This window comes from Drosophila miranda, assembly GCF_003369915.1.
Source record: "Drosophila miranda strain MSH22 chromosome Y unlocalized genomic scaffold, D.miranda_PacBio2.1 Contig_Y1_pilon, whole genome shotgun sequence".
NCBI lineage: Eukaryota > Metazoa > Arthropoda > Insecta > Diptera > Drosophilidae > Drosophila > Drosophila miranda.
In genome coordinates, this window is record NW_022881603.1 from 43,094,576 (window position 1) to 43,238,754 (window position 144,179).

The 144,179-nt window shown below is 45.8% G+C and overlaps 2 protein-coding genes across 2 annotated transcripts; one reads left to right on the plus strand and one right to left on the minus strand.

Moving 5' to 3' along the window:
* Positions 1–31,855: 31,855 nt before the first annotated feature.
* LOC117191841 (transmembrane protein 14 homolog) lies at positions 31,856–32,502 on the plus strand. The gene is made up of 2 exons (XM_033396609.1): positions 31,856–32,010; positions 32,106–32,502. The coding sequence occupies exons 1-2, from the start codon at positions 31,935–31,937 to the stop codon at positions 32,369–32,371; spliced, it is 342 nt and encodes a 113-aa protein (XP_033252500.1). The 5' UTR covers positions 31,856–31,934; the 3' UTR covers positions 32,372–32,502.
* A 1,982-nt stretch (positions 32,503–34,484) lies between these two features.
* Positions 34,485–72,333, minus strand: LOC117191688 (A disintegrin and metalloproteinase with thrombospondin motifs 15-like). Its single transcript, XM_033396487.1, has 11 exons — positions 72,208–72,333; positions 71,838–72,047; positions 70,885–70,989; positions 53,591–53,733; positions 53,350–53,402; positions 44,605–44,731; positions 40,877–41,041; positions 40,572–40,803; positions 40,409–40,488; positions 39,408–40,195; positions 34,485–34,658 (listed from the first exon to the last, which is right to left on the minus strand). Exons 1-11 carry the CDS (start codon positions 72,331–72,333, stop codon positions 34,630–34,632), a joined length of 2,058 nt encoding a protein of 685 aa, XP_033252378.1. The 3' UTR covers positions 34,485–34,629.
* Positions 72,334–144,179: the final 71,846 nt, after the last annotated feature.

The following is a 144,179-nucleotide window of genomic DNA, read 5'->3' on the forward strand; positions in this document are numbered from 1 at the left end:
ATTTTGAAACAAACTCGTCTCGGTCCGATATATTAGGAGTGTGGATACCAAATTTGGTTGCTCTAGCTTTTGTAGTCTCTGAGATCTAGGCGCTAATGTTTTACTCTAAGCAAAGCCGCCTATGCTACGTGTGTGTTAGAGAGAGACAGGGCGAGAAAAAATGAAATTGTTTTCTTGATGCTGGCTATAATAATAATACGATCCAATTCAGATTCCGCAGTCTTAAAGATATGATCATTTTCTACAACTCTACGTCTTTGGTTTTCTCATATCTTTAAAATTGTGGATGCCACAGATTTTCGTCCTTTGTGGGGGCGGAAGTGGGCGGGGGGAAGTTTTGAAATATTTTTGTAGCAGTGACATATCACAGAAGTCTGGATCCAAAACATCGTTGCTCTAGCTCTTATAGTCTTTGAGCACTAGGCGCTGAAGGGGACGGACAGACGGACAGACGGACGGACGGACAGACAGACAGGGCTCAATCGACTCGGCTATTGATGCTGATCAATAATATATATACTTTATGGGGTCGGAAACGATTCCTTCTGGACGTTACACACATCCACTTTTACCACAAATCTAATATACCCCAATACTCATTTTGAGTATCGGGTATAAAAATAAACAGAGAATTAAAAGTTTTGATAGATACGGGAGCAACTTCCTGTTATATAAAAAAGGGAATTTACGAAAATAAAAAAGAATTATCAATTTATAAGAAAGTTGCTACAGTAAATGGGTTTTCAATAACTAAATATTTCCATAATATAACTATTTTCAACACAAAACAAGTGTTTTACGAAATAGATGGAATGGAGGCAGATTTACTAATAGGATTTAACCTATTAAAGAAAATCGGAGCTGTTATTGATACAGGAAAGGGGACTTTAAGTTATAAAGACAATGAAGAGAAACTAATATATGACGAGGTCCTTTCTTTAAACAAATTAACCTTTATAGAAGGAAAAACCATCCTTCCATTGAAGGAATGTATAATAAAAAAATATTTTGAAGAAGAAAAAGAAATGAAAAGTGATTCAGTAAAGGTAGAAAGAAGTTTATATAGCTTGGGATCAAAAAATCCTGAGCACGCCGACGAAGAATTATCCGTCAATAGTTTGGGATTCAAATATCCTGAACCCGCCGTCGTTGAATTATCCGACACTAAAAGTTTGAATAGTTTGGGATTAAAGAATCCTGAACACGCCGTCGTTGAATTATCCGACAATGAACAATTTAAAAGTTTGGGATGCAAAAATCCTGAACGCGCCGTCGTAGAAATATCCGACATACAAAGTTATGCAAATTCTGAATTGAAAAAAAAATGAAATTGTATAACACAATAACCTACAAAGAAGACAATTTAGAAAATCTCAGAGAGAAAATGGTATCGAAGAAGACCATGCCAATATAAATTTACAGTTACCGTTCAGAACGGATATAAAAGGAGAGATTAACACTGAACATGATAGACCGGTATATGGCAAACAGTATCCATACGCTTATTCGGTTAACGATTTCGTTAATAACGAAATAAGTAAAATGTTAGATGAAGGTATAATCAGACCTAATAAAAGCCCATATAATTCACCGGTAATAGTAGTACCAAAGAAGGGAGTAAATGAGGACGGAACTCCTAAGTATAGATTAGTAATAGACTTGAAGAAACTTAATGAAAACACCATACCGGGTAGATACCCTATGCAAGATCCTTCAGTAATCCTTGCCAATTTAGGTAAGGCAAAGTATTTCTCGGCCATTGATTTAGAGTCAGGTTTCTATCAGATTTTAATGAGGGAATCAGATATTGAAAAAACATCTTTTTCCATAAATAACGGCAAATATGAATTTCTAAGAATTCCTATGGGATTGACAAACGCTCCCAGGATTTTCCAAAGGGCAATGGACGATATACTTAGAGAACAAGTTGGGAAAACTTGTCACGTCTATATGGACGATATAATAATATTTTCAAAAACTATAGAACAACATTATAAAGATCTAATTCATATAATACAGATTGTGGAGATAATGTTTTTTATCCCCAATCGGCCGACTAATTATTTCGAATTAAATAAAACTCGGCGCAGAAATAAAATTACGATATGTTCTTTAATGCGTGACATCCAAACTGCAAGTGTGGCTTGCCTGCCCTTTACATTGCCGCTCCGATCGCTAAGCGCAGCTTCGCTCGGCTGACGTCGGTAGGCAGACGCAAAGCGGAGATAGCGAAGAGCGAGCTGGCAGAGAGCGTTTAGCAGGGCAAGCAAGCGCAGAGCTTTAACAAACAAGTGAGTGACATAGACATAAGTAACAAACAAAATAAGCGGCTGAGGGCCAAGAATTAGGTGCTATTTGGCAAGCAGCTAGTCGGCTGGGTTCTGCTCCGAACATTCACCCCCCGTTGGAAGGCAAAGGCTTTCAACAGATCCATCCTGAAGGGGCAGAACCGCTATTTTTCCAACGGCCCTCTTGAAAAGGCCTTTTTGAGTGCGGATGACGGCTACTCTGATGGTTCCATCTTTTCCTGGGATGACGCTCTCAATGCGGCCAAGCGGCCACCTTAATGGTGGCAGCGTTTCCTCCTTGATCATGACGAGCGCTCCTAGCTTGATGTTTGGAGACGATGACCGCCACTTGCTCCGCTCCTGAAGAATCGAAAGATACGCCGTGCTCCATTTTCTCCAAAACGCCTGCTTCATTTGACACAGCCGCTGCCATCGACTAAGTAGGTTGACCCGGAGATGCGCCACATCTGGCTCGTCGAATGCAGCTTTCGGGGCTCCATTGAGAAAGTGGTTTGGCACATCTAGATCATCGGGACTTTCTGTAATTGCATAAAGCGGACGGGAATTTAACAAAGCAGAGATTTCACAAGCCAAGGTCTGAATTTCATCAAGAGTAAAAATGTAGGTCCCGACGATGCGATGAAAATGATATTTAGCTGCTTTAACAGCCGCCTCCCACAAACCCCCAAAATGAGGTGAGCGAGGGGGGATGAATTTCCAGTCGATTCCACTAGAAACGCAGAGATGTGACACAGCCGACGTATGAGGATCGCTGAGGAACATTTGCCGAAGCTCCAAAAGCTCATTTTTTGCTCCTACAAAATTTGTAGCGTTGTCTGACCAAGCAAGTTTCCCATGATATGTTCCCTCAGCACTGGCTTCAAACGAAAGCATCTAACACATTTGCGAATGATTCCCGCAACATATTTGCGTCCACCAATAGGTCAGAATTTTTGCCGAAGCAGTCCGAGCAATCCTTGAGCTCCTGCGTGGAGAAACCTTTCGTGAAAGAAGATAATAATAGAGACAGTGACAGGATGTCCCTTAGGAAGCAGGATCGGGTGCTTCGCTTCGTAGTCCAATTCGGCATTTTGGAGGCGGCCTCCAACACGCAGCAATCCAAAGCTATCCAGAAATGGATTCAGTGAGGCCATCGTGCTTTTTGGGGGTAGGGCCTGTTTGCTGGCGAGGGCCCTTATCTCTTCCGAAAATTGTTGCTGCTGTATTGCCCTTATGAGCAAATGCGTACCATTTTTGATGTCGATTACGGTAAGTTGACCCTTCGACCGCGCTATGCCTTTGTCCTTGAGAATGTAGAATCGATATATGTAAGCAAAGACGCGCTGCATGGATCCGAATGAGTTTTGAAATTTGCAATCGTACGATACATCCCTTTCGTTTGAAACAACCAATGCTGCATGACGACGTTCTGGTACATCGGTCGGCAATTGCAAGCCTGCAGGCCACTCTGAGCTCTCAAGACGCAAGAATGGTGGTCCAGAGATCCAAAGGCTGCTATCCATTAGTTCAGCGGGCGTGGATCCACGTGATATGATGTCGGCAGGATTTAACTTTGTGGGCACGTGATGCCAAGTCATTCCAGCGGTGAGCTCCTGAATCCGCTGAACTCGATTAGAAACAAATATATTAAAATTCAATGGTGATTCTCGAATCCAGGCAAGGGCTATGGACGAATCCGACCAGCAATGTATTTGGCATGGAGCTGATAATCCCTTAACTATGGTGGACACTAGTTCGGCTAATACGAGGGCAGCGGATAGCTCAAGCTTGGGGATAGTCATACTTTTCAAGGGCGCGACTCTGGATTTAGAGCATGAGAGATGACTTTGCACAATGCCAAGAGCTTCCGAACGCATGTATACACAGGCGCCATATGCTGCTTGGCTCGCATCACAAAACGCGTGCATTTCTAATCTGGCTTGCTGCCGAAGCACGTAACGTGGAAACTTAAAGTTTTTAACCATCGACAACTGCGAAGTCAGCTCAATCCAAGTCGTATGTAGATCCTGGGGCAGGCTTTCGTCCCAATTCAACTTTAGGCTTTCGTTCCATAGCGACTGCACAAATATTTTAGCTTTTGTGATGATGGGAGAGATGAGCCCTAGAGGATCGTAGAACCTAGCTAGTGTAGACAGGACCGAACACTTCGAGGTTGGGCCTGCAGCGGTTCCGACGTGAGTGAAGCTAAACAGAAGATTGTCCGTGGTGGGATCCCAAACTAGACCAAGCGCCTTGGTTACTTCAGTCCCGTCATGAAAGGTAAGGAACTTTTCGCGATCCGCCTCCGATACGCCTTCCAAAGCAGCGGGTTCATTGGAACACCATTTACGTATGGGAAAACATCCTTTCGAAAGTAGCTCCTTTACCTGCTGACGAATCTTGATGACAGAATCAATGCTGTCCCCTCCAGATATGAGATCATCGACATAGAAATCTCTTCGAACAACATCAGCTCCAAGCGTAAAACGCAACTCTTCATCATTTGCCAATTGATGCATAGCACGAATTGCTAAGAAAGCGGCAGGTTTGGTTCCGTAAGTAAGTCTCCAACTTGAACACCTGAATCTCCTCCTTCGGGTCATTGCGCCATAGGATGCACTGCATGTGCGTATCGGGATGGGAAACGCGTACAGAGCGGTACATTTTGCAGATATCGCCACACAAGGCGACTTTAAAAAAGCGGAAACGAAGCAGAGTTATCAGAATTTTAGGTTGGATGGTGAGTCCAGCCATTAGCGCATCATTCAGTGATACTCCAGACGCTGTTTTGGCAGATCCATCGAACACTACGCGTAATTTGGTGGTTGTACTATCCTGCTTGTGGACGCAATGGTGAGGCAAGAAGTACTGCGGGAGGTCTGACTGCCGCGAAGCTAGCGACATGTGTCCTAAATCACGATACTCCTGGAGAAACTCCATATATTTTGCCTTAAGCTGTGCATTTTTTGCTGGCTTCCTCTCCAAATTGAGAAATCTACGTAGCGCCTGCTGATACGATTCTCCTAATTCCTCTAGACTGAATTTGGTTGGCAAACGCACGGAGTAAGCTCCGGACTCTAGGCGAATGCAGTTTGTGACGAAATGCTGTTCGCAATGAACATCTTCCTCCGAAATTGATGAGGGCGAATAATCTCCATCGACTTCCCAAAACCGCCTTACAATATCGCACAAATTAGTCTCGCAAGCGGAGATGACAGGGGTATCTTCAACGGCTGCTAGCGCCGCACGGGCTTTCTCAGAGTTTTTAATACTTCCTAACACTATCCAGCCAAGTTTCGTCTTCTGCAATGTTGGCAATTGGTCTGACAGTCGAATCTGTCCAACGCACATTAATTCGAAAAACAAACCAGCACCTATCAACAGATCGACACGCTGGGGCTTGGCGAAATTAGGATCAGCCAGTTTTGGATTATTTGGCATTGGCCAATCCTTTGCGTCTAGGCCGAAGTTAGGCTACATTCCTGTGATTGAGGCAGTGATAATTGCAGAGAGGAAACCGCGATAGCTTTCGTCTTGAGATTGCAGGACGATGTCCACAGCCTTGCTGGATGGTAGAATTGACTCTCCAATACCGGCGATTTTAACGTGAGACGGGTGAGGATCTAACTGCAGCTGATTGGCGAGTCTCGATGTTATAAAGTTAACCTGAGAAGCGGAATCTAAAATGGCACATCATGGAATAAGCGATCCAAAACGGCCCCTGACATATACGATTGCAGTAGCTAGCAGCACGTTTTGGCTAGGCAGAGATTTTTGACTCGAGGGGGGAGGGCTAATATATTTGCTTGCTGCTAGGGCACTTGCAGGATCATGCTGGGTCGATTCCGTGCTCGGCGACGGCAACTCAGCGTCAGCGCCCGACTGCATGTGGAGCAGTGTGTGATGCTTGGCTTGGCAATTTCTACATGCCCCTGACTTGCAGCGTTGCAATGAATGGCCTTTGTTGAGGCAGTTTAGACATAAATGGCGCTTCTTCACCTCCTTGTATCGAGTAAAAACAGGGAGATCTATAAATGCCTGGCATCGGGATATGTAGTGATCGGAGGATTTGCAATACTTGCATGTTGAGCTATTATGATCGTTAATGGAGGTGATTAGGGAGCTAGGGTTACTTTCTCCCACCTGCTGGCTAGGAATTGTTACCATAGCCGATCACAAATTTTCCAGCATCCGACATCTTGCTTCCAAGAATGAGGCCATGCTTGACCACCGAGGCAATCCTGACGTCGGCAAGTTCTCTTCCCATTTCTCCTTGGTCTTGTGGTCCAATTTCGTGCCTATGATGAAGATCAGCAACCCATCGGAAATCTCCTGCGGGGTCGCCAAGGTCTGAAGTGCACGCAAGTGCGAATTGATTTTATCGCTGAGCGCGCGCAAGCCGATAGCCGAGCCCTTCTCCACCCCTTGCAGCCCGAAAATAGCCTTGACGTGTGCCTGGAAATGTAACAGTTTATTATCGAATCGCAACATTAGTAAATTCAACGCCTTGTCGTAATTCTCCTCAGAAAGTTCCAAGGAACGAATCGTATCCAGCGCAGCACCATCTAGACATCCACGAAGATATTGGAATTTTTCGATGATTGGTATACGTGGTCTTTGTGCACCATTGTCGAAAACATCGCGTGGAATTCTGGCCAATCCATGTAGCTCCCACCGAATCGCGGAAGCTGCAACTCGGGCATTCGAGAACGGCCTATACTATTATAGGCGAACAACGACGAATTCCCCTCGAGAGTATGCCGAGCCGTTGAATTGGCAACATTTACCGTGCGAGCAGCCATCAACTCCCGCGACAGTCTGGACCTAACCTTGACATAAACATTCGAAAAGTCCAGCCGGGCATCATGGGCTAACTGCAGGAAATCCAGTCTTTCAAGACTCGTTTGAGCGGCATCGAAATCCGCATTCATTCGCTCGATCTGCTCTAAGCGAGCTTGAAGTTCTGCCTCATCTAACTCGGCAAGCTCTTCCTTGGTGAGAAAGCGATCCATGGCCTTTAGTTGGCGCGCGATGGACTCGGCCTTGTGCTTGTAGAAATCTACATCACTCGGCATTGCTGCGTTCGCGACATTGGTAGGCTCAGGTGCTGCCATGTTGAGGTTTTAAAAGAGTCACTCAGCACGACCGAAAAAGACACCCTGTATACGTATAAACGTGGGAACCGAAAGCAAAGGGATTACAGCTAATGCCTTTAGCTGTGCGGCTGTGCGAGCTGTCCGATTCCGCTTTGTACTCCGCTTGTGTGTATTAGTGAGTTCGCTGCACTGCCTACCGCACTGCACTGACCGAATTGTCGCGACAGAGAAATTAATAGCCAGCAAAGCGTGTATGTAGGTGTATGTAAGTGTGTTTTAGCACCGAATTGTGCTTAACCGCCGAAAATTTGCTAGGGCTAACGAATTTCGATCGCGAATGATTATTAATTGACACTGTAACTCAGAGATCACGTCGGGGTCACCAAATTTTATGTGGAGATCATGTTTTTTATCCACAATCGGCCGACTAATTATTTCGAATTAAATAAAACTCGGCGCAGAAATAAAATTACGATATGTTCTTTAATGCGTGACATCCAAATTGCAAGAGTGGCTTGCCTGCCTTTTACATTGCCGCTCCGATCGCTAAGCGCAGCTTCGCTCGGCCGACGTCGGTAGGCAGACGCAAAGCGAAGAGCGAGCTGGCAGAGAGCGTTTAGCAGAGCAAGCAAGCGCAGAGCTTTAACAAACAAATGAGTGACATAGACATAAGTAACAAACAAAATAAGCGGCTGAGGGCCAAGAATTAGGTGCTATTTGGCAAGCAGCTAATCGGCTGGGTTCTGCTCCGAACACAGATATTGCAAAACGCTAATATGAAAATTTCCCTAGAGAAGTCTTAATTCTTTCAATTGGAAACCAAATTTCTGGGATACATTGTTTCCCAAAATATCATTAAAACAGATCCAGACAAAATCTCCACAATACAAAACTATCCAATTCCTAAAAATATCAGAGAGCTACGTAGCTTCTTAGGACTAACAGGGTATTACAGAAAATTTCTCCGAAATTATGCCACAATTGCCAAACCATTAACAAAATATCTGAGTGGAGTAAATGGGAAAGTTTCACGAAGGGCATCCAAGAAAACATTAATACAGCTGGATGAACCAGCAATTGGAGCATTTAATAATTTAAAGGACAGTTTAATAGCACATATTGAATTAGTACAACCAGCTTACAATAAAAAATTCACATTAACCACAGATGCATCGGACATAGCAATAGGTGCAGTTTTGTCGCAAGATGGGAATCCCATAACATTTATTTCTAAAACTGTAAGTAAAACCGAGCAATTATATGCTACTAATAAAAAGGAATTATTAGCTATTGTATGGGCATTAAAAAATTTGCGAAATTATTTATACGGAGTGAGTGGAATTGAAATACATACAGATCACCAACCTTTGTCCTTTGCAATGTCGCAAAAAAATCCAAATGTTGAAATGAAACGTTGGTATTACTTCATAGAAAGTTTCACACCGAAAATAATTTATAAGCCAGGCTCAACTAACGTAGTAGCGGACGCTTTATCTCGGATTAAAATAAATCATATGACAGATAGTGATGTCGACCAGACAGAATCAGAATCAGACATAAATACTCAGCATTCAGCAGAGAGTAGTTTTGAAAACGTCATTCAAGAGACTAGCAAGCCTCTAAACCAATTTAAACAGCAGCTTCTATTAGCGCAAGGGAGTTTCACAGTTCATGAGTTAGTAAAAGTTTATGAAAATACTCGAAATATTATTGAATTTGATACGGTTGACAATCTGCTAATCATTTTAAAAGAATTTATTCAGCCTCACTTAACCACAGGAATACACTGCACTTTAGAAGATTTATACCTTATCCAAAATAAGCTAAAGGAAAACTTCATAAATAAATTTCTCTTCACGAGAAAGTTCCTCCAAGATGTAGTAAATCCAGAAGATAAAGCTATAATTATAGAAGAAACACATTGCAGAGCCCATAGAGGACTAGACGAAAATTACAAACAAATAACTAAGTTGTATTATTGGCCAAACCTGCACAAAAAATTAAAAGAATATATAAAAAATTGTGAGATCTGTAACAAAAACAAATATCACAGACACCCTGTAAAAATTCCAATTGGGGAAGCTCCCATTCCAGCAAAAGAAGGAGATCAATTACATTTAGACATATACTATGCCCAAAACCTAACATTCATAACTTGTATAGATTCTTATTCCAAATACTTGGTGGTCAAGGAAATTCAAAGTAAATTAAACATTGAAAATAAGGTAATGGAAATTTTGCAACACTTTCCGTTAGCAACATCATTAATGACTGACAACGAACCAAGCTTTTCTTCAGCACAATTTAGATCATTCATACAAAGAAGTAACTTAACTATTTATTATGCTGATCCCAGACACAGCACCTCAAATGGTCAGGTAGAAAGGGTACATTCCACACTAACAGAAATAGCGCGGTGCATCAAGGATGAACTAAATCTAACAGATTATTCAGAAATAATAATAAGGGCGGCACTGAAATATAACCTGACGATACATTCAACGACCAATCAAATGCCATATGACATATTGTATAACAAAATAGAGCACAAAAATAATCCAATATTACTTAAGGAAGCTCAGACCAAAATGCTTAAGCTACATAACAAAGATAGAAAAGAAAAAGATTATAAATTAGGAGAAGTAGTTTATGAAAAGAAATTCGGGGAAAGAAATAAACTTCAATCCCGATACAAAAAGCAGGTAGTTAAGGAAAATCGACCGAATAAAATTGTAATCAACAATAGAAACAGAATTATACATAAAGATAACATTAAATATTAAATACTTTTTCCAGAACATGTATGCGAATGTACTTATACTGACTTTTGTTATATTGACGACTTCGGAAGTAATTGACTATACGCATAGTGACTATCTATTGCTCAAAGACGACAGAGACGTTTACTCTTATGAAACATACGCTGAACTTTTCCATATTACTAATTTGAGTTTTTATAGAGAGATAATTGATATAGAATCAAAATATGTCAACAAATCAATTAATTCAGACGATGAGTGGGAAATATCAATGGACTTAAGTCTATTAAAATTAATGATTTCAGAATTAGTTCCAAAACGGAATAAAAGGGGAATTAATGAATTAGGTACCATTTGGAAATGGATAGCAGGCAGCCCTGATCATGAGGACTTTTTGAAAATACAAAATAAAGTAAATGAATTAACTGAAAATAATAATAAACAATTTGTAATAAATTCCAAATTTTTCAAAGAAATTGAATTGCTATCAAATTCATTAAAAAATGTCATCTTCAATGAAGAAACGATACTGAGAAAGCATCGTTTAAAATTAATAACTTTTGACCTACTAAATTTAGTTGATACCATAACCCTCTTAAAAGTAAACATTTTCAATAAAAAAATTTTAAATAAAAACGAAATAGAGGACATTTATAAGCATGAACAACATCCTGTTGAACTGTCTGATCTGCTGGACATTGCAACGGTTAAAATAATTCGAAATGCAGATTTAATAATCATTTATATAAAATATCCTCAAATTAAAAATATTTGCAAGTTTTACCATGCAAGAGCCATCTCACAAAATGATGGAATGTTAGTTATAAGTGAAAAAGTTTGTGAATGTAAGGAGAAATATGGTCCACTTTGGACGCTGTTGAAGAGTGGTCAGGTACTCCTGATGCCATTGTTTCCAGAAGCCTTGGTACATGGACTGGATACTCTGCCAGTACCCCAATCGACCCACAGTAATGTGACCCAAGTCAGCCTCCAGTATAGTGGTGAATGGTCGTCCAATTAAGAAGTGAGCCGGCGATAAATAGTTGACCTCAGTATCCGGTGTGTAGCATAGAGGACGTGAGTTGACCACTGCGCTGACTTGCGCAAGTAGGGTACGCATCTGCTCAAATGTAAGCATTGAGGTTCCGACGACTCGTCGAAGGTGCAGTTTAACAGATCGAACTGCCGATTCCCATTTTCCACCCCAATAAGGTGAGCCAGGCGGAATGAATACCCATTGTATGCCGTCATCCGCCAGGGTATGAGTAACCAGGTCGGTGTGTTGCTGTGACGCCAGTAGGGTTTGCATTTCATCAAGTGAGCGTTTCGCGCCGATGAAATTTGTGCCGTTGTCACTGTAGATTTTGGCACACTTGCCACGTAGAGATATGAAGCGCCGCAGTGCAGCCAGGAACGTTTCAGTGGTGAGATCCGTGGCAAGTTCCAAATGTATTGCCGATGTGACCAGGCAAACGAATAGGCATATATAGCCCTTGCTTATACGTGGTTTGCGAACCTTGCCATCCTTGAGAAGGATTGGCCCAGCATAGTCGCAACCGGTGTTGACAAATGGCAGTGCTTGTGTGATACGAATGCTGGGTAGATCAGCCATTCGTTGCTGTGATGTATGCTGTCTTTGTCGAAAGCATGCCAAACATTCGTGCGTGATTTTGCGTACGAGGTTACGTGCGCCAAATATCCAGAACCTTTGCCGAACAATTACGAAGAGTGCAGAAACACCAGGGTGGAGGTTGACCCGGTGCTCGTGTTCCAAGATCAGTTTCGTGATGCGATGAGTCTTTGGCAGCAAAACTGGATGTTTCGCCTCTTCTGGCAATTGAGAGTGATGCAATCGTCCGCCGACCCTGAGTAGATTGTCTTTGTCAATGATTGGTGACAGTTTCACAAGCTGCGATCGGCTCCGTAATGGCTTCTTGGCAAGTAGCAATTGGTAGTCATATTGAAAGCAGGTTTGCGCGTAACGCAAACACAGAATCCGTGCAGTCCGTATCTCATGAAATGTTAGAGATTGGGAGCTCCTGTCCCGAGATGGATGTTTTGTGCGTTGGATGAAGCGAAGGACATAGCCAATAGTGTGCACCAGCTTCCACCAGGAGGAGACTCGGGCTATTAGTTCTTCCAGCGGATTATCCAATTGTGATTCGGCCAATGTAGACAAACAATTGGTGAAATTTTAGAATAGTTTTTCTAAATAACGATACCGAAACAACTTGGGTGACTGCAATTTTGTATTTTAATACGACGAAAAAAAAGGAGTGCGTGCGTTCGATTTCATGGATTTTTCTCGACTTTTTTCATATATTAAAACAATTTCTTCTGTGCCTACCTTACCTACGGTGGCAAAGCGGGGCGAATTCGCCAAGAGCGAGAGAGCGAGCTTTTATTTCGCTCCCGCTTTGCCCTAGCCTAACTTACACTAGACTTCATGAAATACTATCCTAATAACAATTATTATTATCCAAATGGCGCTACACCGGCCCCGTTGAAGGCCTGGAAGGCTTCAAACTATTGGCAGAAGCGCCATTTTGTGGATTGGCCTCCTGAACGTGGCTCCGCTGCTCGTCCTTAGGTCGACCACTCTGACCCTTCCGTCCTGCCCGGCGGTTGTTCCGACCACCCTTCCGAGGAGCCACTGTTGAGGGGGCAGGTTGTCCTCGGCGACGATTACGAGGTCGCCTTCCTTTATGTTTGGCTCCTCCTGGTGCCACTTGCATCTTATTTGCAATCCCAGCACATACTCCCGGGACCATCGCTGCCAGAACATTTGCCTGGCTGACGAGACAAGCCGCCATCGCTTTAAGCAGCTCAGACCCTCCTGGTCCGGGGTCCTGGGTGCTGGGGGTGCGATGAGCGCCCCGCCTGTCAGCAGGTGCCCGGGAGTCAGCGCGTCTCCGTCGCTTGGGTCTGGGCTTAGGGGTCCTAGCGGGCGCGAGTTGAGTACCGCCTCGATCCCGACCAGCACGGTCTCCAGCTCCTCTGCGGTGAGGAGAGCGCTTCCGACTGCCCGTAGGAGTAGGCCCTTGGCAGACTTCACACCGGCCTCCCAAAGTCCGCCCATGTGCGGTGCTCGAGGCTGTATGAAGGCAAACTCGCACCCGCTTCTTGACGCAAATTCGCGTATCGCGTCCGCTTCCGCCTCTATCTTCCTCCGCAGTTCGCTGAAGTGGCGACTTGCTCCGACGAAATTTGTCGCGTTGTCGCAGTTCACGCGTTGCGGACATCCTCGACGACCGACGAAACTTTGGAATGCCAACAAGAAGGAATTAGTCGTCAAATCGGAGACAATTTCGAAATGAACCGCCTTGGACGCAAAACAGACAAATAACGCTATGTAGGACTTATAAGGGGGCCTTCCACGAATTTTCAGAGTCGTATAAACTGGGCCACAAAAATCAACGCCACATACTGAAAATGGGCGGAGAGCACGGAGCCGGTCTGCGGGTAAGTTGCCCATCATTTGGGTCTGGAGTAGCGGCTTGCATTTAAAGCAACGAATACACGACCTAACTGTCGCCCTGCAGACCGCCTGTCTAAGGATACTCACGAGTGCTCGTGGGCCGGCATGAAAATTCGTTTGATGCAGATAGTGAACGTATGTCTGCACAAACTGCGAGCGTTTTGTCAATATCTTTGGACGTTGACATGCAATGACTGCATCTTTCAAGAGGCGATGCAGTTACTGCACCGTCAAGTGGCCCGTGTGACACCAGCAGAAGGCTGTTACGCGCGGATCCCAGGCAAAACGCAGCCCTCCTCCCGCCCAACCGACCGAGGGGCGCTGCCGCATGACGCGCGGTGCGTAGCCGAACCAAACGCGAACATGCAAGAAAGATAGCTATTAGACTAACATTCGAGGAAAATTAGTACTAAACTTACTAAGAAACTAAGCATGCAATCAAAATACAAATACCACTACAGTTACTAATTAATAGAAAGGTGTGTAAGGATTAATAATTTAATAAGAGGAAGAGAATTAGTGGTGGATATAATATGGTAGAGGGAATTATAATCCGAGCATAAGACCCTAAACGGTTCATGCAAGGAATAATTCGATCTACAAAGTGGAAGGAACAACGGTATAAAATTTCTAGTCAGTCTAATAGGAATCGTGAAGTTTATGCGGCTCAACAGATCAGGGCTGTCTATGTCACCCCTGATCAAGTTGTGCATAAATATCACACCAAGCATTTTTCTACGGTTAACTAAGGATGGGAGGTTTACTAATAGTAGTCTACTAGAGTAAGATGGGAGTCTTACACCCGCATCCCAGTTAAGGCCCCGCAGAGCAAAGAGTAAAAAGTTTTTCTGTACTGATTCTATACGGTCCTGGTGTACTTTGTACTGAGGGCACCATACACAGGAGCCGTATTCTAAGATCGGACGAACAAGCGAGGTATAGAGAGTCTTTGTTATATAGGGGTCGTCAAATTCCTTTGACCACCTCTTTATAAACCCAAGCACGCCCATGGCCTTATTTACCATGGTAGAAATGTGTTCGGAAAACTTTAACTTGGGGTCTAACATAACACCCAGATCATCCACCAGGGTAATTCTCTCAAGAGAACCACCAAATAGGGTGTAGGGAGCCAACAAAGGGCTAGAACGATGAAATGTCATAACTTTGCATTTCGAGGCATTAAGGTGTAACAAGTTTGCACAACACCATGACTGAAATTTATTGAGATCGGATTGCAAGCGAGAATGAAATGAAATGTCCTTGTACTGGACACAGAGTTTAACATCATCCGCATACATAAGTACTCGAGAGTATGTTAATACTGAAGGTAAGTCATTAATAAAGAGTGTGAAGAGTAAGGGGTCTAGATGGCTGCCTTGTGGTACTCCCGAAGAAACCTTTACTGGTAAAGAGAGGGAGTTTTTGAAGAGGACTCTTTGAGACCTAGAACAAAGATAGCTAGAAATCCATCTCAGGAGGTTGAGCGGAAACCCTAAAAGGTCAAGTTTATGCGCTAAAAGGGAATGGTTTACAGAGTCGAATGCTTTACTAAAGTCGGTGTAAATAACATCCGTCTGTAAGTTACATTGAAAGCCTTTAATAATAAAAGAGGTAAACTCTAACAAGTTCGTGGTGGTTGATTGCCGCCTTATAAATCCATGCTGAGTTGGAGATATAAGTGACTTGCAGAGATGTTGCAAGTGCGGAGTTAAAACCTTCTCAAACATTTTAGGAATAGCGGATAACTTTGCTATACCTCTATAATTTTTTTCATCAGACTTGCTACCTTTTTTATGGAGAGCAATTATAAACGATTCCTTCCAGATCGGGGGGAAGCAAGAAGAATCAATGGACAGGTTGAATAGTTTAAGCAAAGGTCCACACAGAGCCTCGGCGCAGTACCTGAGTACACAACCTGGAACCCCGTCTGGACCCGGTGAAAACACCGGCTTAACTAGTCGAAGATCATGAAGTAGGGAACATTCATTTAACAAGGGACTGAAAATGCCGTTCGACCTCGGTAAACCGTATGGGTACGGATGACCAGAGTAGCTTTCCTCAGAATAGGTGGTTTGGAAGAATTGGTCAAAAAGATCGGCAATTGCCTGATCATTATTTGCCGACGTATTACAAAATGATAGCGAGGATGGGTGTGCGGACGTTCTACGCTTACCGTTTACGAAGCTGTAAAACTGTTTAGGGTCCTGAGAAAAACGTATCCTGCATCGAGATAGGTAGTTCTTATAGCATTGAGCATTAAGAACTGAAAAGTTTGACCGAGCTAATACATAGCGAGAGTGAGAAGTAGGAGAACCCACTTCTTGAAATTTTTTATAAAGTCTTGATTTTAAGTTTTTTAGACTGGATAACTCTTTGGTAAACCAAGGGGGTTTTCCAGATCTAGTCGGACAAGAAAGCGGGACACAAGAATCGAAAAATGTGCCAAGAGCATTGTAAAAAATGTTTGTGCCTTTTATGATATCAGTGCACAAGTACAAAGCGGACCAATCAAAATCCCTAATGAGGTTATTAAGCTTCGCAAACTCGGCTTTACGAAAGCAGCGGACACGTTCGGGCAGCCTACTCGACCGATCCAATACAGTTGGTCCTATATCTAGCGACACCTCGAAAGTAGGGTGGTAGGCGTCTTCAGGTATAGTGAGCGGAAGGGCTCGGGTTAACAACACTATGGTCGGATCCGATACAAAGCACAGATCAAGCAATCGACCCAAGGAATTTTTCACATGGTTGACTTGAGACAGGGATAGGTCAAGCAAGCCGTCAACAAAGTCATGTCGTGACATGGGCACTAGGATACTAGACTCGTTTACCGAAGACCAAACAGTTCCTGGCAAGTTGAAGTCACCAAGAACTATCATACGATCTTTATCAGATAGCGAGGAAGAAACAGCGGTTAAAGCGGACAAGTGCTGCTCATAAATTGAAATATCCGAAGAAGGTGGGATATACGAGCAAGTAATGAATATAGCGAAAGCGGGAAGAATCAGTTTTACACACAGGAATTCCAGTTCCTGTTGAACTTGGACTGTGAAGTGTTCCGACGTGAAATAAGAGTCCACTGCAATTAGAACCCCCCCTGCCCGTCGAGACGAACGGTCCTTTCTAAAAGTTGTGTACCGACCTGCCAAAACCTCGGAACTAAGAATGTCCGGCTTTAACCAGGTTTCAGTAAACACAATAACGTGGGAAGCAAATGCAACACTATCCCGGAAAAGAATGCTGAGCTTACTACGCAAGCCTCTTACATTCTGATAGGTTACTAAAAGAAAAGTTAGTTTTTTGGAAAGGTGGTAGCAAGACGGGAAGTTGAGGAAGAGGAAGTTGAGGTTGAGGGTGGCACACTGGAAAGATTTGGAAGGGATATGGGGGGCCTATTCTTCTTCTTAGCCTTAAACTCCTTCACCACCAAATGCTCCGGCCAAAATTTGGCGGAGCAAATGGTGTCAAATTGAGTTGGGGAGATGCTTATCTTAAACGAGGCTATCTCCCTGGCATAAGAGAAGTTAAATTTCTCCACCTTTAAACCCACGGCTTTTATTTTGCTTCGAATAAAAGCAATTAAATCATTAGATGTGAGGTCAGGGGCCAGCCGTGAAACAAAAACTTGTCGTTTTGGTGGGACTCCCACCAGTGGTTTAGTCACCACAGGCCTAGTACCTGTGGTGGCAATATCCGGAGGTCCGGAACGTCTATTTACTGGTGGGATCGGGATAGACGGGACAACTAGCGAACTTGCGGACACCACGGACACGGACGCTGCAGACGTACTTGGCTGCACATTCTCCGAGGCGATGAATTCGGCTACCGAATCTGCATCGCCAGCAGCTGTCGTTGCCCTTGGAGTGGCAAACGAGATCAACTGCTGCACACTTGGAGTGGTCGGAGTCAGTTTTTCGGCGGCGCACGGCTGAGTGACGGTTGGCAATTGCAGATCCCGCCGAGTGACCTTTTTGCGCCTCGGAGACTCATTCAGCAGTTTTAAACCGCTAAACTGAGCCTCCATGGCTAGGAGCCGATCGTATTGGTTTTTAAAACCAACGGTCAGCTCCTTAAAGCCACTCCGCGTCTGCCTCATGAAAGATACCATGTCCTTCTCCACCGCACGGCATGCCTCGCAACTGTAATGCAAGCCATTACGTTGCAAGCCACTACGCTGTCGCAGAGCCAGCAGGGGACATTCGGCTGATCGTGGGTGATCTGCTTCTTGCAGGTTTTTTTGGCACAGACCACAGCGTATTCCATTTTATTATTATTTATTTACAATTACTTGCAAAACAAACTGGTATCAGTCCAATGACATAATTACAATTTACAATTATTTGCAAAACAAATTGGTATCAGTCCAATGTGCCAGTCAACGCTCAAAGCGGAATCGGTAAAAAAAAAAGAGAGCAGAGTGGAGAGCGGTTATAGCGAGAGCTACTAAACAGAGAGCGCTATTGCTCAGAAAGTTTAAAGAGCGAGAGAGAAAGAACAGTTATTGAAGTTGAGGTGATAGCGAGAGAGTGATAAAACAACAAAAGCTACCAGACGAGAGCGGACTGCAATGCAATACTCACTCACTGCAACAATACAAACACAAGCCGACGCCGAAAAATAAAAAGTTAAATAATGTTTTAACACAAATCAAAAGGCATGCACTCGCGTAAATGAATAGGTTTCCAGATTGTTGTCTGGTTAGAAAGTATAATTAGAATTTAGTTAGGAAAACACCGGCTGTTTATTCAAAACAAAAGGAAACGAGGTGGAACGTTGTGAGTTGCTGCGGACACCGCAACTCTACAGTTATACCCGATACTAAGTCAGTATGGCTCTCCTGCGGCAGACGCCGCTAATATTGCACCACACGACAAAGAGTGCGTGCGAGAGAGACAGAAAATCAGTCTGAGCGTGACGTCGGGCGCTGCGTAGCCACTGAAAATTGATTTCTTGCTTTTGGCTACAAAAATGATCCGATCTGATCCAGATTCAGCAATCTGATAGATATGGTCATTATCTATGATTCTGCTCTTTTAGTTTTCTCGAATGTGCAATATTGGGGATGCAACAGATTTTCGTCCTTTGTGTGGGCGGAAGGGGGTGGGGCGAAATTTTGAGATACACGTTCTATAGTAAGATCTAACAGGAGTGCGGATACCAAATTTGGTTACTCTAGCCTTAATAGTCTCTGAGATTTTTGAATATCCACAGATTTTCGTCATTTGCGGGGGCGGAAGGGGGTGTGGCGAAATTTTGAAACAAACTCGTCTCGGTCCGATATATTAGGAGTGTGGATACCAAATTTGGTTGCTCTAGCTTTTGTAGTCTCTGAGATCTTGGCGCTAATGTTTTACTCTAAGCAAAGCCGCCTATGCTACGTGTGTGTTAGAGAGAGACAGGGCCAGAAAAAATGAAATTGTTTTCTTGATGCTGGCTATAATAATAATACGATCCAATTCAGATTCCGCAGTCTTAAAGATATGGTCATTCTCTACAATTCTACGTTTTTGGTTTTCTCATATCTTTAAAATTGTGGATGCCACAGATTTTCGTCCTTTGTGGGGCGGAAGTGGGCGGGGCGAAGTTTTGAAATATTTTTGTAGCAGTGACATATCACAGAAGTCTGGATCCAAAACATCGTTGCTCTAGCTCTTATAGTCTTTGAGCACTAGGCGCTGAAGAGGACGGACAGACGGACAGACGGACGGACGGACAGACGGACAGACAGACAGGGCTCAATCGACTCGGCTATTGATGCTGATCAAGAATATACATACTTTATGGGGTCGGAAACGATTCCTTCTGGACGTTACACACATCCACTTTTACCACAAATCTAATATACCCCAATACTCATTTTGAGTATCGGGTATAAAAATGTGGAGCGCAAAACAAAAACACGTCTGATCACTACGAAAGATAATCGGATAAACAAGGGAAACTTGGCATTATATGACATAGGAGCGTTAACTAGTCGCCCCCCAACTCGCAACAACGAAAAAGAGCACCATGTCCCAGCCTCTTCATGGATGAAGGGATTCAAGCGCTGAGGACTGGGGCCTAACTTGGTGAATTTACGAACCCTTTCAATATCTTCTTGAGACTCATTTTTATACCCGATACTCAAAATGAGTATTGGGGTATATTAGATTTGTGGTGAAAATGGATGTGTATAACGTCCAGAAGGAATCGTTTCCGACCCCATAAAGTATATATATTCTTGATCAGCATCAATAGCCGAGTCGATTGAGCCATGTCTGTCTGTCCGTCTGTCCGTCTATCCGTCCGTCCGTCCGTCCGTCCGTCCGTCTGTCCGTCTGTCCGTCCCCTTCAGCGCCTAGTGCTCAAAGACTATAAGAGCTAGAGCAACGATGTTTTGGATCCAGACTTCTGTGATATGTCACTGCTACAAAAATATTTTAAAACTTCGCCCCGCCCACTTCCGCCCCCACAAAGGACGAAAATCTGTGGCATCCACATTTTTAAAGATACGATAAAACCAAAAACGCAGAATCGTAGAGAATGACCATATCTTTTAGACTGCAGAATCTGAATTGGATCATATTATTATTATAGCCAGCATCAAGAAAACAATTTCATTTTTTCTCGCTCTGTCTCTCTCTAACACACTCGTAGCATAGGCGGCTTTGCTTAGAGTAAAACATTAGCGCCAAGATCTCAGAGACTACAAAAGCTAGAGCAACCAAATTTGGTATCCACACTCCTAATATATCGGACCGAGACGAGTTTGTTTCAAAATTTCGCCACACCCCCTTTCGCCACCGCAAAGGACGAAAATCTGGGGATATTCAAAAATCTCAGAGACTATTAAGGCTAGAGTAACCAAATTTGGTATCCGCACTCCTGTTAGATCTTACTATAAAACGTGTATCTCAAAATTTCGCCCCACCCCCTTCCGCCCACACAAAGGACGAAAATCTGTTGCATCCCCAATATTGCACATTCGAGAAAACTAAAAACGCAGAATCATAGATAATGACCATATCTATCTGATTGCTGAATCTGGATCAGATCAGATCATTTTTATAGCCAATAGGAACAAATCAATTTGCAGTGGCTACGCAGCCCCCGACGTCACGCTCAGACTGATTTTCTGTCTCTCTCGCACGCACTCTTTGTCGTGTCGTTTAATATTAGCGCCGTCTGCCGGAGGAGAGCCATACTGACTTAGTATCGGGTATAACTGTAGAGTTGCGGTGTCCGCAGCAACTCACAACGTTCCCCCTCGTTATACCCGATAATCAAAATGAGTATTGGGGTATATTAGATTTGTGTTAAAAGTGGATGTGTGTAACGTCCAGAAGAAATCGTTTCCGACCCCATAAACTATATATATTCTTGATCAGCATCAATAGCCGAGTCGATTGAGCCCTGTCCGTCCGTCCGTCCGTCCGTCCGTCCGTCCGTCCGTCCGTCCGTCCGTCCGTCCGGCCCCTTCAGCGCCTAGTGCTCAAAGACTATAAGAGCTAGAGCAACGATGTTTTGGATCCAGACTTCTGTGACATGTCACTGCTAAAAAAATATTCCAAAACTTCGCCCCGCCCACTTCCGCCCTTACAAAGGACGAAAATCTGTGGCATCCACATTTTTAAAGATACGATAAAATCAAAAACGCAGAATCGGTGAGGATGACCATATCTTATACAGTGCAAAATCTGAACCAGATCGAATAATGATTATAGCCAGAATCAAGAAAACAATTTCATTCTTTCTCGATCTGTCTCTCTCTAACACAAAGGTTTCATGGTCGGTTTTGTCAATTGCAAAATATGAGATCAAGGATCTCAGAACCTATAAAAGCCATAGCAACCAAATTTGGTATCCACACTCCTGTGATATCGGACCTTGACCGTTTCGTGTCCGAATTTCGCCACACCCCCTTCCGCCCCCGCAAAGGACGAAAATCTGGGGCATCCACAAATCTCAGAGACTATTAAGGCTAGAGTAACCAAATTTGGTATCCGCACTTCTGTAAGATCTCACTATAAAACGTATATCTCAGAATTTCGCCCCACCCTCTTCCGCCCCCACAAAAGACGAAAATCTGTTGCATCCACAATATTGCACATTCGAGAAAACTAAAAACACAGAATCATAGATAATGACCATATCTATCAGATTGCTGAATCTGGATCAGATCAGATCATTTTTATAGCCAATAGGAACAAATCAATTTGCAGCGGCTACGCAGCCCCCGACGTCACGCTCAGACTGATTTTCTGTCTCTCTCGCACGCAGTCTTTGTCGTGTCGTTTAATATTAGCGGCGTCTGCCGGAGGAGAGTTATACTGACTTAGTATCGGGTATAACCGTAGAGTTGCGGTGTCCGCAGCAACTCCCAACGATCCCCCTCGTTTTTTTCTGTGTTATTTCGACTATTTTTAGAAACGCCTCGTCGTATTCCACGGATGACGGAATTTTTCCAAAGTTGAGACTTTTGTCTTTGCATTTTCGGATGAAGCGGAACACTAAAACGAACACTCTTAGCAGTTTGAGGTGTGACGAGTATCCCTCGATTACATCCACTAAGTAATTTGGCTTGGCCGCGACGGTCAGTCCGACCGATTTCTTCCGACTTTCCATCTGTATCTCTTCTTCGGAAAGCTCGAAGTGTGGATTTCTGGGCCAGCTCTCTTCTTCAAACTTTAAGAACTCTGGTCAACCAAACCAGATCGACTGCACGATTTCCTCTACGTCACAACCTCTCGAAACTATTTCTGCTGGGTTCTGTTTTGTTGGCACATGCCGCCACGTAGCTTCACTTGACCACTTTTGAATCTCCGCTACTCGGTTCGCAACGAATGTTGACAACGACGAAGGGTGGGATCTGATCCAATGAAGAGTAACTTCTGAATCTGACCAGAATATCATTTTATCAATTGGAACCTTGAGCAGTAATTTGATTCGGTGACAAAGGTCTGCTAGAAGGTGAGCGGCACATAACTCAAGCCTTGGAAGCGTTTTCGTCTTGGCGCTACTTTCGACTTTGCAGTCAACAAGGAGACCTTGAAACCTTCTGCAGTCTTTCTACGGATATAGACGCAGGCTCCATAAGCTCTCATGGATGCGTCGGCAAAGGCATGTACTTGAATCGGTGACATGGGATCAGTATGCACAAATCGAGGTATGGTAATCTTCTCCAACTGACCCAAGGATTCTTTTAATAAGTTCCATGCTGTTTCCAAGTTCATTGGAATTGACTCATCCCAATCTAGCTTGTTGAGCCAAAGCTCCTGCAGTAGGATCTTTCCCTTAATAACTAAAGGACTTAACAAGCCAAGTGGGTCAAACAGCTTTGATGTCACCGATAATATGTTCCGTTTTGTCGCTCGGAGACCCATAACTGTCGTGTCAATTTGGAACTTAAAGACGTCTTCGTGTGGCAGCCACGATATTCCTAACGCCTTAGTTGACTCTGAGTCGAGATCGTTATCGGTTTAACTGTTCTCTCGGATGCGGTGACCTCAGGTGAGTTCGAAAACCATTTAGTCAATTCAAACCCAGCGGTTTGAAGAACCTGAGCCACATCAGACTTAATTGTCTCTAACTCCTCTACGCAACCAGCACCAGTCAACATGTCATCGACATAGAAGTCGGAGTCAATAACTTCAGCAGCTTTAGGGAATGAGAGTTTTGCAGACTCACTCAACCTCTTCAAACACCGAATAGCCAAAAATGGGGCTGGTCCAGTCCCATATGTTACGGTGTTGAGCTGGTATATTCTCAAGGACTCAGACGGGTCTCTTCTCCACACTATGAGCTGGAATTGTCTATCCGCATCAGCGACCCAGACTTGGCGATACATCTTTTTGACATCGGCTGTCAAGGCGTACCTGTGTAGTCTGAATCGGAGCAATGTCGAATACAGCTCATCCTGTATCGTAGGACCGACCATCAATATGTCGTTCAAGGCCACCTCAGAGGACGTTTTACAAGACGCATCGAAAACGACGCGGAGCTTGGTCGACGTGCTTTGAGGCCTCAACACACACTGATGTGGAATGAAATAATGTGGAGTTTTGGGGATTGTGTTGTCTGTGGTAGACATGTGACCCAAGGAGAGGTACTCTTCCATGAACTCCAAGTACATTTTCTTCAACTCGGGGTCACGAGACAATCTTTTTTCAAGCGATAAAAACCGCCGTTTAGCCACTTCAAAGGAGTTGCCTAAGATACTGGGATCTGATTTGAACGGCTTGTCCGAATTTTCGGCCGAAAGATGCTGATGTCTGCGATTAAGCAACTTTTCACAGTCCGTCCAAAGTGGCAGTTTGTCATAATCGAGCTGTTCTTCCCATTTCTCTTTGGTCACCGGATCGACTCTGCTCAAGACGAGATGAATAATCATCGCATTCGAGATCTTTTTATCATCGCCTATCGACAACAACGAACCATATATGGATGAGGCGGTATCGATAAGGTTCCTTAAGGAAGATGCTAATTGCTGGGTCATTTTGGGAAGACTAAATAGGGCATCAATGTGATTTTTAAAGATCAGACAATCATTATCGTAGACCCGTTTTAAGCTAGCCATTGCTTTCTCGTAGTTGGTCTCGGTTACTTGGAAAGCCCTAACTGTTCCCAACGCTTCACCGGAGAGACACGAAATCAAATGGTTGAACTTTTCGATAATTGGAATGCTTTGGTCATTGTGAACTAGAGTCTCAAATAAACCTATGAAGTTTTTAAAGTCCGAAAAGTTGCCGCTGAACTGCGGCAGAGCTAACTTCGGAAGGCGAGCACGAGTTGGGCCACCATAAGCTGGTACTGCCGGTATTGTCTCATCAGCTGTCTTTAATGCGCAAATGAGAGACATTAATTTTGCCTTTGTGACAATTGAGAGTTCTTCCAACTCGACTCCAAATTCATCGTCAATGTCTATATCTTCAATCTTCTCTTGAAGTTCGCGTGCCGTGTCAATGCTACGCATCAGCGTTTCGAGTCTGCACTCGAGCTCCGTCAATACCAGCGGAATATCCGCCGCTTCTAAACGGTCCGCTAATAAACGAATGCCTTTGACACGTCAACTGCGCTTTTTCTTCAGCTCTTCAAGGGCAATATTGTTGGCTTTTGAGGTCATATTGATTCTCAATACAAGCAACTGAAGGCGAAAGATCGTTTCTAATAAGCGTATTTAATGCCGAGGCACTCAATGAAATAATGGGTAATTGTACCCACACGAGGTGAAAAACCAATATACCCGAAAAATTTAGGGTAGAGCATCGCTTGGCTGGCGCGTACACGAAAACCACACAAGAATAGCTACGAACTGCACTGGTGACAAGCGAAAACGAAAAATTTCACCGCTGTAGTTCTGAAGAATGGATGTTGTGTATATGTACGTATGCACCGACAACGATCGACGCTAAATTGATTTGCGAGGCACGACTTTGTCTTAATTGATAGTTGGATCCTACTGACACCAAACGAATATACCCGACGAAAACAGGGTAGCGCGTCACTTGGTGTTTGGTTTGGATCAAGCGCTCCAAACAAAAGAACAACGATAAGCAACGGTGAAGAGCGAAAGCGAGACGAAAAAATTCACCGCTGCAGCTGCGTATTGGTATGCGTGCTTGTCCAACGACCCAACTATACATATATTTGACACAACGAAAACGAGCAAGGGGAAACAAGGGGTGACAGCGATTGCAGTTAAAATGAGTTATGTGTAGTTATTGCGTCCAAGAGGGTTAGATGTACATATGTATATATGTATTAATATATATATGCTCAACTCTAACTACAGCATGCAATCTAGCTCTACTATGTCATCCGTATGTGCCAAGAATTGAAAGCGAGGTGCAATTGTTTCAGCACAAGACAATAATGGCGAGTTTTTTAATCTTTTCGTCTTCACTCGAGCTTTCAATTTTTTGCACAAATACCTCTTGAGAAGATTGGAAATTCCAGGTGCTGTACTCTCCTCTTCTTATACTGGATGCTCCACTTGGATCTTCTTGGGAAGATGGTATATGTGTATCTCCTTTTGTATATAGCTGCAGACAGGGTATTGCACGACCGACGCGGTGATTTTTAGTTTTGTTTGTTGAATTATTTGCACACACGTCGCGGTCAATTTGGCAATTTAGCTGCAGCACATATGCATGTACATGTAGGTATAATAGATTTTGGCTATTTATCTTTTCTCCACTGTGTCACTGTTACTTTTGCCTTCCACTTGAATTAATACGTTTAAATTGCAAGTCCACCCGGGGGCGCCATGAAATTTTAGAATAGTTTTTCTAAATAACGATACCGAAACAACTTGGGTGACTGCAATTTTGTATTTTAATACGACGAAAGAAAAGGAGTGCGTGCGTTCGATTTCATGGATTTTTCTCGACTTTTTTCATATATTAAAACAATTTCTTCTGTGCCTACCTTACCTACGGTGGCAAAGCGGGGCGAATTCGCCAAGAGCGAGAGAGCGAGCTTTTATTGCGCTCCCGCTTTGCCCTAGCCTAACTTACACTAGACTTCATGAAATACTATCCTAATAACAATTATTATTATCCAAATGGCGCTACAATTGGTTTTGACTTCGTTTTGTATGCCAGTTTCTGAAAGAGTAACGTAAAACTTTGAGTTGTTCAACTTTACCAAGAATTGATCGTTGTCACGTAGCCATGAAGGACCAGTCCACCACAGCCGAAAGTCGATGAGATCGGCAGCCATGAGGCCTCTGGACGCACACTCAGCTGGGTTTGTTTTGGAGTCCACATGACGCCAAGCATGGCATGGAATGGAATCCAGAATTTCCGAGGTTCGATTCCCAACAAACGTCTTCAGCTGGGCTGGTGCATATGATAACCACAATAATACAATTGTAGAGTCGCACCATGCAAATACAGTTGTATCTTTGTGTCGTAATCCAGCCTTAATTGATCGTATGAGTTGGCTCAGAAGAAGTGCTCCGCAAAGCTCCAGGCGTGGCAAGGATTGCTGCTTGAGTGGAGCCACCCTTGTCTTTGCAGCCACTAAAGATACGGACACAGAGCCGTCGTCGTGTATTACTCTGCTGTAAACTACAGCCGCGTATGCCTTGATATTAGCATCGGAGAATCCGTGCAACTCGATGTTGTCTGCGTAGTTGACAACCAAACGTGGTAGTTGAAACTGCTGCAATGTGTCGAGGTCAGCGCGCCACTTCAGCCAATTGTCCGCCAGTTTTGTTGGAAGTGGATCATCCCAATCCAGATTGAGTAACCATAGTCGCTGAAAAAGAATCTTGAGCTGAACCACGACGGGTGCCAGGAGACCAAGTGAGTCGAATATCCGTGAAACATCGGACAAGACATCGGACTGCGTTCACGCAGTTAGGATTTGCAGATAGACCCACATTGTATGTTAGCTACAATTCCTTTCCAGCATGCCAGTAGAGTCCCAGAACCTTTACTGGTGACCATTGAGGTGGTTGTGTGTATTGGATACCCATTTCCCGAGCTCTAGCTTGGCGCAGGACATTAGTTGTATAAGTTCGTTCCGGTTCCGCAGTAGCTCATCCTCACTGTTTGATCCAGTAAGAACATCGTCAACGTAGAAATCTTCCAGTAGGATTTTTGCAGCATTCGGAAATTCATGATGATGATCCGAAGCCAGTTGTTGCAACACCCGAACCGCTAGGAATGGCGCACATGAAGTTCCGTAGGTGACGGTACATAGTTGAAAGTGCTTGATTGGATCGGTTGGATCTTCCCTCCAAACGATTCTCTGAAAATCTCGATGCTTATTGCAGACCCATATTTGGCGGAACATTTTCACAATATCCGCTGAGAATACGAATTTGTACATTCTGAAGCGCAGGCACACAGCAAACAGATCGCGTTGAATGCTCGGCCCTGTAAAGAGAGTGTCGTTCAAAGTCTTACCATTCGCGTCGCGGAATGACCCGTCGAAAACTACTCGGAGTTTTCGACCCAACACAGGGTGGTGTGGCATGTAGAAATGTTTCCCAGAGGTGATTTCTTCCGTTGGCAGTTGTCGCATGTGTCCCAAAGTCTGATATTCTCGCATGAAATGTATGTATTGTATTCGTAGCTGCTCATTCTGTTGCAAGCGACGTTCAACCATTTTGAAACGCTGTAGAGCTCCTTGTGGAGTATCTCCAAATTCCGGGTGTGTGGTGTGGAATGGAAGCTCCACGATCTACTTCCCATTTGCATGTGTGTGTGGTGAGAAAGTGTTTCTTGACCTGTTCATCTTCGGGTTCAAGTTTGGTCGTGCAGTCGACGTTCTCCAGCTCCCAAAACTTCTGGAGCGAAGCATCTATATCCAATGTTGTTGTTAGTGAAATTTCGTTGCTTGCTTGGGGTGTCATGAGTGCCGTAATAACCCATCCAAAAATTGATGAAATGGCGACAAGATTGCCCTTGCTGTCATACATCTTCCTTCCTGTAAATGTAGACCATACGTGTTCGCTACCCAATAGTATGTCAATTGGTGCGTTTGTGCAGAAGTGTGTGTCAGCCAATTGAAGATCACTAAACACATCGAGTGCCGATGCATCAATGTTTTGCCTTCCCATTGATGAAGTGATTCTGCCAAGTACATGGGCGTTTACAGTCAAATAATCCTCAGAAATTCGGGACTTGATGTGAAGTGTGCTGAATCCCCTTGTGGTGTCGGCTTTTACTGAAGATATTCCCGAAACAAGGATGCGTGATTGTGAACGTGCCAATCCAAGAGCGTGAATGCAACGTTCCGATATATACGAGAGTTCTGAGCCAGTATCCAATAAGAGGCGACATGTTATGTAGTCCCCATTTGCGTTTTTAACATAAACCATGGCCGTGGGTAATGTGCTTCTGTTCAATCCTTTTGCTTGAGTAGATTGTGCAGTGCCTTGCGCACATACAATCGATGGTGTGCCCTCTGCTTGGGCCATGTGACTTGAAGTCACCGAAGTGTTATAATGCGCGTTTGAATTGCTCTGATTATCCCCTTTTGTTTGCGCAAAGGTCCCGATAATACCCGATGTAGTATCTGGTAAATGGAGTAGTGAATGGTGATGACCTTTGCATTGTTTACATGTGTGTTTTGATTTACACTTGTTGCTCAAATGACCAGGCTTCAAACAGTTATAGCATAGATTTTTATCTTTTACAAAAGAGCGCCTTTGCAAACCTGTCATTTCCAAAAATTGTGGACAGCCATACAGAATGTGTCGTGTCGAATGGCATTTGGTGCAGTTGCTGCCTTCAACTGCCACCATCGAGTGTGTGATTCTTTTTGATTTGTCCCCGTGAGTTACTGTTTTCCCTTCAGACGCAGGCTCCCCTTTGCTTAGTTCCAATTCCTCGCAACGAGCATCCAAGAACTTGAAGAAGTCGTCGAGAGTGGGTGAGTCTTTATTCAAACTGCGTTCAATCCACCTGCGCCTCGTGTCGGCATCAAGTTTTTTTCAGTGCTAGATATATAATCCAACAGTCGCGTCCCGTTTGATTTACGGCGTCCAGACCACGTACAATTTCGTTTGCACCGTCGGACACTTTACGCAAAATCGCCGCATCAATTTTAGTAGTTGTGGGCAACCTCATAAATTGTTCCAAAAACAAGTTTACGATATGCCTCGGCCGATTGTACCTTTCCTTGAGACGCTCCCATGCAGTGTCCGTGATCGCCAAATGTCGTACCAAGTTGGCAGCCTCATCGATGAGTAGTGTTTTCAAATGATGAAACTTCTGTGTGCTCGTCAAATGCTGCTTGCTATGAATTGTACTTTCATAGATATCCTGAAATGCTGGCCACTCTGTGTAGCTGCCAGCGAACCGTTTGATTTGAATTTTTGGCAATTCGCTCTGTATTGGTGTGACCGCACCAACTGCAGAATTCGAATTTACCGCGCCTCTAAACTCGACGCTCTCGCTCTCTCCAGCAGCACGCATAGACATTCGTCGTGTTCTGGTTTGCAGCTAACTGTTCAAATAGCTGTTGTTGCTGTTGTAGCAGGCTGAGTACTGCGTCGTTGTTTAGATGAAGCTCTCTGCTGCCATCCCCTTTGATCGTTGCAGTTGTAGTTGGTTGTACTAACCCCTTTTTCTCCAAAATCATTGCATGTGCCAATAGATACTTTTCCTCGTAGAGTGCATTGTCTTCCTCTGGATCCCCATACCCATCCACGTGTTCGAGAAGGGCTATGGAATCTCCAAGTTGTGAGAACTCTTTCCAAGCCGATTGGAGCAGTTCCATTCGTGAGGTGACCTGCGCCGTTGTAGTTGGTTCCTCCCGTTCAGCCCAAGCCAATGCGCGTGTGATAATGGCCTTGAGTCTGCCACTGGCTTTTACCAATGCCTTTAATTGTTCCATTGTAAACAATTTTCAATGAACACCAAAGCACACAAAACTGTTCAAGAATCCGTCTCGAAGGACCAAAGAATGTTCGCGAATAATATGCTCGACGGATTTGATTTTAGTGGACTGTATTTATTTTGTTCTTGTCCAGTTCGATTTCTATTTGGTACTGAGAAAATGCCGTCGCAGCGGCGGTAAGAATATGTGTGTATACAAATTTTCGTCTCTTCCATTCTCATCTTGTTCTCCTTTGCCGATGGTTCTTCGCTTAGCGATGGAATTGTTATACGTTCCTCAACAGGAAAAAAACGAAGAAATAGACATCATTCAGGATGGTGCCATATTAGTTTCAAGCAAAAATATCGTAGACAATACTACTTTGTTAGGTTCGTATCTCCTTATATTCAACAACACAATTTTAATAAATAATATAACCCACATAAATGATAAGGGTAAAATTCTAAGATATATATCGCATCATAGATATACCGATTTTGAATTAGTTGATTATATACAATCGAATGATAAGCAATTTTCTTTTGATAATGTTAATATTTTAAATCCCCTTATAACATTAGGTAATACGGCCTTACTATTAACAACATTATTTTTAATCATTTTGATATCGATAATGTTATTTTACTTCGGCTATAAACTAACCAAATTTGTTCTTATTAAATCAATAAGAATACCGTCAGAAGAAATAGTGTAAAGCAGCATTCAAATACTGTCAGAAGCAATTAGAGCTCTATCAGAACTTCAAAATGTATCGGGACGAAACATTTAAGAATGGGGGGAGTTAACGTACCCAATTCTATTGAGCTCTTATACGAGATGTAAACAATCTTTGGCTTTCCAAAACGAAAACAATTTCAATCTTGGGCCTCCGCCTAATTGATTTCTAAGATGTACAATCTCAATGGCTCCCGCCACAATCCCAATCTTTGACACTCGCCTAAATGGAAAACCAATGTTTGCCCACACCCGACTTCTCATAAACAATCTCACACCCGGCTTTCTGCAGATCCTGCACTTTAGGCATTTTACAGTTCTCTCTTTGGATGACGAAATCCAATACTCGGGATGGCGAAATCAATTGAAATGTTTATAGAAAAACTATTCCCGAAAGGGATCGACGATGCAAAGATCAAAAAGTTCAAGTCAGTCTTGATCCAGAAGCGACACCGAAAAGTCGAGCTAAAAACCAAGATCGCGCAAACCCTTTGTCCGGTATCCTTTGTGACCCTCAACTTAAATCTATATCTGTAAACTTATAAGTTAAATAAAAACTTTTTAAAAACGCAATCCGCTACCGCAGTTATTTAATTTACACAGCTCCAGAGTGCAGTGGGGGACCCCTTTCTTGGGGCACGATGTGGTTTTTGTTATGAATAATTCGTCCCCTGCCACTTTTTGTGGGCGCCCACACGTCTGTGGCAAGAATTTTGTTGTGTAACTGCGTCACAGACAGGCTAACTCGAAAACTGTGAATTTCTTTGTCTTTAGGCCTTTTCTCATTAATCGGAATGGTCTCCGACGTTCACTGTTTCGTCATAATGGCACCTGTGAGTTTCATTCCTACTATTTTATTTAATTTCATCCATTTAATTTAGTTCGCACCTGGTCCAAAGGCCACTGCTGTCACACTTTGCAAGAGGGAGTGGAATTATCGATATCGGAATACTATAAACGTTCACCCTGCTGCTGTCACACATCTTTCAACTTGTATTGATCGTCTTTTGTATTGATAAGCTGTCACACCTTGTTGTGCTAGCACACCGTGTAAAATTAATCTAGAAATCCCCCTTATAGTGATTGATCTGCCTTATAATCCAGATCGTTTGAGATACATTTTATTTAAAATTTCGGAAAATAAAATCTAGTTATTCACAAAAATATTAAAATTATATATATCGTATATCGATATCGATAGCTACTAGTTTTTCTTGTGCAACAAAAAAACAATTTGTTTTTTAATTGTTAAGTATAGCAATTTAAAATGCCGGTGGATTGGTTTGGTTATGCATATGCTGCGACAGTTGCGGCGGGCGGCATCATGGGCTATGCAAAGGCAGGTGAGTGTTTTCGTCGGAAGAGCGCAGTTCTGCCACAACATTCGTTTTAATGGGCCATGTAATCCAACCTGCTTATCTCTTTGTCATTTCACCAGCATCGATTCCTTCGCTTGGAGCTGGCCTTGCATTTGGAGCTCTACTCGGCTATGGAGCCCATCTAAATTCCCAGGATCAACCACGCCCCATGCTCCAGTTGGGCACGTCCCTGTTCTTGGCTGGGCTAATGGGTGCCCGCTGGAATCGTTCTGGAAAACTAATGCCTGCCGGCGTTGTCTGTATGATCTCCGTGGTTGCTCTAGTGCGAAACCTGGTGTCGTACAACCGCTACTTGCCGCTGTCTACAAGCTCTAAGGGAGCTTAAAGCGATCTAAGCTGGTTTTCCAGCAGCTCGACTTGCCGGAGATTTTCAAATAATTTTTCCATTATATGTACTCATCTTGCGTTATTTGATTAAAATTTTTTATTTTGGTGCTTGGACCTATGATACTTAAACATGGGGAGTTGTGTCATTTTCGAAAATAGCGATAAGATACAAGTACATGTTGACAGACCGGACGAAGAGGAGACCTGGAAGACCAGGACTATTTCAGAGACAGAGGAACAAAGAAGTACGAGGTAACTGGTGGTGTCCCCCAAGGATCAGTCCTGGGGCCGCTGCTATGGAGCTACCAGACGACACATGCATGATAGGGTTTGACGAAGACGTTGCCCTGTTGTCGGTCGCAAAAAACCTGAAGGATGCGTAAGGAATGGACAATCAAAGAGTGGGTAAACTCCTTCGGGCTCCAACTGATCGACCACAAAACTGAAGTAGTCCTGCTGAGCAGCCGAAAAAGAACGGAAATAGTGGTAATAAATGTAGGAGCATGCAGGGTAGAATGCCTGAGAGCCATCTGGGACCTGGGAGTGATGCTGGATACACGCCTATGCTTCCGTGAGCACCTAAATCGAATGACCATAAGAGTGGCGAAGCTGAAAGGGCACTAAACCGGATAATGCTCAATACAAGGGGCCGAAACAAGGGGATGGCTCCTACTGCATAATGCCGGTCATTGCCGGGTCATTACCAATCGACCTGTTAGCACGCGAAGCTGCCGAAGTCTACACCGAGCAAAGGAAAGCTACTCAGTCGGCACCAAATAGAGATTTTATCCGACGTCGGGAGCGGCACAAGAAAATGGCCGAGTGGCAGCGGAGATGGAACGAGTCCACGCAGGGTAGATGGACATAATCTCTCATCCCAATCGTAGAACAGTGGTGCACGAGAAGGCATGGATATGTGAATATCTATTTGACCCAACTTCTAAGCGGCCATGGTTTAAAGCGGCTTTTAAGCGTACCTTCACCGATTTGGGCACGAAAGCGACAGAGATTGTCCTGCCTGAAGAGATGGATCTCCAGAGCATGCGGAGCACATACTCTTCACTTATTCCAGGTTCAGAGTCGAGAGAGAAAGGATGAAGGAAAGCTGTGGTCGAAGGCTGACTGAAGAAACGTTGGTGGGGATACACGAAAATGGGACGCGCTGTGCAACTATGCGTAAACTACGCGAGGATGCGCGAGCCAGAAGACGGCTACCAGGAGGGTTATATAGTGCCCTGCGACGCAATGCCTCACGGTCGTTCGGCAGGAGCTACTGGCAACAAACCTTCTTATCTTATCTTCCCTATAACTACTGTCTACATATTGCATATTATTTCAAAACTAAAATTTTTCGAATCAAACGACTATTTTTTCAATTAAAAAAAAAAGATCCAGTCCGGAGGAATAATGGCATCACCCTTACTATGCACTATTGGTTGACTTGACCTTGACCCCAGAAAACATTTCCAATGGAACCTGATTCTGTACGCATTGAAATATTTTAGAGAGCTATTCTTACTATTTTCATATCCCCACTTTAATCAAAGATGTGCAAGTATTTTCATGTACAGATTTATTTATTTTATGTACATACATATATGTATGTACATATATTTGGGCTTACATTTTTGTTTCGTTTTGTGTGGGTGTGTGGTTGGTAAATGTACAGTTTCATTTATTAGCTACAACTAAAACTTATTTTATATATATAGTTTTTTGTATCAAACATTATACTACGTAACTATAAAGTAATGATTGTTTAAGAATGTACGTCTCTAACAATTTTAATACAACAATGAAATGGAATTTTAAGTTTTCTTGTAGGCAAAGTGCGGCAAGGTATCAACGGACAATTCTCCACCTTTTTAAGCAATTTTCAAACAAAAAACGATAAATATATTTTAGTAAAGAGTACAAATTATATGTTTATCACATTGGAAAGTGGGATTATAATTATTTTTGTTCGTCTTGTTTGATGATTTGCTCAAAGAATAATTTAAGTAGTCTGCCAAAGTTGTGCGAATGAAATGTTTACAGAATAATGTGTACTATTTTACAAGAATTCGCAATAAATTAAATTATACCGAATCATTACATAATATATGCATGTACTGAGCAAAAATTCATACGCATTCAAATAATAATAATAATAAATTCTAGCTAAAACACATTTTAACTGCAAAAACTTGTTCCAATTTCGATGGCAGTGACTGTTACTAACCAATTCCAATTGCTGCCTGTACAGCCGTCATTTCGCTAGAATGGAAGCAGCTTCCAGTTAACCACTATTTTGGAGAGGGGAGGGAAGCGGGAAATAAAAAAATGGAAAACGTAATTAGTGAAAATATATCTAATGCGGCTATATCACTTTTGTCGGGCGTGCAGAATCAATGAACATTTTCTAGATTTGTTTTATATTGTAATATGTATGTAAGTATGTATGTATATTTGTTGCAGACGCCGCCATTTTGAAGTGTGGGTGTTGTATGTGCGTGTGTATTATTTATATTTCAGTTTTATATTTCCAATTCCATGCGCTTCCATTTGCCAAATTACTTTTTGTTGCACTCTCGCCCTCTGCAGTTTGATTTTTAGTATGCAAAAATGCATTTGGTTTTGATTATTCTCTGATTCCATGCCATTTGTAGTTGATCAACTACTCATACTTAATTGCTACAATTCTATATATTTCCAATATTTCGATATTCCTTTCAATATGTATGTTCGAGTATGCATGTGTAGTGGTGGTGTGAGAAGAAGAGCGTGTATGTTTGTGGGTTTCTATGCTGGTATGTGTGCGCATGTTTAAATGCCAATTTGTTCCTTTTTGGATTTGCTTGTATGCATGTTTTTTTTTTTTTTTTTTTTATTGGGAAAACAATTTATATTTATAAAATAACAATTATGGCTGGGAAGGGGGTGGGGGGGGGGGGGGGGGGGGGTAGGTCCGCTCCCGCGGGACTGCCGCTAGGCATTACTTCGCGGTGCGGGCTGTGGGGTCATCCTTCTGGCTTAGTTTGTCCGGCTTCGCTCCAGCCTGCGCAGCTCCTTGATCACGCTTGCTGCCATGTAGGCGACCGCGTTCCAAGATTGCTCATCGGCTAGCATCTGGTCGGTGAGGGTGTCCACACTCACTTCTGCAAGCGTCTCCCCTAGCCTCGTTCGTTCTTGCGAGAAGCGGGGGCATACAAAGAAGACGTGCTCTGCATCCTCGTCGACTCCAGGCCCGCAGCAGCTGCAATACGGGTCGTCAGCATGCCTAAAGCGATGCAGGTACTGCTTGAAGCAGCCATGCCCCGTCAGCAGTTGGCCCAAATAATGGTCCATTTGGCCGTGCCTTCTTCGCAGCCATGGGCTAAGCTGGGGAAGGAGACGTCTGGTCCACCTCCCTTTTGCCGCTTGGTCCCAGCGCCGTTGCCACTGGGCTATAGTGCGCTCTCGCCGCTCGCTGGCTACCTCCACTCCGCTCTGCCGCTCAGCTGCCAGGAGATCCAGTGGGACCATGCCTGCCACAATAAGTGCGGCGTCTTCAGACACCGTCCGGAAGCAGCATGTAACCCTCAGGGCACAGCGTCGGTATGCGCTTCTGCAGTCTCTGCTGTATGTGGAAACCATCATTGCTGGTGCCCACACTGCTGATCCATATAAGATTATGGAGGTGACCACCCCAGCGATGAGCTGCCTGCTACGCTGCCGTGGTCCCCCTGTATTGGCCATCATCCTGCTTATGGCCGCCGTAGCTGCAGTCGCTTTTGCGCTGGCGTATTCCAGGTGGGCCTTGAAGTTTAGCCTCTGGTCCATCATTACCCCTAGGTACTTTAGCGCAGGCTTGGTCCTGATGATCGTGCTACCGACTCTCACGCATGCCTGCTCGACCTTTTTTCTGCTGCTCATTAGCACAGCCTCCGTCTTCTTCTCCGCCAATGCTAGCCCGTTGGCTGCGAGCCAGGCCACTATCATCCCGACTGCTACGTTGGTTTTCTCCTCTACGTCTCTTACGTGTTTCGACACTGTCACCAGTGCTATGTCGTCGGCGAAGCCCACCAGGGTGCACCCTTCCGGTAATGTAAGCCGCAGGATATCGTCATACATCACGTTCCACAGTATCGGCCCTAGGACCGAGCCCTGTGGGACGCCTCCGGTGATTTGGTGATGTTCTGCTCCTTCTTCCGTGTCGTAGATCAGGACGCGGTCCGTGAAATAGCTTCGCAGAGTCCGTGTGATTTGCTCAGATATACCCCTCCTGGTCAGGGCCTCTAGGATGCTCTTCCAGCTGGCAGAGTTGAAGGCGTTTCGTACGTCTAGTGTACATACTAGGCAGTACTTTTTGTCGCCTCCAGCCCATCGCGTTTCTGCCATGGCTTCCCTGGCAAGGTTTGTCACCATCTCGATGGCGTCAGTGGTGCTCCTCTGCTTGCGGAACCCGAATTGGAGGTCGGAAAGTCCGCGACGCTCAGCCAGTTCCGCCTCCAGTCGGTTACATACCATCCTCTCGAAAATCTTGCCCATGGTATCCAGCATACACAGCGGCCGGTATGACGATGGGTCGTTGAGCTCTTTGCCTGGCTTGGGTATCAGAACCAGCCTTTGCCGTTTCCATGCTCGTGGGACTGTCCGATCCGCTAGGCACTGGGTGTACATTGTGGCGAATGCTTCCGGATGGGCTCTAATTATGCATTTTAGTGCTGCATTAGGGACTCCATCTGGCCCTGCCGCTTTCCCGATCTTCAGCTTACCCGTGGCCTCCAGTACTTCTCTGGCAGTGACGATGGTGGTGGTGTCCCTCAGGCTAGCTCCTTCTAGCCTAGCTTCCTCTTGTAAGGGTGGTTGTCCAGGGAATAGGGTGCCGACTATCTTTCTCATATGCACCGGATCCTTGGGCATAGGCTGTCTGTTTAATCTCCCCATGACTAGTTTGTATGCTCCACCAAAAGGTTCCGCATCGGCTGCATCGCAGAGCTCCTTGAAGCATTTGAGTTTGCTGCTTCTGATGGCCTCCTTCAGCTCTTTTCTTTTGGCCTTGAATGCCGCGCCATTTCTGCCAAATTGGGCGGAGCCTCTTGCTCGCTGGTAGGCACGCCGAGCTGCGCAGCACTCCCTCCTGGCCTTGGCAATGTGCTCATTCCACCACGGTACTGGCCGGTGCCTGCTTCCTCCGATCTTTCTTTTTTTCATGGCTGCATCACAGGCCGCTTTGACGGTCCTGTAAACGGCAAGCGCGGATGCTTCAGCATCACCGGCGGCGCTTAGGTTTTCTGCTGCCGAGAGGAGCGCGGCTCTGCTCAGGCTTTCCTCCTTGTACCCGGCCTGGAGCGCCCGCTGTATCCTTGTTGTGTTCCTGGGTGCAAAGGTTTCCGTCATTACGGCTAAGGGGTCACTATGGGTGTAAGCACTCAGCACTTGCCACTTCGCGTGGCGTGCGAGCTCTGGGCTTGCAAAGGTGAGGTCTATAATAGACTCCCGCCCTGCTTTGCTGAACGTTGGTGTGGTTCCTGCTTGTATGCATGTGTGTATGTGTGTTTGAGTGTGGGCGTGTGTCGATTTTGGAAAGATAGAGGCGAGAGATATGTATGTATACCGGAGTAGCAAAAAAAGTATCAGCGATGAGATTTTGATCTTTGAAAGAAAGTTTGATGACAGTTTTTCTTCAAGCATGCTGTATGAGGTTCTGACTATGTGTCTAGTGCAAATGTACGACATTGTTTTCATCAAGTTCTGACTGGTATCGGTCAAGGATGAAGAAGGATTAAGAGTCGATAATTAAAATATTATATTTCATGCAATTTCAAGGAACAATAATTCAAGAACTACAACTGGGCCACTGACTAAGCGGTCCCTATACTACTGAGTTAAATGTTTGTTTCTTGCAGATGTCAGATATGATCGATGCAATTTCCAACGCCAAGTGCTAAAAATATATTCCATGTTACAGCTAAATGGCTAATGGCCAATTACGTATGCGAATAGGGAGCTTCAAATGAGTATTGTTTATCATTTAATTTTCACTTATTCCTACTCCCATGTCGCCCTTAGCAACCAAGGTTATATTTTTGTATTTATTATAGGGCAGGCAGCGTAAAAACGGAAAATACTTTATAGCAAAGCTTTAGACTACTGCTAAGGAGGAAGTTAAGAACCGGATTGAATGCTGGATTGGTTTGGTTTGGCTTACCGCACGTAAGAAAAACGAATCGTTTTCGGTATCGGTATCGGTATCGGATCGGTCGGCTTGGCATATACATGTGCACATGTGTGTGTTGCGTGTTGCTTTGTTTTGTGTGTGTGGTATTGTGGACGTTGGTCGTTGGACGAACGACGAAGGACGAAGGAGCCGTTGACAATGTATGTTGAAAGGTTCTTGTTTTGGTTTTGGCAAGCAGCTGATCAACTGTGTTTTGGCTAGCAGTATTTAGTAGTTTATAGTAAGTGGTAGCAGAGTTTCTTGTTTGCCTCTTTCTCCGTATCAGCATCTCTGTCACTTTCTCGCGTTCACTTTATGGTTACATGACTCGTGTGCGGCGTATTAGTTTTTGTGTTTTAATTTTGGGTTTCTTGGGCACAGCTGTACTTTCTGTTGTACTTGGCGCACTGTCCAACACCGCTGGCAGATTATTTGTGGTGTCGCCAATGTATGTAGTTTGGCTTTTGTTGTTGTTGATTTTGTGGATGAGGTTGACTACTACTAATACTCGTATTGCTACTACTAGTTTTGTATGCCTTAATACTACTCCGAGTTGGCGTACGTTTCAAGAAGGCGCTGCCATCAAATTTGTCTTCTTTCTGCTGTGACTGCACTTGCGGGTGTTGCTTGCTTGTTGAGCTGACGGATGAAGAGACGGATGTGATTGTGCTGGTGGCCGTTACTGCGCCGTCCAGTGTTGGTAAATGCAATGCTTGTAATTTTTTAAAGTACGCATCGAGAAATGATGATGTTGTTATCCCTTTGGCAGTTGTTTCTGATGTTGTTGCTGATGTCGTTTTTGCAGCAGTTGATATTGCTGTTGTTGCTATGGTGGATTGGATGGGGAACTTACGTTTTTGCCGCTCAATCGCTTCATTGCTCTGAATGCCGGCAGTGGCTTCATTTTCCTCATCGGTTGGCTGTTGCTGTTGCGGCTGCCTCTGGTTCTCTTCGCTGGTGTTCTGTTGGTGTTGTTGTTTTGCTCCGTTGCTGTTGCTGTTGCTGGTTACACTATAATTTTTAATTTGTTTTTGTACCAAAGGTATTTCAACTATCGACTGTTGTGTTTGTTCTGACTGTTGTGGCTTTTGTTCTGGTTTCAATTTTGTTGCATGTTGTTGTGTTTGTAGCATGTGTAGGTAGTATTCAATTTGCTTGCGTAATTCATGTGTGTAGACTTGGAAGAGATTCAGTGTTTGTGTGGTTGTTGTTGTTGGTATTTTTGTCGTAGAGGGAGCAGATGGACCGCTAATGCTGCTGACGCTACTGCTGGTCCGCGTCTTCACCAAAACTCCGTCTTTCTGAAGCCATTGCCTCTCAGCGTCGTAGTACGGCAAAATGCGATGCAAGTACCCAAACGCTTTCGCCTTGGGTCGCACTGTGGTCGTTGTCGTCGACTTCGTTGTAGATGTCGACGTACCAGCAGAGGCAGCGGAAGCCGAAGCGGCGTCTGAGCTCTGCTCGACTTTATTATCCTGCTGCTCCTCGCTACTAGTGGTGCTCCCATCCTGCTCTTGCTCCTCCTCATCATCGTTCTCGTTCTCATTCTCATTCTCATCTTCTTGCGACTCGGCCTCTTCGCTACTACTTTCAATGTCCTCCGTTGGCTCAGAGGTTGCATCTTTTTTGGTGTCGATTTTACTACGGTTGCATTTGTGTTTGGTGTTGTTGGTGTTTTAATTTAGTGTAAAGGTGTAAAGGTTTGTTCATTAAAATTTGTTTTTCTGTGTATATTAGTGTATGTACTTTGTACTCTAAATTTTTGTGTTTTAGTAAGTAGAATGCTTAGCTTACACAACAAAACTAATAAGGAACAGTCTTCTCAATAAACAAAACCAAATAAACTTTACTCACTTGTAGACTAAACGATAGTTGTTCCCATAGTCGGGGATGATGTTGGAGGGCAGAGGGGTGCACCGACCATCCAGACAGTGCTGTGTAGCGGTAAACATGTTTGGGTTAGTCGGGACAAAAGCAGAGTGGGGCTATCAATCACAGGTGACTTAGGGGGACTTACATAACCGTTACCACAGGCCGAACCCTCCGCAGCGGGTCTGTAGGCCACGCAGTATACCGTCTGGGCGTCGAAGCAGAACAACTGGGCACAGACGCGCTCGTCCTTGAAGCAGGCATAAGTTCCCCGGTCCCGCCGGCATTGGGCATCCAACGAAAGTAAGGTGCCTGGCAGAGAGCGTCCCAGAGCGCTGTCCTCGTGTGGGGCGTTGTGCAGGCAGGTGGCCGTGTCTCCACTGCGAACGAGAAAGAAACAGAGCCAAGTCAAGCACAATCTTCTTATCCTAGCCGTTCCTAAGATCCACTCACTTGAGAAAATGATGAAAGCTCTGGACCGTACAGGCGGACCATCTGAATCCGCGCTCAGTGTGGCGCAAATCGGACATAATGTATCCGTCCTCCCAGCGACAGCGCTGGGCGCCCGGGCCGCCTAGGTAGCTTGGTGGCGGCGAGCCGTCATGGACCGCTCCCAGTCTGCGTGAAAGAGCAAGAGACACATTTTGATTGAGGAGCGTGGACGGGTGGGAAAAATGTTAATTGATTAATTGCAAGCCGAATGATGTCAAACGGAAATGCAAACGAGTTTCAGTGACCAGTTTCCAGCAGCGGAAACTATTCGCTTTTTTTTTATTTTGCTTCTGTTAATTGGTCGTTTCTTTATTCATTACCGAACATAGATGCAACTGTTAACTCGTTTTATAGTTCTATTTACTCCGCCCTTAATACGTTTGTTCCAGATATCACTGTACCTGTATCGTCCAAGCCTCCCTGGTTCTCCAAGTATTTGTCATACTTAAAAAATAATAAATCCGGGCTCTATAAAAAGTACCAGAAGTCGGGCTCCAAGTTGGCCTTAGCTCTATACTCCTCCGCTCGCTCTCTGTTCCTTGCCGTCAATAGTCAGTGTTATAATCATTACCTTTCACAATGTAGTAGTAACTTTCGTAGTGATCCTAAAAAATTCTATTCGTTCGTTAACTCTAAGCGCATGTCAAACGTTTTTCCTCCGTCCCTTCATTACCAGAACAAAGCAAAAGCTTCTGCTGTTGGTATTGCAAATTTTATTCGCTAACTTTTTCCAAACAACGTACTCGTCTCATATTTACAACGCATCCAATCCGTATTCGTACCAGCTACCTCAAGCTAACAGCATTTTTCTGCCCTTTTTCGAGGAAAGCGTTGTTCTGGAAGGTTTGTCATCTATGGACATATCGTTTTCTGCGGGTCCAGATAAGGTACCAAGTTGCATCTTAAAACACTGTGCCCAGTGCCTTTGCAAACCCTTGACCTTTCTCTTCAACCTCTCCTTGGAACAGTCTTGTCTCCCAGTAATTTGGAATGAGTCCTACAAAAAGGTTCAAGATCAAACATTGAAAACTATCGTGGTATCGCAAAGCTTTCCGCCATCCCGAAGCTTCTTGAGTTCCTGGTCACCCCTTAACTGCAACATCTTTGTTGCAGCTTGATATCTCCGTCGCAACACGGGTTTTTCAGACATCGTTCAACATCGACTAACCTTCTTGAGTTTTCTAACCTAATCCACCGTGGTTTTCAAATTGGTTTGCAGACGGATGTAGTTTTTACGGACTTCAGCAAGGCATTCGATTCTGTGAACCATGCTCTGCTTATTCACAAGCTCTCTTTATTAGGGTTCCCAACGAATCTTCTAGATTGGATTTTGTCCAATCTCTCTAACCGTACTCAACGTGTTTTGTTTTCTAACGTGTTGTCAAATACTGTTAATGTTACTTCAGGTGTGCCACAGGGAAGTCATCTGGGCCCGCTTCTGTTTATTATACCCGATACTCAAAATGAGTATTGGGGTATATTAGATTTGTGGTAAAAGTGGATGTGTGTAACGTCCAGAAGGAATCGTTTCCGACCCCATAAAGTATATATATTCTTGATCAGCATCAATAGCCGAGTCGATTGAGTCCTGTCTGTCTGTCCGTCTGTCCGTCCGTCCGTCTGTCCGTCCGTCCGTCCGTCCGTCCCCTTCAGCGCCTAGTGCTCAAAGACTATAAGAGCTAGAGCAACGATGTTTTGGATCCAGACTTCTGTGATATGTCACTGCTACAAAAATATTTCAAAACTTCGCCCCGCCCACTTCCGCCCCCACAAAGGACGAAAATCTGTGGCATCCACATTTTTAAAGATACGATAAAACCAAAAACGCAGAATCGGTGAGGATGACCATATCTTCTTCAGTGCAAAATCTGAACCAGATCGTATAATGATTATAGCCAGAATCAAGAAAACAATTTCATTCTTTCTCGCTCTGTCTCTTTCTAACACACAGGTTTCATGGTCGGTTTTGTCAATTGCAAAATATGAGTTCAAGGATCTCAGAACCTATAAGAGCCAGAGCAACCAAATTTGGTATCCACACTCCTGTGATATCGGACCTTGACCGTTTCGTGGCCAAATTTCGCCACACCCCCTTCCGCCCCCGCAAAGGACGAAAATCTGGGGCATCCACAAATCTCAGAGACTATTAAGGCTAGAGTAACCAAATTTGGTATCCGCACTTCTGTTAGATCTCACTATAAAACGTATATCTCAGAATTTCGCCCCACCCCCTTCCGCCCCCACAAAAAACGAAAATCTGTTGCATCCACAATATTGCACATTCGAGAAAACTAAAAACGCAGAATCATAGATAATGACCATATCTATCAGATTGCTGAATCTGGATCAGATCGGATCATTTTTATACCCAAAAGGAACAAATCAATTTGCACTGGCTACGCAGCGCCCGACGTCACGCTCAGACTGATTTTCTGTCTCTCTCGCACGCACTCTTTGTCGTGTGGTTCAATATTAGCGTCTGCCGCAGGAGAGCCATACTGACTTAGTATCGGGTATAACTGTAGAGTTGCGGTGTCCGCAGCAACTCACAACGTTCCACCTCGTTTTATTTGTGAATGACCTTCCTCAAGTTATAACATACTCTACTACACTAATGTATGCTGATGATGTCAAAATCTGTCTTTCTTACTCTGATTGGTATTTGCACACACGCCTTCAACTTGATCTATGTGAACTACTATTGTGGTGTTCAACTAATCTTCTTTTTCTGAACCATTCCAAATGCAAACTTATGACATTTTACCGTCGCGCTCCTCATTTTGTCCCATATGTTCTAGGAAATCATGTCCTTGAGCGAATTTGAAGTTCAAATGACCTCGGAGTCCTTTTTGATCATAAGATGTGTTTTAACACCCATATAGCTGCAACTGTAAATAAAGCTAAGGGTGTTTTAGCGTTCATCAAGCGTTGGTCCAAGGAGTTTGACGACCCGTACGTTACGAAACAACTGTACATCTCGTTAGTACGTCCTATATTGGAGTATTGTTCTTGTGTGTGGAGCCCGCAGTATAAAGAGCAGCAGGCTGTTATTGAATCCGTGCAAAAGCAATTTTTAGTTTTTGCCCTTCGGAACTTTAACTGGGACTCGGGTAGAATCTTGCCACCCTACCGGTCTAGGCTAAATCTTATAGACCTGCCGTCGTTGCACCATCGCAGAATATGCAATAGCGTAATGTTCGTGCACAAGCTCCTTCTAGGGACTGTTGACTCCCAAACTCTCTTGGGTCAGATTGACTTGGACGTTCCATCTAGACCTACCCGTACTTTTAGGCCTTTCCGTCTACCCATATGTAGTTCTAATTATGCTGATCATGAACCTTTTAGGGTTTTATGCCATAATTATAACTCCCTCTGTCAAACCCTATCCCCTGAACTGTCTCTTAAACTAATTGCATGCAATATTTATAATCATTTAAATTTAGCTAACTTTTAACTTATCTTTTTCCGCCTTTAGTAACTAAGTACCATTATTAACAGATAATTTGTTAATTTAATAAATAAATAAAATAAAAAATGCTGGACAAGTGAACCCCAAATACACGTCTTTGATCAGGGACTTGGGATACTAAGTACATGAATTGAAAGTTGTGCAGAATGAGTTCCGCTCGCCGGCCGGTCAAGGAAAGCCGCTTCCTATATTGCATATATGTTCGTCTGGGACTACTTACAAGTGTCCCACTTCGTGGGCAGCCACAATGATGCCGCTGAAACCGCCGGTGTCTTCAATGATGGCCACGCTGTTCACCTTTTCCAGTCGCTTGTTCACTACGCAGGCACCGCCAACGTAGGCGAAGCCTTTTCCGAAAGAAAATACATGACGAAAATTAGGCAATTATTTTGCGGGCCATTTTCACATAGTGTAAATTTTCCTTTCTGTCCAACAGGAAGTTGACAATTTCCTTAAGCAACGTCGCTGAGCTGTCGCAGTTATTAACCAAAATTATGATGTCTTGTTGCATTTCGGCCATTTGTTTTTACTCTTAAACATAATTTTCTTGTCCGTAACTGCAACAGCTGAGAGAAGGTCTCGAATTGTTATTCGATGTGTGAGAGCGATTACGTGTAAAATTAGTAGCTAAAACGGCAAAACTCCAGCTTAGATATGATTAGCCCATAACCAAAATGGTGAAACGTTAGTAGTAGTATATGGATTTATTAGTGTTATTAACAGAAGCCCAATATAACTAGTTTGAAAAGCATTTTTATTTTTGTAATGCTTTTATTAAAATAATAATTAATTTGTATGGCAATTTGTGTATTGCAGCAATTCGTTCTAATGAAACGTTGCATTTAGTAGTATGTATATTCATTTATTTGTCTATGTTAAACCTTTTTATACCCGATACTCAAAATGAGTATTGGGGTATATATGATTTGTGGTAAAAGTGGATGTGTGTAACGTCCAGAAGGAATCGTTTCCGACCCCATAAAGTATATATATTCGTGATCAGCATCAATAGCCGAGTCGATTGAGCCATGTCTGTCTGTCCGTCTGTCCGTCCGTCTGTCCGTCCGTCCGTCTGTCCGTCCCCTTCAGCGCCTAGTGCTCAAAGACTATAAGAGCTAGAGCAACGATGTTTTGGATTCAGACTTCTGTGATATGTCACTTCTACAAAAATATTTCAAAACTTCGCCCCGCCCACTTCCGCCCCCACAAAGGACGAAAATCTGTGGCATCCACATTTTTAAAGATACGATAAAAAATACGCAGAATCGTAGAGGATGACTATATGTTCTAGAGTGTAAAATGTCAACCAGATCGTATAATTATTATAGCCAGAATCAAGAAACAATTTCATTCTTTCTCGCTCTGTCTCTCTCTAACACACAGGTTTCATGGTATGTTTTGCCAATTGCAAAATATGAGTTCAAGGATCTCAGAACCTATAAGAGCCAGAGCAACCAACTTTGGTATCCACACTGTTGTGATATCGGACCTTTACCGTTTCGTGTCCAAATTTCGCCACACCCCCTTCCGCCCCCGCAAAGGACGAAAATCTGGGGCATCCACAAATCTCAGAGACTATTAAGGCTAGAGTAACCAAATTTGGTATCCGCACTTCTGTTAGATCTCACTATAAAACGTATATCTCAGAATTTCGCCCCACCCTCTTCCGCCCCCACAAAGGACGAAAATCTGTTGCATCCACAATATTGCACATTCGAGAAACTAAAAACGCAAAATCATAGATAATGACCATATCTATCAGATTGCTGAATCTGGATCAGATCGGATCATTTTTGTAGCCAAAAGCAAGAAATCAATTTGCAGTGGCTACGAAGCGCCCGACGTCACGCTCAGACTGATTTCTGTCTCTCTCGCACGCACTCTTTGTCGTGTCGTTTAATATTAGCGGCGTCTGCCGGAGGAGAGCCATACTGACTAAGTATCGGGTATAAATGTAGAGTTGCGGTCTCCGCAGCAACTCACAACGTTCCCCCTCGTTTCAAATGTGGACTTTCTATATACTTTATTCATTAAACATCGTTGATACTTTTCATTCATATTTAATATTTATTTGTCAGCTGAAATTCAATAAATTGGTTATATTAACAGTTAAAGAGTACGCTTATGTACATATGTATGTACATGCAGTTGACACAGAAGACAGAGAAGAGTTCGAAAAAGGATTCGGAAAACGTACATATGTATGTATGTATATAGCATTAAGACGGAAGCCGACGCATTTTGGGCTTGTCGGGGGCTTAGCGCGTTTGCACAGCTCGTTGTGCTTATTTTTTGCATTTGCCTGTACAGATACATTGTAGATGTTGGCTAACGAAGTGAATGATAGTTGTGGGGTCTTTACCTGCGGTACCGCGATTACATTCGCCATAAGCGGAGGTGCGACGGCACATATCGAGTCTGCGGGAGAAAATTGTTCAAAAATGCGTAGAATTTTTAGATTTGGTTTCGGTTTCAGTTTCGATTTGGGGTTTCTGAACCATTTATTTCATTATCTCCTCTTGGCCGTTGATCGATTGTTGTTTTGCCGATCGGGGGGCGTGCCAAATTCGATATTGATTGTTTGCGCAAGCACATATAGCTTGAGCATTACTTAATATCGTTTAAAGAGCGGAGAAAGGGCCACGAGAAAAATCTATCTTCGAAATGTACGCAATACTCGTATCCCAGTTTTATAGATTCCAATCCAACTGCCGATAGGGAACCATTCAATCAATGTTGCACACTAATTTGGGGATTAAGTCTTCCATCTACCACTTATTGTCTACAAATGATACCACATGGAGGCCTTTCCAAGTTAGGCGTAAAAATTATATTTAAACGCTAGTATTGTGATATGTCACTGCTACAAGAATATTTTAAAACTTTGCCCCGCCCACTTCCGCCCCCACAAAGGTCGAAAATCTGTGGCATCCACAATTTTGACGATACGAGAAAACTGAAAACGCAGAATCGTAGAGAACAACCATATCTTTTAGACTGCAGAATATGAATTTAATCGTATTATTATTATAGCCAGAATCAAGAAAACAATTTCATTCTTTCTCGCTCTGTCTCTCTCTAACACACAGGTTTCATGGTCGGTTTTGCCAATTGCAAAATATGAGTTCAAGGATCTCAGAACCCATATGAGATAGAGCAACCAAATTTGGTATCCACACTCCTGTGATATCGACCTTGACCGTTTTGTGTCAAAATTTCGCCGCACCCCCTTCCGCCCCCGCAAAGTACGAAAATCTGGGGCATCCACAAATCTCAGAGACTATTTACGCTAGAGTAACCAAATTTAGTATCCGCACTCCTGTTAGATCTCACTATAAAACGTATATCTCAAATATTCGCCCCACCCTCTTCGGCCCCCACAAGGGACGAAAATCTGTTGCATCCACAATATTGCACATTCGAGAAAACTAAAAACGCAGAATCATAGATAATGACCATATCTATCAGATTGCTGAATCTGGATTAGATCGGATAATTTTTGTAGCCAAAAGCAAGAAATCAATTTTCAGTGGCTACTCAGCGCCCGACGTCACGCTCAGACTGAGTTCTGTCTCTCTCGCACGCACTCTTTGTCGTGTCGTTCAATATTAGCGGCGTCTGCCGGAGGAGAGCCATACTGACTTAGTATCGGGTATAACTGTAGAGTTGCGGTGTCCGAAGCAACTCACAACGTTCCCCCTCGTTTTTTACTAGTATGTTGTGTGTGTGTGTGAGTGCTTTTTTTTTTTTTTTTTTATGTGACTACAGGAAAGCTTCATGCCGACTCAGCCGAAGCCGAAGTGAGGGACTCTAACCGCTCTAAAACCAACCACACCTATCCCGGATCCCGGCGGTACTGTCGCGAGATATTACTTCGCCGGGGGAGATGCCCGTAGGGCTCTTCTCTTAATAATCTCTTTTATCCTTTATCTCCTTGCATTGCGTGCTCTTTCTTCGCGACGCAGTTTGGTAGCCATAGTTACGGCCATGAATCTAATCGCGGCCCAGTTTCCTTCCGACTCCAGCAGGCATTCTGCCAGGTTTGTCACCGCTGGCATTCTTCCAAGCTTGTTGCTTAGATCCTCTCGTTCTTGCCGAAATCTTGGACATTCGAAGAAGCAGTGCTCTGCGTCTTCGATGACCCCTGCGCAGACCACGCAGAAGGGGTCGTCCTCGTGCTTAAACCTATGCAGGTAGGCTTTAAAGCAACCGTGTCCTGTCAGCAGTTGTGTCAGGTGATACTCCACTTGTCCATGGCTACGGTTCAGCCAACTCTTCAGGTCTGTGATTAGCCTATGGGTCCATCGCCCTTTGCTGCTGTTATCCCACGAATCTTTCCATTGCAGGATTGTGCGCTGCCCTCTGTGCGGCACCTCTGGTGTCCTGGTCCGTAGTCCCCAGGGTTCGCTGTGCCCTGTTTCCTGCGGCTTCTCTTGCCAGCAGATGGATGGGAATCATTCCTGCTACCACAAGTGCGGCGTCTTGGGATACCGTTCTGAATGCGCAACACACCCTCAGGGCACACAGCCTCTGGACTGCGTTGCATTCTCGGGCATATGTTTTATGCTTCATTGCATCAACCCATATTGGTGCAGCGTACAATAGCGTTGAGCCAACTACGCTCGCTAGTAGCTTTCGCCTTGGCTGTTTCGGGCCTCCGGTGTTGGCCATGATGCGGGATAGGGCCACTGCCGTCTTTCCTGCTTTGCTGCTTGCATACGCCATGTGATGCTTGAAGCTGAGTGTGGTCAATCATGACCCCCAGGTACTTCAGGCTTGGACTGGAGCTAATAGTGCAGTCTCCTACTCGGATCGTGGCCGTCTCCACTACTTTCCTGCTGCTTATGAGCACCGCCTCCGTTTTGTGGGTGGCTAATGAGAGATCCCTCCCTGATAGCCATGTTCTGGCTCTCTCTACCGCGTCGTTGCAGATTTCTTCCGCCGCTTCTTTCTGTTTTGCCACTACGACTATTGCTATGTCGTCGGCAAAGCCTATCACCGTGGCGCCCATTGGCATATCCATCTTGAGGATTCCCTCATACATGATGTTCCACAGCAGCGGGCCGAGGACCGATCCTTGGGGAACTCCTCCAGTGATTTGGTGCTCACGTGTCCCCTTATCCGTCTCATATATGAGCACTCGGTCTCTTAGGTAGTCCGCGATGATATTCTGCAGATACGGCGGTACTTGAAAGTTTCTCAATTCTTCTAGTATGTGATCCCAATTGGCAGAGTTGAATGCATTTTGGACATCGAGTGTTGCCACTATTCAATACTCTTTGGTCCCGTACATCCATCGGGTGCCATCGATAGCTCGCTTTGCTATCTCACATACCTCGCCGATTGCGTCCACCGTGGACCTGCCTTTGCGAAACCCGTGCTGTCTCGGTGAGAGCTGACGCGTTACTGCCTTCTCCAGCCTGGTGTGGATTATGCGCTCGAGGATCTTACCCACTGTGTCGAGCATGCAGAGTGGTCTATAGGATGATGGCTCCTCGGTCGGCTTATTCCCCTTGGGTCGCTTCCATGGTGTGGGGAAGGTCCCTTCGGACATGCACGCATTGAATAAATCCACGTACATTTGTGGATTGGTCTCAATAGCCGTGCGGAGAACGTCATTTGGGACCCCATCAGGTCCTGGTGCTTTGCCGTTCTTGATCCGTTGTAGAGCTTCGAGGACTTCTGCTCCCGTGGTGGCTTCTATTTCAGGTGGCGGTATTCTATCCATCACCCTCTGGGCTGCCACTTTCTCTGGAAATAGGGTTTCTACATTGGCGGCGGGGGACTGAACACTCGCAGTCTCTTCATTACCAGCCTGTATGCGTAGCCCCAAGGGTTCGCATCTGCGTCATCGCAGAGCTTTTCGAAGCATTTGCGCTTGGCATCCTTGATCTGCCTCTTCAAGCAGCGTCTGCTTTCCTTATATTCTCCTTGGAGCCTCTCGAATTCCGGGGAACCTCTCGAACGCTGGTATAGTCGTCTTTTCCGCTGGCACTCCTGCCTGGCGCTACCTATTGCAGCGTTCCACCAATACGTTGGCCTGCGGTTGTTCAGGCTTCTTCTTTTCCTTAGCATGGAGGCATCACATGCTTCCAGCGTATGTATAGCCAGTTGGCTTGCTCTCTCTTCAGCCATACCGTTGGTCTCGTAGTCCTCAAACATGGCCCGGACCATATCCGGCTCTAGCGTTTCGGTCTTATAACCGATCTGCTTGCCAATGAACGGGTTAGGTGCGCCCGCTTCCTGGATTTCACATATGAGGGCTTGGTGGTCACTCCCGATGTATAAGCCACTAACTTCCCACGTTGTCCTGCGGCTGAGGCTGCTGCTCACGAACGTAAGGTCTATTATAGACCCCGTTCCAGCTCTGCCGAACGTCTGCTGTGTGCCTGTGTTCAGCAGTACGGCATCCAACGTCGCAAAGCATTCTAAGAGCGCCTGTCCCCTTGGGTTCGTTCTAGGGCATCCCCACTCCGTCGCCCCAGCGTTGAAATCGCCGGCTATGAGCGTAGGGTGTTTCTCCCGCGCATCTTCAGCAATCCTTTCCAGTGCCTGCGTCGCCTGCTGTAGGCTGAGGCTCGGGGCAGGTAGCAGCTATATATGTGCACTCCATTTATCCGGGCTCTGGCGAATCCGTCTCCGACGTATGTTTGCAGTAGTTGCTGTGTGGGACTCGCACAGCTCCATATCGCTGCCGTCTTGCTCGAGTCAGCAATCCACTGTCCCGAGCTGCGATTCCTGTATTGCTCGCTTATGACTGCTAAATCAATACGGTGCTCCCTTATGGTCTGGTCCATCAGCTGCTGTGCCATCTCGCAGTGGTTGAGGTTTAGTTGGATGATTTTCATCTATCCTTCATTTGCTGCATCGCCTTTTGGTACTGCGGGCACCTCGAACTCGTCGTTTGGTGCTTCGGGTCCTTCACCCGGTGGCGCTTGCAAAGAATGCAACTTGGTTCGTCTTTGCAATCTTTGGCCTGGTGGTCGGCTCCTGCGCAATTGTAGCAGCACTTCGTGAAGTCTTGGCTGCTCTTACAATTAGGCGCGATGTGGCCAAACTCCATGCACTTGTAGCATCTTCGGGGAGTTGACTTGGGTCGTATTCTGCAATACCCCCACCCCAGGCGAATTCTTCCTTTCTCCAGGAGGGGCTTTGCTATAGCCGGTGGAACTTTCAGAGTCAGGGTCTGCGTGCTCCTATAGGCTGGTCTGATGGAGATGGCTGCGGCCTCGCAGATTTCCACCGCTGCCTGCGCTTTGAGTTCCGCTAGGACTTCCTCTTGGGTGGACACTTCGTCTATGTCCCTTACCTCCAAGCTGACAGTTTCGGTAAGACTCCTTACTTCAACCGTGCTTCCTAGCGCTTCTTTGACTGCTGCCTGCATCTCGTGGGCTCTCGGGTCCGCCGATTTTTCCAGCATCAGCAACAGCTCTCCTTTTGCTGTGCGTCGCACCCCTTGCACCGATTGCCCTAGCTTTTTAAGACTTGGCTCTGTCTTGACCTTCCTTGGAATGTCTGCATACGAGACAGTGCTGGTGGCGGCGATGACTATTGCATCGCTGCGTGGCGGTCTTGGTCGTTGCTGCTGCTTTGGCTTTGGCCTTTGCCTAGCTACGACCTTCACCCACCCCACCTCTCGATCCTTTGGGGCGTCCTCCGGTCCCTTGCGAACTACGGTGTCCCTCATTTGTCCCTTCCTGCGGCTTCTTCTCCGTTTTTTTTGACTTTTTGGATCCATGTTTTGGCTTCTTCGGCCTTGGGGACGGGGACGGGGACGGGTGGGTGGTGTTCCTGGGCTCTGGCCGTGCCCTCTTTCCCGCCCTCTCCGTCACTGCCGGCTGTGTAACCTTGGCTACAGCCTGCTCCGCAGAGATCGCCTGCCAGCACGATTCCAACTCTCGCTGCAGATATTCGATCTCATCCACCAGATCCCTCATTGGGTTCGTGATGGACCTCTTTGGGAGCACCATCAGCTTCCTCAACTCTCTGGCCTTTTGGCCCAAGCTCGCCAAATGCGCCATGGCACTCTCCTTCGGGTCTGCTTGCTCCTCTTGGGGGCGCTGCAGCGTTGGAGGAGAGGATCTTGCGCGCTCCTCCACTGCTTCCGCCGGCTGGTTTGGCGATCGCGCCAGAGCATTTTTCCGGCGAAAGGGATTCTCCCCATCCCAGGCGAATGAGCTTGTCAGCGGAGTGCTGCAAGCCGCAGCTTGTTCCCGCTGATCGCTCATCTCCGATCTGGCCGTTGATCTGGCAACTCCGGTTGCTGTGGCCGCGCCCTCTATTGGCCATACGCTGTCGTTTTCCAGCACTTAGCTCCGTGCCTCCAGTCAGCTGTTCTTCAGTCGTTATCCAACACCACTTGCGGTGTGCTTGGCCAATTTTGCCCAAAAACAAAAAGAAGGCAGCAACCAACAAGTGGCGCCAAGAATCACAGCGAAGAAGAATAGGAAAACAGGCACTTACCTGCTGTTCCTTCCCCCCCCTTCGGCCTAGGGCTCGACGGCGTCCCACTGGGATTTCGGCCAGTACTATTGGCCAGGTGGCCGCTTCTCTGCTTGCGGACTTGCGTTCCGCGCAGGTAAGTAACGCAGCACTACTATGGCTCACGCTAACTACTCTTTGCCTCTCTTCCAGGCTAACTTCCGACGTTTTCCACTGAATTATACGGAACGATTTAAAAACACGACCGCACTCACTAGAATACACACCTGTGTGTCTGTATGTGTGAGTGCGTGTGTTTGGGTGTGTGTTGTGTAGTGGTAGTAATTTATTAAGACCCACACGCAAATTTAGGTGTTTTTTTTAGTGTGTCTTGTAGCTGGGGAGAGGTGATAACCAAAAACTAACTCAAATATGTTAAACACCCGTAATGACATTTGTTCTGAGTGTGTATCTGTGTGTACCAGTGTTTGTGTGTGTGGGTGTGTACAAGTCTAGGTCTAGTATTTTCATGGTATCTCTTTACCCGCTGTGCCCTTGGTGCAACGACCTCCTTTACGCCTGCGACACATATCATACCTAGACACAGGAAGACATTATAGCAATGTATCTTTAGGGGATATGTCTCTAATATAGTTAATATACTAATAAAGAGTAAAAGGGGAAGTGCGGATAGCTGCTCAGAGAACTCAGAGAACTGCCGTTGATCCTGCAATGAAAACCAAAACACAGGGCGACAACAATGACGGATCCCCCGAAGCACTTACTTAGTTATGGCCACGGCGATGTCGTAGACTGGCAGACGGCGCTCGCGAAACAGATATTTGCCCATGTCGGTGAGGGCGGCAGCCGAGTCGATGGCATCCCGTCCCACTCGATTGCGTTCCAGATAGGGGGTGGCATCGCGGCCCTGCAACAGTCAGAAGATAATGGTAAGGTTGGGGGTATTTTTATTGGATACGGGGATGCTGAGGAGATGCTGAAAGGTTAATATTCAAACCTTTCAAAGTTCTTTGAAAGTTCAGTTAAAAATTTACAGTCACTCCCAGTAGCGGACATTTCAGCTGGGCGAACCGTGAAATAATCTGTACCTCAGCGCCGTCATCGGGTGACTTGGCGACCCCCATTGGATAGAAGCCCCCAAAGGAAGCTCTACTTTCGATTGCGCAACCGATTTGGCATTTGACTGAGAAAAGCCGCACAAATGGAAAGAGCTTCGAGCAACATATGTATTTATGGCCCATTTGTGGGTGGAAATGATGTTGGTGGCTACACTCGAAACGGAATCAAGTGAACGTGCAAAACGTGCCATTAGTGCTGTGGCAGCGATAAGGCCGTTGCAGAAGACGATCATCGCCATCATTGGGGATGACAATGTCTGATTATTGGCAAAGTCAAAGTTGTGTGGGTTTTCTTTCAATCGTATTGCATCTGATTGTTGTTGGGGGCATGCCACAGCAGACAGCACACAGCACACAGAAAACCAGTTGCAATTGTGCGTTGCATAATTGGGAGTTGCTTGCAGTTCGATTAATTTCATCAGTTACATCCCAGGGCAACTTTCAGTCGGCTACTCGTGAATATACACATACTATACATACATATGTACACACTCGTACATTGCAGATATCGTGACTAAAGGGGCGTTGTGAGATTTACTGAAGTGACAGCTACATAAATTATAGTAACTCAGTTGTCAATCATTTTGAGCCCTAGGCAAATCAATATGTTAATAGAATGGCTCCACGGCTAATCGTGTAAGTGCCAGAACCAGTTGCAGTCGCAGCTCCTTCTCCCTGGACGGAGGTACTCAGCGTGCAGGTGATAAAACCAAAGTAAGGTGACAAACACAGCCCAAGTCTGACAAAGTGATCTATAAACAGACAACCGCAAACAATAACAAAATATTCAAACATCAAACGAATTCGAACGGATTCGAGTCTGCGAAGGCATCAGTATTGCCAAATGATATGCGGAATGTGTCCGCTCGATTGGGTGTATTTTGTACGGGCCGAATTTAGGGAAAGAGTATGGAACATCACGGATAAGCACAGTTTTCTTTTGGTAATGCTTAAAAGTGCAGATACATAGTAACTCCGAAAGTGGATCGTAAGCTGCAAGCTTTCCGAAAAGCTTTCTAAAGAGAGTCGGCGCGCAGCGCTCGCATTTAAGCGAAAGACGTCACGTTTACCTTGACCCAAGAGAGTAGCGTAGCGTAGGGAGAGCATAGACTAAAAGCTTGACCAAACTTCGCTCAATTGGGCGAAAGATCATCCGATTATGCAGTTAAAGTTCCTAAGATCATCCGATTATGCAGTTAAAGTTTCCAAATATCATCCGATCTTCGAGCTTTTGGTTCGGTACCGCTTAGCTGATCTTGTAGAAGTTGGGCTGGAGTTATTGACTGAGAATCGATTGATTTAAGCGAACGTGTTTACTCGGGAATAAATAAATATATATATATATATAGTTAAATATCCGCAACTCGAAATTTAGTTTTTAAACGAGGGGGAACGTTGTGAGTTGCTGCGGACACCGCAACTCTACAGTTATACCCGATACTTAGTCAGCATGGCTCTCCTCCGGCAGACGCCGCTAATATTAAACGACACGACAAAGAGTGCGTGCGAGAGAGACAGAACTCAGTCTGAGCGTGACGTCGGGCGCTTCGTAGCCACTGCAAATTGATTTCTTGCTTTTGGCTACAAAAATGATCCGATCTGATCCAGATTCAGCAATCTGATAGATATGGTCATTATCTATGATTTTGCGTTTTTAGTTTCTCGAATGTGCAATATTGTGGATGCAACAGATTTTCGTCCTTTGTGGGGGCGGAAGAGGGTGGGGCGAAATTCTGAGATATACGTTTTATAGTGAGATCTAACAGGAGTGCGGATACCAAATTTGGTTACTCTAGCCTTAATAGTCTCTGAGATTTGTGGATGCCCCAGATTTTCGTCCTTTGCGGGGGCGGAAGGGGGTGTGGCGAAATTTGGACACGAAACGGTCAAGGTCCGATATCACAAGAGTGTGGATACCAAAGTTGGTTGCTATGGCTCTTATAGGTTCTGAGATCCTTGAACTCATATTTTGCAATTGGCAAAACATACCATGAAACCTGTGTGTTAGAGAGAGACAGAGCGAGAAAGAATGAAATTGTTTCTTGATTCTGGCTATAATAATTATACGATCTGGTTGACATTTTACACTCTAGAACATATAGTCATCCTCTACGATTCTGCGAATTTTTTATCGTATCCTTAAAAATGTGGATGCCACAGATTTTCGTCCTTTGTGGGAGTTTTGAAATATTTTTGTAGCAGTGAAGTATCACAGAAGTCTGGATACAAAACATCGTTGCTCTAGCTCTTATAGTCTTTGAGCACTAGGCGCTGAAGGGGACGGACAGACGGACGGACGGACAGACAGACATGGCTCAATCGACTCGGCTATTGATGCTGATCAAGAATATATATACTTTATGGGGTCGGAAACGATTCCTTCTGGACGTTACACACATCCACTTTTACCACAAATCTAATATACCCCAATACTCATTTTGAGTATCGGGTATAAAAAGATTTTATTTTTAGTACTTAATTTCTTTATGTCACAAGATTGGTTGAATTCCCCGACTTAACTTTACGTCTGCTTGTCTCAAACGGAACTGATCTCTCTGCTGCTGGCTAGTTTCCATGAGCCCTTCTCTTGGAACTCCCGACTCTGGCTTCGGGCGTTGCTTTCCTCGGCTGAATCTTCGTGTCGGTGGCGTACGTGCCTGGATCGATATTTGGGTATGCATAATTATTTCATTAGTTTGGACATACGACAGTGGTTTTATTTTAGTTATGTTGTTGTTGACATAAACATTCTGGGCAAAATCTAACATTGTGTTTGATATTGTAAATTCATTTAATTGGATTGAACAGTTGTAGATTTTTATAATGGTTTTTCCATCCGCTATGATTTCTTGGTTTACACAATTCTGGTTTAGCGTTGTTTTTGGAAGATTCCATGTGATTAGTATATTGGGTTCAATAAAGTTTATTTGAAAGTTTTGAAAAGTTTTGGAATATGGACATTTAGTGGGAATTTGCATTAAAATTCCTTTTATACAATTGTCATTGGTTTTCAATCTAGTTTCTTTAACAAATACTTCTTCATTTTTTATGTAGTACTTGTCGTATGTCATATCTGTTAACATGTTATTTAATTCGTCTGGATACGGAACGATTTTATAGATTGGTACTTTTGTAATGTCTTTGGGAATGTTGGAAATTATTGGAATTTCGTTGGTATCGGATTTTAGCCATGTGGAGGTTTTTATATTTAGTATTTTCTCAGAATTTATTTGTTCCAGGTAGTCTTGTTTTAATAATTTTGGATTAAATATACCGAGCCTAGTTAATTGCATACCTAGTTCTATATCTTCGATATATTCTGTGAAATGTTGTAGATTGAATATCAAAATTTCTATTTGTTGATTCCTGTCTTTTTCTTCATTTAGTTTGTTTAAAACGTTTATTCCACTATTAACTGCATCTATTACCAAATTTAGTTCATTCATTTGAATGCTATGGCTGGCTAAATTTTCTATTTTTTGTTCCAAATCGACTTTATCTTCCTGATCTAGTGTTCCAAAGAGATATTTGTAGGCTGTTCCTACTATATTGATTAGGCCTCTTTTATTTCTTTTGGTTATTTTTAGCCCGTTCATTTCTCTTTGCAATTTGTCTACTAGATATTTTATTTGGATTATGTCCTGGAATTTAGTGGCTTGCATTCATAAATTTTGGTATAGTTCTTCGGTTTTAGTTACATTAACAGTTAGATAATGATATTCGTAATTGATAGGTTTGTTAATCGATCCAGTTTTGAATATCATATATCCGTTTTGGGATTTTATAGGATTTATTTCTTTGTTTTGGCCCTGTGCCATTACGATGGTAATTATGAGGAAGATGAGGATTTTAATTGTGTTGAAGTTCGCCGATTCCATTAACTTCCTCGGTTTCTCTGGAATTATTATATTTGCTTCTATTAGATTTCTTCTTTTTCTTGAATTTTGATTTATAATGAGTTATTTTCCTACCCCTATTCTTTTCTTCATAATGTTTTTCGTCTACCTGTCTAATTTCGCCCGTCCTTTTGAAAGGATTTGTTACCTTAGACTTAACTAGAGGTGATAGTTTATAGCGGGTATCTACTTCATACTCTATGCGGTTTTTATTTAATTGAGTGATTTTATTCACTTTATTTAGTTGGGTGTCATAATCAGGTGAGCCTGCATAAATGAATATATCAGCTGGTGTCCTATTTGTGGTATTATGTTTGGTTTTATGATTATAAGTATAAAGAATTAATTCAAACTTCGTGAATCTATCTTCTGGGTTATCCTCGCTAGATATTATTCTTAATTTTTCATTTACTGTTTTATGAAATCTTTCTACGTCAGATATTCCATTTTTGCTGGAAGTGATCTCTATTTTGACGTTTTCCGCATTCAGCCATGCTTGCAATGCTGTGCACATAAAAGCTGAATCTTTATCGGCTTTGATTTCAATTGGTTTGCCCATCTCGTTAAAAACTTTCATGATGGCTCTTTTTGCTTCTAACCAGTCACGACTTTTTACTTCTACAAGAGTGGCAAACTTCGAGTATACGTCAATACATGATAGGAACTGTTGGTTACCAACCATATAGAAATCTATGACGTATTTCTCTCTGATGTTCAGTATTTCCGGTGTAGTTTCGACTGCCAACTTCGTATTTCTATGCTCTGTTTTGGCAATATTACAAGTAGGACATTCGTTTATGATGTTTTGGATTAGTTTTTGATAATCCGGGTAATAGTATTTTCCCCTAAACCAATTGACGGTTTTCTCTATCCCTAGATGGAGTAAGCCTTTATGATTATTTAATATGGTTTCTTTAAATTCAGCGTAATTCTGAATATCTAGGAGTTTCGTGCTTGATTTAATAGCTTTGGTTATATTGTTAGAATTAATGATTTCTAAATAGGATTTTTGGAATGGAGGAAAATCTATTTCGTTATGGAAATATAATGCGCTCTTTTTGGTGCATAGATATTCCTTTATTATATCCTTCGCTAAGGTGTTAGTCATTTCCTTATACGTGATCTTGATGATTAGCTTGTGAAAATAACGAATTGTTTCTACCTTATCTTCATTGCCTTTTATTAGCTCAATTTGCCGATTGTTATAGTTAATTTGTCTTTCCGTGATAGCAATGTGATTTAGATTGTCTTCCTGTGCGCTATGTACAGTTGCACCAACGCTATTGGAAGCTTCTCCAAGGAGATTTTCATTAATCTTTACCCTTGATAAGGCATCAGCTACATGATTTTCTTTGCCTGGTAGATATTTCATTTTAAAATCAAACTCATTCAGTTTTATTTTCCACCTTTGTAATTTCATATTTGGCTCCTTGAGGTTGTTCAACCAAATCAAGGGTTTATGATCGCTTTTGAATCGCGAATGTTCTACCGAACAGGTATGAACGGAAATACGATCGCTAATAATTCCTTTTCGATGGCTGAATAGTTTATTTCATGTTCATTTAGGGTTCTGCTAGCGTAGCAGATCGGTTTGTGTTCTTGTGACAAAACCGCTCCCAATGCTATGTTACTAGCGTCGGTTGTTACCGTGAACATTTTGTCAAAGTCTGGGAACGCAAGGATAGGGTCTGAGGTGATGAGTACTTTTAGTCTCTCAAATGCCTCGACGTACTTTTCTTCCTTGGGGTCTATGACAGCTCCTTTCTTTAGTTTGAGTGTCATGGGTTTTGCTATGTTTGCAAAATTAGGAATGAATGAATTTCCTGTATAACCCGCACAGACCTAAGAATGACTTTATTTGTTTAATCGTTTCTGGTATTGGAAATTTGACAATGGCAGAGATTTTGCCTGGCTTTGGTACTATTCCTTCAGTAGTGACTACATGACCTAGGAATTCAGTTTCCTTTTTCATGAATTCACATTTATCCATTTGTAGCTTCAAGTTGGCGTCTCTCAACTTTCCAAATACTCTCCTTAGTGACAACAAGTGTTCTTCCAATGAAGTGGAAAATATAATGATGTCATCTAAGTATACAAAGCAATCTTTGAAGATTAACTCTTCTAGCAGATTGTTCATACATCTTTGGAAGGTAGCTGGGGCAGTGGTTAGCCCAAAGGGCATACGAGTGAACTCGTAATGTCCATGCTTAGTGGAGAACGCAGTTTTGGGGATTGAGCTAGGTTCCATGGGTATTTGATGGAAACCTTTTGCTAAATCGATTGTCGTAAAATACTGACATTTACCTAGTTTGTCTAGGATTTCATCCATTCGTGGAGTTGGGAATTTGTCCTTAACTGTTATTTCATTTAGACTTCTATAGTCTACTACCATTCGATATTTTTGCTTTCCTGAAGCATCTATCTTCTTCGGAATCATAGATATGGGCGAGCAGTAAGGAGAATTCGACTTTCGAATTATTCCCTGCCTGATCATATCTTTGATTTGCTGGTTTACCTCCTGATCATGTATCTGGGCATATTTTATGGTCGTCTGTAGACCGGGTCTTCATGTTGAGTTTTGATCTCGTGCTTGATTGTACTTGTGAAAGTCAAATTGTCACCTTCTCTGTACTGCACATCCTTAAACTCATATAAGACCTTCTTTAACTCTTCCCTCTCTTCGTCGTTTAAGTGTTCCAATCTTAATTGATTACATTCCCTTAATTCACTGTCTAGAGCGGAAGCGAAGTATTGATCTCCCTCTGGAGATGGGTCAAGGCACTTAGGTGCGATCTTCTCTTCTTTTGTAGAGGGATCAGTGCACTTCTGTGCGGTCTTGCCGGCTTCAATAGCTTCTCCACTCTGAATGATTGGGTACGACCTAGCTCCTAGTGTTACAGTGTCATTTCTGTAATCGATGACGGCTTTACTTGCCATCAAGTATTCTCTTCCTAATAAAATATAATTTTCGGAAAAGTTATGTATGTAGAACTTTTGTTCGGACGGACATGTTTTGTTCGCATTCCTCATTATACTCTTAGTTAAACGGACAGGTCCATTGATGGTATGGACCGTAAGGTTATCGTATTTTATCTCGGTTGGGTAGGTTGGTAGGGTCCACTCCCACTAGCTTGGTTTTGAGATATTTGCTGATTGAATGGATTCTGAGCCCTACCTTGATTCAAGGAATTTTTGAACTCATTGTATAATCCAGGATTTTGGGAATTTTGATTTTGATTTGTTCGATTAGTCTGACCTGTTCCAGATGAACTCTGAGTTTGATTGTGATAGTTAGTAGTATTATAATTTGGATAATAGTTTCCAACATTCTTTCGATTTGATTGAGACGATTTCGATTGATCTTTATTTGTACCTGAATCTGTTGTACTAGCTTCGTACAATCCTTCTTCTTGTGCTGCCTTCTTAAGATTAGACAATGTGGTAATATCTTTTCTTGCTAAGGTCATGAACATTCTGTCAGGAAGTTGTCGAGTAATGATATCTTTAATTGTGTTGTTCAAAGCGTTTTTATAAATGACATTATTTTCTGGTATGTTTTCTAAGTTTAGCTTATTGTTTATAAATAATGCTTTTATATCTAATTCTTCTATAAACTTACGAAGACTGCCGTTGAATCTGGTGGTGTATAGTTGTCGTAAGAGTTCTTCATATGGTGTGTGATTTTTGAACTCGTTGATCAGCGCCGTCTTCAGTTCGAGCCACGTGTTGGGTTGTATCATTTGCGATATGCGTTGTGCCTCTCCTGACAGTTGGATCTCGGTCGCTCCAAATAGGATCCTTTGTTGGCGAAGATCTTCAGTTGGATATAATCCGCATACATATTCGATTCGTTTGATAAATGAGCTTAGCTGTCCAGATGAACCGTCATAGGCAGGTATTTGTCTGATCGACAGCAGTGCCTGGTTCAAGTGGATTTCGCTCAATGATAGTGGTGGTAACGCCATGTTGTTGGTGTTGATTGGGTTTTGTTTTGTTTTCAGTAGTTTTTAACTTTTTTTTGGTTCACTTGTAAGTTTTTTGATTTTGTATTTAGTGTTTCACTGTTCTTGGTGGATCACTATCTCCGCTTACTTCAGTTCACTTAACTTTAGTTTTGCAAATCGTATGTGCTCGTAACACATAGGTTCTTTGGCGGATTTCACAATTTTATTAACGATTCCGGGATTACGTGATCACAGTAATTAGAAATTACACAAGCTGACCATTACCGAAATATAGGAGTTAATTTTAAACGAAATCCTACCGACTGCGCCAGTTAAATATCCGCAACTCGAAATTTAGTTTTTAAAAAAGATTTTATTTTTAGTACTTAATTTCTTTATGTCACAAGATTGGTTGAATTCCCCGACTTAACTTTACGTCTGCTTGTCTCAAACGGAACTGATCTCTCTGCTGCTGGCTAGTTTCCATGAGCCCTTCTCTTGGAACTCCCGACTCTGGCTTCGGGCGTTGCTTTCCTCGGCTGCATCTTCGTGTCGGTGGCGTACGTGCCTGGATCGATATTTCGGTATGCGTCGGCTTTGATGAAAGGCATCCACTGCTGGCGATCGGTGTTGCATTACATGACGGAGCTAGGAATGTGATACTCCTTGGTTTTATGTCTAGCTTTGATTGGTCCTCATGAGTGGCGTGATTCTAAAGAATCGATTTCTCGAGATTGGCGTGATTCTAATGTTGATGAAACAATGTGGTCCATTGTTAATATTATGGGGGGCCCTAGCTTGGAGTATGGGAAGAAACAGTTATTGATTCTTGAGTGGGGACCTGTTACTTGTGTGGATGGGGTGGATGAATTGTACATAAACATAATGTGTATGGGATGTGGGGAATTATGGATATGTCACTATATATATATTTGGGAAAGTGTTCGTGGTAATATATATATATAAGAATTTGTGTTATAGGACGGCGGCCCGTAGCCACGGTACTGCTCGTGCGATCATCAGTTGCATAGGAGTGCATATACGGTGTGGTCTACGAGAGTTGTGGGGCGGATCGAAATGAAAAGTAGTGAACCCGCGGGAAAACACCGAACAGCGAGACCTGCAGCTTGGCGTTGTCTGTCGAAAGCCTCAACAACCGTGTGGAGGCACGGCGAAAACCAAGAGGCGCCTCCGGAACTTTATTTTTGGCGTCATTGACGCCACCCGTTATCGAGCCTCCAATGAAAGTGTAGTCCGCAGACCGACGTCGAATCGGATCGGCAACCTGAAGTCAAGCTAAGTAGCTAATGTACCCCATCGTCAACTGATTAAGCTGCGCCAGCGACACCCAATAATGAACTCGAATTGATTGCATTATTGTTGGATTCTCCCGGAGGCGCAGTCCTACTCAGCCTGACTGACATGTCTCTCGACCACGTCAATAGAGGATCGTAGTTACTCGTTGATGTAACACACCCCCCTTTATATACCCGATACTCAAAATGAGTATTGGGGTATATTAGATTTGTGGTAAAAGTGGATGTGTGTAACGTCCAGAAGGAATCGTTTCCGACCCCATAAAGTATATATATTCTTGATCAGCATCAATAGCCGAGTCTATAGAGCCATGTCTGTCTGTCCGTCTGTCCGTCTGTCCGTCCCCTTCAGCGCCTAGTGCTCAAAGACTATAAGAGCTAGAGCAACGATGTTTTGTATCCAGACTTCTGTGATATGCCACTGCTACAAAAATATTTCAAAACTTCGCCCCGCCCACTTCCGCCCCCACAAAAGACGAAAATCTGTGGCATCCACATTTTTAAAGATACGATAAAGCCAAAAACGCAGAATCGTAGAGGACGACTATATCTTCTAGAGTGCAAAATCTGAACCAGATCGTATAATTATTATAGCCAGAATCAAGAAAACAATTTCATTCTTTCTCGCTCTGTCTCTCTCTAACACACAGGTTTCATGGTCGGCTTTGCCAATTGCAAAATATGAGTTCAAGGATCTCAGAACCTATAAGAGCCAGAGCAACCAAATTTGGCATCCACACTCCTGTGATATCGGACCTTGACCGTTTCGTGTCCAAATTTCGCCACACACCCTTCCGCCCCCGCAAAGGACGAAAATCTGGGGCATCCACAAATCTCAGAGACTATTAAGGCTAGAGTAACCAAATTTGGTATCCGCACTTCTGTTAGATCTCACTATAAAACGTATATCTCAGAATTTCGCCCCCCCCCCTTCCTCCCCCACAAAGGACGAAAATCTGTTGCATCCACAATATTGCAGATTCGAGAAAACTAAAAACGCAGAATCATAGATAATGACCATGTCTATCAGACTGCTGAATCTGGATCAGATCGGATCATTTTTATACCCAAAAGGAACAAATCAATTTGCACTGGCTACGCAGCGCCCGAAGTCACGCTCAGACTGATTTTCTGTCTCTCTCGCACGCACTCTTTGTCGTGTCGTTTAATATTAGCGGCTTCTGCCGGAGGAGAGCCATACTGACTTAGTATCGGGTATAACCGTAGAGTTGCGGTGTCCGCAGCAACTCACAACGTTCCCCCTCGTTTCCTCTAGATTTCATGTGCCAGGCTAATGGTTTTTGGAAACTAATGGGTATGAGAGCAACATTAATTTTTCTTGAGATTACAAAGCAGTACACTCTAGTACGCTCACGTGCATATATACTCGTATTAAATATCTTTTCTTTTCCTTAGAAGTATACACCAACGTCATCATTGAGCTCAACGATCACGGATGGAATAAACGGTACTAGCCTACCAAAAGCGCTGTGAGTTTGTAAATAAGAACAAGTACATATATGCACTGAGCTGGGAAGTAACCTGCGTGTTACATATATTTTTCTATTGATATCACCTTTATATATCCGTAACCATAATGTATTGGTACCTCTCACCCCTTTAGAATCTGTTACCCATATATGATGGTCATTTTTAAATCTTTATTTTTCCTAATATTTCTTCTCAATTCTTTACATATATATTAAGCTATCGAGACACAGCAAGAAAATGAATTTAATTATAAGTTAAGAAAACCCCCCTCCAAGAATTTAATTATATGATTAGGGATTTATTGAAATATATATATATAATGATATTGATTTTGAAGTACAACCATAATATGTTCTAAATTCAGGAGTCCGTCCTCAGAAAGGCATGATCGAAGTGGTGGGATGATAACTGTTTAACGTTATTCAAGGGTCTATACGGTCAGGTTACCTGTATAGCATAGGTTGGGAGGGTAGAGAAGATAGAGATTCTCACTAACACCGGAGTTTCTCATCATTTGAGTAGAGTAATTGATAAGTATGTCCACACTTTCCACAACCAACTTGTTAGTCCCATAACCAATTCCTTGCTCCGGTTAAACCTGGATTCTGTCGTTAGTTTTATGTTTGGTTCTTCTTTTTTTAAAATTTTTAAATGTGCACCTAAAACATTATGCGAGTGTGTGTCAGTATGTGATAGGAGAGAGTAGAACGAACCCCGACAATCCGGCGAGCTTAGTCAGAGCATACGAAATCTCTTCATACTAGTATGGGTAAACGACAGCTATCCCACACCTGCACGCTACAATTTGTATCTGATAGTTTAGTGGGATTGCCGTGTACTCGATCTAGTATCTATCCATTAAAAGCCCACACTCAATGTCGGCTCTTTGCTGCTCTATTCCCATTCCCGCTCGGGTTTTGGACAAGATGACAGACTGATCAATTCCGAGTACGGGCACGTCGTGCTCCCCCTCCCCAGTAATGAACAAACATCCAAAATGAATATTTGGCAATTCTTCAGACGAAACGATCAAGAATTTTAAATGTTCCGTCTCTGGCCTTGGGCCGAGTGGGAAAGGCAAACGCATGGGGTCTACGATTCGACTCGAATTTGCCAAATTACAAATAATTATTACAGAATTACATTTTGAATAGTTTATTAGAGCAGTTTGTTGCCAAACGTGAAGATGATTCATTGAGCAGCGCACCTTGGGATCAAATCTCTGGCACAGCAATTGCAAAGGAATGGAAAAAGGGTTTCGAATGTTTTAAACGCATGGGCATTTCACTCTAAAGATTTCCCAAATCCTTCACTGTTCAATCCACCCAAACTTGCAAACTAGTAATTATACATTATACATTTGTTGTGCCCAGTCCCGGCGAGGGGTCTCAACGCGCCTTGTTCCCAGACTGGGCCACACACGGCCATCAATGTCACAGAAGTTGGCCTGGAAAAGAAAGCCAAGACTGAGCTGCCGACTAATACTAGACTGCCCGATGCTCGTATGTCTCCTATCCAGAGAGCCAGCGGGAAAGCCGTCGGACCATGGATGACCTGGCACATCTTTGACTACGGATTGCACAATTCGAGTGGCCACTGCGGCCCCGACTCTGGGGCGGCACTCCACCACGAACATAAGCCACTAGCTAACTTGGGAGCACCGACTTTTATATACCCTGTGCAGTAAAAAATTACACTCGGAAGGCCTAGCAGCTATGGCGGTCATCTGCCCATCTTTGAAAGGAGAATATTTGCACAATTTCGGCGAAACAGTTTAAAAACTGAGAGAATAGTTTGTACGAAAACAGACGGAATGTGATCAGGATAAACTTCGTGTTCAAGTTTCGTGACAAAGTTTAAAATACTCTCTTCAAAGATACAAAAAAAAATTGTTCAAATAATCAGATTTGAAAGCAAAAGGCAAAAAACGTATCAGAGAAACTGTCAGTAGGACCTAAAATGTAACTAAACCATGGCAGACACCCAACCGGGACCGGTTTGCCTTTCCCCCGAATAAAAAATTACATAGAAAAACACATAAAATTAAAAATAAAACGAGGGGGAACGTTGTGAGTTGCTGCGGAGACCGCAACTCTACATTTATACCCGATACTGCAAATTGATTTCTTGCTTTTGGCTACAAAAATGATCCGATCTGATCCAGATTCAGCAATCTGATAGATATGGTCATTATCTATGATTTTAGTTTTCTCGAATCTGCAATATTGTGGATGCAACAGATTTTCGTCCTTTGCGTGGGCGGAAGGGGGTGTGGCGAAATTTTGACACAAAACGGTCAAGGTCCGATATCACAGGAGTGTGGATACCAAATTTGGTTGCTCTAGCTCTTATGGGTTCTGAGATCCTTGAACTCATATTTTGCAATTGGCAAAACCGACCATGAAACCTGTGTGTTAGAGAGAGACAGAGCGAGAAAGAATGAAATTGTTTTCTTGATTCTGGCTATAATAATTATACGATCTGGTTCAGAATTTGCCCTCTAGAAGATATAGTCATCTTCTACGATTCTGCGTTTTTGGTTTTCTCGTATCGTCGAAATTGTGGATGCCACGGAAGTGGGTGGGGCAAAGTTTTGAAATTTTCTTGTAGCAGTGACATATTACAGAAGTCTGGATCCAAAACATCGTTGCTATAGCTCTTATAGTCTTTGAGCACAAGGCGCTGAAGGGGACGGACAGACGGACGGACGGACAGACGGACAGACAGACATGGCTCAATCGACTCGGCTTTTGATGCTGATCAAGAATATATATACTTTATGGGGTCGGAAACGATTCCTTCTTGGCGTTACACACATCCAATTTTACCACAAATATAATATACCCCAATACTCATTTTGAGTATCGGGTATAATAAAAATAACGTTTGTGCGACAGTTTCGCAACAGCCTTTTGTGCGTAATTAAAAGCAAAATGTATATCTTAATTTAATTTTCCAGCCGGTCTCGGGTGCCTTTCTCTGGGCTGTGCTTAAAAGTCTTTTATAAAAACTGTCAATGGAATGGTCTGTAATTTCTATCGTTTCGCAAGGCTTGCTAAACCATCTGACTGGGAGGTGGACGGTGTTCCACTAAAAGCACTCACACCCACTCACACACCCACTAAGCCCCTTCGATTCCCTCCTTCCAGCGACACTCGCTTCTGCTTTCGGCGCCCACACATCGGATACGTTGGACCTGGGCGACAGGCGGCCGATTGGGGCACCACCCACAGAGTCCGACAGGCTTTTGGGTCAACCAATGGGGGATAAGTTTTCATTTTCAATACCCTGCAACTGTGATAAACTGGGCTTACCGCTAGCAGGTAGGGGGTCCTACTAACGGAACCAAGAAAAAGGGATAAACTCAACTGAACTCTGCCTATGGATATGATCGATTGTAGATATGTACATTTAGTTATGTAGACGTCCTCGTAGAGTATTCCCGGCAAGGGCTGAAGCCAACATCTGGTCAAGACTGATTGTCCAGGTCTGGTCCGGGCCTGGGCCTGGGCGTGAGTGAGAGTGAATGGAGAATGTTTATTGGCATCTCGAAAGTGGATGGGAATAGCCAGACGAACTGTTTTTTGTTCAGGGGAGGTCTGGAAGGAAGTTGGAAGAGGCGTGGAGGCGAAGAATCAGATTGACTTCTTTTCTCTGCTGAAGCGGATCCATTAATCAACCGAGTGGAATTCCCTGGGCTGATAGCCAACTGCAGGTGATCATAACAAGTCATGGATATAGATTTATAAAGCCAACACTATATATCAGATCAGATCAGATCAGCTCAGCTCAGATCCAAGCCAAACCGAACCGAGTGGAATTGGCGTGGGGGTAGCTCTCAAGTCGGCTACCGACTGGCCTGAACTTTTATCTGTGACATTTAATTAACATTTTAATTAATTGCGGGCAACTTTCCGTTAGAAGTTAAACAGCCTCGCCCCTTCTTCTGCTGGCCCGGCTTACTGCCTGTACAAGTGTCGAACGCACTGGCGCTGCGCTTGCGCCACAATCATATTTCAATTTAATCCAAGTGGCAGCTGCAGCGGTAGCGATAATATTGCGTTTACGCAATTTATTAGGTGCGGGTCGTGGTTGTGTGGCGCTCGACTTTGGGTTGCGCAGTTCTGGGATTTGATAGGGGAGATTGAAGTTGTGAACGGCTTGATTCATTTCATACACCCCTTCATACCCAGCTGTACAAAAAATACTGTTTAATATTCCCCTGGCAAACTGTAATTTGGTGCCTGCCACTTTTCGTTTTGGGTTTTTCCAGCAAGAATCAATTAATCGAACAACTCTCATAGAACTGGCAGTCCGCAGTTGTTGCCTAAGTAATTCTCTTAGTTATTTGTCAATGAGTGATTAATTTATGTGGCTTTGGGTTGCGTTCTTTCTGTTAAATGGCTTCAAAATTTGAAAAGCCGCTGGGCGCTTTGTCTCTGGCATTGAGGTCAAGTTGTTTAACTTTTCAAAAATGTTGCTCTAGAGCACGAAAAAGTGAAGGATGTCCAGAGTTCAGCCCCCAAAAACCCTTCCGACTAAGTGTCACACAATTCCAGTGGATTAGCTTAGAGTCCTTGCCGCATTCGGCCACTCAATGTTGGCCAAAATGCCTCGGCAGGTTATCGGACATGGATATCCCATAATTTGTTACCCAACTCAAATTCTGAGTTATTATTCGAGCCCAGTTTTTCGCAGGTTGGACTGGCCAGAGCGCAAATGTAATCCAACATTAATTAGCGTAGCAAAAAGTGCTTAGCGACGACTTCCCGACGACATACACGAGCATTTACGGATACACTTGCTCGAGTGCATGGAGAAGAGAAAGTCATGTGTGTGTGAAATTGGGCAAAAAGGAGACCAAAATGTGTGTACGGAAAAATCTGATCTGAGTCAACTGCGGCTAAGGCCGAATGCAGCTAGCTTAGCGTGGCCCATTAGATTATGCAACTACGGCCAACACGCAGTACTGGCACTGGTGGCACTGACCGCATTATTTATGCGGTCTGAAAATAATTTTTTTTAGTTGCAGAGTCGGAGTCAGAGTCGGAGTCAGAGTCAGGGTCAGATCCATAGCTAGAGCCAGAGACAGAGCAGAAGCCAATTGACGTACTTAGGGTAACCCGTCGACATCGTTGTCTCCTCGATGGCCTGCTCGTTGTTGTCGTGTGGGCAGCCGCTTGATGCAACTTGTGGCGTCTGTGAGGCGCAGGTGCCTCTCTGCCGATGCTATGCCTGTGCCTGTGTCTGTGCCAATTTTCCACTTTCGTGTGCCGCACTTTCGAGCCGTCCCACTCTCCCTCGATGGCTCCCTCTGTGGCCACGACAAATGGCTGTGGCTTTCTGAACCAACGCCAAACTGATTTGTGTGAGAAAGTCTAACCAGGCGGCAGTCTGGGTCTCAGATTGAGACAAAACGAAACGAAATGGTAGCAGAGACACGATGCTATAATGTTGTCAAAGTGTTTTATGGTTTTGCGTTATGCAATCAAATTAGTGGACTGTTAATAAGTGAAAGATGTTCACAGCGATCTATCGCTGGCTGCCTGGAAACGACAGCCAAATGTTGGCCTTCTTTGGTGAGCTTTTCCTCTTATGAAATGCACACAGAAACTGTCCTATTGAATGTGGCTGTTACGTGTCCGTATATTTATTTCCAATACGATCTTAAACCAAAAAGGGAAGAGAACGTTGAACCCTAAACGTTCTGTTCTACTCCCAAGAGCATGCCCATTCACATCTAGAATGGATAGACCTCATCTTTTGGAGAACCGTTCAATGATACCAATATCTATCCCCCCAACGGGGCCTGAGGAAACTGAATCTCTGACTCTTGGCCAGCTCGATTCGCGGGCCATAAAGCATTCTGTGGCTAATTTTTAGAAAAACATTTAGCAAGGCTTTGGAGCTGGCACGTGTGTGCCTCAAAACAAAGCCAGGAAAAAACTTGTTAAAATTTGTTGGCCGAGCTTTTCGCTGGCTAGGGCCAAGCAAATAGCCAAATTGGTTGTTCACATTTTTTCCAACGAATCGCAGCGCATGCGTTGCATGTTTGGTTTCCAGCCAGATCCCAGATCGTGACCGTTCATTGGAGTTGACTCGGGAATTAGCTGCCTGGGTCGGGGTGGAGAAGAGCTGCTCCAATTTGAGAGACCGATTTTGGCGAGAGGTTAAAGTTGAGCTACCAATTGGATTGCTCAATTAGCCAAATGAGAGTGGAATGGCTGGGATTGTGTAATGAGCTGGCTCGAGGGTTGTGGCAGGGCATTGGATTGCCGTTAAGTCGTACTTACTCGGGAGATGATGATGCCAGCGATGCTGATGCGTATTCTGGGGCCCTTCAGCAGGCGGTAACGAAGATCGACGCCGTTCCAGAATGAGATGAAGTACCGCTTGACCTGCGTTTGGGAATAGGGAGGAGGCTAGCATTAGTCAAAGCTGGAGAACGGCGCGGCTGAGTACTCGTATCTATCAGCTGCGGTCCAGACACATTCATCCTATCTGCTATCTGCTTTCATCTGGGCCGCTTCCCGGCCGCTGGCGAGTCTTGCGGCAGATTCTCGCGGATAAGTGCGCACCCAGGTCGGGCAGACCTATAAATCTCCACTGTGAGTGATGTGCATAATAATCAAATTTTGTGCGTCGGCTTCACTTCGAAGTGAATCCGAAAACGCAGAGAAAGAACCACTGAGAATTGGAGATGGAGGCTTTTTGAGCTCAGAGCCGATTCCAGAATTAACATTATGGTGGAAGAAATTATATCTCAATTACCGCACTTTCCCTCCTTCATTGTTCATTAAGATCGTTTGCACGTTCTGTTCTGTACCATTTCTGTTCCATTTTACCTGTGTTCTTTGTGTCTGAAATACTCGTACAATCCTAATACTAATCTGGACTCTCTGGCCGCTTGGGGCACCTGGATCTGGATAGGCTCACAGCCAGACCAGACCTAGCTGTCAGTTTATATTCCATGTATACACATGTAGCTAACAAACCACCAACTGGCAGACCAGGCAACAAAAAGACACAGTCCAAAAAAACAACTTTTACAATCTTCAGACGTCGAAATCCCCCGCGGGCTGGGTTGCGCTGGGTGCGACCGTATCGGAGTCGTGGCAGCGCCACGCACACGCGGAGACAATCCCAGCTGTCTGCAATCGCCGACAGCTCCATTCGGGCTCTGACTTTTTAATTTCTTTTTTCTGCACCCTCGTGCCTCTGGAGCGGCTCGCCATCGCTCACGCACCTGCAAATTATCGCCGCCGTGGAGCCGATAGCCATCGTAGTCGACGATAACCAAGACTTCGGGGTAGATGATGTACGGGGCCTGGCGTCGGGAACGGGTGCGGGTGCGGGTGCGGGACTCGGCGGTCTGGGGCTCCGCGTCCAGGACGCCCTCATCCTCGTCGTTGAGGTCCTCGAAGTCGGGACTGGGCCACGGCTTAGCGGAGTGCTTCTATGGCTGCTACGGCTTCCACGGGTCAATGCGCCCATTAAGAATGTACAGTGTGCCACACAGGGGCTCGGGTCAATGCTGCCCCAGGAACCATCCATCACCCAGACTTACCGAAGTCACTCAGGTGATCTTCTGCTGCGCTCGCCTCCCGCTTGTACACAATGTGGTGGGCCTCCTCCTGGCTGGGACTGAGCTCGTGCGGCAAGGGCTTAATCACCAGGTCGTGACCGATGCTGCCCTCCTGAAAACGACAGATATTGGGGAAAAGGTAATCAGTAACGCACATGGCGAATAAATCAGGGAATTAGTCCAATCAATGATACTTGTAATGCTTTATACACACATACATATATACATATGTATAATACAAAGCGGAAACGTTGTGAGGAGCGGCAAGGGCCGCGGTATTCAATCAGTATATATGTACATCTTTACACAACATATTTTATATGTCGATTATACGATTTGATCCGATGGTCTGGATCATAGATGCGGCAATCTGGTAGGTATTTTCATTCTCTATGATTCTGGGTTTTTTGTCTTTCTCGTATCTTCGGAATTGTTGATGCCACAGATTTACGTGCTTTGTGGGGGCGGATGGGGGTATTGAAACGAATTTGGTTTTGTTTAACATCACAGGAGGGACATCTCTTATAGTCTCTGAGCACTAGGTGTCAAAAACGATGGACAGACGGACATGGCTATATCGACTCGACTATTGATGCTGATCAAGAATATAAATACTTTATGGGGTCAGAAACGTTTCCCTCTAGGTGTTGCACACATCCACTTCCACCACAAATCTAATATGCCCATAGTCTTCTTTGAGCGTCGGCTATAAATATGTGTGAATATGTAGATGCAATATAAATAAATGTATCCACCTTCCTTTGGAATTCAGTATATATGGTTTTTGTATCCACGCAAAAATCATATTACGTATCTTTGGTTTAAGTACGTTAAGCACATACGTTTCATTCAAATTTGTCAAAGAAATCGCAATATCGAATCCATTTTGGGCCAGCCGTTAGGCATTGACAAGTAAGCGCCGTATAAATAATTCATTACACTTATTTCGCTCAGCATTCTTGCTCCGTAGTCCCCATAGAGGTACGAGTGCATATGAACGCCAATATGAATATGAGTTGGCTTTGAATGACTTTGGCCAAGTCATACAAATTAGCTGCAATTTGCATAGTTTCACATTTTATGCAAATAATCTGCGATCGACGATAAGAAATGTTTCCACACTCTTTGAGTTCTCGGGTTCGGTTTTATCGCCTCTGTAATTGCAATGATTAGTAGAGGGTAACAGAGTAAGACAGACGCCAATATATACACGTACACGTACACGTACACGTACACGTACATATGCATAAGTAGACAAAGACGCGGAGACAGACCTTGAAAAAGGTTAGCTACGTGTTTGGACACCCGAATGCCTTCGATTCAATTTGCTTATGAGTTTATTTCAGCTTTAATTGGCTTTTTGTTTATCAATCATCGATTTGCCAGAGGCCCAGCGACCATTGGCACCCACTCGGCACGAGGTGGTCCAATTAAATCTTGGAAATAATCTCAACATTCTATAATTAAAGCATTAGCTATGAACTAGAGCTGCTGCGAGAGGTTGCCCCCAGCTGAGATCATGCCAAATACAAAAGGAAGTGGAAGTGAGAGCTACCTGAGAACTGAGCTGAGTCAGCTTTAGATAAAGATACACTTCGATGACTGGTGTTGGGATACAGTGCTAGATGTACACCCTACATTTTTTAAGCAAGTTTGGGCCCAAAAATGGCTAATCAGGCACACAATGATTCGATTTCGCTCTCAATATATGTATGTATATTTGTCTATAAAATACAAAACGGCAAAGTTCAATGTCCCGCAACCGCGGCAGCAGCTAAATATTAACAACGGCGACAGCACAACAGAAACTTGTGCCGCAAACAAATTGCAGGCAAAGCCAGGCCACAAATTGCCATTGATGACATGAGCCAGTCCAGGCCATGCCGAACCGGGCCGGGCCGGGCCAAACCGAGCGGTGCGAAACCTATCCAACCCAACGGCTACAAACTCTTCAACTTGAATGCAGTTGGAGCCTCGTTGGGAACTTGAATTATGATAAATATTTGAGCTGGCGACACTTGAATGGCTGTTGGCACACAGTGCGTATGATCAATGTGCGAGAAGCAGCTCTGGCCTTCGCATTGACAGCGAGCCGGAACGAAAGGATTGCCTTCCTTGTCCTGCAAGAGGCCACTGGTTGTGCGTAGGAGTAGGAAAATTCATTTCAACTCTGCATACAAATAGACAGACCTGTGGAGGCCAGCATCCTAGTACCGTCTACTTACTAGCATATCCCCGCATATTCATCCTAGCATATTCATAAGTGTGTAGCAATAAGTAACTCTTAATTTTCGCATTAATTCTTTCTTGGGCAACACTGCCCGCAATTATTATACCCGATACTCAAAATGAGTATTGGGGTATATTAGATTTGTGGTGAAAATGGATGTGTGTAACGTCCAGAAGGAATCGTTTCCGACCCCATAAAGTATATATATTCTTGATCAGCATCAATAGCCGAGTCGATTGAGCCATGTCTGTCTGTCCGTCTGTCCGTCTGTCCGTCAGTCCGTCTGTCCGTCTGTGCGTCCCCTTCAGCGCCTAGTGCTCAAAGACTATAAGAGCTATAGCAACGATGTTTTGTATCCAGACTTCTGTGATATGTCACTGCTACAAAAATATTTCAAAACTTCGCCCCGCCCACTTCCGCCCCCACAAAGGACGAAAATCTGTGGCATCCACAATTTAAAAGATATGAGAAAACCAAAAACGCAGAATCGTAGAGAATGACCATATCTTTAAGACTGCAGAATCTGAATTGGATCGTAATTTTATTATAGCCAAGAAAAGTCAAGAAAACAATTTCATTTTTTCTCGCCCTGTCTCTCTCTAACACACACGTAGCATAGGCGGCTTTGCTTAGAGTAAAACATTAGCGCCTAGATCTCAGAGACTATAAAAGCTAGAGCAACCAAAATTGTAATACAGACTCCTAATATATCGTACCGAGACGAGTTTGTTTCAAAATTTCGCCACACCCCCTTCCGCCCCGCAAAGGACGAAAATCTGGGATATTCACAAATCTCAAAGACTATTAACGCTAGAGTAACCAAATTTAGTATCCGCACTCCTGTTAGATCTCACTATAAAACGTATTTCTCAAAATCTCGCCCCACTCCCTTCCGCCTACACAAAGGACGAAAATCTGTTGCATGCACAATATTGCAGATTCGAGAAAACTAAAAACGCAGAATCATAGATAACAACCATATCTATCAGATTGCTGAATCTGGATCAGATCAGATCATTTTTATAGCCAAAAGGAACAAATCAATTTTCACTGGCTACGCAGCGCCCCACGTCCCGCTCAGACTGATTTTCTGTCTCTCTCGCACGCACTCTTTGTCGTGTCGTTTAATATTAGCGGCGTCTGCCGGAGGAGAGCCATACTGACTTAGTATCGGGTATAACTGTAGAGTTGCGGTGTCCGTAGCAACTCACAACGTTCCCCCTCGTTGATAATAATTACAGACAGCTAATAAAAGGTCAAAAAGCAACTTCTGGCCCGGTCCGACTTGACCGACTTGTTATGGCCAAGTGCGCCAGACCAGGTTGAAGGAAGCAGCTGTTGGCGCTGGCGCTGCCGCTGCCGCAGCACTGACTGACACACAGAAAAATTCATAAATAATATGTAGAAAATACACAAGCACTCATGTGAGCATGAAAAATGCCTGCTTTCGAGTTGCAAAAGCCGGTGAAAATGTTTCGCAATTGGCCAAAATGCAGAAAACGCAGCTGGGTCTGGGGTCTGGGGTCTGTGTCTGTCAGACGCCGTCTTCCGGCTTTGATGTGACCTTAAACGGACGGGCCTCAAAACTATCGAGATGCCGTTACCGGCTTGTAATTAACGAGAAACCGTCAGAAGATGTCTGAGGCAGCGACAATTGCGTAATATTTCTGCTTGTTCGATCGTTTGTTCGTCTGTTGGACTACTTTCAAACAATGCCGACAAATAAACTTGATGCTGCGCAGTGCTCCCCTACGTTTATGGCCATTTAGTTAGGCCCGCCGCAAGAGACTTCGTCCAAAATATGTGCGTCTTACTTAAGGAAGTTGTTACCACAGACCAAACTCAAACTCAAACTCAACAGAAGTATTTAAAATATTTTGCGCAAGGCGTTTCAAAAAGCGTGATTGAAAACTAGATTTTATTTTCAGATTGGGCACAGATTCCTGAACTCCAGAATATACTTGGGCACCTTAACCAACGATAAGTTCGAGTATAGTTAATCTATCAATTGTGCATCAATCGCAGCCACTGTACGAAAGACTTCAGACACGAACTTGCCTTCAGCCCATTGCAAAGAGTTTTCACCGAACACTTCAAATCTCCTACAGTAGTTTTACACGCCCTTGTTGTTGTTGAAACTAACCGAAAGGTACTCGAATTTGATATCGGAAGGAGGTCTGGAGGGAAGGTACAGCAGCCAAAAGTACAATGAACCTATGAAGAGACCAAGTTTGGGCTGAAGACAGCCTCAGATTCTTTTCGAGCTTCGGTCAAAGCGGTTCCCACAATACGGGACTGTAAACGATGCATCCTCCCACCGAAGGTATTCCATCATCTTGATGTGCTGTGTGTGGGAAAAGAGACCCGAAAATAAAACTCGAATTTGATTTATACATGTACATGCCAGAAGTTGAAGGTCGCCGCGAATGCCCTTAGCTGTCCCTTAGCTGACCGTGGCCAATTTTGACCTAATCAATGCTGACATTGACTCAAAATCCCCGAAGAGTGTGGCACCAAAAACAGCCGAAAACAAAAGAGAAACACTTACAGGCGAATATTGCCCGTAGTTTCATGGTCAATTACACACGGGTACAGAGGAGTCCCCAAATGGCTTGTACCGAAAAACTGATGACAATTACTTCGGGGGCAGGGCTCTTGGCTAGCTATTTTGGCCAATTAAAGGAGCCAGCACCGAACAAACTATAATTCCGGCTTTTCTGGCACACCATCTTGTGAGCTCTTTCGGGTACCTCGAATAAATAAAGCATCTGTTTTCTGTAACCCAGCTTGATTAATGCTAATTGCGATGCTAGGCGATGCGGTGCGTGTGGCTGATGAATGCGATGTTTGACGAGTATCTGATGTCTGCCTCTTGTCTGCTAATCACACTGTGCTCAGAAGAATTTGGCCCTGAAATGCACTTCGGCCAAGGGGCCCTTCCACAGGTGGCGTGGCCGGAGCGCTTATGCAATTGCCGGTTGTGGCACCCCAGATAGGCATTTGCCTATTAATGAGCTTTCGAAATTTCTTTGTGTTTCTTGCGCCCCAGGTAAAAGAAGGTCTTCTGTGCATTTCGATTTTTGATTGAAGTTTGGGCTTAAGTGCGACGTAAAGATGGTTGCGAGGAGAGAGTACTTATACTTTTATTCTGCTGTCCTGAGCTGCAGATGTTTGACCAACCCTCAGCTGCCACTCCCAGCGATGCGCTGCTTTTTTTTAGACCATTTGACATTTGACATTTGGCCACCGATTGCCAACGATTGAAAGATCATGTACTGTACTGCCATTTGAGTAAACAGGCATGGCAACAATAGGGACAACACGTAGACCTATTGGGGAGCTAGCAGCAGCTCGTTTGGCGACATTTGGAATCGGCTGGCAGCGCTTGGGCCGACTCTATTAGACAGCAGTCATTAAGCAACATTCATGTCCAAAGTGCCAAACGAGTTTCTATCCGAGGTATCTTGCGGTAGCTTCTTCGGCTTGGGGTATTCTCACCTTCCCAGCTCAGCTCAGCTCAGCTCAGCTCAGCTCCCAGCTAATTGCTAGCCTTGATATTTACACAGAGTGAGTGTGTTGAGTGTTCGCTGGCGAGTGTGTCTGTGCAATAGTTGATCTTCTTGAATGGAAATTCTGTATTAATACTAATACTGTAGCTGGCTGACCGCTGATTTGGCCGATTTGATTTGCATTAGCTTCGGTCAGCCGCGTCCAAGTGTTAGGCCTGCGCAATTTATAGGACTTTTGCGGCCGTCCTGACACTCAGGCGGGGAAGCCTCTGATCGTCAATTGAGAACAGCAATTTATGGGACGACGGCATTTTCAATTGTTACTAAAACTGATGGCTATGTCCGCGGCCACTGCTTTTGACTCTCGGTTGATTACAACTCAAAGAGCTGCTCGTGTGTTCCAGCCTTTGGTGCGACTCGGTGCAGCGGTTTCTGGAAATTAATGCAAAATAGTTTTGCAAAACGCTGTTCCCTGCCCCGCCCTGGACATATCCATGTGGACGACACAGCCCCCACTGACGAGCTTGGCTGCTCGAGTTGCTCAAGTCTTTCAAGTTTCGATGTTGGTTACCCGATAGCCGCAAGGAACGCGGCTCACTTGTCCGAAAGGAAAGGAAAATGTAATAAAACTGAAACTAAATCGAGTCGACATAACAACGAGCGTGTTACCAATATTCATAAGTCCGAGGCAGCAGCCCGACGATTTCAGTTGGCCGATCACATGCAGATTTCGGATCCCAAGAGGTTTCCCCCGGGTCCAGCCAACTTTCAGAGATGAGAGCGTGACACGAAAGCTGTCGTGCTCACTCCACTCCGTCAACTCTATTGGCAATGTGCATACGCACAGCTCGGACGAACAGCGGCCAGCAAATCGCTTCTCAATTATGCCCGGCTCCGTTCATACTCGTATTATTTAATTTTGGGGCAGTGGCTGCAATTTCCTCGCAGAAAATGTTTTTTAATTGGTGCCACTTGGTGTGGCAAGCACCAGGCGATAGCAGCATTGCAGGCGGGTGCTGTTCCAAGACTTTGCTGCATGCTGCATATTTATAAGCACACAAACACATCGCAGATCACATAAGCCGATTAATGTCTGGTGACAGGGGCTGCCGAGCACGGGCCTGAAATTTTCACGCTTTAGATAACCAAATTTGGGGCACAAATGGTGACGGGGACGGGACGGAGACGGGGACGGGGAGTAGCCACCCCATTCAATTTGGAGGAATGGCGATCCAATTTTAATTAAGCGGATCAATGGATATCATTAATCATTTGAGGGAAGCAACGAAATGGAAGATACTTCTGGATTCTGTCTCAGTTTTACTAACCCCAGCCAACTAAACGCCAACTAAATGCCAACTAAATGCCAACTGTATGCCAAAATGTCGCACACCCTTGAGAATAACCTTGAGAGGCCTTCACTTTTGAGAAACTTCTAAGTGCAAGGACAACCTGCAGTCGGACAGCAGTCCACCAGTCAATCGACAAGATGTTGCTGACTCTTCATTATTTAGACATGCGACTCGAACTTCATTAGGCCATACGGCCATATGCCCATACGCCCATACGCCCGGCTGGCTACCCATCCACCTCAGGCATCTCAGCCACCGATCCATCGAACAACTCGTGTGCGTTTGTAAGTATCTGGAGTTATTGGAGCGGCAACTTGAAAGCGCACTTTGACTTGTATCCAGTTCGCATTGAACTTGTTGCCAGCGCCACACCAGGAATCAGAACAAATTACGCGTATACCGAAAAAAAGAGGCAAGAACCAAAGTGCGTTCTAGTGGCAGATACATTTTGTAAGCAAATTAATTTTGATTGCTTTTGACTGCATTCGGCTGGGAGCCGCTGTGTGGGCGAGGTTCTTAGAGCTCCGCCTGAGGCTCAGACTGACCATGGGCGGTGGCCACTGCTGTTCTGCTTATTTTAGATTCTTTTATCAATATTCATTAAACAAAGATACCCATACAGATACAGGCACAGACACAGGTACAGATGCCAATACAGTTGCTGAATCCGTATGGAGTCGAGTGGGTTTCTGCCTGAAGGTGGGCTCGGAATATTTTTAACGATCTGCTTTATGTACCCGTGGGGCACCCGTGGCAGGTCTCTCTCTAACTCTGTGTGTCTGTCTGTCTCTATGTCCCGCGATATGGGAATTAGTGCCTGTTCTTCTTCTCATTGATGATGCCGTAGTTTATGGCTACATGCAATCGAATTGAACAGCGATCTTAACAGCCGATTAGATGATAGCCAACAAAAAAGACAACAACCAACAACACACCTCAACTGATATTTTTTCTTACGCATTTTCATTGATGCCGCCGTGACGAGATCAGCATCTGAAAGACCAGAATCTACGAATATTTCCACAAATCAAGGCTTTCGACTGCCGAACTATGTTTTCATATAAATGGTGCTCCGCCCGGACAATGGCTGCTGGGAAGAGTTGCAGAGTTACACCCAGGAGCTGATGGTGCAGTTCGGGTTGTAACACTCAGGACCAAGACTGGATTATTTGAGCGCAACGTACATAAGCTGCCGATGAACTTAATGTTGGAAGGAGCTTCCAACGTGGGGAGAATGTTGACGCCCCTTAATAGAATATAGGATTAAATTACTTTATAAAGGTTAACAATTTGAATATTTGAATTAATATGTAAATATTACTAAATATTACTACAAGTTTGGGCCCAAAAATGGCTAATCAGGCACACATTGATTCGATTTCGCTCTCAATATATGTATGTATATTTGTCTATAAAATACAAAACGGCAAAGTTCAATGTCCCGCAACCGCGGCTGCAGCTAAATGTCAACAACGGCGACAGCACAACAGCAACTTGTGCCGCAAACAAATTGCAGGCAAAGCCAGGCCACAAATTGCCATTGATGACATGAGCCAGTCCAGGCCATGCCGAACCGGGCCGGGCCGGGCCAAACCGAGCGGTGCGAAACCTATCCAACCCAACGGCTACAAACTCTTCAACTTGAATGCAGTTGGAGCCTCGTTGGGAACTTGAATTATGATAAATATTTGAGCTGGCGACACTTGAATGGCTGTTGGCACACAGTGCGTATGATCAATGTGCGAGAAGCAGCTCTGGCCTTCGCATTGACAGCGAGCCGGAACGAAAGGATTGCCTTCCTTGTCCTGCAAGAGGCCACTGGTTGTGCGTAGGAGTAGGAAAATTCATTTCAACTCTGCATACAAATAGACAGACCTGTGGAGGCCAGCATCCTAGTACCGTCTACTTACTAGCATATCCCCGCATATTCATCCTAGCATATTCATAAGTGTGTAGCAATAAGTAACTCTTAATTTTCGCATTAATTCTGTCTTGGGCAACACTGCCCGCAATTATTATACCCGATACTCAAAATGAGTATTGGGGTATATTAGATTTGTGGTGAAAATGGATGTGTGTAACGTCCAGAAGGAATCGTTTCCGACCCCATAAAGTATATATATTCTTGATCAGCATCAATAGCCGAGTCGATTGAGCCATGTCTGTCTGTCCGTCAGTCCGTCTGTCCGTCTGTGCGTCCCCTTCAGCGCCTAGTGCTCAAAGACTATAAGAGCTATAGCAACGATGTTTTGGATCCAGACTTCTGTGATATGTCACTGCTACAAAAATATTTCAAAACTTCGCCCCGCCCACTTCCGCCCCCACAAAGGACGAAAATCTGTGGCATCCACAATTTAAAAGATATGAGAAAACCAAAAACGCAGAATCGTAGAGAATGACCATATCTTTAAGACTGCAGAATCTGAATTGGATCGTAATTTTATTATAGCCAGCATCAAGAAAACAATTTCATTTTTTCTCGCCCTGTCTCTCTCTAACACACACGTAGCATAGGCGGCTTTGCTTAGAGTAAAACATTAGCGCCTAGATCTCAGAGACTATAAAAGCTAGAGCAACCAAATTTGTTATACAGACTCCTAATATATCGTACCGAGACGAGTTTGTTTCAAAATTTCGCCACACCCCCTTCCGCCCCCGCAAAGGACGAAAATCTGGGGCTATTCACAAATCTCAAAGACTATTAACGCTAGAGTAACCAAATTTAGTATCCGCACTCCTGTTAGATCTCACTATAAAACGTATTTCTCAAAATCTCGCCCCACCCCCTTCCGCCCCCACAAAGAACGAAAATCTGTTGCATCCACAATATTGCAGATTCGAGAAAACTAAAAACGCAGAATCATAGATAACGACCATATCTATCAGATTGCTGAATCTGGATCAGATCAGATCATTTTTATAGCCAAAAGGAACAAATCAATTTGCACTGGCTACGCAGCGCCCGACGTCCCGCTCAGACTGATTTTCTGTCTCTCTCGCACGCACTCTTTGTCGTGTCGTTTAATATTAGCGGCGTCTGCCGGCGGAGAGCCATACTGACTTAGTATCGGGTATAACTGTAGAGTTGCGGTGGCCGTAGCAACTCACAACGTTCCCCCTCGTTGATAATAATTACAGACAGCTAATAAAAGGTCAAAAGCAACTTCTGGCCCGGACCGACTTGACCGACTTGTTATGGCCAAGTGCGCCAGACCAGGTTGAAGGAAGCCGCTGTTGGCGCTGGCGCTGCCGCTGCCGCAGCACTGACTGACACACAGAAAAATTCATAAATAATATGTAGAAAATACACAAGCACTCATGTGAGCATGAAAAATGCCTGCTTTCGAGTTGCAAAAGCCGGTGAAAATGTTTCGCAATTGGCCAAAATGCAGAAAACGCAGCTGGGTCTGGGGTCTGGGGTCTGTGTCCGACCCCAAGCCCGAGCCCCATCCGGAGCCATAGCCAGAGTCAGACGCCGTCTTCCGGCTTTGATGTGACCTTAAACGGACGGGCCTCAAATCTATCGAGATGCCGTTACCGGCTTGTAATTAACGAGAAACCGTCAGAAGATGTCTGAGGCAGCGACAATTGCGTAATATTTCTGCTTGTTCGATCGTTTGTTCGTCTGTTGGACTACTTTCAAACAATGCCGACAAATAAACTTGATGCTGCGCAGTGCTCCCCTACGTTTATGGCCATTTAATTAGGCCCGCCGCAAGAGACTTCGTCCAAAAAATGTGCGTCTTACTTAAGGAAGTTGTTACCACAGACCAAACTCAAACTCAAACTCAACAGAAGTATTTAAAATATTTTGCGCAAGGCGTTTCAAAAAGCGTGATTGAAAACTAGATTTTATTTTCAGATTGGGCACAGATTCCTGAACTCCAGAATATACTTGGGCCCCTTAACCAACGATAAGTTCGAGTATAGTTAATCTATCAATTGTGCATCAATCGCAGCCACTGTACGAAAGACTTCAGACACGAACTTGCCTTCAGCCCATTGCAAAGCGTTTTCACCGAACACTTCAAATCTCCTACAGTAGTTTTACACGCCCTTGTTGTTGTTGAAACTAACCGAAAGGTACTCGAATTTGATATCGGAAGGAGGTCTGGAGGGAAGGTACAGCAGCCAAAAGTACAATGAACCTATGAAGAGACCAAGTTTGGGCTGAAGACAGCCTCAGATTCTTTTCGAGCTTCGGTCAAAGCGGTTCCCACAATACGGGACTGTAAACGATGCATCCTCCCACCGAAGGTATTCCATCATCTTGATGTGCTGTGTGTGGGAAAAGAGACCCGAAAATAAAACTCGAATTTGATTTATACATGTACATGCCAGAAGTTGAAGGTCGCCGCGAATGCCCTTAGCTGTCCCTTAGCTGACCGTGGCCAATTTTGACCTAATCAATGCTGACATTGACTCAAAATCCCCGAAGAGTGTGGCACCAAAAACAGCCGAAAACAAAAGAGAAACACTTACAGGCGAATATTGCCCGTAGTTTCATGGTCAATTACACACGGGTACAGAGGAGTCCCCAAATGGCTTGTACCGAAAAACTGATGACAATTACTTCGGGGGCAGAGCTCTTGGCTAGCTATTTTGGCCAATTAAAGGAGCCAGCACCGAACAAACTATAATTCCGGCTTTTCTGGCACACCATCTTGTGAGCTCTTTCGGGTACCTCGAATAAATAAAGCATCTGTTTTCTGTAACCCAGCTTGATTAATGCTAATTGCGATGCTAGGCGATGCGGTGCGGTGCGTGTGGCTGATGAATGCGATGTTTGACGAGTATCTGATGTCTGCCTCTTGTCTGCTAATCACACTGTGCTCAGAAGAATTTGGCTCTGAAATGCACTTCGGCCAAGGGGCCCTTCCACAGGTGGCGTGGCCGGAGCGCTTATGCAATTGCCGGTTGTGGCACCCCAGATAGGCATTTGCCTATTAATGAGCTTTCGAAATTTCTTTGTGTTGCTTGCGCCCCAGGTAAAAGAAGGTCTTCTGTGCATTTCGATTTTTGATTGAAGTTTGGTCTTAAGTGCGACGTAAAGATGGTTGCGAGGAGAGAGTACTTATACTTTTATTCTGCTGTCCTGAGCTGCAGATGTTTGAGCAACCCTCAGCTGCCACTCCCAGCGATGCGCTGCTCTTTTTTAGACCATTTGAAATTTGACATTTGGCCACCGATTGCCAACGATTGAAAGATCATGTACTGTACTGCCATTTGAGTAAACAATCATGGCAACAATAGGGACAACACGTAGAACTATTGGGGAGCTAGCAGCAGCTCGTTTGGCGACATTTGGAATCGGCTGGCAGCGCTTGGGCCGACTCTATTAGACAGCAGTCATTAAGCAACATTCATGTCCAAAGTGCCAAACGAGTTTCTATCCGAGGTATCTTGCGGTAGCTTCTTCGGCTTGGGGTATTCTCACCTGAGCTCAGCTCAGCTCAGCTCCCAGCTAATTGCTAGCCTTGATATTTACACAGAGTGAGTGTGTTGAGTGTTCGCTGGCGAGTGTGTCTGTGCAATAGTTGATCTTCTTGAATGGAAATTCTGTATTAATACTAATACTGTAGCTGGCTGACCGCTGATTTGGCCGATTTGATTTGCATTAGCTTCGGTCAGCCGCGTCCAAGTGTTAGGCCTGCGCAATTTATGGGACTTTTGCGGCCGTCCTGACACTCAGGCGGGGAAGCCTCTGATCGTCAATTGAGAACAGCAATTTATGGGACGACGGCATTTTCAATTGTTACTAAAACTGATGGCTATGTCCGCGGCCACTGCTTTTGACTCTCGGTTGATTACAACTCAAAGAGCTGCTCGTGTGTTCCAGCCTTTGGTGCGACTCGGTGCAGCGGTTTCTGGAAATTAATGCAAAATAGTTTTGCAAAACGCTGTTCCCTGCCCCGCCCTGGACATATCCATGTGGACGACACAGCCCCCACTGACGAGCTTGGCTGCTCGAGTTGCTCAAGTCTTTCAAGTTTCGATGTTGGTTACCCGATAGCCGCAAGGAACGCGGCTCACTTGTCCGAAAGGAAAGGAAAATGTAATAAAACTGAAACTAAATCGAGTCGACATAACAACGAGCGTGTTACCAATATTCATAAGTCCGAGGCAGCAGCCCGACGATTTCAGTTGGCCGATCACATGCAGATTTCGGATCCCAAGAGGTTTCCCCCGGGTCCAGCCAACTTTCAGAGATGAGAGCGTGACACGAAAGCTGTCGTGCTCACTCCACTCCGTCAACTCTATTGGCAATGTGCATACGCACAGCTCGGACGAACAGCGGCCAGCAAATCGCTTCTCAATTATGCCCGGCTCCGTTCATACTCGTATTATTTAATTTTGGGGCAGTGGCTGCAATTTCCTCGCAGAAAATGTTTTTTAATTGGTGCCACTTGGTGTGGCAAGCACCAGGCGATAGCAGCATTGCAGGCGGGTGCTGTTCCAAGACTTTGCTGCATGCTGCATATTTATAAGCACACAAACACATCGCAGATCACATAAGCCGATTAATGTCTGGTGACAGGGGCTGCCGAGCACGGGCCTGAAATTTTCACGCTTTAGATAACCAAATTTGGGGCACAAATGGTGACGGGGACGGGACGGAGACGGGGACGGGGAGTAGCCACCCCATTCAATTTGGAGGAATGGCGATCCAATTTTAATTAAGCGGATCAATGGATATCATTAATCATTTGAGGGAAGCAACGAAATGGAAGATACTTCTGGATTCTGTCTCAGTTTTACTAACCCCAGCCAACTAAACGCCAACTAAATGCCAACTAAATGCCAACTGTATGCCAAAATGTCGCACACCCTTGAGAATAACCTTGAGAGGCCTTCACTTTTGAGAAACTTCTAAGTGCAAGGACAACCTGCAGTCGGACAGCAGTCCACCAGTCAATCTACATGCTGATGCTGACTCCACTTGACTTAGACATGCGACTCGAACTTCATTAGGCCATACGGCCATATGCCCATACGCCCATACGCCCGGCTGGCTACCCATCCACCTCAGGCATCTCAGCCACCGATCCATCGAACCACTCGTGTGCGTTTGTAAGTATCTGGAGTTATTGGAGCGGCAACTTGAAAGCGCACTTTGACTTGTATCCAGTTCGCATTGAACTTGTTGCCAGCGCCACACCAGGCATCAGAACAAATTACGCGTATACCGAAAAAAAGAGGCAAGAACCAAAGTGCGTTCTAGTGGCAGATACATTTTGTAAACAAATTAATTTTGATTGCTTTTGACTGCATTCGGCTGGGAGCCGCTGTGTGGGCGAGGGTCTTAGAGCTCCGCCTGAGGCTCAGACTGACCATGGGCGGTGGCCACTGCTGTTCTGCTGCTTTTTGATTCTTTTATAAATATTCATTGACCACAGATACCCATACAGATACAGGCACAGACACAGGTACAGATGCCAATACAGTTGCTGAATCCGTATGGAGTCGAGTGGGTTTCTGCCTGAAGGTGGGCTCGGAATATTTTTAACGATCTGCTTTATGTACCCGTGGGGCACCCGTGGCAGGTCTCTCTCTATCTCTGTGTGTCTGTCTGTCTCTATGTCCCGCGATATGGGTATTAGTGCCTGTTCTTGTTCTCATTGATGATGCCGTAGTTTATGGCTACATGCAATCGCATTGAACAGCGATCTTAACAGCCGATTAGATGATAGCCAACAAAAAAGACAACAACCAACAACACACCTCAACTGATATTTTTTCTTACGCATTTTCATTGATGCCGCCGTGACGAGATCAGCATCTGAAAGACCAGAATCTACGAATATTTCCACAAATCAAAGCTTTCGACTGCCGAACTATGTTTTCATATAAATGGTGCTCCGCCCGGACAATGGCTGCTGGGAAGAGTTGCAGAGTTACACCCAGGAGCTGATGGTGCAGTTCGGGTTGTAACACTCAGGACCAAGACTGGATTATTTTAGCGCAACGTACATAAGCTGCCGATGAACTTAATGTTGGAAGGAGCTTCCAAGGTGGGGAGAATGTTGACGCCCCTTAATAGAATATAGGATTAAATTACTTTATAAAGGTTAACAATTTGAATATTTGAATTAATATGTAAATATTACTAAATATTACTACAAGTTTGGGCCCAAAAATGGCTAATCAGGCACACAATGATTCGATTTCGCTCTCAATATATGTATGTATATTTGTCTATAAAATACAAAACGGCAAAGTTCAATGTCCCGCAACCGCGGCTGCAGCTAAATGTCAACAACGGCGACAGCACAACAGCAACTTGTGCCGCAAACAAATTGCAGGCAAAGCCAGGCCACAAATTGCCATTGATGACATGAGCCAGTCCAGGCCATGCCGAACCGGGCCGGGCCGGGCCAAACCGATCGGTGCGAAACCTATCCAACCCAACGGCTACAAACTCTTCAACTTGAATGCAGTTGGAGCCTCGTTGGGAACTTGAATTATGATAAATATTTGAGCTGGCGACACTTGAATGGCTGTTGGCACACAGTGCGTATGATCAATGTGCGAGAAGCAGCTCTGGCCTTCGCATTGACAGCGAGCCGGAACGAAAGGATTGCCTTCCTTGTCCTGCAAGAGGCCACTGGTTGTGCGTAGGAGTAGGAAAATTCATTTCAACTCTGCATACAAATAGACAGACCTGTGGAGGCCAGCATCCTAGTACCGTCTACTTACTAGCATATCCCCGCATATTCATCCTAGCATATTCATAAGTGTGTAGCAATAAGTAACTCTTAATTTTCGCATTAATTCTGTCTTGGGCAACACTGCCCGCAATTATTATACCCGATACTCAAAATGAGTATTGGGGTATATTAGATTTGTGGTGAAAATGGATGTGTGTAACGTCCAGAAGGAATCGTTTCCGACCCCATAAAGTATATATATTCTTGATCAGCATCAAAAGCCGAGTCGATTGAGCCCTGTCTGTCTGTCCGTCCGTCCGTCTGTCCGTCTGTCCGTCCCCTTCAGCGCCTAGTGCTCAAAGACTATAAGAGCTAGAGCAACGATGTTTTGGATCCAGACTTCTGTGATATGTCACTGCTACAAAAATATTTCAAAACTTCGCCCCGCCCACTTCCGCCCCCACAAAGGACGAAAATCTGTGGCATCCACAATTTAAAAGATATGAGAAAACCAAAAACGCAGAATCGTAGAGAATGACCATATCTTTAAGACTGCAGAATCTGAATTGGATCGTAATTTTATTATAGCCAGCATCAAGAAAACAATTTCATTTTTTCTCGCCCTGTCTCTCTCTAACACACACGTAGCATAGGCGGCTTTGCTTAGAGTAAAACATTAGCGCCTAGATCTCAGAGACTATAAAAGCTAGAGCAACCAAATTTGTTATACAGACTCCTAATATATCGTACCGAGACGAGTTTGTTTCGAAATTTCGCCACACCCCCTTCCGCCCCCGCAAAGGACGAAAATCTGGGGCTATTCACAAATCTCAAAGACTATTAACGCTAGAGTAACCAAATTTAGTATCCGCACTCCTGTTAGATCTCACTATAAAACGTATTTCTCAAAATCTCGCCCCACCCCCTTCCGCCCCCACAAAGGACGAAAATCTGTTGCATCCACAATATTGCAGATTCGAGAAAATTAAAAACGCAGAATCATAGATAACGACCATATCTATCAGATTGCTGAATCTGGATCAGATCAGATCATTTTTATAGCCAAAAGGAACAAATCAATTTGCACTGGCTACGCAGCGCCCGACGTCCCGCTCAGACTGATTTTCTGTCTCTCTCGCACGCACTCTTTGTCGTGTCGTTTAATATTAGCGGCGTCTGCCGGAGGAGAGCCATACTGACTTAGTATCGGGTATAACTGTAGAGTTGCGGTGTCCGTAGCAACTCACAACGTTCCCCCTCGTTGATAATAATTACAGACAGCTAATAAAAGGTCAAAAGCAACTTCTGGCCCGGACCGACTTGACCGACTTGTTATGGCCAAGTGTGCCAGACCAGGTTGAAGGAAGCCGCTGTTGGCGCTGGCGCTGCCGCTGCCGCAGCACTGACTGACACACAGAAAAATTCATAAATAATATGTAGAAAATACACAAGCACTCATGTGAGCATGAAAAATGCCTGCTTTCGAGTTGCAAAAGCCGGTGAAAATGTTTCGCAATTGGCCAAAATGCAGAAAACGCAGCTGGGCCTGGGGTCTGGGGTCTGCGTCCGACCCCAAGCCCGAGCCCCATCCGGAGCCATAGCCAGAGTCAGACGCCGTCTTCCGGCTTTGATGTGACCTTAAACGGACGGGCCTCAAATCTATCGAGATGCCGTTACCGGCTTGTAATTAACGAGAAACCGTCAGAAGATGTCTGAGGCAGCGACAATTGCGTAATATTTCTGCTTGTTCGATCGTTTGTTCGTCTGTTGGACTACTTTCAAACAATGCCGACCAATAAACTTGATGCTGCGCAGTGCTCCCCTACGTTTATGGCAATTTAATTAGGCCCGCCGCAAAAGACTTCGTCCAAAAAATGTGCGTCTTACTTAAGGAAGTTGTTACCACAGACCAAACTCAAACTCAAACTCAACAGAAGTATTTAAAATATTTTGCGCAAGGCGTTTCAAAAAGCGTGATTGAAAACTAGATTTTATTTTCAGATTGGGCACAGATTCCTGAACTCCAGAATATACTTGTGCACCTTAACGAACGATAAGTTCGTGTATAGTTAATCTATCAATTGTGCATCAATCGCAGCCACTGTACGAAAGACTTCAGACACGAACTTGCCTTCAGCCCATTGCAAAGCGTTTTCACCGAACACTTCAAATCTCCTACAGTAGTTTTACACGCCCTTGTTGTTGTTGAAACTAACCGAAAGGTACTCGAATTTGATATCGGAAGGAGGTCTGGAGGGAAGGTACAGCAGCCAAAAGTTCACTGAACCTATGAAGAGACCAAGTTTGGGCTGAAGACAGCCTCAGATTCTTTTCGAGCTTCGGTCAAAGCGGTTCCCACAATACGGGACTGTAAACGATGCATCCTCCCACCGAAGGTATTCCATCATCTTGATGTGCTGTGTGTGGGAAAAGAGACCCGAAAATAAAACTCGAATTTGATTTATACATGTACATGCCAGAAGTTGAAGGTCGCCGCGAATGCCCTTAGCTGACCTGGACTTAAACATCAGCATGATTCAACTCGATTCACTTGCCGCATCCATTAGCTGAGCCACCCACTGCCAGTCGAGGTAACGTGGCCAATTTTGACCTAATCAATGCTGACATTGACCCAAAATCCCCGAAGAGTGTGGCACCAAAAACAGCCGAAAACAAAAGAGAAACACTTACAGGCGAATATTGCCCGTAGTTTCATGGTCAATTACACACGGGTACAGAGGAGTCCCCAAATGGCTTGTACCGAAAAACTGATGACAATTACTTCGGGGGCAGGGCTCTTGGCTAGCTATTTTGGTAAAATTAAAGGAGCCAGCACCGAACAAACTATAATTCCGGCTTTTCTGGCACACCATCTTGTGAGCTCTTTCGGGTACCTCGAATAAATAAAGCATCTGTTTTCTGTAACCCAGCTTGATTAATGCTAATTGCGATGCTAGGCGATGCGGTGCGTGTGGCTGATGAATGCGATGTTTGACGAGTATCTGATGTCTGCCTCTTGTCTGCTAATCACACTGTGCTCAGAAGAATTTGGTCCTGAAATGCACTTCGGCCAAGGGGCCCTTCCACAGGTGGCGTGGCCGGAGCGCTTATGCAATTGCCGGTTGTGGCACCCCAGATAGGCATCTGCCTATTAATGAGCTTTCGAAATTTCTTTGGGTTGCTTGCGCCCCAGGTAAAAGAAGGTCTTCTGTGCATTTCGATTTTTGATTGAAGTTTGGGCTTAAGTGCGACGTAAAGATGGTTGCGAGAAGAGAGTACTTATACTTTTATTCTGCTGTCCTGAGCTGCAGATGTTTGAGCAACACTCAGCTGCCACTCCCAGCGATGCGCTGCTCTTTTTTAGACCATTTGACATTTGACATTTGGCCACCGATTGCCAACGATTGAAAGATCATGTACTGTACTGCCATTTGAGCAAACAGGCATGGCAACAATAGGGACAACACGTAGAACTATTGGGGAGCTGGCAGCAGCTCGTTTGGCGACATTTGGAATCGGCTGGCAGCGCTTGGGCCGACTCTATTAGACAGCAGTCATTAAGCAACATTCATGTCCAAAGTGCCAAACGAGTTTCTATCCGAGGTATCTTGCGGTAGCTTCTTCGGCTTGGGGTATTCTCACCTTCCCACCTCAGCTCAGCTCAGCTCCCAGCTAATTGCTAGCCTTGATATTTACACAGAGTGAGTGTGTTGAGTGTTCGCTGGCGAGTGTGTCTGTGCAATAGTTGATCTTCTTGAATGGAAATTCTGTATTAATACTAATACTGTAGCTGGCTGACCGCTGATTTGGCCGATTTGATTTGCATTAGCTTCGGTCAGCCGCGTCCAAGTGTTAGGCCTGCGCAATTTATGGGACTTTTGCGGCCGTCCTGACACTCAGGCGGGGAAGCCTCTGATCGTCAATTGAGAACAGCAATTTATGGGACGACGGCATTTTCAAATGTTACTAAAACTGATGGCTATGTCCGCGGCCACTGCTTTTGACTCTCGGTTGATTACAACTCAATCCATGTGGACGACACAGCCCCCACTGACGAGTTTGGCTGCTCGAGTTGCTCAAGTCTTTCAAGTTTCGATGTTGGTTACCCGATAGCCGCAAGGAACGCGGCTCACTTGTCCGAAAGGAAAGGAAAATGTAATAAAACTGAAACTAAATCGAGTCGACATAACAACGAGCGTGTTACCAATATTCATAAGTCCGAGGCAGCAGCCCGACGATTTCAGTTGGCCGATCACATGCAGATTTCGGATCCCAAGAGGTTTCCCCCGGGTCCAGCCAACTTTCAGAGATGAGAGCGTGACACGAAAGCTGTCGTGCTCACTCCACTCCGTCAACTCTATTGGCAATGTGCATACGCACAGCTCGGACGAACAGCGGCCAGCAATTCGCTTCTCAATTATGCCCGGCTCCGTTCATACTCGTATTATTTAATTTTGGGGCAGTGGCTGCAATTTCCTCGCGGAAAATGTTTTTTAATTGGTGCCACTTGGTGTGGCAAGCACCAGGCGATAGCAGCATTGCAGGTGCTGTTCCAAGACTTTGCTGCATGCTGCATATTTATAAGCACACAAACACATCGCAGATCACATAAGCCGATTAATGTCTGGTGACAGGGGCTGCCGAGCACGGGCCTGAAATTTTCACGCTTTAGATAACCAAATTTGGGGCACAAATGGTGACGGGGACGGGACGGAGACGGGGACGATGGCGATCCAATTTTAATTAAGCGGATCAATGGATATCATTAATCATTTGAGGGAAGCAACGAAATGGAAGATACTTCTGGATTCTGTCTCAGTTTTACTAACCCCAGCCAACTAAACGCCAACTAAATGCCAACTAAATGCCAACTGTATGCCAAAATGTCGCACACCCTTGAGAATAACCTTGAGAGGCCTTCACTTTTGAGAAACTTCTAAGTGCAAGGACAACCTGCAGTCGGACAGCAGTCCACCAGTCAATCTACATGCTGATGCTGACTCCACTTGACTTAGACATGCGACTCGAACTTCATTAGGCCATACGGCCATATGCCCATACGCCCATACGCCCATACGCCCGGCTGGCTACCCATCCACCTCAGGCATCTCAGCCACCGATCCATCGAACCACTCGTGTGCGTTTGTAAGTATCTGGAGTTATTGGAGCGGCAACTTGAAAGCGCACTTTGACTTGTATCCAGTTCGCATTGAACTTGTTGCCAGCGCCACACCAGGCATCAGAACAAATTACGCGTATACCGAAAAAAAGAGGCAAGAACCAAAGTGCGTTCTAGTGGCAGATACATTTTGTAAGCAAATTAATTCTGATTGCTTTTGACTGCATTCGGCTGGGAGCCGCTGTGTGGGCGAGGTTCTTAGAGCTCCGCCTGAGGCTCAGACTGACCATGGGCGGTGGCCACTGCTGTTCTGCTGCTTTTTGATTCTTTTATAAATATTCATTGACCACAGATACCCATACAGATACAGGCACAGACACAGGTACAGATGCCAATACATTTGCTGAATCCGTATGGAGTCGAGTGGGTTTCTGCCTGAAGGTGGGCTCGGAATATTTTTAACGATCTGCTTTATGTACCCGTGGGGCACCCGTGGCAGGTCTCTCTCTATCTCTGTGTGTCTGTCTGTCTCTATGTCCCGCGATATGGGTATTAGTGCCTGTTCTTGTTCTCATTGATGATGCCGTAGTTTATGGCTACATGCAATCGCATTGAACAGCGATCTTAACAGCCGATTAGATGATAGCCAACAAAAAAGACAACAACCAACAACACACCTCAACTGATATTTTTTCTTACGCATTTTCATTGATGCCGCCGTGACGAGATCAGCATCTGAAAGACCAGAATCTACGAATATTTCCACAAATCAAGGCTTTCGACTGCCGAACTATGTTTTCATATAAATGGTGCTCCGCCCGGACAATGGCTGCTGGGAAGAGTTGCAGAGTTACACCCAGGAGCTGATGGTACAGTTCGGGTTGTAACACTCAGGACCAAGACTGGATTATTTTAGCGCAACGTACATAAGCTGCCGATGAACTTAATGTTGGAAGGAGCTTCCAAGGTGGGGAGAATGTTGACGCCCCTTAATAGAATATAGGATTAAAATACTTTATAAAGGTTAACAATTTGAATATTTGAATTAATATGTAAATATTACTAAAATTGTGAATTAATTTGAAGTTGGCGCGTTACATTATGTACATATAAAGAAGCGCAATCGATAGTATCAATAGTATCGAGCCAAAACGATCTGAATTATGATCACTAGATTTAAGAGACATACGAAATAAAACGAACGAGCAAGGAACTACATCGAGCAGATTAAGGAAGGTCTTAATTGTGTAGACGGATTCCACTGGAAAACTGTTGGAGGGACTTAGCTCGCACATTTGGCGCCCGAGCAGGGACCTTTGGAGAAGGTTCAATTACCGGATGGAGTTCACGACTGGAACTCAATAAATATTTCACCCTGAGTCTGGCTGACGGCGAGTGCGACAGCGGCTTCGGTATCGAATTGTGAGTGTGAACTGCTTTAAGCATCTAATATTTCTTGCAGGCATGTTCAGTTCCAATTCGATGTGTGTGAATAATCTTAAAACAATACAATTGTTTTAGTGTCAAGTGGTCGCGGCTTTGAGACTTCTTCGCTTTAATTGTTCTGTAAGCGGGGTCTCGTGTAGAAAGCAGATTACAATTACAGTTAGCTTGAGCGCTTAGGTATCTGCATACACACACACAGCCTATTGCGTGCACTGCTATACGTTGAAGCAAGGCACATACATACTTGCATATATATGCAGTTACAAGCCGGCACCTAAAGAACAGTAATTGCTATTTGACATTGATTTAACTTTGTAGTCGTTTCTTCTTTGCCTGCCGGTTCGTTGGGGCGCAAGTACACATTTTGGTACAGTGGCGCACAGTGGTCAATTGTTGATCAATTATTGAATTGGGCAGTGTAGTGAGAATTTAAAGTTAGCCGATTATTGAATAGAGTGGCTAAACTTGGTACCGTGTTACTTTCTCATGCCAATATTGAGTATTTTTTATTGTTAAATTGTCAAGGGTAACACCGGTGTAAATAGTCAGTGCAAATGGCACCTAGAAAGGGTAAAGATGCGGAGGTGCTCACTTCTCGAACGGCGTTAATGAATTCCTTTGTCCGTAACAAGGTCTATATCGAACAAAATAGCGACTCCATGACGGCTGCGGAGCTGGAAGCCAGGTTAAGTCTAATTGAGACAAACTTTAATCAGTTCTGCAACATTCAGGCTAAAATTGAACACGATAGCGAGGACGCCAGCGAATATGAAAGCCGCTATGAAGCTGAGGAGGTTTATTGCGAATTAAAGGCCAAGTTACTAAGCTGTCTTGGAAATAGGGGACGGCGGCAGTCCAATGTAGGTGATCTTCTAAATAGCACACAGGGGTCTCGTTCATCGAGACTTCCCAAGCTAAAGCTGCCTGAGTTCGCTGGAAAGTTTACGGAATGGACCAGCTGGTACAACACCTTTGCTACTCTAATAGAATCAGACTCTGAATTGGATGAGTTGTCTAAATTTATTCATTTGAGATCATCGTTAGGAGCTGGACCGTTAAGTGCGATTGAGGGTTTGGAATTAACAGGGCCTAATTATCGCAAGGCACTACGATTATTGAAAGATCGCTATGAAAATAAGGCAATTATTCTGCAATCACATGTACAGGAGCTATTCAACTTAAGGCGGCTAAAAAGACCCGACTCAGAGGGACTGAGAGTGCTGGTAGACAATGTAAATGCCCAATTAGTAGCACTCAAGTCGTTAAGCGACGATAAGGAGATTCTGGATGCAGTAATTTTCCATCTGATTCGCACAAAGCTTGATGAAGATACAATGGATAGGTGGGAAGTTGAGTGGGATTGCCAAAAGTTACCGTCGTGGTCATTGTTATCGTAGTTTCTGATAAACAGAGGAGTCAATATGGCAAATAGGGAAGTTCGGCGAGGCAATGGAGCCCGACCCAGTGGTGAAGGTGAGATGAAAAATGCGACCTTAGCTGCAACAATAGGCAGCTATGGCTGCTACGTTTGTCCTGGGACCCATGGATTGAAAGGGTGTCAAAGGTTTAACGAACTATCACCAGTACAACGTTACCATGAGGCGAAGAAGCATTCGCTGTGCCTGATTTGTTTTAGCAAGCGACATACAACTAGAAACTGTAACGGTCCGCGATGTAGGATTTGCAGCAAGCCGCATCATGAACTTCTGCATCGAGAGATACCTATTGTTGCCAATGAGCCGGGGCTCAAAGGGCAGGAGTTGCAAGAGCCAAAGTCACTGCATAGCTCCCTATTGTCTAGATCATCCACCAACTTTCTTGCGACCGCTGTAGTTCAAATCAAAGCTATAGACGGAGCATATCGCAATTGCAGGTGCGTGTTAGATTCCGGTAGTCAATTAAATTTTCTGACGGCTAGGATATTCTCGGCCCTGGGCCTAGAAATGCGCGACTCAGTCATACAACTCAGTGGTATTGGAAATGCAACATCTCAAGTTATGGGAGAGGTGCAAGCGACTTTTAAATCTAGAGTCACCAGATATATGACTACCGAGGACTTCTGTGTGCTGAGGGAAATAACTCAGTATAACCCAACAAGCTCAGGAATTTGTTCGGAGTGGGTTCCACCCAAGGGAGTTACGCTGGCCGACCCTACATTTCAGTCCGGGGAAGATATTGACATGCTAGTTGGAGTCACATTGTTTTTCAAGCTAATTGTAGCAGGGCAAATAAAACTAGGAGCACACCTTCCAAGGCTTCAAAAGTCTCTGTTAGGCTGGGTCGTCGTAGGTGAATTCACGAAATCTTCTGAATTTGCACTGTTAGCAACTGACATTGAACGAAAGGTGTCGAAAAATGATCAGCTGCAAGAGCTCGTACAAAGGTTTTGGAAGTGTGAAGAAGTCCCTGAAACAGTAGATAAGTTCACTGAGGAAGAAAAACAGTGCGAAGATTTTTTTGTGACGCATGTTAAGCAGGAGGCCTCAGGACATTTAGTGGTAGCTCTGCCCTTTAAGAATCCTAAAGTTGAGTTAGGCGAAACTTATCAAATCGCACTTACCAGGTTCTTGAATTTAGAGAAGAGGTTAAATCGTAGCGAAGCGCTGAAGGAACAATATGTTCAATTTATTGAAGAATATCGCCAGTTAGGGCATTTAAAGACAATAGAGCCCGCCGGACAAGAAAAGGTCGAATACTTCATGCCACATCATCCGGTTATTCGCCCAGAGAGTTTGACGACCAAGTTACGAGTCGTATTTGATGCCTCATGTAGATCTAGCAACGGCAGGTCACTGAACGACTCAACCTTGGTTGGTCCAACGTTGCATCCTGATCTGTTCGAGACTTTGACCAGGTTCCGTTTCTATAGATACGCCCTTACGGCCGACATAAAGAAAATGTACCGTCAAATATTGGTTGCGGAACCACATAGAAACTATCAATGCATTCTATGGCGATGCAACGTTTCGGATCCTATTCAGGTGCTACGCCTAAACACGGTCACTAATGGAACAAATTCGGCGCCGTTACTGGCAGTACGTTGCCTCTATTACTTGGTCGATAGGTACGCGGAAAAATTTCCGTTAGCTAGAGAGGCAGTAAAGCGAAGTTTCTATATGGATGATATGCTGTGTGGAGCCGAATCAAAAGAGGAACTGACAAAGTTAAAAGAACAAGTGACCGAATTATTAGGGCTAGGAAAGTTCGAGCTGCACAAATGGCGCAGCAATTATCAAGGAATGGACAACAACACCAGCCTAGAGCCCCTGATGCTAAAAACAGAGGACGCAGCTAAAACTTTGGGGATATATTGGTCAAGTCTAGAGGACAAATTCCAATTTTGCTTTAACATAAAGGTCTCCGCAATCGCCACGAAGCGATCAGTGCTGTCCGAATTGGCTCAGGTGTTTGATCCGTAGGGTTCTTGAGTCCCTTGCTGATCTTGGGCAAGATCTTTGTTCAGGAACTTTGGCTTCTAAAGCAGGATTGGGACGAGGAGTTACCAGCAAGCTACGCAACTCAATGGCTTCGATATAGAGAAGAACTGAAACTAATTGACAAATTTTCAATTCCGCGATCCTCAATTCCAATTACGGCCGACCCATGCACTTTGCAACTGTTTGGTTTCTATGACGCATCCAACAGAGCTTACGGCGGCGTAATTTATGCTCGTGTTAGGGATGAAGGGGGAGGAATTTCGGTGCGACTGGTAACGGCCAAGTCCAAAGTAGCCCCAGTTAGGGGAACATCATTGCCACGCTTAGAGTTACAAGGGGCATTGTTAGTGGCCAAGCTAATGGCAAAGGTATGCGCCTGTCTTCACATACCAGTAGAGAAGGTTAACTATTTCACGGACTCCACAATTGTGTTAAATTGGCTGTCGTCACATGCTAGTCGATGGACCACCTTCGTTGCCAATAGGGTGGCTCAAATACAAGAGCTCACACATGTACAGGATTGGTTCAAGGTCGACACCAAATCAAACCCTGCAGATATTGTATCTAGGGGATTATTGGTAACCGAATTAAGCAAGTCAACGATGTGGTGGAACGGTCCAGAATTTTTAATGGACGCAGCAGATGACTGGACCAAATTTAATTGGAGTGAGGAAATACAAACAGTTCCAGAGGAGAGGAAATGTAAGGTCTCGCTGACAGTTGGAAAGGTAGAAAGTAATGAGAAGTTAGATGTCGTGGGGAGATGCAAATTTGCAAATGATTTCCTCAAATTGCAGCGAGTTTTTAGCTATATTTTTCGCTGGCGTAGAATATCGTTGAGATCAAACTCAAATGAAACAGGCAACCTTACTGCAGCTGAAATGGAGGGCGGATTGCGCTATATTGTATATAATGTGCAGCAGTTGAGCTTGCAGGAGGAATTCATTAAGCTTAAAGAGGGAAAGGTGATCAAATCAGCGAGAATTCAGAGTTTAAGCCCGTTTTTACAAGAGGAAGAGGGAATAACTATTATTCGAGTCGGCGGAAGGTTGTCCAATGCCGAATTGCCATTTGACACAAGGCATCCCATCTTAATGCCGAGCAACCATAAAGTGGTAGAGGCGCTTGTTGAACTCACACATCGAAAGAATTTACATGCCGGGGCACAATCGCTATGTGCCTTTTTGCGACAGAGATATTGGGTAATCAATTGCAGGAAACTTGCCCGCAGGGTGATCCGTGGCTGCATACCATGCTTTCGTCGTCGGCCGCTCGCTGCAACACAGCTGATGGGAGCGCTGCCAGCTAACCGAGTGCGAGGCGATTGAGTTCTGACCTTTATTGCGACAACGCCACCAATTTTGTAGGTGCGTCACGAGAGCTCAACAGAGCTTTCGACTCGCCAAGTCAGAAACTCATTGACGACGAATGCAGCCAGCGAGGAGTCAGGTTTCACTTCATCCCCCCACGCTCCCCTCACTTAGGAGGATTATGGGAGAGCGCCGTGAAGGTGGCCAAACAGCTGCTGGTTAAATGCACCAACAGCACAGCACTTAACTACGAAGAAGTAGAAGCGGTGATGAATTCTAGACCTCTGAATCCCTTGTCATCGGACCCGAATGACTTCGAGGCGCTAACTCCCGGTCATTTCTTGGTTGGCCGACCCCTGAACGCGTTAGTAGAACCAGTAGACGACGCACTGTTGAAACTGTCCATGAGCAACCATTGGAAACGCATTCTAATGGTACACCACATGTTCTGGCACCGCTGGTCGTCGGAATATTTGACGTTGCTGCACAAGCGGACAAAGTGGAGCACTGTAGCCAACAACATTCAACTTGGTACACTGGTCCTTATTGCGGAAGAGCTGGGAAGAGTTGCAGAGTTACACCCAGGAGCTGATGGTGCAGTTCGGGTTGTAACACTCAGGACCAAGACTGGATTATTTTAGCGCAACGTACATAAGCTGCCGATGAACTTAATGTTGGAAGGAGCTTCCAAGGTGGGGAGAATGTTGACGCCCCTTAATAGAATATAGGATTAAAATACTTTATAAAGGTTAACAATTTGAATATTTGAATTAATATGTAAATATTACTAAAATTGTGAATTAATTTGAAGTTGGCGCGTTACATTATGTACATATAAAGAAGCGCAATCGATAGTATCAATAGTATCGAGCCAAAACGATCTGAATTATGATCACTAGATTTAAGAGACATACGAAATAAAACGAACGAGCAAGGAACTACATCGAGCGGATTAAGGAAGGTCGGATTGTAGACGGATTCCACTGGAAAACTGTTGGAGGGACTTAGCTCGCACAGGTTTCTTTCGGTTAACATAACCGAAATGGAATGGATCCGTTCTCTCGCCCCCGCATAAAGGAAAACATCCCCCACACAAAGGCCGGCAATTAAGGCCCACTTCCTCTATGCCAGAGCTTGTGCTGATCAATGGTCCTCATTTCCGCTCGGGTTAAATGTTAATTGCCAATTGTCTCATAAAAGAACCTCAGCAGAAGCACTGGAAAAATGAGGTATACAAATGGGACTATAAAATAAAAGACAATGTCTCTCAGCGATGGGAATTATATTACGCTGACCTTCAGCCGTTTCAGCCAGGAACAATTATTGCCGATCAGGCTGGGGCGGGGACGGAGTCGGAGTCGGAGACCATTCATTTAATATATAGTCGAGATTGATATTCTGTGACTCTATCGGCACATTTATGCGATTGTTCTTATTCAGAAACATGAGCATCTATGGTGTTATATATCTTGGCCTTATCGCCCATACGCCATCGCAATTTTCACTCTTGTTGAATGGGTTCAAGGTGCGCGACGACAGCAACAGCAGCAGTTCTTTCCTAGAAAAAAACGAGGGGAAACGTTGTGAGTTGCTGCGGACACCGCAACTCTACAGTTATACCCGATACTAAGTCAGTATGGCTCTCCTCCGGCAGACGCCGCTAATATTAAACGACACGACAAAGAGTGCGTGCGAGAGAGACAGAAAATCAGTCTGAGCGTGACGTCACGCGCTGCGTAGCCACTGCAAACTGATTTGTTTCCTTTGGCTATAAAAATGATCTGATCTGATGCAGATTCAGCAATCAGATAGATATGGTCATTATCTATGATTCTGCGTTTTTAGTTTTCTCGAATGTGCAATATTGTGGATGCAACAGATTTTCGTCCTTTGTGTGGGCGGAAGGGGGTGGGGCGAAATTTTGAGATACACGTTATATAGTAAGATCTAACAGGAGTGCGGATACCAAATTTGGTTACTCTAACCTTAATAGTCTCTGAGATTTTTGAATATCCCCAGATTTTCGTCCTTTTCGGTGGCGAAATTTTGAAACAAACTCGTCTCGGTCCGATATATTAGGAGTGTGGATACCAAATTTGGTTGCTCTAGCTTTTGTAGTCTCTGAGATCTAGGCGCTAATGTTTTACTCTAAGCAAAGCCGCCTATGCTACGTGTGTGTTAGAGAGAGACAGAGCGAGAAAAAATTAAATTGTTTTCTTGATGCTGGCTATAATAATAATATGATCCAATTCAGATTCTGCAGTCTAAAAGATATGGTTATTCGCTACGATTTTGCGTTTTTGGTTTTATCGTATCTTTAAAAATGTGGATGCCACAGATTTTCGTCCTTTGTGGAGGCGGAAGTGGGCGGGGCGAAGTTTTGAAATATTTTTGTAGCAGCGACATATCACAGAAGTCTGGATCCAAAACATCGTTGCTCTAGCTCTTATAGTCTTTGAGCACTAGGCGCTGAAGGGGACGGACAGACGGACAGACAGACATGGCTCAATCGACTCGGCTATTGATGCTGATCAAGAATATATATACTTTATGGGGTCGGAAACGATTCCTTCTGGACGTTATACACATCCATTTTCACCACAAATCTAATATACCCCAATACTCATTTTGAGTATCGGGTATAAAAATACATTTTTTCCTACCCAGCTTTTGTTTAACAAATTGAAATCCAAGCAGACGCTGTCGAAGCCAAAAAGTCAAAGAAAATGAGTCAAAGAAAAATCTGTGCAGAGGCAAAGTTGAAGCCCGAAGACGCTTGGCGATGATTGTTGTATATTGACCTTATTGTCTGTCAAATTATTTGTTGGTCATTTTATGATTTGCTGTCCGTTTGTTCGTCTGATTATTAATTTGCTTGAATTGTGACATTCAGTTGTGCAATTCTCCGTGCAGGGAGCCTCAAAGGGTTTCTTTCGGTTCACATAACCGAAATGGAATGGTGCTGTTCTCTCGCCCCCGCATAAAGGAAAACATCCCCCACACAAAGGCCGGCAATTAAGGCCCACTTCCTCTATGCCAGAGCTTGTGCTGATCAATGGTCCTCATTTCCGCTCGGGTTAAATGTTAATTGCCAATTGTCTCATAAAAGAACCTCAGCAGAAGCACTGGAAAAATGAGGTATACAAATGGGACTATAAAATAAAAGACAATGTCTCTCAGCGATGGGAATTATATTACGCTGACCTTCAGCCGTTTCAGCCAGGAACAATTATTGCCGATCAGGCTGGGGCGGGGACGGAGTCGGAGTCGGAGACCATTCATTTAATATATAGTCGAGATTGATATTCTGTGACTCTATCGGCACATTTATGCGATTGTTCTTATTCAGAAACATGAGCATCTATGGTGTAATATATCTTGGCCTTATCGCCCATACGCCATCGCAATTTTCACTCTTGTTGAATGGGTTCAAGGTGCGCGACGACAGCAACAGCAGCAGTTCTTTCCTAGAAAAAACGAGGGGGAACGTTGTGAGTTGCTGCGGAGACCGCAACTCTACAGTTATACCCGATTCTAAGTCAGTATGGCTCTCCTCCGGCAGACGCCGCTAATATTAAACGACACGACAAGGAGTGCGTGCGAGAGAGACAGAAAATCAGACTGAGCGTGACGTCGCGGGCTGCGTAGCCAGTGCAAATTGATTTGTTCCTTTTGGCTATAAAAATGATCTGATCTAATCCAGATTCAGCAATCTGATAGATATGGTCATTATCTATGATTCTGCGTTTTTAGTTTTCTCAAATGTGCAATATTGTGGATGCAACAGATTTTCGTCCTTTGTGTGGGCGGAAGGGGGTGGGGCGAAATTCTGAGATATACGTTTTATAGTGAGATCTAACAGAAGTGCGGATACCAAATTTGGTTACTCTAGCCTTAATAGTCGCTGAGATTTGTGGATGCCCCAGATTTTCGTCCTTTGCGGGGGCGGAAGGGGGTGTGGCGAAATTTGGACACGAAACGGTCAAGGTCCGATATCACAGGAGTGTGGATACCAAATTTGGTTGCTCTGGCTCTTATAGGTTCTGAGATCCTTGAACTCATATTTTGCAATTGGCAAAGCCGACCATGAAACCTGTGTGTTAGAGAGAGACAGAGCAAGAAAGAATGAAATTGTTTTCTTGATTCTGGCTATAATAATTATACGATCTGGTTGACATTTTACGCTCTAGAACATATAGTCATCTTCTACGATTCTGCGTTTTTGGTTTTATCGTATCTTTAAAAATGTGGATGCAACAGATTTTCGTCCTTTGTGGGGGCGGAAGTGGGCGGGGCGAAGTTTTGAAATATTTTTGTAGGAGTGACATATCACAGAAGTCTGGATCCAAAACATCGTTGCTCTCGATCTTATAGTCTTTGAGCACTAGGCGCTGAAGGGGACGGACGGACGGACGGACGGACGGACGGACGGACAGACGGACAGACAGACAGGGCTCAATCGACTCGGCTATTGATGCTGATCAAGAATATATATACTTTATGGGGTCGGAAACGATTCCTTCTGGACGTTACACACATCCACTTTTACCACAAATCTAATATACCCCAATACTCATTTTGAGTATCGGGTATAAAAACGAGGGGGAACGTTGTGAGTTGCTGCGGACACCGCAACTCTACAGTTATACCCGATACTTAGTCAGTATGGCTCTCCTCCGGCAGACGCCGCTAATATTGAACGACACGACAAAGAGTGCGTGCGAGAGAGACAGAAAATCAGTCTGAGCGTGACGTCGGGCGCTGCGTAGCCACTGCAAATTGATTTGTTCCTATTGGCTATAAAAATGATCTGATCTGATCCAGATTCAGCAATCTGATAGATATGGTCATTATCTATGATTCTGCGTTTTTAGTTTTCTCGAATGTGCAATATTGTGGATGCAACAGATTTTCGTCCTTTATGTGGGCGGAAGGTGGTGGGGCGAAATTTTGAGATACACGTTGTTCGGAGCAGAACCCAGCCGATTAGCTGCTTGCCAAATAGCACCTAATTCTTGGCCCTCAGCCGCTTATTTTGTTTGTTACTTATGTCTATGTCACTCATTTGTTTGTTAAAGCTCTGCGCTTGCTTGCCCTGCTAAACGCTCTCTGCCAGCTCGCTCTTCGCTATCTCCGCTTTGCGTCTGCCTACCGACGTCGGCCGAGCGAAGCTGCGCTTAGCGATCGGAGCGGCAATGTAAAGGGCAGGCAAGCCACACTTGCAATTTAGATGTCACGCATTAACGAACATATCGTAATTTTATTTCTGCGCCGAGTTTTATTTAATTCGAAATAATTAGTCGGCCGATTGGGGATAAAAAACATTATCTCCACATAAAATTTGGTGACCCCGACGTGATCTCTGAGTTGCAGTGTCAATTAATAATCATTCGCGATCTACCTTCGTTAGCCCTAGCAAATTTTCGGCGGTTAAGCACAATTCGGTGCTAAAACACACTTACATACACCTACATACACGCATTGCTGGCTATTAATTTCTCTGTCGCCACAATTCGGTCAGTGCAGTGCGGTAGGCAGTGCAGCGAACTCACTAATACACACAAGCGGAGTACAAAGCGGAATCGGACAGCTCGCACAGCCGCACAGCTAAAGGCATTAGCTGTAATCCCTTTGCTTTCGGTTCCCACGTTTATACGTATACAGGGTGTCTTTTTCGGTCGTGCTGAGTGACTCTTTTAAAACCTCAACATGGCAGCACCTGAGCCTACCAATGTCGCGAACGCAGCAATGCCGAGTGATGTAGATTTCTACAAGCACAAGGCCGAGTCCATCGCGCGCCAACTAAAGGCCATGGATCGCTTTCTCACCAAGGAAGAGCTTGCCGAGTTAGATGAGGCAGAACTTCAAGCTCGCTTAGAGCAGATCGAGCGAATGAATGCGGATTTCGATGCCGCTCAAACGAGTCTTGAAAGACTGGATTTCCTGCAGTTAGCCCATGATGCCCGGCTGGACTTTTCGAATGTTTATGTCAAGGTTAGGTCCAGGCTGTCGCGGGAGTTGATGGCTGCTCGCACGGTAAATGTTGCCAATTCAACGGCTCGGCATACTCTCGAGGGGAATTCGTCGTTGTTCGCCTATAATAGTATAGGCCGTTCTCGAATGCCCGAGTTGCAGCTTCCGCGATTCGGGGGGAACTACATGGATTGGCCAGAATTCCACTCGATGTTCTTGACAATGGTGCACAAAGACCATCGTATACCAATCATCGAAAAATTCCAATATCTTCGTGGATGTCTAGATGGTGCTGCGCTGGATACGATTCGTTCCTTGGAACTTTCTGAGGAGAATTACGACAAGGCGTTGAATTTGCTAATGTTGCGATTCGATAATAAACTGTTACATTTTCAGGCACACGTCAAGGCTATTTTCGGGCTGCAAGGGGTGGAGAAGGGCTCAGCTATCGGCTTGCGCGCGCTCAGCGACAAAATCAATTCGCACTTGCGTGCACTTCAGACCTTGGCGACCCCGCAGGAGATTTCGGATGGGTTGCTGATCTTCATCATAGGCACGAAACTGGACCACAAAACAAAGGAGAAATGGGAAGAGAACTTGCCGACGTCAGGATTGCCTCGGTGGTCAAGCATGGCCTCATTTTTGGAAGCGAGATGTCGGATGCTGGAGAATTTGGGATCAGCCATGGCAACAAGTCCTAGTCAACAGGTGAGAGAAGACAAACCTGTCACCCTTATCACCTCCAGTAACGACCATCCTAACCCCATAAGTAACCATTGCAATTCCTCCGAGCATTACATATCTAGATGTCAGGCATTCCTGAATCTCTCTGCGTTTGAACGATACAAAGAAGCAAAGAAGAGCCGCTTGTGTTTGAACTGCCTCAACAAAGGCCATGAATTGCAGAGGTGCAGGTCAGGACTTTGCAGGCATTGCCAGGCCAAACATCACACGCTACTCCACATTCCATCGGGAACTGGTGCTTCATCTTCCTCTTCACCGGCCGAAGAATCGATTCAGCAAGAGGCCGCGACTGTGCTTCTAGCAAGGGGGTGTTCTAGCCCTCCCTCCTCGATCCAGAAATCTCAGCCTAGCCAGAACGTGTTGCTACCTACTGCCCTCGTCCATGTAACAGATCGTTATGGAGCACTTATCCCATGTCGTGCCATTTTGGATTCTGCATCACAGGCAAACTTTGTAACATCTAGACTTGCTGATCAGTTGCAGTTGGATCATCGCTCGTCTTATGTTCACATCTCTGGAATCGGAGATTCCATTCTACCTTCGAGCAAGTCTGTACATATAGTTGTACAATCCCAGGACGCAAGCTATGAGCTTCCTTCGCTGCAATTGTCACCAACTCAATTACGGAAATGCAGCCTAACTTCGGCGTAGACGCAAAGGATTGGCCAATGCCGAATAATCTAAAACTAGCTGATCCTAATTTCTCCAAGCCCCAACGTATCGATCTGTTGATAGGTTCTGGTTTGTTCTTCGATTTAATGTGCGTCGGACAGATTCGACTATCAGCCCAATTGCCAACATTGCAGGCGACAAAACTTGGTTGGATAGTATCAGGAAGCATTGATAGCTCGGAGAATAAGCGTGCAGCTTTAACCGCTTTTGAAAATTCCTCATGCATCTCTATTGAGGATTTTCGACCCACAACGCTGGAGTACCAAAACTTAGAGCAGCAATGCAGGAAGCAGCTGCTCGAGTGCCAGGTGCAAGTGGAAAAACTGCGATCGGAGAATCAGGAAATGCAGCGAGAACTTTTCAATATATTAAAAACCTACATATCCACGCCAAATGAAATTCAACTTTCAACAGTTTCTACATTGCCAAATTTCCTGCCATTCTATGCAATTACAGAGGTTCCCGATGATCAAGACGTAATCACGACAAGCCGCTGTAACGGACCTGCTTCTTGGTTCGCTTGAGTTTGCTGGGCTCGCTCAGCGGTCGGCCGATTCGTCGCAACTTATTTTTATTGTTGCCCCCAACGACAAATGATTAGACCTTCCTTTTCTTTAATCGAATCTCTCTTTATTCGTACTTATATTAGGACTTAGGGCTAGATGCTACAATTCAGCTTATCTATGGATCTCCACCACGCGTGGGCTCTCGTCGGGTGTGGCAGCGTTGAGGCTATTGATTGAGGCAGTTTGACCTCCGCTATTGCTTTGGCCCGCCACGCAAATCCGCACTCTACGTCTCGCACTCCCCTCTTAGCTTCCGCCGGCAACTGTGGATCACCTCTTAACTTAGACTCACTCTGGGGGCAGGCGGGGCCTGTCTTCCTGTTGCTATTCACTTCACTGCACTTCTTCGAACCGTACTGGGTATTACTTTTACGTTTCGGCGGGGTTTCAACGTGCGCGCGCGATCACTTCTCCACGGAAAAAGAGACCCGCTTCGTTGCCGCAGCCTCCTTTTATAGCCCCTTGACGGGCCCCGGCTCGGCGTTGATAGTTTTCTATCGCCGTCTCCTGGTTTCCACGGCCTTCGTAACGGGGCCTGGCCGGTGGCGTGATCCCATGCCCATATTTGGTCATGCGTCGGATCGCTGCCGGCCCGATCCCGCCGTCTCCTCTGCCTCTCGCGTTTCTCTTGCTCCGACAGCGGGACACTTCTCCTCTCGGGGCCCTTGGCCTCTTCGCCGCACCCGGATATCCGTGGGTATCTGGGCTGACCTTCGCCTTATCCAGCCAGCCATCAGCCTTTATCCGGCCGTCCCACCGCCTTTATCCAGCTATGCTTTGGTCGAATTCGGCCTGTGGGAACCACGGTTCCTCACACCCCCGTCTTTCTTCCCGCAGCGGAATACTCCCGTTTTCCGCGACCTTGCGACGGAGTGTGCTTTCCTCATTCAAACGGCCCCATTTTACGCGCGCTCCTTACTGCATCTGGGATCACGGGCGCCCTGGCACCCTCTGGCGCCTTTGCTCGGGCGGCGTTGCCAGCCCTTGCAATTTTCTGGCTGGGGCCGAATCCCCGCCTATCGATAAGGTGTAGGGACGTTTAGGCGATCCACTCGATATCTCTCCCAGTAAGTATTCCACTTTTCTCTTTTTCGTCTCTCTTTATTAATTTTCTTCCCGCGTGTTTCGCCCTTGATTTTTTTCTTTTTTTTCCTTTTGCTCTTTTTTTCCTTTCCCCTTTTTATACCCGATACTCAAAATGAGTATTGGGGTATATTAGATTTGTGGTAAAAGTGGATGTGTGTAACGTCCAGAAGGAATCGTTTCCGACCCCATAAAGTATATATATTCTTGATCAGCCGAGTCGATTGAGCCCTGTCTGTCTGTCCGTCTGTCCGTCCGTCCGTCTGTCCGTCTGTCCGTCCCCTTCAGCGCCTAGTGCTCAAAGACTATAAGAGCTAAAGCAACGATGTTTTGGATCCAGACTTCTGTGATATGTCACTGCTACAAAAATATTTCAAAACTTCGCCCCGCCCACTTCCGCCCCGAAAATCTGTGGCATCCACAATTTTAAAGATATGAGAAAACCAAAAACGCAGAATCGTAGAGAATGACCATATCTTTAAGACTGCAGAATCTGAATTTGATCGTAATTTTATTATAGCCAAGAAAAGTCAAGAAAACAATTTCATTTTTTCTCGCCCTGTCTCTCTCTAACACACACGTAGCATAGGCGTCTTTGCTTAGAGTAAAACATTAGCGACTAGATCTCAGAGACTACAAAAGCTAGAGCAACCAAATTTGGTATCCACACTCCTAATATATCCGACCGAGACGAGTTTGTTTCAAAATTTCGCCACACCCCCTTCCGCCCCCGCAAAGGACGAAAATCTGGGGATATTCAAAAATCTCAGAGACTATTAAGGCTAGAGTAACCAAATTTGGTATCCGCACTCCTGTTAGATCTTTCTATAAAACGTGTATCTCAAAATTTCGCCCCACCCCCTTCCGCTCACACAAAGGACGAAAATCTGTTGCATCCACAATATTGCACATTCGAGAAAACTAAAAACGCAGAATCATAGATAATGACCATATCTATCAGATTGCTGAATCTGGATCAGATCAGATCATTTTTATAGACAATAGGAACAAATCAATTTGCAGTGGCTACGCAGCGCCCGACGTCACGCTCAGACTGATTTTCTGTCTCTCTCTTGCACGCACTCTTGTCGTGTCGTTTAATATTAGCGGCGTCTGCCGAAGGAGAGCCATACTGACTTAGTATCGGGTATAACCGTAGAGTTGGGGTGTCCGCAGCAACTCACAACGTTCCCCCTCGTTTTTCCTTACTTTTGTTCGCGGAACACCTCCGTGCGTGTGGCCGACATCGCAATGCGGTACCGGGTACCCCGCTCGCTCACCAGCTTCTTCACCATCCTACCCACGAGGCGAATCTGGGTCTGCGCGCGGACCACCGCCGCCGGCCACTCCTCCCGCGGAATCGCCGTCCATTGGACCGTGGCTGCCGGTGCCGAGCTCTGCCGTTGCAGGGCCGGTCGCTTCGGTCCTGCACAGGGCTCCGGGCAGGAGGCCTGCCGCTTCAGAGCCGGGCGCTCGGCCGCCGTCGACCTCTCCGGTGCGGGCCACACCCACGGTTCGCGCTCCCACGCCTCGAGTTCCACCTCCGTCGGTGCTGTCGCCGCCGTCGCCGTTTCCGCGGCCCGCGTCTCTGCTTCTGCCGCTGCCTCGGCCGTCGCCGTCTGGGCCGCCGTCGCCGTTTCCGCGGTCTGCGTCCCTGCTGCCGCCGTTGCCGCTTCTGCCACTGCCTCGGCCGTCGCTGTCTGGACCGCCGTCGCCGTTTCCGCGGTCTGCGTCCCTGCTGCCGTCGTCGCCTCCACTGCCGTTCGCATCGCCGCCTCCGCCGTCGCCGTGGCTGCCGCTGCTTCGGCCGTCGCCGTCGGGACCGCCGTCGCCATTTCCGCGGCCTTCGTCTCTGCTGTCACCTTCGCCGCTTCTGCATTCCGCATCGCTGCCTCCGCCGTCGCCATTGCTGCCACTGAGGTCGTGGGGGCGGGTCCGCCCCGTGCTGCCGCGTGGACTCTCCTCCCACACCCGGGCGCCGGCCTCTGGCTGGGCTTCGCTCGGGGCGGGCCCCGAGGCCCACGTGATGTGCAGGGTCTGGTGGTGCCACACCATCCCCTGGCGCACGGCGGTCCGCACCTCCTGCGATACATACGGTCCCATTACGGCCGCCTCCGGTCCCCTCCACTGTGGTTGCTGCTGCCACTGCTCCTGCCCCTGCTGCTGGTGATGCGGCTGCTGGTGCTGCTGGTGCTGCTGCTGCTGGTGCTGCTGTTGCTGGTGCTGCTGGTGCTGCTGGTGCTGCTGGTGCTGCTCCTCCTCGGCCTGCGGCTGCCGCCTCTCGGGGCCCTCGTCATCCTCGGCCGGTGGCGTAGGTTGCCACAGCTCGCCTTCCTCCTCCTCGGCCTGCTGCAGCCGCCGCTGCCACTCGGCCTCTGGGTTCGTAGCCTGCTTGCCCGTGGCCTGGGGCGGCGTTCCTTCGGTCTCCGCCTCGTCGGTCCGGGGCTGCATCGGCGGCAGCACCACCCGGAATGGTGGAGGTGGCTGCGCCTCGTCGCTCTCTTGGCCGTGCTCCTCCGTACTGGCGGCTCTTTCCGCCTGTCGCCGCCGCGCCTCCATCCGCTCGTCCCTCCGCCGTCTGATCGCCCGCGCCCTCTCCAGCACTTGGTGCATCCGGCGCTTCTCCTCCGGCGTCGCCTCCTGAAACCTCCGCCTCACCGCCTCGATTTTGTCGCGCAGGGTCAGCGGCCTTCCATTCCTCGTCTCCGGCTCCGCCCTTTGCTGCCGTCTCCATCTGGCCTTCTCCTGAGCGGTTGGCGCGCGCGGGCCGTCGGTGCATATGACCTCGTCGTCGTCCTCCTCCTCCTCATCCGATGACACCGTCGGCGACACCGAGTCGTGCCCCGATGGCGCCGGTGACACCAACGGCGAGGCCAGCAGTTGAAGGAACTGGGAGCCATCGCACCAATCCTCCTCGTCGCTACGCGAGAGCAGAGACGCCCGTCGCTGACGAGAAGTACCGGCGCGATAGCCCCCCTCTCCCACGATCGCCTGTTGCTCCTCCAGGAGGGCCCTCATATCATCCATCTTCTTCCTGCCATCCTCGTGGTTGAGCCCGCGTTTTATCTCCATTTTTTTTCTTGCTGCTTTACTTGCGTTCTTTCTGGTGATAATTACCTTCAAGTGTTCGCTGTTCCTTTTTCCACCCGCCTATATACACGCGTTGCATTGCCAATCGTTCCTTCTACCGGTGCCGGTGCTCCGTGTTTCGGTCTCTCCCGCCTGGTTCTAACGGTTGTTGCGTTTGTACTCATGGCCCTCAGCCTCGTCTCTCTGCCGGCCGCGCTCTCTAACGGCATCTTTCCCCTGGTTGTGTGAGTGCCGTCGCGCTCTCCGCTCTCTATCCGATTTCGCCTTATCCCTTTTTTTTGGATACTGTTGTGTTCTCGCCGCGTTTCTCTGTTGGCTCATGGATAAAACTTTTCCATCTTTGATGGACCCACCCCCTTCCCGTTCATGATTATTTTGCTTTTTATTCCCCCATTTTATTTTTGCTTATTCACAACTTTTATTTAGCCCTTTATTCTTGTTTATTTTAATTGCTATTTAATGGATTGATGGATTGCTAATTATTTACTTTTAATCGTTATAAAAATTGCTATTTATTCTTACATGCCACCGCCGACCTGTCTTCTTCATCCCGTGCTGCTCGGACCCTCCTTGGTCTGGGTGAGTTCTCCCGACCCGGATGACTTTTACTCCATCCTTTCTCCCTTTCCAGCTCGCCCTCTGCCCTCAATGCGGGCCGCTTGCCGCGATTCCGCTCGTGAACAATGGGTCCTCCGACCCTCCGCCCGGGCTGGAATCTTTGGCTCACATCCCAGGGCAACTCCTATGCGCCACCGGCCGGACTCTTTTGACAGGCGTGAGCCTGGCCCCTGGGTTTTCCTGGTCATCCGCTGTCTGAGATTACCCTCCCCGACCCTGGATTCGGCTCCCAGCGTTGGGTGACGCGTTTCCTGTTCAGGTTTGCTGAGCTTTTCCTCTTCTCGTTTTATTTTCCTATCTTTTTACTAATTTTCGCTTTTTTTTCAGATTTCTCCAACCACAGTCTTCCTGTTCGCATTTTTTTTTTTTTTTTTAATCTAAGTGCACAAGTCCATCACCCTGCGTGCTGACGAGTCTCGTGCGTGTCCTGCGCGGCACCCTTCCCCAGTGTCCTGCGTGGCACTCTACCGTTCCTGGTCCTGCGTGACCCTTTAGGGCGACCTATTACAGCCATTCTCCTTCACCCCTGTGTCTCTCGCCCCTCGGGTTGGGGTTTCAGATCTCGTATGTGTGCCGTTCTCTTCTTCCTGTCGCCCTCCTTTCTTAGGTTGCAGATAACCGGGGATATAAAGTCCTCTATCTGGTATGGCCCCTCGTACCTTGGTGCCAGCTTCGCGGCGAATCCCTCCGCTGCATTGGAAAGGTGGTGCTGTTTGGCCCACACGACCTCTCCCACTTTGGGTCTCCACGGTCTTCTTCTCAGGTTGTAATGCCTGGCCTGATCCTGGGCGGCCCTTTCCAAGTTGCGTCGAACCAACTGAAACAGCTCCTTTAATTTCTTCGCATTTTCATCCGGCGTCTCTGTGCCTTGTCCCGTGCCTACCGTCTCCTCGTCATATAGGGCCTGGGGCAGCCGGGGTTCCCTTCCTTGCACCACGAACGCCGGTGAATATCCCGTTGTATCCGACACTCCCGAATTCATGGCCAGCATCAGCTCCGGCCATTTTTCATCCCAACACCTTTGATCACCCTCGGTGAACTGAGCTATCATGGTCTTTACCGTTCTGTTCGTTCGCTCTGTCGGATTCTCTTGCGGCGTGTATGGCGCCGTAAACTGGTGGCGAACTCCTAGCTGCTCCAGGAATCTTGTAAATGCCCTGCTTGCAAACTGCACCCCATTGTCCGTAATGAAGACTTTGGGCGTGCCAAAACGGGCTATTATGCGCTCTCGACAGGCCTTTATTAGTGCCTCTGCTGTGGCCTTCCTCAGCGGCACCAACTCGGTCCACTTGGAGAATCGGTCCACCAGCACCAACAGCATCGAGTTCCCATGTTTCGACCTCGGCAGAGGACCCACAAAGTCCGCGCATACCGTTGCCCATGGTTCTTCCGGCACCTGTGTCAACATTTCTCCTGCCGCTTGAAGCTGACTTGGCTTAAAGCGAAGACATAGTTCGCACTTCCGCACGTAGGCCCTCACGTCCCTGTACATCCCTGGCCAGAAATATCTTGCCGCCACCCGTGCCGCGGTTCTCCTTCCGCCGGCGTGGCCTGCTTCCGGGCTATCGTGGCTTTCCTTTAAAACCCTTTCTCGGGCATATTTCGGCACACATAACTTCCACGAGGCGACTTCTTCGCTCCCTGCCCGGTGAGGAATGTGCCGGTACAAGTTTCCCCCCTTCTCCACATAGTCGGGGTACTTCGGGGATTCTTTTCTGATCTTTTCTACCATGCCCTCTAACCACTTGCAGGGCGGCTCGCCTCCTGGTTGGGTTCCCTCCTCACTTCTTATCCGACGGCCTCGCTCCTCCACCGGTTGTCGGGAGAGTGCGTCGGCTACCACGTTGAGCTGTCCTTTCCTGTACGCGACTTCAAAGTCGTACTGCTGTAGCTCTAATGCCCATCTCGCCACTCTTCCCGACGGACTTTCTATGCTATTTAGCCATTTCAGAGCCATGTGGTCCATGACCACCTTAAAGCGATATCCTTCCAAGTATGGCCTCAACCGGCGGATGGCCCATACAATGGCCAGACATTCTTTCTCGGTCACCGAATAGTTCCTTTCGGGTCCATTCAGCGTCCTGCTAGCATATGATATTACCCGTTCGCCCCTTTCCGTCTCCTGCGTGAGAATCGCACCCAGCCCGTAATCACTGGCGTCTGTCTGCAGAATGAACTTCTTCGAGAAGTCGGGGCACGCCAGCACGGGGTCCGCCACTAGTCGTCTTTTCACCTCCTCGAACGCTTCTTGCCGTTCTTGTGTCCAGACCCATTCCGTCTTCTTCTTGAGGAGCCCGGAAAGGGGCTGCACGAGGGTGGCGAAGTCGGGCACGAACCTCCGGTACCATGAGGCCACTCCCAAGTACTGTCTCAGCTCCTTGACATTTGTCGGCGGTTTCAATTCGGCTATGGCTGCGACTTTCTCGGGTCTGTACATATCGCACTTGTCTGCGTTCAGCCGCAGGTTCGCCAAGCGCAGCCGTCGAAACACCTCTTTCAGGTTTCTTCGGTGTTCTTCCTCTGTTCGCCCGATGACCACTCTGTCATCCTGGTACGCGAATGCGTGCGGCATCATTTCTGGCCCAATCACTTGGTCTAACGCCCGTTGAAAGGTGGCCGACGCGGAGTGTAACCCAAACGGCATCACCTTCCATTGGTATAGCCCCTTTCCGGGCACCGTGAACGCCGTGATCGGCCGGCTGCTCTCGGCCAGGGGGATCTGCCAATATCCATCCTTCAGATCTAGGCTACTTATGAATTTCGCTTCCCGCAGTTGATCGAGGATGTAATCGATCCTGGGCATTGGGTACGCGTCCTTTACTGATCTCGCGTTAACTTGACGAAAGTCCACGCACAATCTCCATTTGCCATTTTTCTTCTTTACCATCACTATAGGCGAACTGTAGGGGCTCTTTGACGGCTCTATGCATCCCATTTCTAATAGTTCGTCCACTTTCTGGTTAATCTCGGCCTGCATTTTGGGGTTCTTCGGGTAATATCTTTGCTTAATCGGTTGCGGGTCACACTCATGGTGATTGTGTGCACCGCCACATTAGACACCCCCTCGATCTTGGAAAATGCCTCTAACTCTCGGGCTAAGAATTCCTCCACTGGCTCTTCCCTCGCCCCCTCATTCTGCCTCATGCCCGCTGACACCCCTCTGGCGACCACTCTTAGGGTCGTGTCCGTTTCGTTGTCGGACTCCGGAGCCGTGTCTCCAGCTTCGGCCTTCGCCACGGACAGTCTTTCCTCCTGGTCTCCTCGTTCCCAATCTTGGGCAGGGATCACCACCCTGTGCCCTGCACAGGTCACCACTGCCCCGACCGCGCGGAGAAAATCCCATCGCAACACTAACTCATCAATCACACCCGGCAATACGAGTAGCACCATTGGGAACTCCTTGTTCCCAAAGCATACCTTCGTTTCAATCTGGCACGTGACCTCCTGGCTATGGCCATCCGCCAACCTCACCCTTTTCCTTGCCGCCGCCTCCCGGCCTTCACCCTTTAGTCGGTCCGCCAGCTCGCGGCTCACGAAACTGCTGGTAGCTCCTGTATCCACCGTGGCTTGCAGCTCCATGCCCGCGACCTCCACTACTGCGGATAACTGTTCCTCCTCGCTGGTCAGCCTGCCGACTAGGCTTGAGGGACCGTTTCTTGCGACCCTGGTACGGCCCTCCGCGGCGTGGGTCGCGGGGCGTTTCCCGTCTTCCTGCAGCATTGCCATGCCGAGATGCCCACTTTTCCGCATCTCCAGCAGTAGGTGAGAGGTCGGCCGTTGCACTCCCGGCTCCAATGATCCGCGCTCCCACACCTTCGGCACGCCTGGGCCGCATTCTTGACATATCCGTTCTCGATATTGCCGTTGGTCGGTGTCGGCATAATGACACGCGCTCCCCTCTCCTCCCGTGCTGCTCCGTCCAGCGGGCCGTCCTTGCATCGCCGACATGCCGTCGTCTCGGCTGGCTTGTGGAAGGGATTCGCTGCCCGGGCTTTCACGGTTGGATTCTCCCGTTGGAACTCTAGGCGTTCCCTCTCCAACGCCTCGAACTCGTCTTCCAGTTACATCATGGTGTCGAGGTCCTTGCACCGGTGCAGCCTCATATACGCTCTCAGATCGGGCATGCTATTCTCACGAATCAGCTCCGTCTGCTCCTCTTGGGGACATTTCAGGGGTCGCATAAGTGTCTGCATCTCTACCATATACTCTTTGCATGGTTCGCCCCATTTCTGTTTCCGCATCCTCACTTCCTGCAGCAACTTCTCAAAGTATCCCCGCGGCAGAAAGTAAGCCTGGAAGCTCGACGAGAACTCTTTCCACGTTCTCCACTGTCGATTGTTCGCCACGAACCACATCAGCGCCCGCCCTTTTAGCAGCTCCGGTATCGCCCTTGGGATCAGATCCGGATCCAGACCGTACGTCTCGGCGGACCACTCGACCTGCTCCAAGAACTCGAGAGGCTTCGTCGTCCCGTCGAACCGGAACGACCACTCTCTCACCTGTTTCGCCACTCTAGCGTAGTCCAGGTGTGCTGGCCGTATTGTGGCTGGGTCGGTTCTCCCTCTTTCGGTCTCTCGGCTTCGATCCCTTCCTTGGTGGCGGGGCCTGCTAGGCGTCCCCGTGTGCGAGCGTTCCGGGATTGGCACTGAGAGACTCGCGATCAATTCTCTCTGTATGTCGACTGGGGACCTCCACAGCGCCGCCGCGGTTGCGCCGGGTGGGGGTGCCAGGTGCTCGTACGCGGCTTGTTTGTCGTCCGCCCGGGGTGTCGGCGAGGACCTGTCCGCCCGACACTCCCATACCTCAATCAGATCGGCCCACTCCGACTCATCTTCGTGTTCCCTCATCCACTCCTTAAATGTTCTTCTCATTTCGTCCACTGTGCCCTCCAGCCGCACGCCGAAGGCGTGGCCGCATTGGACAAGCTCCTCCTTTCTCAACCGGTGGATCCATTGTCCCTTCCCCATTCTCTCGTCTATATTTCTCCTCCCTTTGTCCTACTATTTGTCGTTGTAGGCCCCACGTTGGGCACCAGTTGTAACGGACCTGCTTCTTGGTTCGCTTAAGTTTGCTGGGCTCGCTCAGCGGTCGGCCGATTCGTCGCAACGTATTTTTATACCCGATACTCAAAATGAGTATTGGGGTATATTAGATTTGTGGTAAAAGTGGATGTGTGTAACGTCCAGAAGGAATCGTTTCCGACCCCATAAAGCATATATATTTTTGATCAGCATCAATAGCCGAGTCGATTGAGCCATGTCTGTCTGTCCGTCTGTCCGTCCGTCCGTCTGTCCGTCTGTCTGTCCCCTTCAGCGCCTAGTGCTCAAAGACTATAAGAGCGAGAGCAACGATGTTTTGGATCCAGACTTCTGTGATATGTCACTGCTACAAAAATATTTCAAAACTTCGCCCCGCCCACTTCCGCCCCCACAAAGGACGAAAATCTGTGGCATCCACAGTTTTAAGGATATGAGAAAACCAGAAACGTAGAATTGTAGATAATGACCATATCTTTAAGACTGCGTAATCTGAATTGGATCGTATCATTATTATAGCCAGCATCAAGAAAACAATTTCATTTTTCTCGCCCTGTCTCTCTCTAACACACACGTAGCATAGGCGGCTTTGCTTAGAGTAAAACATTAGCGCCTAGATCTCAGAGACTATAAAAGCTAGAGCAACCAAATTTGGTATCCACACTCCTAATATATCGGACCGAGACGAGTTTGTTTCAAAATTTCGCCACAACCCCTTCCGACCCCGCAAAGGACGAAAATCTGGGGATATTCAAAAATCTCAGAGACTATTAAGGCTAGAGTAACCAAATTTGGTATCCGCACTTCTGTTAGATCTTACTATAAAACGTGTATCTCAAAATTTCGCCCCACTTCCTTCCGCCCACACAAAGGACGAAAATCTGTTGCATCCACAATATTGCACATTCGAGAAAACTAAAAACGCAGAATCATAGATAATGACCATATCTATCAGATTGTCGAATCTGGATCAGATCAGATCATTTTTATAGCCAATAGGAACAAATCAATTTGCAGTGGCTACGCAGCGCCCGACGTCACGCTCAGACTGATTTTCTGTCTCTCTCGCACGCACTCTTTGTCGTGTCGTTTAATATTAGCGGCGTCTGCCGGAGGAGAGCCATACTGACTTAGTATCGGGTATAACCGTAGAGTTGCGGTGTCCGCAGCAACTCACAACGTTCCCCCTCGTTTTTGTTATACCCGATACTCAAAATGAGTATTGGGGTATATTAGATTTGTGGTAAAAGTGGATGTGTGTAACGTCCAGAAGGAATCGTTTCCGACCCCATAAAGTATATATATTCTTGATCAGCATCAATAGCCGAGTCGATAGAGCCCTGTCTGTCTGTCTGTCCGTCCGTCCGTCCGTCCGTCTGTCCGTCCCCTTCAGCGCCTAGTGCTCAAAGACTATAAGAGCTAGAGCAACGATGTTTTGGATCCAGACTTCTGTGATATGTCACTGCTACAAAAATATTTCAAAACTTTGCGCCGCCCACTTCCGCCCCCACAAAGGACGAAAATCTGTGGCATCCACATTTTTAAAGATACGAGAAAACCATATCTTTTAGACTGCAGAATCTGAATTGGATCGTATTATTATTATAGCCAGCATCAAGAAAACAATTTCATTTTTTCTCGCCCTGTCTCTCTCTAACACACAGGTAGCATTGGCGGCTTTGCTTAGAGTAAAACATTAGCGCCTAGATCTCAGAGACTATAAAAGCTAGAGAACCCAAATTTGGTATCCACACTCCTAATATATCGGACCGAGACGAGTTTGTTTCAAAATTTCGCCACACCACCTTCCGCCCCCGCAAAGGATGAAAATCTGGGGATATTCATAAATCTCAGAGACTATTAAGGCTAGAGTAACCAAATTTGGTATCCGCACTCCTGTTAGATCTTACTATAAAACGTGTATCTCAAAATTTCGCCCCACCCCCTTCCGCCCACACAAAGGACGAAAATCTGTTTCATCCACAATATTGCACATTCGAGAAAACTAAAAACGCAGAATCATAGATAATGACCATATCTATCAGGCTGCTGAATCTGGATCAGATCAGATCATTTTTATAGCCAATAGGAACAAATCAATTTGCAGTGGCTACGCAGCGCCCGACGTCACGCTCAGACTGATTTTCTGTCTCTCTCGCACGCACTCTTTGTCATGTCGTTTAATATTAGCGGCGTCTGCCGGAGGAGAGCCATACTGACTTAGTATCGGGTATAACCGTAGAGTTGCGGTGTCCGCAGCAACTCACAACGTTCCCCCTCGTTATTGTTGCCCCCAACGACAAATGATAAGACCTTCCTTTTCTTTAATCGAATCTCTCTTTATTCGTACTTATATTAGGACTTAGGGCTAGATGCTACAATTCAGCTTATCTATGGATCTCCACCACGCGTGGGCTCTCGTCGGGTGTGGCAGCGTTGAGGCTATTGATTGGGGCAGTTTGACCTCCGCTATTGCTTTGGCCCGCCACGCAAATCCGCACTCTACGCCTCGCACTCCCCTCTTAGCTTCCGCCGGCAACTGTGGATCACGTCTTAACTTAGACTCACCCTGGGGCAGGCGGGGCCTGTCTTCCTGTTGCTATTCACTTCACTGCACTTCTTCGAACCGTACCGGGTATTACTTTTACGTTTCGGTGGGTGTTCGGAGCAGAACCCAGCCGATTAGCTGCTTGCCAAATAGCACCTAATTCTTGGCCCTCAAACGCCTATTTTGTTTGTTACTTATGTCTATGTCACTCATTTGTTTGTTAAAGCTCTGCGCTTGCTTGCCCTGCTAAACGCTCTCTGCCAGCTCGCTCTTCGCTATCTCCGCTTTGCGTCTGCCTACCGACGTCGGCCGAGCGAAGCTGCGCTTAGCGATCGGAGCGGCAATGTAAAGGGCAGGCAAGCCACACTTGCAATTTAGATGTCACGCATTAACGAACATATCGTAATTTTATTTCTGCGCCGAGTTTTATTTAATTCGAAATAATTAGTCGGCCGATTGGGGATAAAAAACATTATCTCCACATAAAATTTGGTGACCCCGACGTGATCTCTGAGTTGCAGTGTCAATTAATAATCATTCGCGATCTACCTTCGTTAGCCCTAGCAAATTTTCGGCGGTTAAGCACAATTCGGTGCTAAAACACACTTACATACACCTACATACACGCATTGCTGGCTATTAATTTCTCTGTCGCCACAATTCGGTCAGTGCAGTGCGGTAGGCAGTGCAGCGAACTCACTAATACACACAAGCGGAGTACAAAGCGGAATCGGACAGCTCGCACAGCCGCACAGCTAAAGGCATTAGCTGTAATCCCTTTGCTTTCGGTTCCCACGTTTATACGTATACAGGGTGTCTTTTTCGGTCGTGCTGAGTGACTCTTTTAAAACCTCAACATGGCAGCACCTGAGCCTACCAATGTCGCGAACGCAGCAATGCCGAGTGATGTAGATTTCTACAAGCACAAGGCCGAGTCCATCGCGCGCCAACTAAAGGCCATGGATCGCTTTCTCACCAAGGAAGAGCTTGCCGAGTTAGATGAGGCAGAACTTCAAGCTCGCTTAGAGCAGATCGAGCGAATGAATGCGGATTTCGATGCCGCTCAAACGAGCCTTGAAAGGCTGGATTTCCTGCAGTTAGCCCATGATGCCCGGCTGGACTTTTCGAATGTTTATGTCAAGGTTAGGTCCAGGCTGTCGCGGGAGTTGATGGCTGCTCGCACGGTAAATGTTGCCAATTCAACGGCTCGGCATACTCTCGAGGGGAATTCGTCGTTGTTCGCCTATAATAGTATAGGCCGTTCTCGAATGCCCGAGTTGCAGCTTCCGCGATTCGGTGGGAGCTACATGGATTGGCCAGAATTCCACGCGATGTTTTCGACAATGGTGCACAAAGACCATCGTATACCAATCATCGAAAAATTCCAATATCTTCGTGGATGTCTAGATGGTGCTGCGCTGGATACGATTCGTTCCTTGGAACTTTCTGAGGAGAATTACGACAAGGCGTTGAATTTACTAATGTTGCGATTCGATAATAAACTGTTACATTTTCAGGCACACGTCAAGGCTATTTTCGGGCTGCAAGGGGTGGAGAAGGGCTCGGCTATCGGCTTTCGCGCGCTCAGCGATAAAATCAATTCGCACTTGCGTGCACTTCAGACCTTGGCGACCCCGCAGGAGATTTCCGATGGGTTGCTGATCTTCATCATAGGCACGAAATTGGACCACAAGACCAAGGAGAAATGGGAAGAGAACTTGCCGACGTCAGGATTGCCTCGGTGGTCAAGCATGGCCTCATTCTTGGAAGCAAGATGTCGGATGCTGGAAAATTTGGGATCGGCTATGGTAACAATTCCTAGCCAGCAGGTGGGAGAAAGTAAACCTAGCACCCTAATCACCTCCATTAACGATCATAATAGCTCAACATGCAAGTATTGCAAATCCTCCGATCACTACATATCCCGATGCCAGGCATTTATAGATCTCCCTGTTTTTACTCGATACAAGGAGGTGAAGAAGCGCCATTTATGTCTAAACTGCCTCAACAAAGGCCATTCATTGCAACGCTGCAAGTCAGGGGCATGTAGAAATTGCCAAGCCAAGCATCACACACTGCTCCACATGCAGTCGGGCGCTGACGCTGAGTTGCCGTCGCCGAGCACGGAATCGACCCAGCATGATCCTGCAAGTGCCCTAGTAGCAAGCAAATATATTAGCCCTCCCCCCTCGAGTCAAAAATCTCTGCCTAGCCAAAACGTGCTGCTAGCTACTGCAATCGTATATGTCAGGGGCCGTTTTGGATCGCTTATTCCATGTCGTGCCATTTTAGATTCCGCTTCTCAGGTTAACTTTATAACATCGAGACTCGCCAATCAGCTGCAGTTAGATCCTCACCCGTCTCACGTTAAAATCGCCGGTATTGGAGAGTCAATTCTACCATCCAGCAAGGCTGTGGACATCGTCCTGCAATCTCAAGACGAAAGCTATCGCGGTTTCCTCTCTGCAATTATCACTGCCTCAATCACAGGAATGTAGCCTAACTTCGGCCTAGACGCAAAGGATTGGCCAATGCCAAATAATCTAAAACTGGCTGATCCTAATTTCGCCAAGCCCCAGCGTGTCGATCTGTTGATAGGTGCTGGTTTGTTTTTCGAATTAATGTGCGTTGGACAGATTCGACTGTCAGACCAATTGCCAACATTGCAGAAGACGAAACTTGGCTGGATAGTGTCAGGAAGTATTAAAAACTCTGAGAAAGCCCGTGCGGCGCTAGCAGCCGTTGAAGATCCCCCTGTCATCTCCGCTTGCGAGACTAATTTGTGCGATATTGTAAGGCGGTTTTGGGAAGTCGATGGAGATTATTCGCCCTCATCAATTTCGGAGGAAGATGTTCATTGCGAACAGCATTTCGTCACAAGCTGCATTCGCCTAGAGTCCGGAGCTTACTCCGTGCGTTTGCCAACCAAATTCAGTCTAGAGGAATTAGGAGAATCGTATCAGCAGGCGCTACGTAGTTTTCTCAATTTAAGGCAAAATATATGGAGTTTCTCCAGGAGTATCGTGATTTAGGACACATGTCGCCAGCTTCGCGGCAGTCAGACCTCCCGCAGTACTTCTTGCCTCACCATGGCGTCCACAAGCAGTATAGTACAACCACCAAATTACGCGTAGTGTTCGATGGATCTGCAAAACAGCGTCTGGAGTATCACTGAATGATGCGCTTATGGCTGGACCCACCATCCAACCTAAAATTCTGATAACTCTGCTTCGTTTCCGCTTTTTTAAAGTCGTTTTTTGTGGCGATATCTGCAAAATGTACCGCTGTGTACGCGTTTCCCATCCCGATACGCACGTGCAGTGCATCCTATGGCGCAATGACCCGAAGGAGGAGATTCAGGTGTTCAAGTTGGAGACTGTTACTTACGGAACCAAACCTGCCGCTTTCTTAGCAATTCGTGCTATGCATCGATTGGCAAATGATGAAGAGTTGCGTTTTCCGCTTGGCGCTGATGTTGTTCGAAGAGATTTCTATGTCGATGATCTCATATCTGGAGGGGACAGCATTGATTCTGTCATCAAGATTCGTCAGCAGGTAAAGGAGCTACATTCGAAAGGATGTTTTCCCATACGTAAATGGTGTTCCAATGAACCCGCTGCTTTGGAAGGCGTATCGGAGGCGGATCGCGAAAAGTTCCTTACCTTTCATGACGGGACTGAAGTAACCAAGGCGCTTGGTCTAGTTTGGGATCCCACCACGGACAATCTTCTGTTTAGCTTCGCTCACGTCGGAACCGCTGCAGGCCCAACCTCGAAGTGTTCGGTCCTGTCTACACTAGCTAGGTTCTACGATCCTCTAGGGCTCATCTCTCCCATCATCACAAAAGCTAAAATATTTGTGCAGTCGCTATGGAACGAAAGCCTAAAGTTGAATTGGGACGAAAGCCTGCCCCAGGATCTACATACGACTTGGATTGAGCTGACTTCGCAGTTGTCGATGGTTAAAAACTTTAAGTTTCCACGTTACGTGCTTCGGCAGCAAGCCAGATTAGAAATGCACGCGTTTTGTGATGCGAGCCAAGCAGCATATGGCGCCTGTGTATACAGGCGTTCGGAAGCTCTTGGCATTGTGCAAAGTCATCTCTCATGCTCTAAATCCAGAGTCGCGGCTTGAAAAGTATGACTATCCCCAAGCTTGAGCTATCCGCTGCCCTCGTATTAGCCGAACTAGTGTCCACCATAGTTAAGGGATTATCAGCTCCATGCCATTGCTGGTCGGATTCGTCCATAGCCCTTGCCTGGATTCGATAATCACCATTGAATTTTAATATATTTGTTTCTAATCGAGTTCAGCGGATTCAGGAGCTCACCGCTGGAATGACTTGGCATCACGTGCCCACAAAGTTAAATCCTGCCGACATCCTACCACGTGGATCCACGCCCGCTGAACTAATGGATAGCAGCCTTTGGATCTCTGGACCACCATTCTTGCGTCTTGAGAGCTCAGAGTGGCCTGCAGGCTTGCAATTGCCGACCGATGTACCAGAACGTCGTCATGCAGCGTTGGTTGTTTCAAACGAAAGGGATGTATCGTACGATTGCAAATTTCAAAACTCATTCGGATCCATGCAGCGCGTCTTTGCTTACATATATCGATTCTACATTCTCAAGGACAAAGGCATAGCGCGGTCGAAGGGTCAACTTACCGTAATCGACATCAAAAATGGTACGCATTTGATAATAAGGGCAATACAGCAGCAACAATTTTCGGAAGAGATAAGGGCCCTCGCCAGCAAACAGGCCCTACCCCCAAAAAGCACGATGGCCTCACTGAATCCATTTCTGGATAGCTTTGGATTGCTGCGTGTTGGAGGCCGCCTCCAAAATGCCGAATTGGACTACGAAGCGAAGCACCCGATCCTGCTTCCTAAGGGACATCCTGTCACTGTCTCTATTATTATCTTCTTTCACGAAAGGTTTCTCCAAGCAGGAGCTCAAGGATTGCTCGGACTGCTTCGGCAAAAATTCTGGCCTATTGGTGGGCGCAGAAATGTTGCGGGAATCATTCGCAAATGTGTTAGATGCTTTCGTTTGAAGCCAGTGCTGAGGGAACATATCATGGGAAACTTGCATGGTCAGACAACGCTACAAATTTTGTAGGAGCAAAAAATGAGCTTTTGGAGCTTCGGCAAATGTTCCTCAGCGATCCTCATACGTCGGCTGTGTCACATCTCTGCGTTTCTAGTGGAATCGACTGGAAATTCATCCCCCCTCGCTCACCTCATTTTGGGGGTTTGTGGGAGGCGGCTGTTAAAGCAGCTAAATATCATTTTCATCGCATCGTCGGGACCTACATTTTTACTCTTGATGAAATTCAGACCTTGGCTTGTGAAATCTCTGCTTTGTTAATTTCCCGTCCGCTTTATGCAATTACAGAAAGTCCCGATGATCTAGATGTGCTCACGCCAAACCACTTTCTCAATGGAGCCCCGAAAGCTGCATTCGACGAGCCAGATCTGGCGCATCTCCGGGTCAACCTACTTAGTCGATGGCAGCGGCTGTGTCAAATGAAGCAGGCGTATTGGAGAAAATGGAGTCATCGTCTCCAAACATCAAGCTAGGAGCGCTCGTCATGATCAAGGAGGAAACGCTGCCACCATTAAGGTGGCCGCTTGGCCGCATTGAGAGCGTCATCCCAGGAAAAGATGGAACCATCAGAGTAGCCGTCATCCGCACTCAAAAAGGCCTTTTCAAGAGGGCCGTTGGAAAAATAGCGGTTCTGCCCCTTCAGGATGGATCTGTTGAAAGGCTTTGCCTTCCAACGGGGGGTGAATGTTCGGAGCAGAACCCAGCCGATTAGCTGATTGCCAAATAGCACCTAATTCTTGGCCCTCAGCCGCTTATTTTGTTTGTTACTTATGTCTATGTCACTCATTTGTTTGTTAAAGCTTTGCGCTTGCTTGCCCTGCTAAACGCTCTCTGCCAGCTCGCTCTTCGCTATCTCCGCTTTGCGTCTGCCTACCGACGTCGGCCGAGCGAAGCTGCGCTTAGCGATCGGAGCGGCAATGTAAAGGGCAGGCAAGCCACACTTGCAATTTGGATGTCACGCATTAACGAACATATCGTAATTTTATTTCTGCGCCGAGTTTTATTTAATTCGAAATAATTAGTCGGCCGATTGGGGATAAAAAACATTATCTCCACACACGTTTTATAGTAAGATCTAACAGAAGTGCGGATACCAAATTTGGTTACTCTAGCTTTAATAGTCTCTGAGATTTTTGAATATCCCCAGATTTTCGTCCTTTGCGGGGGCGGAAGGGGGTGTGGCGAAATTTTGAAACAAACTCGTCTCGGTCCGATATATTAGGAGTGTGGATACCAAATTTGGTTGCTCTAGCTTTTATAGTCTCTGAGATCTAGGCGCTAATGTTTTACTCTAAGCAAAGCCGCCTATGCTACGTGTGTGTTAGAGAGAGACAGGGCGGGAAAAAATGAAATTGTTTTCTTGATGCTGGCTATAATAATAATACGATCCAATTCAGATTCCGCAGTCTTAAAGATATGGTCATTCTCTACAATTCTACGCTTTTGGTTTTCTCGTATCTTTAAAATTGTGGATGCCACAGTGTAGCGCCATTTGGATAATAATAATTGTTATTAGGATAGTATTTCATGAAGTCTAGTGTAAGTAAGGCTAGGGCAAAGCGGGAGCGCAATAAAAGCGCGCTCTCTCGCTCTTGGCGAATTCGCCCCGCTTTGCCACCGTAGGTAAGGTAGACACAGAAGAAATTGTTTTAATATATGAAGAAAGTCGAGAAATATCCATGAAATCGAACGCACGCACTCTTTTTTTTTCGTCGTATTAAAATACAAAATTGCAGTCACCCAAATTGTTTCGGTATCGTTATTTAGAAAAACTATTCTAAAATTTCATGGCGCCCCCGGGTGGACTTGCAATTTAAACGTATTAATTCAAGTGGAAGGCAAAAGTGACAGTGACACAGTGGAGAAAAGATAAATAGCCAAAATCTATTATACCTACATACATACATGTACATGCATATGTGCTGCAGCTAAATTGCCAAATTGACCGCGACGTGTGTGCAAATAATTCAACAAACAAAACTAAAAATCACCGCGTCGGTCGTGCAACACCCTGTCTGCAGCTATATACAAAAGGAGATACACATATACCATCTACCCAAGAAGATCCAAGTGGAGCATCCAGTATAAGAAGAGGAGAGTACAGCACCTGGAATTTCCAATCTTCTCAAGAGGTATTTGTGCAAAAAATTGAAAGCTCGAGTGAAGACGAAAAGATTAAAAAACTCGCAATTATTGTCTTGTGCTGAAACAATTGCACCTCGCTTTCAATTCTTGGCACATACGTATGACATAGTAGAGCTAGATTGCATGCTGCAGTTAGAGTTGAGCATATATGTATATATTAATACATATATACATATGTACATCTAACCCTCTTGGACGCAATAACTACACATAACTCATTTTAACTGCAATCGCTGTCACCCCTTTCCCCTTTCTCGTTTTCGTTGTGTCAAATATATGTATAGTTGGGTCGTTGTCCAAGCACGCATACCAATACGCAGCTGCAGCGGTGAATTTTTTCGTCTCGCTTTCGCTCTTCACCGTTGCTTATCGTTGTTCTTTTGTTTGGCGCGCTTGATCCAAACCAAACACCAAGTGACGCGCTACCCTGTTTTCGTCGGGTATATTCGTTTGGTGTCAGTAGGATCCAACTATCAATTAAGACAAAGTCGTGCCTCGCAAATCAATTTAGCGTCGATCGTTGTCGGTGCACACGTACATATACACAACATCCATTCTTCAGAACTGCAGCGGTGAAATTTTTCGTTTTCGCTTGTCGCCAGTGCAGTTCGTTGCTATTCTTGTGTGGTTTTCGTGTACGCGCCAGCCAAGCGACGCTCTACCCTAAATTTTTCGGGTATATTGGTTTTTCACCTCGTGTGGGTACAATTACCCATTATTTCATTGAGTGCCTCGGCATTAAATACGATTATTAGAAACGATCTTTCGCCTTCAGTTGCTTGTATTGAGAATCAATATGACCTCAAAAGCCAACAATATTGCCCTTCAAGAGCTGAAGAAAAAGCGCAGTTGCCGTGTCAAAGGCATTCGTTTATTAGCGGACCGTTTAGAAGCGGGGGATATTCCGCTGGTATTGACGGAGCTCGAGTGCAGACTCGAAACGCTGATGCGTAGCATTGACACGGCACGCGAACTTCAAGAGAAGATTGAAGATATAGACATTGACGATGAATTTGGAGTCGAGTTGGAAGAACTCTCAATTGTCACAAAGGCAAAATTAATGTCTCTCATTTGCGCATTAAAGACAGCTGATGAGACAATACCGGCAGTACCAGCTTATGGTGGCCCAACTCGTGATCGCCTTCCGAAGTTAGCTCTTCCGCAGTTCAGCGGCAACTTTTCGGACTTTAAAAACTTCATAGGTTTATTTGAGACTCTAGTTCACAATGACCAAAGCATTCCAATTATCGAAAAGTTCAACCATTTGATTTCGTGTCTCTCCGGTGAAGCGTTGGGAACAGTTAGGGCTTTCCAAGTAACCGAGACCAACTACGAGAAAGCAATGGCTAGCTTAAAACGGGTCTACGATAATGATTGTCTGATCTTTAAAAATCACATTGATGCCCTATTTAGTCTTCCCAAAATGACCCAGCAATCAGCATCGTCCTTAAGGAACCTTATCGATACCGCCTCATCCATATATGGTTCGTTGTTGTCGATAGGCGATGATAAAAAGATCTCGAATGCGATGATTATTCATCTCGTCTTGAGCAGAGTCGATCCGGTGACCAAAGAGAAATGGGAAGAACAGCTCGATTATGACAAACTGCCACTTTGGACGGACTGTGAAAAGTTGCTTAATCGCAGACATCAGCATCTTTCGGCCGAAAATTAGGACAAACCAAAGCAGGAGCAGAAAGCTGTGCCAAGCAAGCCGCATAATCGGAGCTCGTTCGCGTGTTCCACCGCGAATACCAAAAACCAACAATGCAGCTACTGCAATGCGAAAGGCCATTTGTTGACAGATTGCAGTCCATTTGGTCGGCTGGCAGTAATGCAAAGGTTCGAATTCGCAAAAACTGCATCCTTGTGCATCAATTGTCTGCAGCCAGGCCACTCTGTAGTACGATGCAAAGCTAAGAAGTCTCGAGTGTGTGGCTGCTCACACCATACCTTATTGCATAGATACACAGTGGGGAATAAAAGTCTAGCGTTACCATCACCCCCAGAGAATTCTTCTCCTCCGCCCAATCAGAATCAACCTTCCACTTCGCATGCTCTCCATGCGACAGCTATGGATAGAGTTATTCTGGCTACGTCGATCGGAAGCGTCCGAACAAATAATGGTGAACATGTTTTGGCCCGAGCTCTGCTTGACTCGGGGTCTCAAACCAATTTTATAACTGAGGACTTAGCACAGCGCTTACAGATCCGTAGGGAGGAGTCGTGTATCAACTTGCTTGGTATTGGTGAATCCAATTCACAAGTCAAGAAAAAGATACCCACGGTGGTGAAGTCGCGAATTACTGGTAGTGAGTTTTCAGTTGATTTCTGTATTCTAAAGTCCATTTCGGGGTATCACCCTGATCAGACACTTAACGTGAGTGACTGGAAAATCCCGAAGAACTTACCACTTGCAGACCCATATTTCTTCAAGCCACAGAAGATAGATATGTTGATAGGTGCAGAAACATTTTTCGAACTTTTATCTGTTGGTCAGATTCGACAAGGTCCTGACTATCCAACTCTGCAGAAAACGCTTCTCGGCTGGATTGTGTCGGGCAGATACACTCCAAAGGTGACTGCCACCCAAGAAGCTAGGATTTGTTTGAGTTGTCGAGAAGAGTCAGTGATCCACATCGACAATACATTACAAAAGTTTTGGTCACTGGAAGAATTGCCGTCAGATCCCAGTATCTTAGGCAACTCCTTTGAAGTGGCTAAACGGCGGTTTTTATCGCTTGAAAAAAGATTGTCTCGTGACCCCGAGTTGCAGAAAATGTACTTGGAGCTCATGGAAGAGTACCTCTCCTTGGGTCACATGTCTACCACAGACAACACAATCCCCAAAACTCCACATTATTTCATTCCACATCAGTGTGTGTTGAGGCCTCAAAGCACGTCGACCAAGCTCCGCGTCGTTTTCGATGCGTCTTGTAAAACGTCCTCTCAGGTGGCCTTGAACGACATATTGATGGTCGGTCCTACGATACAGGATGAGCGGTATTCGACATTGCTCCGATTCAGACTACACAGGTACGCCTTGACAGCCGATGTCAAGAAGATGTATCGCCAAGTCTGGGTCGCTGATGCGGATAGGCAATTTCAGCTCATAGTGTGGAGAAGAGACCCGTCTGAGTCCTTGAGAATATACCAGCTCAACACCGTAACATATGGGACTGGACCAGCCCCATTTTTGGCTATTCGGTGTTTGAAGAGGTTGAGTGAGTCTGCAAAACTCTCATTCCCTAAAGCTGCTGAAGTTATTGACTCCGCCTTCTATGTCGATGACATGTTGACTGGTGCTGGTTGCGTAGAGGAGTTAGAGACAATTAAGTCTGATGTGGCTCAGGTTCTTCAAACCGCTGGGTTTGAATTGACTAAATGGTTTTCGAACTCACCTGAGGTCACCGCATCCGATAGCACAGTTAAACCGATAACGATCTCGGACTCAGAGTCAACTAAGGCGTTAGGAATATCGTGGCTGCCACACGAAGACGTCTTTAAGTTCCAAATTGACACGTCAGTTATGGGTCTCCGAGCGACAAAACGGAACATATTATCGGTGACATCAAAGCTGTTTGACCCCCTTGGCTTGTTAAGTCCTTTAGTAATTAAGGGAAAGATCCTACTGCAGGAGCTTTGGCTCAACAAGCTAGATTGGGATGAGTCAATTCCAATGAACTTGGAAACAGCATGGAACTTATTAAAAGAATCCTTGGGTCAGTTGGATAAGATTACCATACCTCGATTTGTGCATACTGATCCCATGTCACCGATTCAAGTACATGCCTTTGCCGACGCATCCATGAGAGCTTATGGAGCCTGCGTCTATATCCGTAGAAAGACTGCAGAAGGTTTCAAGTTCTCCTTGTTGACTGCAAAGTCGAAAGTAGCGCCACTCAAGACGAAAACGCTTCCAAGGCTTGAGTTATGTGCCGCTCACCTTCTCGCAGACCTTTGTCACCGAATCAAATCACTGCTCAAGGTTCCAATTGAGAAAATGATATACTGGTCAGATGCAGAAGTTACTCTTCATTGGATCAGATCTCACCCTTCGTCGTTGTCAACATTCGTTGCGAACCGAGAAGCGGAGATTCAAGAGTGGTCAAGTGAAGCTACGTGGCGGCATGTGCCAACAAAACGGAACCCAGCAGACATAGTTTCAAGAGGTTGTGACGTAGAGGAAATCGTGCAGTCGATCTGGTTTGGTGGACCAGATTTCTTAAAGTTTGAAGAAGAGAGCTGGCCCAGAAATCGACACTTCGAGCTTTCCGAAGAAGAGCTACAGATGGAAAGTCGGAAGAAATCGGTCGGACTGACCGTCGCGGCCAAGCCAAATTATTTAGTGGATGTAATCGAGGGATTCTCGTCACACCTCAAACTGCTAAGAGTGTTCGTTTTCGTGTTCCGCTTCAACCGAAAATGCAAAGACAAAAGTCTCAACTTTGAAAAAATTCCGTCATCCGTAGAATACGACGAGGCGTTTCTAAAAATAGTCGAAATAACACAGAAAAATGAGTCTCAAGAAGATATTGAAAGGGTTCGTAAAGGCACCAAGTTAGGCCCCAGTCTTCAGCGCTTGAATCCCTAAATCCATGAAGAGGCTGGGACATGGTGCTCTTTTTCGTTGTTGCGAGTTGGGGGGCGACTAGTTAACGCTCCTATGTCATATAATGCCAAGTTGCCCTTGTTATTGACAAAACGCTCGCAGTTTGTGCAGACATACGTTCGCTATCTGCATCAAACGAATTTTCATGCCGGCCCACGAGCACTCGTGAGTATCCTTAGACAGCGCATTTGGATAGTGAATGCTCAGGCTGTCTGCAGGGCGACAGTTAGTTCGTGTATTCGTTGCTTTAAATGCAAGCCGCTACTCCAGACCCAAATGATGGGCAACTTACCCGCAGACCGGCTCCGTGCTCTCCGCCCATTTTCAGTATGTGGCATTGATTTTTGTGGCCCAGTCTATACGACTCTGAAAATTCGTGGAAGGCCCCCTTATAAGTCCTACATAGCGTTATTTGTCTGTTTTGCGTCCAAGGCGGTTCATTTAGAAATTGTCTCCGATTTGACGACTAATTCCTTCTTGTTGGCATTCCAAAGGTTCGTCGGTCGTCGAGGATGTCCGCAACGCGTGAACTGCGACAACGCGACAAATTTCGTCGGAGCAAGTCGCCACTTCAGCGAACTGCGGAGGAAGATAGAGGCGGAAGCGGACGCGATACGCGAATTTGCGTCAAGAAGCGGGTGCGAGTTTGCCTTCATACCGCCTCGAGCACCGCACATGGGCGGACTTTGGGAGGCCGGTGTGAAGTCTGCCAAGGGCCTACTCCTACGGGCAGTCGGAAGCGCTCTCCTCACCGCAGAGGAGCTGGAGACCGTGCTGGTCGGGATCGAGGCGGTACTCAACTCGCGCCCGCTAGGACCCCTAAGCCCAGACCCAAGCGACGGAGACGCGCTGACTCCCGGGCACCTGCTGACAGGCGGGCCGCTCATCGCACCCACAGCACCCAGGACCCCGGACCAGGAGGGTCTGAGCTGCTTAAAGCGATGGCGGCTTGTCTCGTCAGCCAAGCAAATGTTCTGGCAGCGATGGTCCCGGGAGTATGTGCTGGGATTGCAAATAAGATGCAAGTGGCACCAGGAGGAGCCAAACATAAAGGAAGGCGACCTCGTAATCGTCGCCGAGGACAACCTGCCCCTTCAACAGTGGCTCCTCGGAAGGGTGGTCGGAACAACCGCCGGGCAGGACGGAAGGGTCAGAGTGGTCGACCTAAGGACGAGCAGCGGAGCCACGTTCAGGAGGCCAATCCACAAATTGGCGCTTCTGCCAATAGTTTGAAGCCTTCCAGGCCTTCAACGGGGCCGGTGTAGCGCCATTTGGATAATAATAATTGTTATTAGGATAGTATTTCATGAAGTCTAGTGTAAGTTAGGCTAGGGCAAAGCGGGAGCGCAATAAAAGCTCGCTCTCTCGCTCTTGGCGAATTCGCCCCGCTTTGCCACCGTAGGTAAGGTAGGCACAGAAGAAATTGTTTTAATATATGAAGAAAGTCGAGAAAAATCCATGAAATCGAACGCACGCACTCTTTTTTTTTCGTCGTATTAAAATACAAAATTGCAGTCACCCAAATTGTTTCGGTATCGTTATTTAGAAAAACTATTCTGAAATTTCATTTTCGTCCTTTGTGGGGGCGGAAGTGGGCGGGGCGAAGTTTTGAAATATTTTTGTAGCAGTGACATATCACAGAAGTCTGGATCCAAAACATCGTTGCTCTAGCTCTTATAGTCTTTGAGCACTAGGCGCTGAAGGGGACGGACAGACGGACGGACGGACAGACGGACGGACGGACAGACGGACAGACGGACAGACAGACAGACAGACAGGGCCCAATCGACTCGGCTATTGATGCTGATCAAGAATATATATACTTTATGGGGTCGGAAACGATTCCTTCTGGACGTTACACACATTTACTTTTACCACAAATCTAATATACCCCAATACTCATTTTGAGTATCGGGTATAACGAGGGGGAACGTTGTGAGTTGCTGCGGACACCGCAACTCTACAAATATACCCGATACTAAGTCAGTATGGCTCTCCTCCGGCAGACGCCGCTAATATTAAACGACACGACAAAGAGTGCGTGCGAGAGAGACAGAAAATCAGTCTGAGCGTGACGTCGGTGGCTGCGTAGCCACTGCAAATTGATTTGTTCCTATTGTCTATAAAAATGATCTGATCTGATCCAGATTCAGCAATCAGATAGATATGGTCATTATCTATGATTCTGCGTTTTTAGTTTTCTCGAATGTGCAATATTGTGGATGCAACAGATTTTCGTTCTTTGTGTGAGCGGAAGGGGGTGGGGCGAAATTTTGAGATACACGTTTTATAGTAAGATCTAACAGGAGTGCGGATACCAAATTTGGTTACTCTAACCTTAATAGTCTCTGAGATTTTTGAATATCTCCAGATTTTCGTCCTTTGCGGGGGCGGAAGGGGGTGTGCCGAAATTTTGAAACAAACTCGTCTCGGTCCGATATATTAGGAGTGTGGATACCAAATTTGGTTGCTCTAGCTTTTGTAGTCTCTGAGATCTAGGCGCTAATGTTTTACTCTAAGCAAAGCCGCCTATGCTACGTGTGTGTTAGAGAGAGACAGGGCGAGAAAAAATGAAATTGTTTTCTTGATGCTGGCTATAATAATAATACAATCCAATTCAGATTCCGCAGTCTTAAAGATATGGTCATTCTCTACAATTCTACGTTTTTGGTTTTCTCATATCTTTAAAATTGTGGATGCCACAGATTTTCGTCTCTTGTGGGGCGGAAGTGAGCGGGGCGAAGTTTTGAAATATTTTTGTAGCAGTGACATATCACAGACGTCTGGATCCAAAACATCGTTGCTCTAGCTCTTATAGTCTTTGAGCACTAGGCGCTGAAGGGGACGGACAGACGGACAGACGGACGGACAGGGCTCAATCGACTCGGCTATTGATGCTGATCAAGCATATATATACTTTATGGGGTCGGAAACGATTCCTTCTGGACGTTACACACATCCACTTTTACCACAAATCTAATATACCCCAATACTCATTTTGAGTATCGGGTATAACGAGTGTATTTGGCTGGGGGGAAGGGTTGACTGCAGCCGTCCCGGGAAATTTTTGATGAAATTTCAAATGAATTGATTTTTTGGATGTACATACGTACATCTGTAGTAATAAATACGCGAGCAAGGAACCAATAAAGCATGTCCGATGGAGTTTGGTTCTTCAGTGCTTATGATCTACCATCCAATGTCTCCTCTTAGACGTGCGATTCCTAGGTACCCGCCAGTCGACCCAAGACCCCTATTGCCAGATTCGACTTCGACGTTTGCAATTCACATCTACAGCTGCCGATTGGCCTAAACCGAACGGTTTTGCGGCGATAAATGAATGCTTAATCAGCAGAAATTGTCCAAGTCCGCAAATTATCCGCCATCGTTCTGAATGTCCGACCAACGAGCACCAACCAACACCAGCGGGCGTTTAATTGTAATGCTCGAATATGCTCGGGCTGTCCAGTGCAGCTTCAAAAGTGACCACAACAATGGCCGTCTGTCATAACAAAAACAAGTACGTAGCAGAACAAGCACGTACAAGTACGAGTGCGACCAGAATAGAGCCCACGAGCACAAGAACAGAATCAAATCGGAGGTAGAATCAAGAACAACTTAAGAACAAGCCTAATGGCCTGCGCTAATTGAAATTCCTGCGGCACGTCTCTCGATCGGATCGGCGTACTGGCGGTGTGACCTTGTGGGGCGTGTTGGGGTGGGTGGGGGCTGTTGATTAGAGACCACTTAGAGAACACTTACCATCATCAAGTCGCCCGTTTCCATGTGGCGCCGCATCAAGATCGCTGCCATGTTCCGCTCATCCTGGAACACTTCACCAATCTCGTCTTTGTGGTGCTACAAAACAAGAGAGAAACAATTTGATGCATATCATTTTGGTGAAAATAATGTCGGCCATTAATCTTATAATCGAGCTAAGACTTGATCGCTCGCCCATCCCTGCAAGGGACACCTCATGTATGCCTAGCAAACCTTTTGGCCGGTCAGGCACTCTCTCCTTTTCCTCAAGTGGCCTCCCTCAAGTGGACTGCCTTGTGTGTGTCGGTCCTGTTCATTTTCATTAGTGGAAAATTGTAGAGAAAATTGCACACAAACGTTAGTCATGGGAGATTTCCATCGATTAAACGTGGATGTTCCAGTTTAAAATTGCGTTTTATTGAAAGGATGCGCCGATGGCGAATTTAACGGATAAATGTCCTTTTATTTCTCCTCAAAGAAGAGGTCTTTCCAGCGTAAAGAAATATGATTAGTCTATTATTCGTAAACTCTCGCCTAAGATATTAGAACATTTTTTTGAAGGTCTCGCCATTCTTGGCATACCAATCTGTGCACTCAGACCCAGACTGCCACAGGTGGCCGCAACAAGAAACTTAAAGCAGTTTTCGTTTTGGGTTTTCGTATAACAAATGTATGGTTTGTTGGCCGCCGACCAGAGCGGCGCTGACCAAGACAAAACGCGTGGTTAGCGGCTAAATTTAATTAAATGCAGCTCTGGCCGGGCACGGAGAGAAAGAGAGTGAGCAGGAGGAGCGGGGAACTGGCGAGGAGCGTGGGGTAGGCAGCGGTAGCAGCAGCAGCCGGAGCAGCAGTTGGCCGAGCTTTGATTAATGCCAGTGGTCAGAAAATGTGACGCCTCAGCATACGCCGTGTGTGCCGTTGCAGAGTCTAGAGTCCGGACTGACCATGAAAACGGCGCTGCTGGCCGGGCTTAAAGCCTAAGCTTTTGACATTTGGCCAACTGCTCTGGTTTCGATTCTGCAAATGTTTTTTCCAATCCTTTGACATCGAAGTTCGTTCTGTGTTTTCTTTTTTTGTGCGCTTGCCATTCAAGTCGATCGCTGGTCGAACGAGCATACCCCGGGGATATTAGTCTAGTATTAGCATAAATTTTGATTGCGATGGTTTATCTTTAGTCGCGCTCCGGCCAAACTAATTAAATGAATTGCCGCTGCGTAGCCGGGCCAGTTCCAGGTCGGTTCCATTCAGTTGAGTTCTCCAATAAATATCGAAATAAATGTAATCTGACACTTGACATCGGCATCAGCATTTGGCATTGGACTCAGTTACAGACTCAGACTCAGACTCGGCATAGGTCCACCATAAACTTGTCTTGCCGGCACTCTATCAAATTACAGACATAAATCATAACTGCCCCCTCAGCATAGAGCGTAGAGCATAGAGCCATTGGCCTTTGGCAGCGGCAGCGGCTATCGCCTGATGGGAGCTTTCGAGCATAAGAAATACTCAGATTAATCTACACGCTTGTTTGCCAGAGGTAACTCACACCTCAGAACTATTTCAGATACGCTAATACTCGTATGTATCCAGATGATCTCTCATTCGAATTTTCGGCCCAGGGCGCTTCCAGGTAAAGGCTCTGCCGCATGAGGAGGGGTAGTGTTGAGGGAGAGAGTTGAGGCATCGCTACATTTCGCGAAGAGACAACCTGTCTTCTTTCTTATTACTTATCCTTCGGACCCAGTAGCCAGAATTCAATTCATTCCGCTATTGCCTTCCCCGAAATGCGCTCGAGTGCGGCAATTATTTATCGCTTTGATCGAATTACTGAGCTGTCCAGAACGGGGCGTGGCACTTGTTAAGTGACCGCCAAAGCGTGTGGACACGCAGCGGCAACAACAAATTCATGTGCAGCAAGCAGTTATGGCTGAATTTGTTGTTGCTGCCCAGCAAATGCTGGCTATTTTCTAGTTGGACACGACGACCTTGTGGAAAATAAGTTCAAAGCAACAAGTGGCAAGTGGCGACCCCCACGCCGCATACACTCGACTCGTAGACGTATGGCATATTGTACAAGACTCACGTATTTCGGCTGCCACGAATCCGAGTCCGACTCCGACTCCGAGTCGGAGCCGGTGCCGATGCCGGAGACCAAAAAGCAGCTCGAGTTGTCAACTCTTTGGAGCCTGGCCAAGTGTTTTGGCCATATTTATGAACTGTCAGTCGGCCACTTATTGCTCTTGACTCTCGACTTTGCATGGACCAATTTCCTTTGCCCAGCTGTGTGCCGCATGTGTGCCGCATGTGTGCTGACAATTGCTGTTCTCATTTTGACTTATTTTGTTCTCTTGCGACTGCAATTTTAATTAGTTGACTTGCAAATTGTGAACTGTTGGCTGTCGCCCGTTTTTCTGTTTGGTTTTTTCAACTTTTCTACTTCGTTTCGATTGCAATTGAATCGAACCTACACTCACACTTACTCTTTTGACATTCTTGGCGCCGTAAATTGTTTAATTGAAAATGGCGACAAGACATAATATAGATCGTTCAGCTCTGATTAGGCGGTGCCAGCAGAAATAATCTCCTCGCCCCACTTCATTTCCATTTCAGTTGATTTCAAATCCCAAGGGTTTTGCCAGTGGTTTTGCCTATGGGCCTACATTTCATTGTGTGGAAGACACTTTCAACTCTGATTGAATGCTGCGAGTAGCTGTCTTCAGCTTGGAGAATCGATTGGAAGTGAAGAAATTCACCAATGATGAATGATGTTTGAATGCTCTTTATTGACAAAAAAAATCACCCACTCCAATTCCTTGGAATAAAAGTAGTCAGATGGTTGTGGCGCACTGGAGCATCTCCCACTCCATAAAGTATTCATATGTATGAATGTACGAGTATGTACATATTTCTAAGAGAACCCAAACATCTCTCTCTCTGCCGCTGGCTCTTTGTCGTTCAGACTCATAGTCGTAAAAATACCCCCCACCCCATCCATCCAGCATCCAGCTCTGAAGACACGTTCGGACTTCTGTGGTCTTCCTACGGATGGATATAGGTCACCAATTTATTGGCGAGTTGGCTATAAATAGGCTTGTGATAGAGAACTGGACATTTATAGAGTCTCGAAAAGGATATCCAATTCACGACCAATTTGTTTTACATAGCCGACAACTTGGTTGTGGACTAATCCGATTTTAGCGGCTACGAAAATAATTGGTCTTTAAGAGATCCACACAGCATTTATTCCTCTGCGCCAATCCTTAAAATACATAATTTAGGCTCCTCTAGCCCCAACACTCTTCGCCTGAAGCTGAAAATGAAAGTAAAAGCCCAGAAACTGAACCACTTACTGAGTGCCGCTTTCGAGTACACTCAATTTTTTTGCCTTGCTCTTAGCCATTTTGTTATGCAAATTAAGCCGAATAGTTGACAGAAGAAAGACACAAATGACCCGGAGCAGCGAACTTGGCAAAGTGAAAATTAGCCCCTGAACTCTTGTGGCGAGGCGAAAAGCGGAGAAGAAGGTTAAGGCATTAGTGCCAGGCCCTTAACCGAAGACAGCGCTAATTTCCCATTGTTTTCCTCTGCGGAAGGTGAAATGAAAGCACAGGGCGTAAAGACTTTTCCGACTGTACGCGTATTCGTCGGGAGCCGAAACCGAACTGCTTTCGGTAATCTGGGCGCCCCCTACGCACCGCTCCATAACATAAATCCGCGAGCCATTTAGCCAAGTTAACTGGCAATTAACGCATTAGACGACTTGTAGGCGTTTCTCCGCTCAAGCCGTCTGTTCGCTGTTCGCTGTTTGCTGGCTTGCTGTTCCCGTTCGTTCGCTTTTTGTTGATTTGTTTGACGTCGTTACGCATACGCCGCATTGGTCGCACTGGCCGCATTGGAGCCTCAAAGCTTAGCCATGCGTGTGTGTTTGGCTGCCTGATTTTCTTTGGCAGCTATCCAGTTTATTACGCACCATTATGCACTGCAGGCATATATCCGATTCGAGACCAGCACCGAGGCAAACTTTATTTGTTTTTATGGCGTCGGCTCTTGACGCCGATACAATACAATGCCAAGGCTGGAGCGGACCATTATTTGTCCATTATTCGGTCAATTATGTATCCCATTGAGTCTTTGGCTGAGCTGCGATCTCTTGGATGCCTAGAGAACTGTGGGAGTCCGTCACTGCCACACTGGCACACTGCCCAAGCGAATCGGGTAACAGGCCTCCTCAAATCCCGCTTTGATCTTTCGCCAAACGAGCCCCATATCTGGATGAGGCTGAAACCCTCTAATGGGGAAGGCAAAAGGGAGCGAACAGGCTGGATGTTGGCTACAAAGCAACAAGCCGCGCAGAGCTAACATAACTGCAACATGAGCATAACAGGAGCAACAGAAAGAGCAACCGCAAAAGCAACGAAAGGAGGGGAAAATGTCAGGCCACGGCAACAACTTGGCAGCATTATGCAACCGATTGTAGCCGCAGCCGCACAAACAGAGAAAGAGGTAGAGACAGAGAGACAGAGAGAGAGAGAGAGAGAGAGAGAGAGAGAGAGAGAGAGAGAGCAGTTAGCTCTGAACTGCTTTCTAAGCCTCCAAAGTCTTTTCTGCCAGTTACCCATGCCTCCCGCTCAAGCAGCCACCCCCTCTCTCTCTTTCCTTGTCAGTTTCTGCCCCTGCCACTTCTGCTGATTTTGCAACTTGCATCACCCGCGCATTCAGAGAGAGGCAGCGAGAGAGAGGGACAGAGAGAGAGCGAATAATAGAATGAGGGAAAGAGCGCCAGAATGAGCTAATTTCAAATTCATTCAGCGGCCAAGTCGGCCAACTCATTAATCATGCTTCTGCGCCGCCGACAACAAGTTGGAACCGTTTTGCAATGACAACGATACTCGTACATGTTGAGTGCAACTGCAGCAGCAGAGGAGCTGTGGCATGGGGCAGCCACAAATGCCTTTGCAGATTCATTAAGGAGCAACTTACACACACAAGCCTTTTTATACCCTATACTCAAAATGAGTATTGGGGTATATTATATTTGTGGTAAAAGTGAATGTGTGTAACGTCCAGAAGGAATCGTTTCCGACCCCATAAAGTATATATATTCTTGATCAGCATCTATAGCCGAGTCGATTGAGCCATGTCTGTCTGTCCGTCTGTCCGTCCGTCCGTCTGTCCGTCCGTCCGTCTGTCCGTCCCCTTCAGCGCCTAGTGCTCAAAGACTATAAGAGCGAGAGCAACGATGTTTTGGATCCAGACTCCTGTGATATGTCACTGCTACAAGAATATTTCAAAACTTTGCCCCGCCCACTTCCGCCCCCACAAAAAGCGAAAATCTGTGGCATCCACAATTTCGACGATACGAGAAAACTAAAAACGCAGATCGTAGATGACTATATCTTCTAGAGTGCAAAATCTGAACCAGATCGTATAATTATTATAGCCAGAATCAAGAACACAATTTCATTCTTTATCGCTCTGTCTCTCTCTAACACACAGGTTTCATGGTCGGTTTTGCCAATTGCAAAATATGAGTTCAAGGATCTCAGAACCTATAAAAGCCAAAACAACCAAATTTGGTATACACACTCCTGTGATATCGGACCTTGACCATTTTGTGTCAAAATTTCGCCACACCCCCTTCCGCCCCCGCAACGGACGAAAATCTGAGGCATCCACAAATCTCAGAGACTATTAAGGCTAGAGTAACCAAATTTGGTACACACACTCCTTTAAGATGTCACTATTAAACGTATATCTCGAAAATTCGCCCCACCCCCTTGCGCCCCCACGAATCCGAGTCCGACTCCGACTCCGAGTCGGAGCCGGTGCCGATGCCGGAGACCAAAAAGCAGCTCGAGTTGTCAACTCTTTGGAGCCTGGCCAAGTGTTTTGGCCATATTTATGAACTGTCAGTCGGCCACTTATTGCTCTTGACTCTCGACTTTGCATGGACCAATTTCCTTTGCCCAGCTGTGTGCCGCATGTGTGCCGCATGTGTGCTGACAATTGCTGTTCTCATTTTGACTTATTTTGTTCTCTTGCGACTGCAATTTTAATTAGTTGACTTGCAAATTGTGAACTGTTGGCTGTCGCCCGTTTTTCTGTTTGGTTTTTTCAACTTTTCTACTTCGTTTCGATTGCAATTGAATCGAACCTACACTCACACTTACTCTTTTGACATTCTTGGCGCCGTAAATTGTTTAATTGAAAATGGCGACAAGACATAATATAGATCGTTCAGCTCTGATTAGGCGGTGCCAGCAGAAATAATCTCCTCGCCCCACTTCATTTCCATTTCAGTTGATTTCAAATCCCAAGGGTTTTGCCAGTGGTTTTGCCTATGGGCCTACATTTCATTGTGTGGAAGACACTTTCAACTCTGATTGAATGCTGCGAGTAGCTGTCTTCAGCTTGGAGAATCGATTGGAAGTGAAGAAATTCACCAATGATGAATGATGTTTGAATGCTCTTTATTGACAAAAAAAATCACCCACTCCAATTCCTTGGAATAAAAGTAGTCAGATGGTTGTGGCGCACTGGAGCATCTCCCACTCCATAAAGTATTCATATGTATGAATGTACGAGTATGTACATATTTCTAAGAGAACCCAAACATCTCTCTCTCTGCCGCTGGCTCTTTGTCGTTCAGACTCATAGTCGTAAAAATACCCCCCACCCCATCCATCCAGCATCCAGCTCTGAAGACACGTTCGGACTTCTGTGGTCTTCCTACGGATGGATATAGGTCACCAATTTATTGGCGAGTTGGCTATAAATAGGCTTGTGATAGAGAACTGGACATTTATAGAGTCTCGAAAAGGATATCCAATTCACGACCAATTTGTTTTACATAGCCGACAACTTGGTTGTGGACTAATCCGATTTTAGCGGCTACGAAAATAATTGGTCTTTAAGAGATCCACACAGCATTTATTCCTCTGCGCCAATCCTTAAAATACATAATTTAGGCTCCTCTAGCCCCAACACTCTTCGCCTGAAGCTGAAAATGAAAGTAAAAGCCCAGAAACTGAACCACTTACTGAGTGCCGCTTTCGAGTACACTCAATTTTTTTGCCTTGCTCTTAGCCATTTTGTTATGCAAATTAAGCCGAATAGTTGACAGAAGAAAGACACAAATGACCCGGAGCAGCGAACTTGGCAAAGTGAAAATTAGCCCCTGAACTCTTGTGGCGAGGCGAAAAGCGGAGAAGAAGGTTAAGGCATTAGTGCCAGGCCCTTAACCGAAGACAGCGCTAATTTCCCATTGTTTTCCTCTGCGGAAGGTGAAATGAAAGCACAGGGCGTAAAGACTTTTCCGACTGTACGCGTATTCGTCGGGAGCCGAAACCGAACTGCTTTCGGTAATCTGGGCGCCCCCTACGCACCGCTCCATAACATAAATCCGCGAGCCATTTAGCCAAGTTAACTGGCAATTAACGCATTAGACGACTTGTAGGCGTTTCTCCGCTCAAGCCGTCTGTTCGCTGTTCGCTGTTTGCTGGCTTGCTGTTCCCGTTCGTTCGCTTTTTGTTGATTTGTTTGACGTCGTTACGCATACGCCGCATTGGTCGCACTGGCCGCATTGGAGCCTCAAAGCTTAGCCATGCGTGTGTGTTTGGCTGCCTGATTTTCTTTGGCAGCTATCCAGTTTATTACGCACCATTATGCACTGCAGGCATATATCCGATTCGAGACCAGCACCGAGGCAAACTTTATTTGTTTTTATGGCGTCGGCTCTTGACGCCGATACAATACAATGCCAAGGCTGGAGCGGACCATTATTTGTCCATTATTCGGTCAATTATGTATCCCATTGAGTCTTTGGCTGAGCTGCGATCTCTTGGATGCCTAGAGAACTGTGGGAGTCCGTCACTGCCACACTGGCACACTGCCCAAGCGAATCGGGTAACAGGCCTCCTCAAATCCCGCTTTGATCTTTCGCCAAACGAGCCCCATATCTGGATGAGGCTGAAACCCTCTAATGGGGAAGGCAAAAGGGAGCGAACAGGCTGGATGTTGGCTACAAAGCAACAAGCCGCGCAGAGCTAACATAACTGCAACATGAGCATAACAGGAGCGACAGAAAGAGCAACCGCAAAAGCAACGAAAGGAGGGGAAAATGTCAGGCCACGGCAACAACTTGGCAGCATTATGCAACCGATTGTAGCCGCAGCCGCACAAACAGAGAAAGAGGTAGAGACAGAGAGACAGAGAGAGAGAGAGAGAGAGAGAGAGAGAGAGAGAGAGAGAGAGAGCAGTTAGCTCTGAACTGCTTTCTAAGCCTCCAAAGTCTTTTCTGCCAGTTACCCATGCCTCCCGCTCAAGCAGCCACCCCCTCTCTCTCTTTCCTTGTCAGTTTCTGCCCCTGCCACTTCTGCTGATTTTGCAACTTGCATCACCCGCGCATTCAGAGAGAGGCAGCGAGAGAGAGGGACAGAGAGAGAGCGAATAATAGAATGAGGGAAAGAGCGCCAGAATGAGCTAATTTCAAATTCATTCAGCGGCCAAGTCGGCCAACCCATTAATCATGCTTCTGCGCCGCCGACAACAAGTTGGAACCGTTTTGCAATGACAACGATACTCGTACATGTTGAGTGCAACTGCAGCAGCAGAGGAGCTGTGGCATGGGGCAGCCACAAATGCCTTTGCAGTTTCATTAAGGAGCAACTTACACACACAAGCCTTTTTATACCCTATACTCAAAATGAGTATTGGGGTATATTAGATTTGTGGTAAAAGTGAATGTGTGTAACGTCCAGAAGGAATCGTTTCCGACCCCATAAAGTATATATATTCTTGATCAGCATCTATAGCCGAGTCGATTGAGCCATGTCTGTCTGTCCGTCTGTCCGTCCGTCCGTCTGTCCGTCCGTCCGTCTGTCCGTCCCCTTAAGCGCCTAGTGCTCAAAGACTATAAGAGCGAGAGCAACGATGTTTTGGATCCAGACTCCTGTGATATGTCACTGCTACAAGAATATTTCAAAACTTTGCCCCGCCC

Excerpts from the sequence above, each read along its gene's own strand:
- LOC117191841 (XM_033396609.1), top strand. The coding sequence starts at position 31,935 with ATGCCGGTGGATTGGTTTGGTTATGCATATGCTGCGACAGTTGCGGCG. Across the intron at positions 32,011-32,105 it reads CATGGGCTATGCAAAGGCAG|CATCGATTCCTTCGCTTGGA; the intron begins GTGAGTGTTTTC and ends TCATTTCACCAG.
- LOC117191688 (XM_033396487.1), bottom strand. The coding sequence starts at position 72,333 with ATGTGCGTTACTGATTACCTTTTCCCCAATATCTGTCGTTTTCAGGAG. Across the intron at positions 41,042-44,604 it reads GCCCACGAAGTGGGACACTT|ACTGGGAGCGGTCCATGACG; the intron begins GTAAGTAGTCCC and ends TCTTTCACGCAG. Across the intron at positions 34,659-39,407 it reads AGCGATTGAGCGGCAAAAAC|TGGTTAACTGGAAGCTGCTT; the intron begins GTAAGTTCCCCA and ends TCTCCAAAATAG.